Source organism: Lonchura striata, chromosome 1A (genome assembly GCF_050655825.1).
Source record: "Lonchura striata isolate lonStrDom1 chromosome 1A, ASM5065582v1, whole genome shotgun sequence".
NCBI lineage: Eukaryota > Metazoa > Chordata > Aves > Passeriformes > Estrildidae > Lonchura > Lonchura striata.
This window is the reverse complement of record NC_140741.1, coordinates 42,466,807-42,610,985: the sequence shown is the minus strand read 5'-3', so window position 1 is coordinate 42,610,985 and position 144,179 is coordinate 42,466,807. Positions and strand designations below refer to the sequence as shown.

Below are 144,179 nucleotides of genomic sequence, written 5' to 3'. Positions count from 1 at the left end.
GATCTGGGTCTCTCGTAGCATGCAGGGTGCAGGGTAACAGTTAGCACATTCATCCACAGAAGCTTTGATATATGTCTTGCATCCTGCTTCGCAAAGGATAGGGAGTGGGAGGCTGCCTGGCCTTAAAGCCTTTTGAACTATCTCCATGTTTAACTTTTATTTTTTGTAAATGTTTCAGATATGAAACAAACCAAACCAAACCGACCAGTCAACCAAAAACAAAACCAAAAAAACACAGCAACCCCTCCCCCTGCCAATAAAACCCGAAGAGCCTAAAGACCCCACCCCCCCAAAATCCCTATTTTAAAAGGAAGGATAAAAAAATAGCAATTTATTATTTCAACAAGTGAAAAATACTGGAAATCAAAGAACCGACTCAGTTTTGAGTAATATTAATGTTCTTTTCCTCCGATACTGCCTTTAACTCTTGATATATCATGCCTGTGAGGAAAAGTGGTATTGCAGCTGCTGGTAGTAATTATTAGATAAAGGTTGCAATTGTGTGCTTACTTTCCTCCCCTCTCCCGAAAAGGGTCTGATTGTTAAAACATTCTCTGAAGAAGCTGTTTCAAGCTTTTCTGCTATGCTAGACTTCATCTCTGGTGATTAGCAGTCTCTTTCCTTTGAAGATTTAGTGCAAGCAAACTATACTTCTGTGACCTTTCATTTATGTTCTGAACTCTGAAAGTTCTTGCTTGGCACAAAAGAAGAAATGCACATGCCACCCTGACAAAAGGAAAAGAGTTTTCTGAAACAGAAGGATATAAATCAGGACGCAATTCTTTATTCTTGTCCATTTAGATATTCACTTTTTCTAGCCCAGGGAATATATCTTTAGAAATTGCTATTCAGAATTTGTCCTCACAGTTGAGCCTTGGGCATGACACATCAGTAATTTGTTTTCAGTTTGTGGGTCTGATTCAGATGTGCTGTACAGCCTTGTCAAGTGACCAGTGACAAGAGTCCTAAGAGAGATCAAAAGATTGACTTTTAAATCTGAGTGAGTCACTGTCAGGATGCTAATCTGAACTGGACACTCGTTATAGGTACAGATTCATTTTCTCATTACACAGACAGAATAGATCAGATGAGTTGTCTTGTGACAGTACTTATTTATCTACAGCCTACATTCCCTATCAAGGAGCTCCAAGGTGGCAGGGTCCTACTTAGCATTGGCCTCTTTAAAATAAACCTTTTGGTGAAGACTCCCACTTCAAGTCTCTCTGGTGCTATTGATAAAATTATGGTAGTACCTTTCTATTCTTTGTTTGCTTTTTCTTTTCAAATAGGACTGTATTGGTGAAAAATGAATGCTTTATCATGTGAATTTGTGATGCCTACCATGGCTGGAGGGTGGAGGGGAAACACTGATTAAGGCAGGGTTCTTCTTAAAAAATACAAATAATAAGCCATGGCTCCAGACTTTAATGGAGATAATGTTTTCAAATATGATGAAACACAAAGACACTTGTAGCATTGTTAAAGGGTGCTAGGAAAGATCACAATGCTCCAGAAAACAGTTCTTGTATCTAAGAACTTTACATTCTGAAATTTGGGAGCTGTTAAAGTTCATCAGTAAAATCTGTGTCCCTTTGGTTTTCTGAAGTCATAAATTTGACTTAACACCAAAAGCATCACTGGACAGTGGTTGCTGAAACTAGATTTTTGATTTCCAGTATGCAATTACTGCAAATGCAGAAGAATTACTTGGCTGAAATGAGCTTGCCTCTTGCCACAGGTAATCCATGTCTAGCTCTCTGAAAATGCACTACCATCTCTGATGAGTAATAATTCAGTAATTATTTTCACTTTAGCAGTACTTTGTTTACAGCAAAATATTTACAAATATCTACTTTTTTACTCTTCTAAGGTCTTGTTCATGTGTCTTAAGATGACATATGTATTGAATCCCTTTCTGGTGGTTTTGTACAGCTGTTCTTGATAATTTTTTACATTAACTTGAATAAGGCTTGTTTCCATTCTCCAGCATTGGAATTAATTTATTTTTTCACAAGTGCTTGTCAAAATAGTTTTATTTTTGATCCTCTCTGGTGATTTATGAATATTTCATAACTGCCTGGTGATATGCCTGGTGCTTTCTACATTTTTCCTTAGAGACAACCAGAAGAATACTACAGTTAATCAGTTTTTTTTTACACTATTCATAAATGGATAAACCATATAAATTAATTCCATCTGACTGTCTCTCATCTAAGAGGGAGCATAAGGCATAACTCAAAATATTTCTAGACAACTAAGAGAGTGATGTTACTGAATTTCAAACATTTCTGCTGTTTGCCTCCATTATAGAATTGAGTTTAACTGGTCCAGGCTAGTCCTGGTAGAACTAGTGTGTGAGAGAATATGCAGAGAGGTTGGTTAGTGTGGTTTGATAGATAATATACCTTCCTCTCAACAACAGACATTGTCCTTTCTTTCCTAAAACTTCACTCTCAAAAAATAAAATGCAGTGGAATGATAATTCTGGTCCAGCAGGAAATGCTTGCTCATGATGTTGCAGCTGGTGCAGAAACAGTCATTTTGACAAAAAAGCTTTGGGAAAGCAATTTCACCTGGTAAATTGGAAGAAGATTTTTTTTTTTTAAGTAAAAAAACCCACAAGATAGAACTGGAGAAAGAGAGTACAGAGAAAAAAAAAACACTAATGTTCAGAGGTAGGGCAACAAGGAAAAGAAAGGAACAAAGAGAATGAGCTAAAGAGGGAGCAGGATGTAAAAATTAATGCGTAAATATTTTGAAAGGCTTACCAGAGGGAAGACATGAAAAATAAAAATACATATGAAAAAAGACGATTGAACCATGTGTTCTGAGGTATTTAGCAAGCAGTTTCATGCAACACGATGAAAACCTTTTATTTATAACAGCACACTCTACCAACACTTAAATAAGTCTGAGCTGATACCATTAACATCAGCAGCTTTCCATGTAACAATTTTCAAATTAAAAAAAATCAGAAAAGTCAGATGACTCCCCTGGAATTCATGGGCTATGCAGCAATATAAACTAAATAAGAATTGAACAAGGTCAGTTGAGTCAGTGCCAGCAATAACAAATTTCTGTGCTATTTTGGGATTAGTGTCATAAAGACATAAGATTTGTTCAAACCTTACTTTGTGGTGTTACTTTCATCATCCTAAGAGGTATATTTTCTTTTGAAAAAAAATTGTAAAAATACAAAAAAATAAACCCAAGTCTGAGAATTTCTGTTAGTTATTTTAGTAAAACAATCTTATTTGCACTTAGCAGGTAAATATTTATGAATCAGTTCTCACTCAGCTAGTTATATACATTCATATTTGAATATATAAGCTACTATTTTCTTCACATTTTAAAAAAATACTACTCATAAAAGATTTTCATGTGTGCTTTTCCCATGTTTTCCTTTTGGGATCAATAGTGCCCCGAGGGTTACTATGCTCAATTTGTCTTTCTTGCTGGAGGTTGCTGCAGGTCCTAGAGACCATCTCTCTGAAGTGAGAACAAAGGCAACACTTGAGCATATCCTTTCTAAATGAAGGAAAACAGTGGGAAAGAAAATTCCAGGCTCTGGGACTGGGGTGAGAGGCTGGAGTATAGAAAGAGTGTTAACTTCTCTTTATACTCTTTGATACACAGAACAGAGATAAATAAAGAGCAGCTATTGTCCAACATATGTACTCTGAGCTAAGCCTCTATCAATCCAGTCATGACTGCATTAATGAAGTGGGATAAAGAGATTGCCCTGAAAAAAAGTGACATAAGTCACTTTTCCCAGTTCCCTAATAATTTCCTTCCTTGGTTTTCTTTTATTGTGGTGTCCCTATTATTAGATGCCAAAAGTTCAGAGGATTTGGCAGACGGCTGCTATCATGTGGCAGCCCCCTTTGGTGTGCAGTAGATAAGTTGTGGGTTTACACTGTGTATGTCCTTTCCACATGCTTGAATCAGGGGGCTCTTTTTATCCCATGCAATGCAGAAACACTGACACAAAAATGCAGCTGGGGCTGTAAAGAACACCATCAGCTTGAAGGACAGCCCTCAGAGCAACTTTATTGGGCAACAAGGTAAGATTTTAAAAAGAAAAGGACCAAAGAAGGCAACAAGCACAGCAGGCTTTTTGATTCCATTTTTCAAAAGTGGAGTTTTCCAGTAGGGTTGCAGATTTCTCTTACCAGTGGGCTTTACCATTATGCCAATGGTAAGCACCTGAAATACCTCCAAGGTGACTATTAAAAGTTCTATTCATAACTTTTCAGATTCTATTGCTGCAAGAGAAGATGAAATCAGCTGTTTTCCAGACCCTGCTTGGAGGGATGATTCAACTACAACAAAGTGAAAAAATACATCCATTAACTGTAAGATCTTCAAGTCAGGGATTTTCCATCTTATAATATATCTATTGAAAAAAGGAAAATAATGAAGGAGATCATTAGTAAAATGATAAAAAGCTATTCTTATATTTAGTAATAGAAGTACTTAAAAAGCTGAGAGCAGCAGGGTGTATAAATCCTTCTCTGAAGGACAATGTATTTATACTTTAAATGAGGTTGGTAGAAAATCCAGCTGTGAGCATGGATAGATTTTTTTTTTTCTATTGTTATTTAGAGAACCATATTCTTTGTGTCAGAATTAATTTAATCTCTGACTGGAATCCTCTGGTTTTGTCTATACAGCTATTATGAATTTAATCTTTCTTAAGATTAAAAAGATTTTTTTTGCAGTTTTGTTGTACCAAAAGAGGAGTTTTGAAAAAATGATCTTTACCTAAATTAAAGGTTTTCTTGTCTTTACCATGTCCTTACATCTCTTCATTCTTGTTCTCATCATACCTGAGTAAATTCAATTTCCCATAGGCATGAAATCTATTAATGAGTTGGCTGTAAAACAATCAGGCAATTACATTCTCTGAGATTCTCTCTGTCTGGAAGAAACAGCAATTAAAGGCAGACTGCAAACTTAAATACAGGCCAAAGGTGTACCAAGTCAGATTTTAAGGGGAAAAGTACAAATTAAAATACAATACTATAATTGTTATGATAAAAATAATAACATGATGTTAAAATTTATTTCTGAACACTCCCACTAATTGAATCACCTTGACTCAGCAAAATCTTCAGTGTCACAAGCAAGCATTTGATACTGACAAATATTTCTGCCACAGAAGTTATTATATCAGATCTATTTTTGAGGTGCTCATGTCATAGAATTCAACTGTACCCCCATAAATGTTCTGTAAAGAAAACACCAGGTTAGGTAAATACTGAACAGACTTAATTCTGTCTAATTTTCTTTCTCAATCCTGTTTATGCTGAGGATACACAGATCTTACTGCTTGACTAACTTTTACAGAATATTCTGTTTTAAATTCTATCACAGCTAAAATATGGCCAAATTTTATGAGTAAATGTTTCTCTTTTTCCTTTAAATAAAAATGAATTGAAGAGGCCATGCCGGCAATGTAGCCTTCAACTCTCTCTGAAGTTGTGAGAAGTCTCACTTTGAAGGAGTGGAGTCAGAATAACTGAATATAAGCTCTGAAGGACAGTCTAAGAAGATGATGGGGTGGACTTTAATCTTCATTAGACTAGTGTTGTCCTTTACAGAGTCATGACTGAGACCAGAGTCTGACCTGCAGACTAAGGAAAACATTGTCTCTTATGGCAGGAGCTGCTTGGCTAGAGGCAAATTGTCAACAGTGGTAATAAAAGGCAAAAGACCCAGAAAAAGGGTAATTGCCAGGATTAAAAAGATTTAAGAAAGGTCTAAGAAAGTTCTACCATTGGGTAGAGAAATATTAGGATAAAGCCCCAGTGTATCCTCCTATAATATGAGATAATGAGAGTCTGGAGTCTGACTAAAGGTGTGCCTGAAGAAGCTGGACTTGAAACACTCATATTCACACAGTGGGAGAGGATCCTAGAAGGAGAACTCTATGGCCTTTCCTTTGTTCTCCTCAGTTACCATGAGAGGGATTCAAAGGATGATGTGACCTTTCTCCTCACACTTAGAAGGACCTTGTGTTTGTGGTGGACGTACAAGTGCAAGTGGATTTTCTTCTTCTTCCTACAGAGGATTGTGGAGTAGCTTCCAAGCTGAAGAAGGAATTGCAGATTGCTATTTACAGAAAAGCTGAAGAACATCAGGGTATCACCTGCAGAATACTGACCCATAAGAATGCTGTAAAAATGCTGAAGGAGATCTGGAGGCACTTTTCAAAGTGATCATCTTTTATTTTTCTTCTGCTTTAGGAAAAGAAAGAGTTTAAAACTCCAGGCTTCTACATTCCCTCCCTTCAAGTCACTCTAAGATTCATAGTCTTGTGGCTAACCTGGACAACCTGTAGGTAGGGGAGTGCAGGATCATAGGGTGGACAAAACCAGTATGATGTATTTAACAATTATGGATCATGCTGGGGAACAAAAAATTAAAACAAAAAACAAACTAATATACAATGGAGGCTTAGGGAGACCAGCAAGAACTATGAGTGCATGATCAAAATGCTCCTTATGTTGGCCCAAATCACCAACAAAACATCATAATTTATATTTTCAGATGCCAGAATGGGATTTAAACAGATTCCAGTTGAGATTTTATGTGCTAAAAATTTTAGTTCATCTTAAGAGTAAAGTTAAACATAGAGAACTGTATTATGAAAGTCAAGGAAAAAATCACAAAATGATAGAATTGTTTGCTCTGTGAAGTGCACTGTAGCAGATAAATAGGAGAATATTTATCTGTGAATCTATCAAAGCCCTTCAAAGACCCCATAATAAAGAGCCCAGCCTAAACAATTTCTGAAAATTGAAATTCCCTTGTATCTGACTTGCCATCTGACTCTACAGAAGTTCAGCCAGACTAAAAGTAGATTCTGATGTTTATATTGTGTGGTGTCTCTTTGAGTTCACAATGAATTAGTTCTCATTTTTTACTTTCAATGCAAGCTTAGATGGTAATGTGAAACATATTGAGGGTAAAATCTTCATGAACTGAACAAGCACAGAGAAAGCAATCTAGAAGCTTGGAGCCCAGAATTAAAATCGAGTTCAGTATGTTGTATATCATTTCCTTGATTTATTTGAACTCTATTGTTGTTTTTGTTAGTATTACTTATTTGAAAGCTTAACTTAAAGTTGAATATTAGGCAGAGATGTGACACTGATAATGCAATTCCTGATTTTTTCCTAATGTTATGTTGTTTTGGTATTTGAAATAGTCATTCTTTTTATGTCCTTGGAAAGAACATACCTCAGCAATACTACAGATAAGGAACTAATCCAATAATGTTGTGTTTTGCTGGCAATAACCATCAAATATTCTATGGATGCTCACTGATAATGGCAAAATTGTGACAGCTGTGAAGTTCAGTAAGCACCATGAAAATAAACTGTTCTCATGGATTGCTAAGTACTGTTTCTAGAAATTAGTACTATTATATTATACCAACATACCAATCTAAATTCTTTTAGCTCATGAATAAAAAGAGACTCTAGAATAAATCAGAATAATACTAGCAGAACTGAAGCTGATGTTACCACAAGCAGAGCTGCCTGTATTTCTTTGAAACTGCAGAGATTAGTGAAAACTGGGGACAAGAAGGGCAGTTTCTTGGAAATGGCAACAGTGAAGACAGCTACAGCCAAGAGTCAGTAGATTTGGTAACCTATCAGAAAAAGGACTCTGCTCTGTCCCTGATTTTCTTTGCAAACTGGACTGCAGGGTAATGGATCAAAGTGTCTGTTGCACTGTAGCTTCACTCAACCAGAAACATGAAGGGCACTTCTATGCCAGTCCAAGTCCCAGCTACTGCAGAGCCAAGAGCTGCTGTTTAGCCTGACAACTTCCAAAAGCTTTTCAGGAGCAAGGCTGGCTGCAGCAAAACATGCCTTCTTCTCAATGGAACAGTGTGTTTCCAGCTGTGTGATCAAGCTCAAACTCAATCCAGTAAGTTAAATGAAGTTTGGAAAGGGCATCAATTTTTATGAGCACCCAGGCAGCTTCACTACACTAAAGTATTGCATTAGTGAATGAGGGAACGCAGAGCAATGATGGAAGGAAACAACGCTTCCTTCAGCACACACATGCCTCTCATATCAAAAGAGGCAAGCCCATTTTTGTTCACTTCTGCACAGCTTAGGTTTCCACACTTTTTTCACTACAACTTTAAATATTATACACATTTTAAGCTTTGTCACCTAGAGGGCTAAAAGATGTTTTCACTTTTCTGCTATAACTCTATTAGTATACACAAGTTGCTTTGACAGCCCTGAAAAATGAATTCTGATCTATCTTCAGAACAGGTACAGCAAATCAGAAATGCCACATTTTTTCCCCCACATTACTGTATCAATAAGTTTCAGCTGCTGTTCAAACAGACTACTTCTAGGAACAAAAGGACGATTTAATCTCCATGTTCATTCAGTTTTTGGCCTCTGTAAAGAGTCTGCCAAAAAAGTTGCCAATTAGTGCTAATTGTGGAGAAGGTTTTTGTGATGTGTGATGTGCAATGTGCACCCTTCTCCACTGAAAATTGGATTACAACCATCAAACTCATTTTCTATGCTGCTGATATATTTTATTTAGGTCACCAGCATTTCTGCCGTTAGCCTTTTTAAAAGTAGTGCCTGATCAGATGAAAAGCAAACTCATCTAACTCTATTCTCTCAATGTGTTAGATGCATTTGGGGAGGTTATGTTGAATTTTCTTAACCACAATACACAAAAAACAAAATAAGACTTCAAGAGTCTTTTGGTTCTTGTGTGGTTATGTAATAATAACATTAATATAAAGGATTTCCATTTTTAGACATCAAACCCCTGACAGATGTTTTTGGATCTAGTTGCATCTAGTTAGTCTTCTTTATTATGGCACACTTTGATCTGGAGAATTCCTTGTCTGTGATCAAATGTAAAATGAATTTAGATTCATTCCCTTTCATCTCATGTGAGCAAGATGTGTGAACCATTTACTTAGCCCTGCGACTTTGTATGATGAGTATTGTCTTTTTCACTGGTTCCTGGTGAGATTTTTTCTTTTTCTGGTGGATGAACCAGCTCCTTTATATGATCTTACAAAAGACACAGGCAGAATGTCACTTCACATTTGTCAAGAGCAAGCCCCACAATCTTTTTAACAAGTGATGTTTTACAATGTCTTGCAGGAGATTTTTACAAACTGATGTTAATTAGCCCAGAAAAAAATAAAATAGCAATTAAAGCATCAAAACTGTCTTTGGAAAATCTGAAAGGTTTTACTCAACCTTGGAGAGGTTTGATATTATGAAGGCTAAACGACAAAAGACTCCTTAACTCATCTCCTTATAGCTAAGCATTGTAGCAATCAGACAAGAAAGTTTACCCTTGTTTAGGAGCCTTTGCTGCCACTATTAAGGCTCCACAGAGTGTGCTGAAAGAGTTTTTTAGTAATATTTGTTTATTTGTTTTCACAGGTTTCCACCACGTCATTTTTATAGCTGTGTACATTTCCTATACCTAAATGTTGTTATTAGAAGGAATATGGAAAAGGCAAACAGGTACTTTTCCCTTCATACTTTTACCATCAGTAGTTTAAAATGAAGTTTTAATATATGGCAACCATTTAAATTCTGAACTCTCAATTTGCCCATAATATTATCTTTAACCTGTTAGAAAAACTAATGCTCATAGAATCTTTGCAGAAAAGGTTCTTACATATTTATTTATTTATTTACTTTGTACATATGATTTTTGTTACTCATTTATTTGTAAACAATATTACAACTGACATTTGTGCCTTAGGCCAACATCTTTAAAAGTGAGATACTCTCACGGACTAAAATTTTCCAAGCATTTAAGTGTACACATAATTCATCAGTTTAAATAGCCCCCTACACAATAAAAGGGGTGCATGCACGGCACTGGCAGGAGAGACACCTTTGAACAGAACAGGATGGTTTCAAATGTGTGGCTCTAGGTGCAGTAAGAAGCTTCAGCTGAGATTGACTTCAGTAGCCCAAACTGAGCCTGGCACTGCTCAACACCTCTGTCATTGTGGATTTCAGAAGGGGTTTGGTTGTATTCTTTGTCTTGCTTACAAGGTCCTCAGCTTCCTTCAGCATGAGGTGTCAGCCCAATTCTCTACTCTGCAGTGATGCCTGGAAATCAGCATCTCTGACAAACCTGTTAAGTGTCGACAGCAAGAGTAAAGTCTCTAACATCCACCCATCCCCAGGCATTCCCATACCTCTGCTTACAAGGTGAATGGCTCCCCATTCAAGCTGAAACTCTTAAAGTGAGCTTTAGATTACCCTAGACTGTTTGATTTGTATTTCACACTTCTGGGATTAACCTGTGACAATATGCCAAATGTCAGGACCAAAACTGAATATAATTTCAGCTTGAAGATTTTTTTTTTGCCCAAATTATTAACCCTTAATTTGAAGTATCAAATTAAAAGGTTTACCTTATTGATAACAGCAGCTGTTATTTACTTGAACATGTGTACAATGTTTTAGCTTTAATTTCAACCCATATTTTTGATACCATTGCTTGTTTTTAGTGTCAGTTTAGTGTATTTGAAATACTTCTTAAAGGAAAGCTACTTTAATGCCACATTCTATTGTAGGTTAGGAAAGAGAAGTAAAGTTTATTAAATTCTTAAAAAGGTCTGTAAAATCAATAACTGCTGAATTGACCCAGTAGAAAAAGCCTGCAGAAGGCTAACTTCATCTTTTCAGCCCCTTTATATCTGTGTGGGACCTGCTTCTAGAAGAGCAGAGAAATTGCTGGATTGTCATTTAGAGTGAGGAGATTTAAAAAGCAATTTTCACAGCTGACTGGACTGTACAAGCAGAGGCCAGGGGTGCATTGTGAGGGTGAAGAAGCAGTTTCTGAAAATACATTACTAAATAGCAAAAGGTGAGCTTCACTTCACAAGCAGAAATATAAAAATATTATAAGCTCTCTGTTGCTGTCCTTTTGGTTGACCAGAAAGTGCAAATAAACTTCCAGTCTGGGTGAGGATTGACAATAAGTATGGAAAATTCTGTAAACTTTTGAAATTCTATTGTTTTTCAGAATAGACAGCTAAAAATACAACATGAAGGAGCTGATAAAATCACTATATTGTCTGATACAGCCCAAGAAAGCAGTTGCAGTGTACTGCTGTTGCTGAGCTTACATGGAAATATATCAAGCCATGGTAGCTGAGTCCCTTGCAAATGCATGGGATTCCAGTACCTGTCCAAGGCAACGCTGTATTTTCTCTTTCTTACTACTTTATAAAACTTTCTTCTGTTTTGGCAGGAATTTAACTCAGTGAGTCCTTCTCCCCAAGCTAAAGTTTCAGCAGCACACATTATACATAGGGTAATATACACTATTACTAAAGGCAATGCTTAAATGTAAAGGAATAAAAAGATATATATGGTATGTATGACCTGAAGCTTATTGGCACATGATTGAAATACCTTTCATAGGCTCTTTATGCTTAAGTTATGGGAGCTGGTAAAATCTTAATGTCAAACCACCTTAATTCTATCACTGCCGTTTTAGCCATTTTCTGTTGGAATAAAAATTTCATATGTCAAACACATTCCATCATTTCTATTTGCTTTCTGATTGGCTGAAAAGCCTTAGCCAATTTTCTTCTTCAATCATTTTTTGTCTTTAAGGTATTGTTTGCACGTAATTCTTATTACTATTACTATTGCTGTTACTATTGCTATAGATATTACTATTGCTATTAATATTAATGTTAATATTAATATTGATGTTGGGTAATTGATTAATTCCTCTGGATGGCAGTAAAGAGGCTGATGTTGGGGTGCTTTTTCACATCAGATATTTGTAAGCCACATTGTGTTGAACATTACGTCAGGCCCTTTGAATTCCCAAGTGTTGCAGTCCTGGGATAATAGGAAGGCAGGGAATCTCAGTCTCAAACTGAAATGTTCCAGTCTTCAAGAAATATTTCTGGCCCAAATTTCCTCCTAATAAATCACAACCTTTCTGGCTTGCACACAATTCCGTAGGTTATGGCCAAAAAATTTAATGCCACTTGAAATCACTTAAATGTCATGCATGCTTTCCCAGCACATGTACAGAGTAAATTGAAACAATCTGAAAATTAGCCCATGAAATGGCAGATATGTCTGCTATATCTTATTGCTTAGGTAACTGATGGGATATTTCAACAGTCAAATTAGTAGCCCAAAATATCAATCATTTAAATGAAAAATGAATTCTGCATTTTGAGTAGCATTACATCCTGGAGAAATGAATACACAAAGGCTACTTTGCAGCTGCGGAAAAGATTGCAAATAGTTTTGCCCTGCCAACAACTGCCAGCCAGAAAGGGCATGCAGTGTTACGGGTTCTTGTTCTGTATGGCCGTGGTGACATTTTTTGTGCATAACAATAAAGCGTTATGCTTGTAGACACATTTCATTCAGAATAGTAAGGCCCACAGAGGGCTCATAGTTTCATCTCATTAAGGGGGATAATAAGAACTGTGGGGCAGGCAGACAAGGAGCTTTTTGGTGCTCATGAGCATATTGGATTAGTTCACTATCTTTTTTCAGTTGCAGGATGTTGGGATTTCCCCTTCCTTTCATTTTATGGGGAAGAAGGAAATTCAGTGACTGTCAAATGTTATCATCTTAAACAAGGAGACCACCAGAGAGCATCAGGGCTGTTGTGTTGAGCCTAGAAACAGTGTTGTGTGCAGCTTCTTCAGAGATACCTTCAAGAGGCAGTGTCAAAGGCCTCTTGAGGAGTGGCCTGCTAAGCTTGAAGAGATAGTTGTTGCAGGCAGGCATCTTACATTTCGATGTTCTAAATCTCTAAGAGCAAACCTCTCTTCCCAAAGACAGGGGTGATGCATCAGTTACTGCCAGTGAGTAATTGTCCGATGGCATCAGCCATCCATCCATCCATCCATCCATCCATCCATCCATCCATCCATCCATCCATCCATCCATCCATCCACTGCAATGCACAGTACAGGCATCCAAGAGGCAGTCTGGGACTTTGCTCAATGCTGGCATTGGAGTAATTCCTATCCAGGAGAAACTACTGGAGAGTTTGAATTTTTCCAAAGAGCACATCTCAGAGAAATCTCAAAATTAATACAAATAATATGCAGAACTAGACCTGTCTTCTACTTAGAATTACATCTAGGCAACCTTTCACTTCTTCTGCCACTTGACTTGAGAGAACTTGCCTTTTAGAGGAAACCTAAATCAGACTGGGGAGAAACACATGCAAATTGATGAAAATCTCTGACAGTCATTTTTACATATCTTTTTATGTTACTGTGTAGTCCCAGCAGCCATTCTTCGGAATCTGGCTAGGGTTCCAGAATTACTTTTGTTTCATAAAAATTGAGAGTGAATTAAATGCCTACAAACATCTTCAGTATGGCAAGTTCCTGAGCTTATATGCTGGTCCTGGTTCCTGCTGCAGACATTGCCAGGACAAGTGCATCTCTTAAGTGCTGCTGAAGTGGGACCACTGCCTATCATTCAATACAGCATTATTTGGCTATTCCATTTCATTTTTCTGCTGCCACAATATGGGCAGCATTATCTCTCTTGTATGAATGGCTCATGACATGGAGGGGAAAAATGCCTCCTTTTCAGTCACTTAAAATAAAGGTGTAGAAAAGGTGTGACAAGGTATCTCATGCTTATATAGGCAAGTCTGCTTATACTATTGCTGTTAGGAAAACATGGAAATTCTACCAGAATTCCAAGTACTTTCCCAACATTTTAGTCTCCAGCATTTTTGTCCTCAGCTTTTCAGACTCTCTTAAGGTTTTCCCTTTCCTAATGGAATCAGCTACTCATAAAAAGCAACAGTTAATCAGAGAAGAGAAGGCTTTGGGGTGACCTAATTCCAGTACCTGAAGGGAGTATACAAGATAGAGGGAGAGAGACAAGAGTAACTTGTGATAGGACAAGGGGCCAATGGCTTCAAACTGAAAAGAATAAGTTTAGATTAGGTATTAAGGGAAAATTCTTTACCATGAGTGTGGTGAGGCACAGATTTGCAGGATTACACAGAATCACAACCATAAAAATCAGGGGTTTGGATCTCACTGAAGCAAATTCCTTCTGTCCTGCATGCCCCACATAATCTGTAGTGCATTCAAAGAGGGGTGTGAAAGGGGTCTTGCTCAGGCTGGGAGTACAAACTAATGCATCTCTCTAAAGATACATGCAAAGCCACATACCTCACTCCCTCTTCGCTTTAACACCATTTCTGAGATCCATGCACACTGTGGTAAGTGATATAATAACAAGGTGTTGATGATTTAGCTAAAGACATTTGTGGGAAAGGTATGTTCCTCTTATGTTCAAACAAAGTGTCCAACTCTGTGAACAGTGTATTCCTGCAGGCCACATAGCATACAAATGGTAAGGCTTCAAAATGGGAGTTTAAAATAAGTTTGAAATTCTGGACAAAGATCAAATGCAAAAGCATGTTGCATTTAAAGTGTAAGACTTTGAACTGATAGTTTAAAATTTGAAGTTCTCATATCTAGACACATTTCATGGCTATGCAATAGTTTTCTTGAGTGAAGCTAAGCATTCAAAGTCATTCAAATCAAGAAGTGTTACGGAGTTTTGATCTCTGAAATAAGGATAATGACAGCTGTTCATCAGGAAGGTTGTGATGATTGATATTTCACTGAATCATTTTGGTATCTCTAGATGTACTTGATGTATAAACACACAGTGATTATTGTTGTAACTGGTAATTTATTTACTCTCAGGGGATGCTATAGATATAGTTTAGATACTTTATAATTTAGATACAAGGATATAATTTAGATACAAAGTCTTTATACCTTACATCTTTGTTTGCAGCGGCTCTTCCTGACTATCTTGGACTGCAAACCTATCTACCTTAACAAGTAAGTTTGAGGGAATGCCAGTCACCTGTTATCAAAATTTTAAAAAAAATTCAGCTGTTAAAGAAATTGATCAGGAGTATTTGGCACTTGGCTTCTAATAAGCATGTGCAGTAACTGCCACCATAAACTGCTGCTTTGTTAAAGATAGTTTTAGATCCAAATTCAGTTATCTTTCTCAAAAAGATATTGAAAAAAAGCTGTATTCTCCTAACAAGAGAAAACAAAAGTTGTTTGGGTATTTTTTTGGCTTGTATTCAAAAGCTGTTTCCGCATCACAAGCTAAAACAATGTAAGTTTGCCCACTAGCATCTTTTTTTCATAAATCCTCCATCTACTCAATTGCTTTGGTGAGGCCTTAACAGAGGAAGGTCAGTCCCAGCAGACAGACTGATATAGGAAGCTTTTCAGTGTTTGTTCTTGGCAGATCAAATCAGTCTTTTGGTTTATGAAGATTAAAAAAAGAGATAGGTCTGACTTTTATGCCCTTTCATAAGACATGGAAAAGAGCCAGGAAGCACAAGTTTAAGAAAAAATACAGAGAGCAATGAGTTTCTTTGTCTTTCTCCCTAGAGCTTCTGTCAGTCTAAAGTTCCCAAGTATCAAATATTTATTTACTTACTTTCTAGTAATGTACACAGCTGTGGTAGGTAGACCTTCTATGATTACTTGGTATTGAGACTCTACAAGGCAAATTTTGCATGATCCTGTTGTCATTATTCTTAACTTTACCAGACCTTGGGCTGATTATATTTGAAAATTTTCAAATCAAACTTAGTATCCATCTCTGATACTTTGATTATGCAAACAATACATTTTTTTGCACCTGCTGACAAAGTGCTGCACACCTAAAAGGAACTTGAAGTAAAGAAATTTAATATATCATAGTGTATTGACCTTTGCATTCTCCCTGATTTTGGCAAATTAGAAACTTCTGAAAATTCATACTTCACTAGACTTCCACAATATACGAGCTAGATCCTTTACAGACTTTTGCCAAATGAAATTTGCTTGACTTCTTTGCAGCTTCTGTAATGGTTAGATTGCAAGTATACCACCCTCACTTTCCCTACAAAGATACTAGATAACTCCTTCTAGCATTTGGTTTAATAATAATGCAAAATAAGTTGGAAAAAGCTTTTTTGCCTTTTTTTTTTTTATTTAAACATTTTTTTTCAGCGGAAAAAAACACAGGTCTGTTAAGAATTACCAATTCAAACTGGAATGGCTGTAAGGGAGATTTTTCCTAGTCCTGCTCCATCTGGCTGTGCAAATTCCAGTCAGGCTCACATGGGATGAAGTTGTTTGGGTCTGCTCCCTGCAGCAAGCAGTGGCTGGATCAGTGTTTATCTAGCAAATGATTTATTCAAGCTAAGGAGTTGTATCCTCTGTCACAGGTGTCAGCAGCCTCTCTCTAGCACAGTCCTCTTGCATGAGCACAGGGATGGGGAATGCTGCCTGATCCCTGCTCCTACCACCCCTCTTTGATGATTTGAAAGCCTAACAAGCCAACAGCAGTCTTTGACAGCCCTTCACAAACATCAGCATCCAGTGCAGAGCTCAAACACTCTCAGCTGATGGCACCAATGAAAATGCCTAGGAGTGCCAGGGATTATAAAAGCAGTTACATACACCCTGCCTGTGTTAGGGAATCTGAAACCAAACTTTGGAGCACAGGAGACAGTGGCTCTGAGGTGCTAGAGGAGCAGTCCCCTGATGGCAGAGGGTCCCTGCTCTGAAACATTCCCTCCATCATCTTCTTTCTTTTGCCCTTTCCCAAGGCACAAGTGAATTTTCTTCTGGCTTTTTAGGCAGCAAAATTTAATTTTGCTTAAAAATTGTAAAAATAATTCAGATGTTTTGTTCCAGAAGAACAGGAAAATAGATAAATGAATAGGATTAGATTAAAGAATTTTTCACTAATTAAATCCTTAGTCACATTTAAAAAAGAATACTAGTAATGAATGCTGTTATGCATTTATGTCACTATATTTCATAATTTCTAGCTGTTTATGAAAACTAGCTTTAGTATATTGAGTGGTCAATTTAAAATAAAATCTTTTCTACAATGCTGCAAGTAATTTTGTGCCTTACACATGCTTTTTTGTGTCAATACAAAATGACAACAAATAGGTCTTTTAAAATAAGAAATATTATTCAATAATCAAGTTCTAGCAGCTTTGGAAACACATTTTAAGCAAGTGCAAAATTATGTTCTGGTGTTTCTTCAGGACACTTTCTTCTTGAGAGTGTTTTATTTTACAGAAGCATAGAAGTGACAGATTATTGTGTAGGTAATCATGGCTAATTTTTAACTTCAAACACTCCTCTGTGATCTTAAAAGCTTTTCATTTGTTCATAGGCACAGGTTTGTACAAGCCCTGTGCAACGTCTGTATGCTGTTTTAATAAATAGCTATAGTGGTGGCTCTCGCTCCAAAGAAGTTTAATTAGATCTGAAAAGTAATTTAAGCTCTTACATGACTTTGACATGGATGAGCACTATCACAAATGTTCCCACTTTAAATTGCAAGGTACTATGACTTTTGCATAAAAATGTTGCATCCCTAAATCCTGCTGAGATTGGTAGTTTCAAGGTAACAGCATCTCAGAAGATGTGGTTAGACTGAATCGGGACTATCTGGGAACTTGGAAGTCTGAACCCCTCAGGCAGTCTGATGTACTTGGTCAATTCTGTGCTCAAATACTTAGCTGATATTTCAATGACATTCAGTCAGTAAGAATAGAACAAATTTTTAAACAGTGATCAAAATTTACTGCTTCAGTGAAACCATATCTATTTACGTAAACTGGTAAATTTGATACTAATTCTGTTCAAGCAAAAATGCATTATCACTCTGAAAAACATGTGTTTTTAGGATTCCTTCCCAATTAATTCAATCCCATAGTCCACGATGTTAGTTGTAGAGCTGCTGCTCCTGTGCCAGGAGCAGCACTGAGTCCATAAGATTTCTTTTTGTGTGGTTTCTCATGTGGATTTGTTCCACTACCCAAAGCCCAGAGCAAGGGGTGAGGCTTACAGTAATACCTATTTTTAGCTGCTGCTTGCAGAGAGTGAAATGGGATACATCTGTCTGGTTTGGTGTCTGCAACCTTTAGAGGAGACAAAAAGGAGACAGCCTGAGCTACTGGGAGAGGGTGACAGTGCTTGAGTCTCCAATAGACCACCTGAAATCAGGTGGGGACTCCTTGCAATCCACCCCCAGTGCCCACTGTCACTGGATGTTTCATCCAGTTTAATCAGACTGTTTAATCAGTCTTGTTTTGCATTGCTTAGTGGATAGCAGTTTTTGACAAAATGTTTCATTTACAAGTTTTGTCTTTCATCTCCTCCTATCAAAGTGCTTTTTGGCACATCCCAAAAGAAGCAGTCTTGACTTGCAGGTCAGATTTTGATACAGATGAGACACCACCAAAGGTGTAACAACTAAGATAACCCCTTTCCCTGCACTAAAAAGGCTAGGTAAAAACATATATTAATAAAACAGCTGTTTAATGTCTACTTTATATGGTAAAGATCTCTTGATTAATTGAAAGTCTATAATGTAAAAAACTAGCAGCGATACAGAAAAATGTACTTATTCACAATACATGAAGATCATCTCATCAATATTTCTTCCTAGATGCTAAGACAAGTCTACTGTCATTGCTCTGGAAATGCTATAGAGTATCTGAGGGAACTGTAAGCATGTTCTTTAGCTGTGCTGTGAGCCATGATGCTACATACCAACCTAAGACTGACTTGATTAAACAACATATCCACTTCTGGCAGGATCTCAGGGCTGTTGCTCACTGTCACTGCTTTTTGTTGGCAGTACAGCTTACTGTCTGTCATGCCTTTCTGTGCACTGAGAGGAACAGACCATACTGCAATCCTTTTGGCTGTTGCTCTTTTTGGTGGCACCAGACTGGAGATCCCCCAGCATGAGTGTTTTCCCCCTCCATTTTCATGTATACAGGGGGATATTTGAGAGGAGAGCAAAGTCCTTCAGTTTGGCATAACTGTTGGAATTAACTCCTCCCAGTAGAGACAGTTTCATATCACTCCTCTGTCTTGGTATCTAAAGAGAGAACTTTCAAAGTGCCAGGAGGAGTTTTTCAGGGCAAAAATAACTCTGAGTATTTTCTTCGATGTGTGCTCATTGCTGCCTCACATTGCACAAAGGATTTCACCACAAGAGACTAACCTTTCTGCATACTTCCTGCAGCAAATCAAGGAAGCTCCAAATAAGAAAAGAGTGCACACATTGATTTTAAGTATCTGAGAATTTGAAAGAAATATTCACTGCATGCAACCTGCTCTGCCTTCTAAAAGAAGAACAGTATGCTGTCATCCTGCCTGGCCTCCTACCCTCTTGTTTCTGGCATGGATGGCCAGGGACTCTGTGCCTGATTTTCACCTCCACCCGGATGCCAATCCACCTTACCAGTCTTCTGTCAGGTCACTGGGGTAACTGCTGATCACTCTCATCTCCTGCCAGGCTATTTTGTTGGCGAGAACCCATACTGGATACATGACATTTGGTCTACTTTTACTTTTAGGCTGCTCGCAAAAGGACACTGCTTTCCAATTCTCTAATTGCTGTTTCATTCAAATTTGAAGCTTTCTGCTGCAACCTCCATTTTTATAACACCCACTTATATAAATAGTACCTATAATAAGTACTGAAGTCCAGAGTATTTAATACAATAATGCTACATAGGAAATACTCTAGTTTAAAAAGAAATTTTTAAAAATAAATGTCACATAATTTATTTTTTCATAAAGCTTTTTTGTTGGTTTTTTTTTTTTATGTGTTACACTGTGTAACACATAAAAATAAAAAGATGGACATACATAGATATATATGGATACATAAATAGGCATGCAAATGGATATATAAAAAAGGGGTGATTGCTACTTGCCAGTGTATAGGCAGAGGCATTTTCATAAACTGGAAGATTTTGTATCAGAAAGTGGAAAAATACAGAGAATAAGCTAAGCAAAGCTGAAGCAACATGGTCCATAATACTAAACTGCTATGTGTATGATAAACAGTTCTCATTGATAATTACTATACCATAAGAGATCTTCCCATTATATACAGATTTAGTAGTTCAAGGATGCATCTGCTGCCCTGTAGATTTTTCTTCCCATGGTTACAGAGATCACATTCTAGTTATTTTATTGCTTACTAAAAGGAATGACCCAAGTGAGGTAGATTTCTGATTGTTTAACAGTCCGTCACAGTCAGTCTTGGCAGCTAATAGTTTCCACCTCTAAGAGACTGTAATAAGGTTACAGGTAATAATTATATTTAAGTGTTCCTCTGCCAAGTATCAGATGCTAGATCTGTCTGTAAATGAAAATTATATCAGACAAAGGTTGCTGAGCTCACTAGGTAGGTATGGTGCAAGTCACAGGAAGGTTTAGTCCTGGATGTTCTCTAAATGTGGAAGGAGATTATTTTCCAAATTGGAATAAGAAGCAGTAATAATAGAAGTATTATGCAAGCAACATAGTTTAGTTTCTATTTCCAGACAGATTATGTGCTTGCCATATTCCTGAGTCTTTACTACACCTGAAATATTATTTAATTCATTATTGAGTAAAGAAAAGAGCATGTTGTTAGGGCATTTGCTAATGTACGCAAGTGTCCAAGCAGAATGCTAAAATCTCTAGAAAATGTTTCCATATATATATATTAGCAAAAATGATCTTTTAGCAAATAGAGAACATCATTCTTCATAGTATGCTTTTGAGAAAATTAGATGCAAAATGTTTCAAAAATCAGAATGACTGTAACTGAGAGCCATGATTTATGAGTAAAAGAAAATCAAATGTGAGACATAGTGTACAGCCTTGGGTCAACTATTAGAACAATATGCGTGTGTACTTGCTAAAAAACCAATAAGAGTACATTTATCAGCAAAACCCTTAAGAAACAGGAGTTCAAAGGAAATTCATTATTGAAAACAGTTACATTTTTTTTGAAAATGCATTACATATAAAGAACTCATAGAAGTATATCTATTGCACTTTAAAAATCTGTTTATTTGTATGCTTACTGAATATATAAGTACATGAACAGCAAGAAAGGAGGAAAAATTCTAAATAAATATAAATATAAACAATAAAATATAAGACCATTGTTTAGAAAGTGGAGATTACAGAGCAGTTGACATTACTTCATTGATGAAATATGACTGGATATTTTAAAATAAAATTATTGTGTTGCAATGCATGTAGGAAGAGGAAAGTTACCAGCATTGTCCTTCATGGCAATCTGAGAGCAGAGAAATTTGCAGGCACAGATGGTGTGTACACACAGATTCACCAAGTCTAATGAGAGAATGATCACAGGGCAAAGGTAATTAGGCAGCCTTTATGCTAATTTTAAGGAACAAATAATAGTTTGAATGTTAGAAAACAGCCCCAAAGAAAGTAGCTAAACAACACTGATATGTATAGTGATAACTTTATGAACCTAAAGATTACGTATATATTTTTAAGCCACCATAGCTAGTTAGGTTATTTCTGAAATGACTTACTAAAACACAAGCTGAAGTGGAATCATATTTTTCTCTGTTAAACTTTCTGATGAGAACAATTTGCTTTGTATGAAAAGCCTGACTGATGCCACCACCTGCTAACTTGGGATCATTGTATCAGATGATTTCCTTTACCACCTGCTGTATGGAATAGAGATGGAATCCAGCTGATGTTTTGACATTCTGGTGACAAAATCATAACTATTTCTGTAGCTTGTGTTTTAATCTAGGCATTTGCCCTGGATTATTCTGTTAATTTTAATTAGATATAAATTCTGCAATTATCAATTTGAAAAATTGGAACCTGTTGACTCTGGTTTTAAGAATTATGCTTTTCTTACTTATAATTCAGGTTAGTTTCATAGTACAACCAAATACGAAAATGACTTTAGATATTTTACTTTTTTACTTAATTTATGCTTGGTTTCTATAGGGTTAATTACCAATAAGATGTCAAGCCATGGAACATGGCATAGTATCCATAATATTTCATTATGTACCAATTAAGATGAAGATTGTCTATGCCTTCTAGAAACAGAAAAAAAACAGCCATTCAGAAATTACCATTACTATTACTATTTTTGCCTGAACAGTTTCAAAGGAATGCAAACATGACATAGCCATGTGTAATTTCTCCCTGTAAGCCTTGATTTGACACTGCCAATTTTAAAGAATGGCTAATTTCCAGGTAAGTCACTAAATGCACCTATCTACAGTTTCTTGCTTTATAGCAGCACTTTTCAGGAGGAAATGTGCATGTAAGCAAAGTACACATATTCCCCTCAGAGGTCTGACAACCACTTAAGTCACTTTGAGGCCTCTAGGTTATTCTGTGTCTAGAGAATAGTCTTTAAATTGTATTAAGTACCAAATAAAAGTGCTCATTATTGCTTCAAAAGTGTAACATGAGAGCTTATCTTTATGCATGTGTGGGAGACATTAAAATTACAGTGGGTTATTAAAATTACTAAGAGTTTCTCACTATTTAGTAGTAAATGCATAATGCATTATTGACCACAGAAGTTCAATACTTCTCTAGTTTTAGAAATAAAAATGCTTAAAAGAAGAGGGAATTAGTCTCAGGAAGAAAAAAGAGAGGATTGAACTGTCTTGTTGCCTCAAATTCAAAGAATTTTTGTTAAAATTACTGTTATTTAAATATTATCTATCTTGTGACTCTCCAGGGTCTGAAATCAAATGACCAGATGATTTTGCTTCAGTGTTTAGCAAATAGGGTCTACAACACAACACCCTTTGCTTGGCAGGAAAGTCTTGGAGTTATTAATAATAGTTATTTGAATGTTGCTGTTAACATTAAACTATATGTCCTAGGTTACAGAAAACACACACGTTCTCTTTCAATACTGGTTTTAGACAAATACCTCAGTTTTTTACCTCTCAGTGGCTACAAGTCACTTTATGGATCTTACATAAAGGGACACAGTGGCACCTCAGGAAAGCACTGCAAACTTATTAAATCCATTTTTCAAGCACTGAGGAAAGTGTCCTTGTACTGCTACACTGAATTCCCACAACACATAAATGACTTGGTGACCTGTCCACTCAGCAGTATGAACTTCAAATCTGCCCAGGACAGTGAGTACTCAAGACATACATTTTAGGTCCCACTTGGCACTATATAAAGTTATTACCTTTTTTCCAGTGGCTGACCCAATTTTTTATTTTAGTTCCTTTGCTCAAACTTAATCTAAAGTTTTTCATCATCAAAATGTTTGACTAGAGGATATAAAATAATTGGAAAAGCTTTCAGCTTGATGTCATTTCTTTCAAGTTCATAAAAAAGAAATTTTGCCCAATAACTCTGACTTAGAGACCTCAAGAAGAATGATGTGGGATCCTTCCATTAATTTATTTTGGTGTCTTAATGAGATATGAAACTACACAACAAAAAACAGAAACAATGCAACATAAAGCAGATCTAACTGCTATACACTACATATCTGTTATACAGATTTTCTGATAGGGAAATGTTGAGTTTTAGTGTATGAGGAATATCAAGAAAATGAGTAATAAACATGCCCAGTTTGTTCTATTGAACAATTAATGGAAACACAAGATCAAATTTCCTTTGGAAGAAATAAAATTAAACATGGATTTTCTCCTGAATGAATTCTGTAAGTGCTGGATGGGATAAAACAATTCTCCTTAATTCATTTTTGTAAATCTAAAACTAAATTCAGAAGAAATAATCTCTTGAACTTGTATTTATTTTTCAGAATTACAAATTCAATTGTTAACTATAACAATAGGGTAGTGATGCCTTATCTACACAAAAGAAATTGTACAAATTTCTGCAATGTCTGCACTTTCAATTTGGCTATCAGGAGATAATATTTCTGAATTACTAAAGATGAAAACACAACGTAGCTCTTTACACGCAGCTTTGTAGTGCTTTGCCATGGAAGCCCTCATCCATCCATTGTCTTGGTAATCAGTCTGGTATTTTTCTTGTGAGTCTCCCAGGTGGGAAAAATAGTGTCTGAAGGAAGATAAAAATATCCCATATCTGACAAAAACCCAGAATGAAGATGGTAGTTTCTGGTGTGCTAATGCAGTAGCTATCAGCTGGCAGAGAGCTGACAACTCTTTTCCTAGAAGTTTCTTGCAAGACACAAAGCACATACTTATGAGTTCTAACGCATGAATAGTATTCTAACAATTAATAATATTTGGTCCAGTAAGATACTGCAATGACCCATGAATTTGTGATGTTCCCACATTTGTGTCATATGACTATAATGTAAGAACAGTGAAATTAATGCAAAACAAGTTCACATCTCCTTTTGAAACACAGCACTGGGATATGAGGTTACCTCATGATGTGCTCTAAGTAATCCCTTCCATCATGCTGTGGAAGCACACCTAGAAGAGTGTTTGGAGTTCAGATGCCTCTGAATCTTCCTGGTCTTAGTGCAGTTCACCACAGAGAAATATATTTTGATGCAAATCTCTGGTTTTGAGGAGTCTAATTCCAGCTAAAGCCAGCATTTCTGAATGGCACAGTATACCACTGGACAAACACAGGCTTGCATTAGCACAATTAGGAATAATTTCACTTGCTATTAATAATTTGATGGCAAATTTTATGACTGCTGTTAGTGTCTTGGAATGTTAAATTTATATTCTCTTGTAGACTAATTTTAGTTACTAACTAGAGTCCAAAGTGGGACTCTTTTTGAAAAAGGCTGGTAGCTAGGAGAGTGCTATGTGAGCCAAACTATCCTTGGCATAACTAACAGCGTTGATATGAGAGATGAATTGGACCCAATGTCTCTACTTTCACTCCAGCCAGAGTAACAGCTGCAGTGACTTAAAAAAAAAAAAAAAAAAAAAAAAAAAGCACAAGCATGCTTTTTGGCAGTGAGTGCACATGCCTTTTTCTTCACACTACAGTACTTCTTATTTTTCTGAATTACTTGTATGGAATCAGTTGTACATGTCAGGTTAGAGGTTTTGTTTTTTCTTGTGCATGCTTCCCTAGGAGTTTGTGGTGACCTACATTTGCCTCTCCTTGAAATTCTCCCATTCAATACAACAGGTGCTCTGTATTGATGGAGCACAAATATAGGGTGAAATTTGGAGCAGGATTCCTGACCCAGGGTTAGCAGAAGGCACAAACCAGTCTGCTTCTGTCCTGGATCACTGAGCCTCAGTACACCCTTGGTACTTGCTTGCACAATGCTGGGTGTAATACTTTGTAGCTGGCATATGTCTCTTGGCTTTCTTTCCCTCTTAGGGAATTTGTGATGATATCAAAGTGCTTGTCTTCACTTGTTAACACAAAGAAATAATACTAATCTATCATAAGCTTCTTAAATTAACAGTTATGACTGCCTGGTATATATCTGCTTATGAATAATACATTTTACCAGTAAGTTAGTATTTAATAGATAATGCTACAAAGTGAGTGATATAAAAATTATTCAGGATCTCAATAAAACTAAGTGAAGCAAGTTTAAAACACATGGTATGATACTGAGTACTTTTCATGCTCTATGTAAGCTTATATTTCACTGTGTAAAACTCGACAACTTCACATTAAATAATATAAAAGTTATGAAACTTCTGTCACTTTTGATTAAGGAAAAAGTAAATTTACAGATATTAACCTTAGAATAAGTCATCACTGATGAAAAACTACTATAGTGTGAATGGAGAGAGTAGCAGAAATGTTTACATATTGTGGAGAAAAAAACTAACATTTTTTTCTCCGACAGTATCTATCAAAATCACATGTCTGGTCATGCAGGCACAGCCCAGCTGCCAACACACAGAGAATACTGACTGACCCAGCCAGACAGCTCCCTCCACCAAGCCCAGATCCCGTGGCTCACTGCAGATGGAATTGTGGAGGAGGCACAGTGGGGCACAGATGGGAAGGGCTTTGGGACAGGCAGTGAGCCAGGCTCAGCGTTCAGACAAGGGCGGCCTGCTCCCAACAACAGGAGCCTTGGGAGCAATGGACATGGGCCACTCTTGTCCCTGTGCTGGAGGCCAGGTGGCTCCATGGTGTGTATGTGTATATATATATATATACATATATATACATATATTTATATTTATATAAGGTATTAATATCTCAGGGAAGTGTGAGATAAGTGGATGAATAAGAAAAGTGATTACAAACTGGGGAGATTTGTGCAATGTGTTTAGTGTCCTGTCAAGAACAGTAAATAAGAGCCTGAAAGTCTGATTTAAATTATATAACACAAGACAGAAAAATGTCAAGATATAATGATAAAGAAGTAAAATATATATTTAACACATTCTCCTTTTTAAAATAAATATAAGTCTTATTTTTCTTTAGTAATTTCACTTACTTGTCAAATGTTGTCTTTGCCTTTTCTGAATGACTAATGTTTATATCTCTATTTTCCACTTGGTGATTTTCAGGCAAAACCTCTTACAAAAGACCACTTAAATTATAAAAAATTGAACCAAAACCAGGTGAAAGGATTTAATAGCTGATATGTGGTTCTAAGGAAGAAATGTATTAATTTTTCAGTATGCATTTGTAGAAATCCTACTGTTTTAACTGGTAAACCTTATCTACTGCAGCATTTTAAATTCACAATACAAATATTTGAGTAATCATGACCTAATTGCAATTCATTTTGTCCATGAAATCCCAGAGAAACCCCATGGAAGACAAGTTATTTCCTTCTATTTTATTGACTTGCAAAATAACTGGTGCAATATACTTCATTCCAAACATATCAACTGAAAGAGATAAGTGAAAAGAATGAATACTGTAAATAGATGGATTTATTTCACTAATGTAGGAGGCATTTTAAAGAAAACTATTCAATACCAAGCTTTAATGTCAATGCAAATTTAATTAAGTCAGACTACATTACATCTCTGACGTCTGCATTTGCAGATGCAGACCAGCATAGTTCTACTGCCTTAGCTGGAGCTTTACCATTGTATAACTTCTAGCCTTGAAAAAATCTTACTAAATATTCTCAGTTGTGTCTCCTTTCTTCTTCTGTTTCTTTGTAGCTGAAGACTATTTTCTCCTGATTTTCCCCCTACATCTCTGTTCTTTTAATAGCTATTTTCCTTTCCTTTTTCCTCTCTACTTAAGTATTTTCAGCTTTGTCCAAGAACTTGTTTTTAAATTTTTGTTTCATAGAATCACAGAATAACCTGGGCTGGAAATAGGCTCTGGAGGTCACCTAAGCCAACCTCCTGCTCAAAGCAGGACTAATTTAAAACTTAATTCAGGTTGCTCAGGGCTTCCTGACCAGGTAAATTTTGAATATATAGTAGGATGGAGACTGCACAACCTCTCTGTGTCCTTGTTTCTGTACTTACCCCACTCTTAAAAAAAAAACAAAACCAAAATCTTTTAATATTTCATTATGGTTTTTTTGCAGTTCTTCTTCTTTGAATAACTTCCATAATACTTCATCTTCATTTCATCCTTATGCCTGTCTCTACCTTTCTACCTCTAACAGCTGTAGCAAACATACTATTTCCATGATTTCTGAATTTTCTGATGTACTTATATTTCTTTGTAAGAGAAACGTACCTCTTGCTTTGATATACAGGGTTATATTTGCTCCTCACAAGATTCAAAGTGATGCCATATGGGTGGAGGTCAAATGAATGACTGCAGCTTATTGCCCAAAGCCATTCAGGTAACATGAACATGCTAAAACTGCCTTAATCCCCTGCCCTATTGTCCTTTGCTCCTGCACAGCTATCCCATCCTACATTTGAAAATCAGACTTGTGTCTAATACCTGTAGGGCTTCAGTAGTTTTAAGGAATAATGGCTGCTAAGTATAAAAAAGTGTTCAGCTGTGAGGCCTCACATTGCCTGAATCGCTGGATTCATGTTTGGAAATTTAATTTTTGTTTCAGTTGAAAATTTGGAAAAAAAAGTGACTTTGCTGGCACTGGTTTTATCCATAGCCATGACAGGAGCTACTGGAACATGTGTCAATCTAAATGAAGGCTGTCAATTTTAAATTGTTCTAAACAATCAATTTTCAGGGAGAGATAGTCCTTCAATGTCTACCATAGAAGAGCTGGGATTCCATTCTCACATAGAATACAGGGAAATTTAAGCATATATAAATGAGATCTAGGAGAAGTAATTTTATTGCTTTTAAAATATTTGCATTTGAAGCAAATGTATTTCCTAAAACAATAAAAATACATATATTGTTAAAAAAGTTGAGTCTTCTTATATTTGCTTTGAAGTGGTCTACAACAGAGCTTTGCGCCTTAATTGGGATCACTGAACCTTTGACTTTCGTGGTGCATAGTGCTTCCGTTTATTTTTATAAAAAGTAATTTTTAAAATCATTAACAAGTGAAACATCATGTCTGAAACAGGAGGTATTTGCTTCCATCACTGACAACCATTTATTTTGACTGGGAAGGAGATAACTTGCTGCACTCTGATAACTGCTTCAATGAGTAAGAAGCAGAACAGGAAAAGAAATGGGAAAATTCTAATTTGCTGGAGAAGCATGTACAACAATTGCTCCTCTCAATTTAATGTCTTATGATTGTTTGTACATTTTGTGCCAAGAAAATGAAAGCACACATCCTTAAACTTCGCTTTACTTTTCCTCTACTCTACTTTGCCCATGTGTGTTCTGCAAAAGGACATCTCAGGGTACTGAAATGAATGTTGTATCTTCATGCTTCTGTGGTGGGCAGAATGGACCTCTGTCCTCCCACCTCCTTTCTCATACCCAAATCTCAGAACTGGAGTTCTGTTTACATATCATGATCAGTCTTCTCTGGTGTATGTACTTTAAAAGAAATAGTTTGAAATTCTTCCTTCTTGTTGGATTTCTTTGATATTCATGGTATTTGGAGACATAATCTTTTTGTTTGCGTTCACTTTGCAGAACTCTTCAGATGCGAATTTTTTTTTCTTTTCATATAAGTGCACTTATCAGTGACCTCACATAGAGAAAACAGTTTAATATCCATCTGAGAGCTTCTGTCTTCTGAGTATTCAAGAAGAAATATGGTATTCCCAACAAGACTCAATATTCTCAAGATTATGCTGGATACCAATATACATTGGAACAACCCAGGTATTCCTTCTACAATCCTGTACTCTTGACAAGGGATGTATGATTTTACTCTAGCAGTGAAAGCTGTTTCAGTACTACACAGCTTCACCCGAAGCCTGATTAGCCCATTCCCTCATTTCAGGAAAAAAATATTAAACAGGTAATCCACACACTCCATGCAAGGGTTGCCGGACTCCCTAACGGCAGGGACAGGCAGCTTTAGGAAGAGTGTACCCAGACAGAACACCCTAAGCAGGAGACCTGGAGCTAGAACAATTCCTGTCGGTCGACACTGTGGTGTCAGGCTCTGCCTGCACATCCCCTTCCTTCGAAGCAGTCTGGGGAAACGGCTTCCCCCAGAGCTGCGGTGCAGGGCAGGTGATCGGGGGGCTGCGGCTGGGCGATACTGAATCTGTGGGACACACGCCGCTGGATTTCACGGCACGGCCTCCGCCGTTCCCCGGGGGATGCGGCGTTGCCAGGCTTCTCGGAAGCCCATCTTTTGGCTGGAGCGACACCTCTCGTGCGGTAACGCCGCCCGCTGCCGGGGCGGGGGGCGGCGCGACGGGGCCGGGACCCCCGGGCCGCCCCTGCCCACGTCGCGGAGCGGGGCTGCCCTCCGTCTTTGGGCGGCCGTGCCCCGGGGGCGGGCCGGGCCCGCGCCCGCTGTGAGGTGCGGGATGGCCCCGCCTGGGGGCAGCGGGCATCTCCGCGCCGCCCCGCCGGCCGCGGGGCAGCGGCCCGGGAGGCGGAGGCAGGGACGGGAAGGGAAGGGCCGCCCTCGCCCACCCCCGCGGCGGGGAGCGAGCTGGGGGAGCGGAGGCGAGGGGCTGGAGGAGAGGGAGCGCGGGCGCGGGGCCGCTTCCCGCGGGCGTGTGCGGGGCGCGGCGGCGGCGGCACACGAGGAGGAGCGCGGGGCGCATGGGGCCGCGGCGCGGCGCGGGGCCGGCCCGGGCGGCCGGCGGGCGCTGAGGCGGCGGCGGCCCGGGGCGCTGCGGGCACGGCCGCCGCGCAGCGAGCCATGCGGGGGGCGAGGCGGCTGGCGGCTCTGCTGTGCCCCCTCTCCCTGCTCGTCGCCGCGTCCTGGGCAGTCCGCTTCCACCCCAGACAAGGTAAGCGAGCGGCAGCAAGGCGGCGACCGGCCCGGGGTCCTGGCCCTGCGGCGGGCGCCGTGCCCTCCGGGGCAGCCGCCGCTCCCCGGCGGGTGGCGGGGCCGGCCGGCCGCCGCCGCGGGGTCCCTCGGGCGTGCTGGCGGCGGCCCCCCGCCCCCGGCTGTCACCGGACCCGGGCTGGCGCCGCGAGCGCCGTGCCAGGAGCCGTGCGGATGCCGGCGAGAAGTTGCTGCTGTGCTGCGGCGACAGGCTGAGCCTCCTGCCTTCTGTTGCAGAGACCTTGGTGAAGCAGCTCTCCTCTTACGAAATCATCACACCTGTCCGAGTGAATGAGTTTGGAGAACTTTTCCCGCACACGCATCACTTCAGAAGAAGGAAAAGGAGCTTGGAGGCACCGGTGGAGCCCGCTGCTTTCCGAACTCATTACCAGATCAGAGCATACGGGCAGGTCTTCCAGCTCAACCTGAGTGCTGACGCAGGCTTCGTTGCTGCTCAGTACACGGTGGTGCACGTCGGGGCACCGCAGAAGCAGTCCTCCCCTGATTTGCGCCACTGTTTCTATCGCGGGCATGTCAATGCCCAGGAGAAGCACATGGCTGTCTTCAGCATCTGTGGTGGTTTGGTAAGCATGTTGGTCACTGCTTCATATCTCCATTCATATTCTCCTCACTGAAAGAAATGTAATGGGATGCTTTTGCTGGAGAGCTAAGCTGGAAATTCTTGGGCATCATTCCAAGTCATGAAATGTCTTGGCATCAGCAGTGTGCAGTCATGATGATACTTCTCTGGTGGGATATACAAATGCCGCTTTCAAAGGATCTCTTGCTGGCCACTAATGTAGTTGGTTGATGTAGCTCCTGACACCAAGAGCGTTATAATGGAGGGGAAAATCATGCCTTAGAAACACAGCAAGCTATTGTCTTGATAACATGATGCTGTAAGTTGGTATCAGTTAGTTAGTTATGTATTTGTAGCTTAACAGATATTGTGGTTGTGAGTGAGGAGTAATGGTAGTTGAGATGGTGAGAGAAGAGCTGGTGTTGATCAGTTTCTTCCTCAGCTTTCAACAATACTGTAAGGTATGTTATATCCTAATAAGTGTGCAGCAGTGCTCTAAACACATTTCTGTTAAAAAGGAAGAGGAAATTTCCCAACTTCAGTGGAAGTGTGTCTGCAAAACGCTTCTTAAGAATTAAATGGAATAGACAAAACAAAACTGTAATGATATACATTCTGCACTTAACCCTTGATAGCATTTATGTCTTCCAAAGTGCTAATGGAGAAATAGTATAACACAATTGTCTTTGAAAACAGTTCTACCGTGTTGCTAAATTTTATAGTTTTGTGCCTAGAAACATGAAGACTGGTGCCTTGTGCTTTACCACATCACTATTTATTGCAATGCCAAGGACAAGTTGTGTGACAGGCACACTGTAGAAATACAGCATTGTAAATATCACTGTGAATTAAATGTGGGGTTGTTCCATTTTTTTGCAGTCACTCAGGAAACTGAAGGTGCAAGACTTATTTTTGGGACCTCAAGAAAAATCCAACTTCATTTACTAGGCTCTTTCTAGTAGCCTACACAAAATAGAATGCAATTGGTTGGATGTATTTAGGACTGTTTAATGTGTATTAAAAGAAGGTGATACACAGGATAGAAGAGAGAACCAGAAATAACTGCCATTTGAAAGACACACATCTTTCTTGTGCTTCTTAGATATTTGGGTATATACTGTCTTGTCTTTGGGTTGAGGTGTGTGGACTTTGCATAGTCCTTGGAAATTAGTGGAGAAACAAGTATTTGAAAACAGTAATTCTGTACTCATCCTAAGTTTTATCTATATATCTTGCTTTAGAAACAACTCATTTGTTCTTGACTACATTATCCAAAACCCAATTCAAAACTATACCAAATATCTTAATTTGTTTACTAAGAGAGGGAGTAGTATGTTTACTAAGAGAGGGGAAGATGAGGTATCACAAATGTGGTTGGTTTTGGTTTATTTCTTTCATGTTTCATGTTTTAATAAATGCTCAAATGTCATGTCTTTGAGATTAGTGGCATACTTTATACAGCATAAATATGAGAAATTCTAAGAATTTCTACTTTCATAACCTTTGCTACCTGTTTGAATTCTGTTCTTGTAAGTTGTTGCTTTGCATTACTTGAAGAGACCATGTACATTGAAAATGTACATGTTTTTATCAAAACTTATACTTACTGCTACTAAAAGTTGTCTCAAATACCTTATTTATCAGTTCTCAAATTCTTCATCACAGGACTATCTTCTTGCCTGCGACAAGCTGAATGTCTCACTTCTTATTTCTCTCCCCCCTCCTCCTTACTGATATATTACAGTATCATCATGTATGTGTGTGGTCAGAAATCCCTGAGTGCCTTTAAATTAGGCCTTTGCATCTTCTAGATGAGCCTTGTGAACTTGTCACTGCAGATTCCACTGCAGCTTCATGCCTGGCTCACAGAGTTCCCGGTCTGAGCCGCCAGCAAAGACCTTTCTGTCTCGCTGCTCTCAGGACTTTGTGTCACCTCTCATTTCACTTTCTGTGCAGGCAGATACAGCCTTGGAAGGTATGTAGCATAGCCACTGTGGCGTCTGCTTTCCCCTCAGTGGTGGTGGTTTTCAGGAGAGGAAGCATGCTTGAGCTTCCATGGATGCTGTTGCATTTCTGTGGGATATGCCTATAGTTTTCCAGAGAGGCATTGTGTGGTGGTCGCAGCCAGCTGGTTGACTGTAACTGCACTGTGTTCTTCAACTTGTCTCAGAACTTTCAGGCTAATGTTTTCATGGATTCAAAGCAGATGTTTTCTGTCTTGTGTGACTGCCAAAGGAGAAAACTTTTTTGCAGGTAAGAGAAGAATTAATGTGGAAAGAGGGAACTAGTGACCAGGTGGAATTGTCCTGTGAGATCTTGTCCTCCCTGAATGCATTCCCTATTCCTAGATGGACTACCCTCAAAAATTATTAAAAAGATATTTTTATCCTCAAACCTTTTAAAATTTCATGGGTTTTTGCATTCAACAAATGCACCTGAAAAAACACATTACTCAGTTATAATATACTCTTTTAATGAACAGTGCCATGCTTCATGAGTGCATCCAAACATTTCAAGTCTGACTGCTATGGAGGTAAGATACTATTTATTGGGAGCAAGAGGGTACAAACCAGGCTAGGTTACCTGGTTGACTCAGTCACCTTGCATTATATTTATTTTAGGTAAAATCCTTTTTCTTTGTAGAATTGCTGAATTTGAGCTTAGTGTATGGAAGTTAAGATACTGCTTTGAACTATCTTCCAGCTTTGCATATGTAAGAGAATTGCTTATATTTGACCAATTCTGTAAAAGCTAGGGAGGTGTACTTAGTTATAAAGATACAGGGAGTGTAACAATTGAATTTTAAAAATTGCTCTGGATATGTTATCCAGAGTCATGTGAAGTGAAACCAGGTACTTGCGTTCACTTCATCCTGTAGGCATTTATCCCCAAGGTCTGACTGCATTCATTCACAGCTTCATTCCTCCTCAAGTTCCTTCTTTTCTTTTTTTGCATTCTCAGGTTGAGTGTGTTGTCCCACTCCACTCTGCTTTGCCTTTTCACTCTCCATTAAGCCTTTTCCTGCATGTGTTAAAAGCACCTACAACAAGAGTATCCATGGAGCATTGCTTAATGGCTCCTGACACGCTGTATGCAGTTTTGTTGTGTTACATTTCCGACCATGCCCTGGGTTCAGGGGTGCAAATGGCACAGGGAGGTTAGAAGGTCAGCAGGGAGTCTGTAATAATTGCAAAGAAGGAGTGTATAATTAGGGAACTTTGGGATCCATCAAAAGCAGAAGGTCATTTGGAGTGATGGCCTCAGTGCTGAACACCTGATCACATACAGGCATATTTCTTGCATCTTTAGAGTAATTTCTGAGATTTCATGCTTTATTTAACTTTATTTCTTAAGTTCCATTTTTTTTGCTTTTACTGTATTAGTCAGTTATAGCTTCCTACAAACATAGGGAACAGGATCTACTGAGGATGTTCTTTGATGCATGTAGACTAAAGATACCTTTCAAATGTTATGCAGACAACAAAATCAAAGAGGTAAAATCCCAAATAGTTAAAAATCATTTAACTTTTGAGAACATGTGACTTATGAGCTTAATGACAAACACAAACTAATACCAGTGAATGAAGTGTCTTATAAATGATGATAGCTCCCTTATTTTAACTAGAATGCACCTTAATTCCTAGAAGCACCCATCTAAAGAAAGAAGCTTTTTTTGGTTGTTTTTTTTTTTCTTATCATCTTGAATTAATGCTATAGAAACAGTTAGTTTAGTCTGTTGAGAAGCCTGGTAGTTTTTTTCTCAGAGGTTAGAAGAGTGTTGGCTGATGCTGAGAACAGTTAAAATCAGATTTTATGAGCTAAATGCCAGAGGTGTTTTGTGTGACTACTGTGAGAGATGAAAAGGTAAGAAAGAAGAAAAAACCACATTCTTTCTGGTCTCTTGAGTGTAGAGCAATTTCACCTGCTCACTGACTGTCAGAAGTTAGGAGTAGAAAAGTACACATGAATCTCTTCTTGCATGGATTTGCCTATAGTCCAGGAAGGCAGGACCATTTTGTTCTAATGTAGCTTTGGAGTGTGACAAGTTTCTTCTTCAGCAGCTCAAGGGAGCCCTTTGGTAATGCTTTCTTACTGCACATCAGACTTACTTTTGTCTGGAGAATGGCAGGAGTATGAACCGAAGTGTGCATCTTCGCAATCCTCAGTACGGGAGCTTGTGTTTATTTTTTATTAATACGGGTCAGCGAATCACCTTTCTGAGAGGTTTTGAAAACAGCTCTGTCTGTTGCTATGAATGGGTAAAGTGGCTCCTTTTAAGGAAAAGTAAGCAGTCTTGGAATTTGTCTTAAGAAACTGTGATTTTTAATCTTTTGGTTAAAACTCCCAACAATCCAAAGCCCAAAAACTTGCTAGAAGCTACTGTTAGAATAGCCAGCATCTAGTTTCTTGTGAAGATCTAGTGCAGGTAACAAACTCCAGATATCTGCTCCCTGGTTTTGTGCTCCTTTCTACTAACAACCTCAGTGAGTGAAACTACATTGTTTTTTCCAAGAAACTTTAACACTTGTAACTGGAAAACACACTTACCTTGATGTAATTTAATGCTTTAACTTCTAAGCTGTCACTTCAGAGAAGTTACTTTCTGAATCTAGAAGGCAGGATAGTTCCAGTATTTGTGTTACATTTATAAAGCTATGAACATCCATAAGAAACATACTGGATTTTATATTTTTTTTATCTTAATATACTGATTCCATCATAAGCTAGGAAAACAATCCTATTAAAGTGTCAACTCAAGGCAATTGAGTCTTGCTTGAGCAAACAAAGTCTTATTGCTACTGGCTCGGTGATCTGAAGACTCCCACTTAGTGGTTCTGGTTTCTTGTGTCACATACATATATAAGGTGAGACTCCAGCTCTGGATCTGCAAAACAGGAAGAGTTTCAGTGCTTCCATTATAGCCCTCAGCATTTGCTCTGTCTCTGATCAGCACAAAGTGGTTTTAAGTAAAAAGGTTTTACTTTGGAAGTTTAAGATAAAATGTTCTTTGTTTTTGGCTTGTTACAAAAAATAAGATAATTTAGATCCCCTCTACAGCTGTTTTAAAAACCCTGAATCTTCTTCAGTATGTTTTCCTCAGGCTCTTTGCATCTCAGATTTTTCTGGAAATATTTCCACAGATGCTATACTTTCACATATGGGCCAGCACAGATCAGCAAATACAGGTGGTAATTGCAGTGTAAACTGAGAAGATACGTGGAGTTGTGGATTGTGCAGCTGAGGGTCTGTCACAGAAAATGTTTTATCGAAAGCAGTAGGACCTGAGTATGTATCTACCTGTTCACCAGCAAAATTCTGCAGGAGTTGTCTTTCAACAGATTGGATGTGCCTATGTAATGTTTTATGTCGGGGATGCTCAGCCATCACTGGCCTGCCTTCTGCCCATGTCCTGTGTCATCAAGTGCTTGGGCACATTCTTTGCCAATATGTTTGCCAAATAAATTGTTTTGATGGCTGCAGCTTGTTCTCAACTGCTGCTTTTATTGTTTGGATCTATGGGACACAGGTGAATTTGCTGGTATGCTCTGGGCATCCAAGGGAACTTTGATTTACTTTTATCTGTGTGTATATATACACCAAAGTTTCTGTGTCAGGGAAGGGCAGATTACAAAATATAAGGCCCTTTGCTGTTACTAAGCTAAATTACTGGTGTGCAAATAGGTGGGGGGATTGTGTGTGGGTTTTCTTTTTTTGTCTGAACGTAATGCTTCCAGTCCCAGGTGGCAGCTAACAGTTAGTTAAGCTGTCATGGGTCTCAGGAAACTTTGTACTCTTGGAGATAAATAGGCTTCCCATATGAGATAGTGTATCTGCAGTAGTCTTAATTCTCATTCCGTTTCAGACAAACCCTCTTGTAGAAAATGGCAAGATTAAGATAGCAAAGCCAGACACTGAGAGCAGTTAATACCTTCTGGGAATGTACATATTTACAGAAGTACTCAAGGTAGCTTACTTACTGTGTGGCTGACTAAGGTGAAAATCTAATCACAGCTTGTGTGCTCTTGGGTGATAACCGCCTGTGATGGTGCTTATGAGGTCAAAGGGACTGTATGGAGCTATTCATCTCCCAGTGACAGGAAAAGGTGGCTCTGCAACCACTTAAAAACATCAAAATTAGGCAGTTCTCTCTAAACAGAGATAAGTTGCAAATGTAAATTTGCTTGACATTTTCTGAGACAGGTAAGATGTTATGAAGGAGTTTCCTCCAAGATAAAGTGTATGGATCCCCCAGGTCTGTGCTTTGTCAGAATACTTAGCTTGATGATATTTTAGATGTTAAAACTAAATCTCCTAAAACTCAAAAATAAAAGCCAACAACCCACTCCCTCTCAAAGTAACCTCCAAACAAACAAGAACATCCCATAATGTATTAATACATTTTATTTTGCCAGTCTCAACAGGTGTTGCAAGATAACTTCTTTTCTGTAATGGAATCTCCATGTATGTATCTATTTTAAAAAATTATTATGCATATTTTTTAGCTTGTTTACTGTGAATTGTAGATAAGATATAAATAAACAAATAAACAATACCTCTCTTTTCCTTCCACTCCAATGAATCTCATTAATTTTTAATTTCCATGAGCCAGTGCTCTTTCCAGGTGTCTTTGAGATTTTTTTTTTTTTTAATATTCTAACAAGTTGTCTGCTGTTTGACCCCTCTGCTTTTGCTACAAATTTTATTTAGAATCTCCTGGTTATCATATGGTTATTGGTAAGGTGTGGTCTAAACATACAAGTACATAAAATCCCTTTAAGCATTTACATGGAACTTACATTTCAATCTGGAATTAAGAAATTTTATCTAACCAAAATTGTCTTTGCAAACCAGGATGCTTCCAACCATAGGTGAATGCCCCATCATTTTTTTAATGGTGTGACTGGAGTCAGCTCAGGCAATCTTGACATCACAAAATTTGTAAGATGTAGTTAGATGCCTATAACAAACTTTTAGCATTTTATTGTCTAAGAACTTCAAACGTAATGTTGCTTTCAATCACTTCTACAAATGTATTATACCAGAAAACATTTGTTTCTAGATATTTCTTCCCTGATGAGGGAAGAAATACAAAATTTATGATTTTATTACTATTTTCTTATTTCTATTATATTTACTCTGATCTTAATACATTATCTTGAACTGCTATCTCTTATTGTGTTTCTAGCTGAGTTATCTTCTAGAAGAAATACTTTTTCCAGATGTTGACAGTGTACTATGATTACTGTAATATTTTTTCTTTAATTAAGCAATGCTTCTTAAGTCTTTCATCATAAAATATTGTAACAGTGAAGCAGGAAGAAAAAGGGGGGAGGGATTCTTACATAATTCAAGAGCTTTGAGTAAACAAAAGGGAAGGGATAGTTGAGGGGAAGAGAATAATATAAAAGTAAGGGATTTTGTAAATGACTTTGACTTTGTAAAGTGCTCTTGCTATAAACTAGTTTTAGGTTTTTAAGTGAGTTAAGAAGCCATACTTTAAGGGCATGAGAAGTACTTGAGCAGAGGAGTGGAGCTTACCTGGGCAGGAGTCTGCCAGTTTAGAGTCAAGTTTTCCAGAGCTTCAATTGTTCTTTTAGAGTTTTTATGGAACTGTTCCAATAGTGCTGTTGGACATACTAATTCCTCATTTCTGAAATCTGCTATATATTCCTTATGTTTTCCATGTGTTCTGCAAACTTGATAGACAAAGATGTAATTTGTATATGGGCATGATACATTCTTTAACCATAATTTTGCAATATTTACTTCCTTAACTCTTGCAATAGGGTTAATATTGGTTAAAACTATGCAGTTTTAAACCACTTTGAACCACTAAATCATGCTATATAGTGAGTAGCTGTGTTGATCCTGTGAACCTTGACTTAATCTAAAGTGTCTAGATCATCCATAATATTTTAAATCAAAAAAATAAATTAGCATTTTTATGTGGGCTTTCTCATACATTTTCTCAAATCTATACATATGCATAATTCTGGGTAGCACTCCTCCTTTGGACCACTTATTGATGATGTGTAAGAGACTGTTTTCAATTTTGTAATCTACTTCTACTGAAGAGATCTTTTAAATGTACTTTTATCTCTTTATCTGAAGAACAGAAATAGAATGTTTCAGGCAGCTTTCTTGTTAGATGATTTGAGAGACATCTGTAGATGATAAATCCAGTTCATTTCTGATTTAATTTCCTGCAAATGCTTGGGCTCCTTTTTCAGCAACCTCAGTCACTGTACATCTAAGTGACTTTTCTTTATTTCATTTTACCAAAAGTATTCTTCATTTGGATCTCACAGCTCTTTTCCTTGTGTGTCCAAGATGCAGCAACCAAGATCAACAGAATCTGTCACCAAGGGAAGTATCACTTTCCTGACTGGAGGAATATAAACAGGCAGTGTTACTAGTGACTGAATTTTTGTAGATGCATGTGTTAAGAAAATGAGGAGTGAACCATGTGTTTTTATGGCAGGTTTAGAGGATTGGAATGGGTGGCTACAAGTTAAATATCTTCTTTGGTTTTGAATGACAAGTATCAAATACCTTTCTTAAGATAGAACACTGCTTGATCTCATAATTTTTGCTCTTTCTCACATACAACATAGTGTGTTCAGTTGGGATAGATGTGCAAAAATTTGTCATAGAGCACTGGTAGGAGGCTTTCATAACTACTCAGTGATAGTAATTGCTTCTTCATCCATGCATTGTTGAAGAGGAGAGAATTCATTGTAGAAAGAATGAAAACTTTTTACATTATAGATATTTGCTCAGCTATTTTTTCCATATCTAAACAGGCCATTGATCCTGGGATACTGTGTGAGAATCAGTGGGTCAAAGAGTGAGCAAAAGGAAGCTTGACAGCTTGACTCCATTTTTCTAAAATGGTTGTCCCACATATCTGTAAAGGTGGACTCTCTAGGCTTAAGGACACAATTGTACTGTCTTGTGTTAATCTTTTGACATTAAAAAAAAGCTAAGAATAAATTTGAGGCCAGGAATCATGATGGAGGATTCTGCCAATCCAGCTGTCTGTCATAACTTTTTGGCCTGTAAACTTGTGATCTGTTATTGCAAAGTTTTGAAGTGAGGAGACTTGTTCAAAAACATATGTCTTAGTTTTGGGAGTTTTTACTTTTTTTTTTTTTTTTTTTTTTAGGATGAAATTGTAGAAAAGGAATATATCATTGTTCTTGCAGTTAATCTTTTCAGTGGAAGTCTGATATTCTGGAATGAAGTGTGAACTCTCTCCTTGTTAGTTCTGGGGTATTGTTCTTACAATCTGTGTGTTATAACTAAAACCATTCCTTGTCTGTTGGAAAGGCTCTTGAAGAAACAAAAGCAGATTATCTGATCTACCTGTTTGAAAGAATAGTAGTGAAGTAAAATGTGGGAAATAAAGCAGGAACAATAAAGTTCTTGCTTAAATCTGGAAGAACATACTTTAAATATCTATTATGTAGAAATACGGGTTTTGGTGTATCAGGAGAAAAGAATTAATTAGCATGTGAGTGTTGACAAATACTATAAGGTCAGATTTATGACATTTTGTTAACAGGGACATTAATAGTATATGTAATAAAACATGAATCTTAACAAGAATTGATGCTTTGTCCCTGAGTGACAGGCTTTTGTCTGTCCCTGTCATTTACCCAAAAGGTTGTACCTTAAGACTAACTGACAAGCTGTGGCATGTCTGTTTTCCTGAAGCCCTTTCCAGGCTGTTCTTGGTTTGCTCAATCCGCTGTCCTCTACAAATTACATGCCCTGGAAACACTGGATGTGAGAAGGCTAAACTGAATGTATAAAGGATCCAGCATGAAGACTACTTGCAAAGAATTTAAATGAAACTGAGGGGGAAAAGTGCTTCTGTGAGTTAGATTTAAGCAGTCTTGAAATGAAAATACTATTAAGATGTCTTTTTCCATTCTGTGACAAAGCTGGTGCAGAGGATTCATCCACAATGTGTTGACAGCAGCTCTAATAATGTTATATATATTAGGCAAGATTGCAGATGGGCTGCAGGTATGTGTCAGACTAGCAGACTCTTACAGATCGACAACTGATAAGTGCTTAGAAGGATCCCAAATTCAAGGAGGTATTGTAATTCCAGTACCCTGAACACTAAAGTAGTCTGCAGCAGTTTTTAAAAGACTGACTTGTTTAAAAAAGCCTTATTCTTGATTCTGCTCTCATTTATCCTGCTCTGTCACTCTATAACCCTGTTTCAAGGTTGACATGAACATTTAATCTCTTAAACCATATTTTGTATGTTACTGCTATAGTATTATAGGTCATTCTTATGACTTAGTGGCAAAACATCTATCAGAATGCTGTGTACCTACTCACTTGATGTGTTTAATTGGCTGAAGCGAGGAAGTTGTTAAAATGTTTGAAAATAATTTGATGAAATTCTTGCATGTTTTTTCCTCCTCATAGTCTCCTGAGCTGGAATACTTAAGCCATAGGAAATTATGAATTTGGTTAGAAGTGCAGTGAGAAAGAACAGAGTCTGCTTTAGGATTTCATAATTGAAGGGATTATGGGGCAGGGGGCTGGGGGAAAGGAGCTTAATTTTTGTTCTTTGTGTATGTGCCAGTGCTTTTGTTAGTAATCAAGTTACTGTGGTTCCCATTATGTAGTTAATCATGTGTGTCTCTGGTGGCTGGGGACGGGGAGTGTTTTGGAGGAATCAAGGAAAAAAAATACTTTAATGGTATCAACTTTGAATTTGTGGTGCTCCAGTTAAAAAACTTCAAAAATAATGTCATGTTAATACTGTTTCTAATCTATGGGGAAAATGCAATTTTAGAAGAAGAATATTATATAAATTATATTAAGGATAGAAGGCAACAAATCAGTCCAGAATTTGGACAGCTGTCTAATTCTGAATTTCTTGATGGCCTCTGCTCTCCTTTGCACAGTTCCCAACTGGTGCTGCTTGGTTATACCTGATTTCTCTTTATTTTTGTGATCTCCTTTGTCCCATAACTCTTACAATGATTACCTTTAATACATTGTTAATATGCAAGGTAATCTGAGTTATTCTGGTGGGGCAAGTCCCTGAAAACAAATTTCTCTTGCCTTGCCTTCCAGGTTTTATTGGAGTTTCCTTCATCTCACATGCATGTGTATGACCATTAGCTTTAAAATGTTATCATAAATAGTTTTTATTTCCATGAGAATTATTTTTATACCTGTATTTTCAGTGGAAAATAATTCAATTACTTTTCTTGCTTTCAGATGGGCACCTTCAAGGTACATGATGATGAATACATTTTAGAACCTCTCATGAGAACAGATGGAGGTGAACATGAAGATGAACATAACAAACCACATCTTATATACAGGCTTGATGAACTTAAAGAGTACCAGAAATCCCATAAACCTTGTGAAGTTTCAGGTACAGTCATACTTTAAATTTCATTGTGCCTTTTTCAAAAGTCAAATGTTCCAAAGGAAAAAAAAAAAGCAAGATTTTATTACATAAATATTTTTTTCCACATTGTGCCATTAGAATCTACACATTTCTTTCATATAGGCTTGTCAGGTGTTCCTTTTGTTTTGTGAGAGTGGCAAATTCAAAAGTAAGACAGAATGTAAATATGAAAAAAATCCATGATATTGCAAGAACATTGGTGTGGATTTGCTTTTATAGCTATATAGAGAAGATCCACAGGAGCTGTTGCTTATATTCACAAAAGATAATGAACTAACTGCAATTGTAGCAGATAATAAAAGATCATGAACTTACTGCAATTCATTAGATAATACATGACATCTGTCTTTCTTAATAATGGAAGGCTCTAATATTACCCATTAATTTATTATAATGTAATCTTAGCCGTTATTTTAAATGTTTGTCTGTATTGGTATTTTAATAATTTATTCATGCTACATATTCATATTTCATTTTATTTATGTTTAAAGGAAGGGGGTCAACAGAACCTCTGACTTGGATTTTCAGAGGGTGGACTTTGGCCTGTTCAGGGCACTAATTCAAAGTGTTCCTTGGGAAGCAGTCCTTAATAATAAAGTGGTCCAGGAAGGCTGGACATAAATTAAGGAAGAAATTTTACAGGTGCAGAGGAAGGCCATCCCTATGTACTGAAAGATGAGCCAGCAGGGAAGACTGGCTCCCTGTTCAGTTCCTGGGCTGAACAGGGAACTTTTGCTGGAACTCTTCTTGAGAAATATCTATGTAGATGGTCAAAAATATGAAGATAAAAAAAACCCCTTGGGTGACTAGTGTTATTAATTTTGGAAAATTCTTATATTTTATACTCGAAAACATTCTTTTGAGAATTCTGCTTTTCCATAGATACTAAGCCAGAAAAGAACCATTACATCAAGCAAATATTCCTAATCCTATGCCTTTTTAAAAAATTATAAATTATATGTACTGAGCCAAATTAGAGGTCTTTCAGTTTGTTTTGTGTCTTTTTTTTGCTTTAATTGTAACAAGTTAGTATGAGAAAAAGACTTCAAGCATTAAGAACATAGTAATTTTCTTCCTTTTCATTTTTTGGAACAATTACAAAAGATTGTGAACTAGGACTTGCTGTCATTTTGGGGGGAGTGAAGTTGCAGAAATGTTTATGAAGAAAAGCTTTGTGTTTTTATGCTTCTGTCCTTCTAAGGAAGAGCTATGTCTCCTTTAATGTTAGACTTGCTTGGTATTTCATATCCTTTCTTCACAGAGGAACAACATCTATCACTACTTGGAATCATGAAAGTTTATCTTTCTCTAGTAGGGGAACCTTGACAGAGGATATAGAGGAACATAATATTCAATACATATTTTTAATTTGAAATTGGGCCATGATAATTCTAAAAATGTCTACCAAATCTTTTCTCTACTTTTTCCTGTTTTCTTCTAAAACTAGTTTGCCAATTAAAAAAAAATTTGTAACCCTGATATATGCCTTACTCAGGTCAGGATAGGATATTTATTGCATTTCCTCAGTCTATAGGTTCTGTTTCCTTAATACGTGGAAGCTCATCAGAGTTTGCCAGACTGTGTTTTGTATAAATCTGACAGCTATTACTTATCCACTTATTGATTTCTGGTGTTTGTAAACAAAACTAATTTGATTTGTTCTTGATTTGTTTGGTCCATAAATTTAGATAATCTTTAAACTGTCCCTTTAAATATAAGTATTATTTCCTATTTTGCCAGTACTCTAGAATCACAGGCTTTCTGTGATCTAGTAAAGATTGTGTGTATGAAATTGCTTCAGCTAATTTTCTTCTGTGCATCTAACTCAGTCAGTCAGAACACATATGTGGATAATCTTTAACTAGTTCCTTTTCAGAGCCAGTCCCTGCTTTCTTCCCTCGTTATTGTTAGTGCTAATGGTTTCACAATTAGCATAGCTTTATTTTGTGATTGATTTGTAAACAATTACTCAGTAGAGTGCTTGCTGTTGTCTCTACTTTTTCTTTCTGGCCATGTCATACCATAACTTTAAGGAAGACGGACTATGGATCTCTCAACAATCGTTTAAAGTTTACACATGAGGGCTCTTCCCTTGAATAATAGAATGTGTAGATTTAAATCCTCTCAAGTTGAGGGTGTCAGAAGTTTGGTCTCTGAGTTCTTGACTCAGTGCTGTAGTCACTAAGTCATTAGAATAAAATGCTTAGGAGAAATATCCTTTGGCTGCTACTGTTTAAGAGGAAATCTAATTTCCAGAAAGACAGTGGAGGTTTCTTCTGAAGGGGCTGGAGCGTCCAGTTAGCTGCTGAAGTTCTAGAGGGTAGTAAGAATTCAGATATGCTTCTCCATTAAGTGTTTTTTATGAGAGCTAAGATGACTCTGGAAAAGGCGTTGTTTTTTCTGTATCAGGCATCAGAAGCCTCTGGTGGCTGGACTGTACAGTGTAATTGGAAGTATTACAGTACTCAGTTTGGAGATAGCTGAGTAGATTGTGTATTTCCTTTAGAGCCTGATTCTACATAATGAATAGTTACAAAACTGTCAAAGAGGTCACCTAAGGCTTTTGATGTGTACTTGCATATGAAGTTAAACTCCATATTAATTTAAATATAACATTATGTATGTTTGAAAGTCAGTAGGGACTTCAGGAGTTGGAAGTAGATAGTTAACCAAAACACATTTTTACATGCAAACTTTTGGCACCAGCAGATCAAATAAAAACAAACTTGTGTTCTTTGCTGTACTGAGTAAGCTACACTGCTTATCTCCTTCCAGCCTTCCTGTTTGGATTATACTGCATTCTAGGAACTGTGTAATATTGCTGTCTCTTAACTAATTTGTTACAAATAATCAATTTATGATAGAATGATATAAAAATATACAAAACATCTCATTTGATGCGCCTATTGCAGTCTTCTGTGTTTCTTTTTTTTTTTTTTCTTTTTTTTTTTTTCTTCCATGGTTTCTCTTGGAAATAAGATCATAAATATAAGTTTTTTTTATTTTGGGCAGCCTTTTGCCTTTTAACTATTTAGCAACTGCATGCAAGAGTAAATTTTTTTTTTTACTTTACAGAGAAAGAGTTGAAGAAGAGCACTTTATTACATCCAACCTTCAGCAGTTTAGATGAAAAGAGCAGTGTTTTACAGAAGGCTCTCAGTTTAGAGTATGCTTTAAATAACCTCTCCATAGAGGATGGTAGCAATCCACATTCCAGGAAGAAACGTTTTCTTTCCTATCCAAGATATGTAGAAGTGATGGTCACAGCTGACACCAAAATGGTTCATCACCACGGGCAGAATTTACAGCACTATGTTCTAACGTTGATGTCAATAGTAAGTAAGTTTCTAATTATTGGGAATTTTAATTATTTCTGCTCTGTTGTTTTCTTTTCTGCAACTTTCCTGTCTTCTGTTTTGATCAAATTCTGTATAATAAAAAGAGTTTATATAAACATAAATAAAAAAGATGTGTCAAAATTTAAGATTAGGGATCTTTTCAGTTTAATGCAGAGTAGCATGTGTAGGTGAAATGATGGGACTCATTTCCTGATTTTCTGTTGCTTTAGAAGTATTCTTAAGCTTCAGGAAGTGAAAAATACACATTAATTACAGCAGAGAGATGTTAAACGGCATTGCGAAAAAAAAAAAAAACCTTGGTTTTAGCAATCCTAGTTTTTCAATTTTTCAGGAAACTTCAGAATCGTATGAGTCAGACTTTGAGTTGGTATCATAAATTTATGATCTTTATGTGGTAAGTTCTTTCTTGAACCAAAAGTGATTCAGGATTTCAGAATATAGTACAGTAAGCTCTAAAATCAAAGTTTTACCATGACATCACTTGAACCATCTGTTAGGAAAAGGCATGCTAACATATTCTGCATTGTAATTCTTCCTAGATTTCTGTCCTTATATTTATTCAGGACGCTTAATTTATATGAAACTGCATCTAGCTTGGGGATGGCAAATTAAAGCACCAATCACATAAGTATCTATAGAGACATCTGCTTTTTAGATGGCTATTAACTTGACCAGATACAGACATATACTTTTGGATGAACAGAATAGCACTCTGATTTACTGTGATTAATTAATTTCCTTCATATAAGTACCCCATGCCATTTAAGATGTTGTAGGACATCTGACGTGGCCTTGGCTGCTGTGGCCCAGGCTGTGCAAGTCTCCTGTAAATCCTGTGTTGCATCTGCCAGTTATGCATTCTGATAACCTGTAGTGTGTGAAAGGACACTGGGTAATAGGCACTTAGGCAGCTGAGATGAATACTGCTCACTCTAACATCCACATCTCCAGCTGATGACAGTACAGGTTCTGCCATCTATTACACAGATGATGTAGGCACCTAAATTTAGAACATGGAGTTTCCTTTTATTAGTTTATAAGAAAAATAATGTTTTAAGGGAGATTAGCATATGTTATTGTAAATCTTCTGAGTTTTTCTACTTTTAGTGGTGTGAAGGTATGAAAGTTCATGTATTACTAACAAAATCCATACCAAAAGTTGTTTTCTCTGTTTGGAATTCCTTTTGAAACAATTGATCCCTAAGATGCAATTTTATTCTAGTTACTTCCTTTATTGAAGAAGTATACTAAGAAACAAAGTGAGGTGGTGAAGATGTTACTTTAAAATAGAAGCTGTTTTTTACAGAACTTTACAAAAAGATGAATTGGAATATTTATTATACCTTTCTCATAAGGTCTTGTTGTGATTATAGGTAATGTAATTCCTGATGTGTTTTTTTTGTTTTTTTTTTTAAGAAGAAAACAGTATTCCTGCATCTGTATATGTTGTGCTTTCAAGTAGTATTCCTTACAGTGCAATATTTACCTTTTTACTTACACAATTGGACTTCTAGGTAAATAAGATAACCATTGTATAATAGCTATTAAAGAGAAACTATATATGAATTGTTTTTAAAATCTAGTATTTAACATATAATATATGAGTGAAAGAACATCAGTTCTTTTCTAAAAATCTTGCCATTTCTTTCTTGTGCTTTTCTATCTATACTGTAAAACTAGGGTTTTACACTTATTGCTGGCTTTAAGGTAATAGCCTTCAATAAGGCACTACATCTTCAATGTGACTTTAATATCTCTGAATACCACTGTAGGAGGTAAGATCTATTGCTTGCATCTGTTGGCAGCTCTATTCCACATATATATGGAAGGTAATGCAGAAGGTAATATATGCAGAAGGTAACCTTGAAACAAAAATATGCAGAAGGTAATCTTGAAACAAAAATTTCTTAAGATGTTATTTCTAGTAATGTTGAGCAGATGTAAAAAGTATAAATTCAGATTTTATTTCAAAAATATTTTCCTTACAGTTCAATTAATTCCATGCACTCTCCCTTCCCCTGCCTCCATTTCCCCCACAGAATACATATCCCAGCTCATATCCATTCTCCTTGAAGCATTTCAGCAATGGCTTGGAAACACAGAACAATTGGAAATCAATCTAATCCAACCCTCTTCTGACATAGATATTTGTCAAACAAATAATGTGTATGAATAAACAGCCTTTAGTCACTTCTTAGTCTCCATAACAGTTATTTTTTCAGTAAGGTAGTAAAAAAAAATGTGAAAGGAAAAGAAGTGGCTACCATTCTTTGTCATGTAATCTGCATTAGAATTTATCAGTATGCTGGTGGGTCACTTCTTGACCCACAGCCTCTCAGTATTTGAAACAGAACCATTTTTAGTCTTATTTGATAGCCTATAAAGGAAAGAAATGAAACTTTAAAATTTTATTTTTTCTGCCATTGTATGGATAGCTTTGATTATTAAATTTTACTGGTTGTGTTTGGTCAAACAACTTCTGTTTGGGAAATTGTCAGGTTGCTGACATTTTAATTGAATCAAGAGTTATACTTTTCTCTTGTAATAATTCTGAAACTTTTAAGGTTATTTGGTTCTGGCTTGGATTTTAAAGAAACCTAAAAACTTCAAGCGTATAAATCACATTAAATTTAATGAAACTTAGACCTCTAGCTCCCAGAAGAATCTTTGAAATCCTGGCCCATTTTTCTTTTTATTTTCTTTGGCGCTTTTTTTTAGCATCAACAAAGCCACCAAGGTAAACTTACTGCTGTTTTAGGAGTGGAAAATAAGAACTGAAATATACTGCTAAATATTTTTAGGGTTTTAAATGTCTTGTCACTCATCCAATTCAACCTGAAAAGGCTTAGCTCTCAGCATGAAAGTAATCTCATTTCTTTAAAACTGCATAAATGTTGGCAATATATGCATTCACATTACTTACATTATATCTTGGAAATACTTACTTATTCAGAATGAAATATGTACTTCAAGATAGAAGGAGTACCTTTGCCATAGGATTTTATGAAAAACTTTATTGCATTTCAAGACAAAGTGTGGCATTATTTATTTATTTGAAACAATAAATAAAACAATAAGAATACTGTAATTGCTTAAGTTGCACAGTTTCTTCTTCCTCCAAGTATTGTATCAGCAGAGCAGGCAGTAGGCACTGCCTTAATAGATTTAGCAACTGGAGGACTTCATCTTAGACTATGTTCTGAAAATTCAGAGCCCCAAACATGAAGGCTTGATCTTAGCAACTGAAATAATTCATTAAAACACTGGAGTTTACTGTAAAATTCAAAAACACCTGAAATTTGGTTCCATTAAACACTTTGAGCTACTGTCCTCATTTTCTGAATCAATAACCTGATTATTGACATACTTTTAAGTACTGTACTGCTTTTATAGTTTGCTTGCTGGTAAAAAAACTACTTGGTCTGTTCTTAGTCTGCTTGCAGCAAAACCTTTCTAATCTTCCTTTTTGAAAAGAAATCATGGCATATAAAACCACTTGTGGTAGGGCTATGATGGCCAGCTCAGAATGTGAACTTGGCTCACTGCCTAGTCATGCGAGTACTGAAGTCAGAGCATGGGAGTGGGGCAGCCATGCATTCGAGGATTGAGCCAGCATGAATTTAGATCATTTAACTTGTGAAACCATAAAGTGGTGTTGTATCATGGTAAAACAGTACTAATATAATGTGGTGTTAAAAGCTGGTCCTTTTGATTTTCATTAAGACCAAAACTTTAGTAAAGTTGTATGGCTACCATCTTTTACTGACATATGAAATGGAAGATAGTGAGTAGTAGATCTTAACAGGAAAAAAAATTTATAGTTAGGGTCTTATTTATACTTTTTTTTTTGCACTTATCATCAGCATTGATCATGTTGTATTTCCTATATGGGAAGACTGTGTGCACCAATGTGTCCCATCATTAAAACCAGACAACTTGTTTTATCTTGGGGTGAATTTAAAGACTGTTTTTATACTTTCTTTGTAGTTCATACTATACAATAGTTAACAGTTCATCTTTTCAGAACATACTGAAAAAACATAGATGTATCCTGACCTTTAAGAATATTTTGCATTACTGATTTTGCCTATAGTCATAATTTAAAAATAGATAGTAGATCTAAATGGTTTGTAGGTTAATAATTTAATTTGTGTCACTAGCATCTGAAAGGCAATGAATATAGTTACATTAAAAGTTTAGAGGTGAATATATTGTTCCTTGTATCTGTTCCTTAGAACTCAGTAATCTATTTTTCCCCTTTCTCATTCAGATCAATGTATTAGTATTAAACCTACAGGAATGTTCAGTGGTTTTCATCTCTCATCCAGTAAAATCTAGAAGGCCAACACAAGCCAAGAATATACCTTATTATGTTTCTTCTCTGTTTATAAAACCCCATGATCTTGTGCATTTGGCATTGTTAAAATGAGAGTAGGTATTTGTTTGTGCACCAATAAATATACATAGCTGGAAACAATTATTTTCAAAGTATCATTCATATAAATTCTCTGAGCTGGCCTTCTTACTGATCTTGACATATGGGTATCTATAGGGGTATAAAAGCCAACTATTCTTTTAATTTTGACTGTCCTTAATTGCATCTCCAGGATACCTATATATTAAATTCTTCACTACATCTTGAGGCCCACCAACTAATATAGAGGTATTAGTGTGCCCAGGTAGCCAAGAAGGCCAATGGCATCCTGTCTTGTACAAGAAAGTATGTGGCCAGCAGCACCAAGGCAGTGATTGTTCCCTTGCATTCAGCAGTGGTGAGGCTGCACCTTGAGTGCTGTGTCCAGTTCTGGGCCCTTCACTCCAAGGTATTGAGGGGCTGGAGCATGGCCAGAGAAAGGCAATAAGGCTGATGAAGGGTCTGGAGCACAAGTCATATGAGGAATGGCTGAGGGAGCTGGTGGCTTTTAACCTGTAAAAAATTAGGCTTGGGGGAACCTTACCACTGTGTACAACTACCTATCAGGAGATTGTAGCTAGTTTTGTTTCCCAAGTAACAAGTGAAGGACCAAAGAAAGAAAATGGTTTCATGCTACACCGGGAAAGTTTAGAAAAAACCCTGTCATGGAGAGGATTGTGAAGCATTGTAACAGGCTGCCCTGGGAAGCAGAGGAGTCACCATTCCTGGAGGTAAGTAAAAGATGTGCAGATGTCGTGCTTGGGGATAGGGTTTCATAGTGGACTTGGCAGTGTTTGGTTGAACTCAATGATTTTAAGGTTCGTTTCCTACCTAAGTGATTCTATTTTGCAGTATGTAGGCAGGCACCTGCTTGCCTGTCTTTACACGTCACTGCTGTTTGTATTATTTCCTACTATTTTTGTCTAGGTGGTGGTTGTTGTTGATTCAATGATTTGACATGTCTCTATGACTTTCTCTTCAGTAGTTCAAGAGGTGAAGTCTTAGTACTTTACAATTATGACAAAGGCCTTGCTTTAAACAACCTGGGACCCATCTCATGTAATAAGAATAGAATGAGGAGAATAAGGAGACATATTGCCAAAGCAACACTCATGTGTTTCTCTGAGCAGCTTCTAACAGCTAGAGAAGCCTGTCTAATGCCGTGTCTTGTGAAATGGTCTTTTAAGGGAGTTTCTTTTAGATTCTGAAAGGAAGCACACATTGACATTGTGCTGTGCATTATGGCATTTGATGTGTTCTGGTTATAACTGTGTATTTTCATTGAAGAGTTGTAGATGGTGATGATCATGACTGTTGCCATCTGAGTTTTTGCAATATTAAAGGGCTATCTTTACAGCAATCTCAGCTGCAAGTTAGAGGTAAAACAGAACACAGGCATTCCTGATAGGGTGTCCCCAGCTGGCAACTAAGCCTCACACAACCACTTGGTTACTCCCCCACCACCAGGATCAGGGAGAGAATCAGAAGAGTAAAAGCTAGAAGTAAAGACAGTTTAATAGGGAAAGCAAAGAATTTATTCGGTGCTTCCTATGGGCAGGCAGGTGTTCAGCCATTTCCAGGAGAGCAGGGCCCCATCACATGTAATGGTTACTGGGGAAGACAAATCCCATCCCTCCAAACCTCCCACTCTTCCTCCTCCTTCCCCCAGTGCATACACTGAGCATGATGTCACCTGGTCTGGAATCTCCCTGTGGTCACTTTGGGTCACCTCTCCTGGCTGTGTCTCCTCCAGCCCCCCAGGCACCCCCAGTCTCTTCCCCAGTGTGGCAGTACGAGAAGCAGGAAAGACTTTGGCTCTGTGTAAGCCCTGCTCAGCAATTACAAAAACATTTCTGTTTTATCAACCCTGCGGTCTGCACAAATACAAAACATAACCCCATACCAGCTACTATGAAGACAATTATTTCTACCCTAGCCAAAACTGACACAAAAGGCAACTCAGCCTTTAAAAGGGATGTAGTCTTTCATTTTGCACTAAAGCACTCCACTAGGTGACAGGTGGAACCTTTACTTGGTTAACTCAGGGGATAGTAGATTGAAAAGGACTTGGGTGAGGGGGCAGTAGATGACCTAAAACTTACAGGGGGAAAAATGGAAAGTCAGAGGCATGGGTATACTCGTTCAAGTTTGTATGAGAATTCTTGGCTGCCATTAGGATCTACTTGTGGAAGCCAGTTTTGTACAGAAATATGCATGCAACAGAATGGGAGTAGCACCAACAGAAATAACATGGCTCTTTTGCTGAAGCAGTAACTACTTATATATCTCATGATGGCAGACAAATTTTGGGTCTTATGAAATACATGATAGAATTCCAGTACGACAATGGAAAATATGAAGGAGAAATCTCACAGATCCTTACATGCTTTCAGCACTACAGTGATACATGGGAGATTTTGGAGCCTGCAAAAGACATAGAAGCTGTGAAGTGATACTACTTTTCTTTCAGGGGATATGAATGTTTGCATTTTCTTGGTACCATGGTTGTGTGTAACTGACAAGAGGAAAGAAAAAGAGATCTTGTGATACAATGTTTAGGAGGGGAAAAAGGAAGGAGAAAAAGAGCTGAACAAAATATATCTAAATCCTATTGGATTTGGATATATCATTTACTTACCTTCCAGCCTCTAGATGTGCTTGCCTGTTTATGAGCACCTTTTCTAAATAAGGCATTTTTTCTCTATTGACAGTCACACTTTCATTGACAGAGAGAAACTAAACTTTGTGACCAAGTTGCTTCCAGTAAACTAGCAGCCACCGCTGTCTGACTTAATTTTTCAGAATTCCATGAAAATAAAAGCTGTGATCCACTAAAGTGTAACTGGTCTAATTTTTTTTTCTATTCTTTGTTGTTGTATTCTGGTGCAGAGGCTGGTCTTAATAGTTTGAAAAATCTTTGGAAACTAATTTCACTTTATCTTGGCTATTACCTCCTAATTCTCTGATGCCTGTATTTAGATCACTGTAAAGCAAGTAGATCTGAAAATTGTAAACAAATGGTGTATTCTGTTAAGTTTCTATCACATTTCATCATCCTCTTTCATGAATGCCTCTGATAAGAGATGACTGAGAGTGGTATCCTTAGAATATAGGAGCAGGAAATACTTACCTCAATTTTTTTTCACTAAAAATAAGCATCTGATATTACAGATCTTTGGTAGTTTCCCGCATCATTATATTGTTTCAAGTCTCAGTGGATTATTTTAGTCTGTCTAGTTCCTTAGGTAAATCTTCAAGTTTGATTTGTTGTTATCAGTTTTCAGGATTTTTCTCTTCACTTGTGTTCAACCGTGCTGAGAATGTATTCCGAACTTTGCTGGTAACGGCATCTTGTTATCATCATACAGTCTTGCTCTTTGATCTTTTGAAAGCAGTGGTAATAACTAAATGTTTGGAGATCATGAAAGGGTTCATGAGGCAAAGGATATGTAGTTTGATGATTAATGAGAGCAGTGTTATATTACATTTAGCATGAACTTTCTCTTATAATCGAAACAGGTATGTTTCAGATTTTGGCAGGAACTGCAGACCTCTGGCATCTACTTGACATTATTTCAGTTCTCAGCTATTCTCCAGAGAGATAACCAGTACATAATTCAGATGGTGCATAGATATAGTGTTGGGAGTCCTGGGACAGATTTTCTTCAGGCATGCAATGAGATATTTTCGTCTCATATATTTACTCAGTGTAATGCATCTCCTCTGAGGTATGAGTAACTAGTTTTGTGTTTTGAAGATACACTCTTGCTCAAATATTTTAAATGGACATTGGGTGAACAGGCAGGAAAGAGGACTCGTCTCTGTGTTTTGTGTTGGTTTTTTTGCCTCCTCTATGCTTCCAGATTTTATTAGCAGTATAACCTTGACAAAAAGCAATTGCACAGCAGTAAAATATTTTTTTCAAGGTACTATTAATGTGGAACATTATAATGAGAGAACATCCATCAATTACAATATAAGTACTACTATGACCATGAACAAGAGCTGCTAAGTTTTAGTTACAAGATGGCTTCAGTTTTAACTCCTTGCCTGGATCATTCTAATCACCCAAGAGCAGAAATTATATCTACTATAGCAGAGGAGGCATTTGGTAAACTTATGGCTAATTTTGCACTGAAGGTTGAAAGTCACAGTTTAGGCATTGAGGCATTATTTGGTATTAGCTGAACCTAGTTAACTCTCGCATTCAGTTCTCAATCCCTCTGCCTATTCTACCTTATATATATATATATAGCCTTAGAGTACAAATCATGTTTTTTTGTGGGTTTTTTTTTTTTGTTTTTTTGTTTTTTTTGTTGATTGTGTCACTATCTAAAGAGCATGACCTGCATCATGCTCTTTACTTGACAGCCAGTGAAATGCATTTGGTTTCTGAGTTTCAGAGCTTTCTGTTCCAAAACCAGACATTAACTAGACTGACTTATAAGTTAATTAAGATATGTTTCTGACTAATTTAGTGTCATTTTGTAATGGAGTAACTGCATCAGGGGCAAAGAAAGACCTCTGCCTGTTCATCTGTGAAGCATCTGATACAGACCCCACTACAATCTGGCCAGTAAATTGGAAAGATATGGATTTGATGCATGGCCTGTTAGATGGATAAGGAATTGACTGGTCCAAAGAGTTATCAATTGTTCAATGTCCAAACAGAAACCAGTAATGAGTGATGTCTCTCAAGGGTCCATATTGGAACTAACACTTTTTAATATCTTCATTAATGACACAGACAGTGTAATTGTGTGCACTTTCAGCAAGTTTTCAGGTGACACCAAGTTCAGTGATTCAGTTGAATTGTTTGAAGGAAGGGATGCCTTCCAGAGTGACCTCGAGAGGCTTGAAGAGTGGGCCTGTGTGAATCTCATGAAGGTCTACAAAGCCAAGTGCAACAGCCATGTCCATTGAAAGAGGTCTTTGTTAATGCTACACACGTAATCTTCTTGTATAGGTTTATGCTGTAACAAATTCTCAGTTGTAAGTGCCTTTTATGCCTGCTTAAATGGTATTAGAATCAAGCCTTGGAAGAAGTGTCTTCCAATCCTTGGAATAAGCCAAAGATCCTCACAGATCCCTTTTCAGATTCCTCTCTGACATGATTTTGGAATGCCATAATGAACCCATATTCTGTTTCTTCTTTGCTAAAGAGAAATAAAACTTGAAAGAGCTGGGCAGGAATTAATCTGCCTTAGCCTCATACATCTGAAAATTAAACATCTTGTCTCTTTCCATAGTAAAGGGATGAAGAAATTAAATAGCTGCTCTTCATGTCTTGTATGAAAATATATGTTAAAATACATATCTCTGGATAGTCATGTCTACAGAACAGTTCATCCCTTCTCCTTCTCCTTCTCCTTCTCCTTCTCCTTCTCCTTCTCCATTGGCCATTGATGGAATTTACTCCCTGTTATATGAGTTGAGATGGATGTGATAATTTTGTTATTTAAGACAGCAATTCCTACAGGAACATACTTTGACTGTGGGGAGGATAAATATCCAGAAATATCATTTCTAAGTTTGTCAAAGTGGATCTCAAAGTATAAGAACACATTATGAGATTGATTGTGGTAATTTTGGTATTAGAAAAATTGTAGTTTATTCCACTGAAGTTCTGCCTACATTGAGCATTTGAGATACCCTTTGTAAAGGCTTCTGAGTTTGTCCCTGCCCAGTGGATTCAGCACTTCAGTGAGTATTTGAGAGATGTTCCTTATTCCCACCTAAGAATAACTGGATACTTGCTGGTTAGTAACCAAGAAAGCAGTCCATATGGAAAGAAGCAAACAATAGCTGTACTGCTCTGAAATGTGTTTTACACATGGGTTCTGAAACTCTCTGGCTCCTCCTCTACTCTTATTGAATCCTCTACTTTCAGTTTGTTTGTCAACAAGGCACGAAGGACAGTGCTGCGCAGAAAGGTGGAGCATGACTTGGGAGCCAGTGCTCTGTCAGTTCTAAGTTTTAGCTGTATTACTTGACCTCAGGCAAATTAATTTATACACTGCAAAGCTGTGGTTGCAGAAGCAATTTGAGCCATTTCAGGTGGCTCAAAAGACTTCTGAAAGAATCTGTTCTTCTTCCTCTTTCCCTCTGTCAGCACTTGTGTTTGGAGACTGCACAAGAAATGAGAGCCTATTGACCAGAATAATGTGATTAAAAAAAAAAAAAAACAACAAAAAATTTGCAGCTGGATCTGTTCCTTGATCACTTTTTTAGCCTTGCAGCCTTAGCGCAAGCTTGAAGGGAGGAAAGGCAGTACTTCTGTGTTTGGTGGCAACTCTTGTTTACATAAGGCTGTCATTCAACTACTGCTTTAAGCCAGAATTCACATGGATGAGATATCTGAAGCTGTTACTTGGGGTGCATAATTTTTTATACTTTTGTTTAATGAAAAGTAACTTTAAAAGTAGTTCACTTTGGTTTATGGACTTGACTAATGATTTTTACTGTCTGTCTGCAAGAGTATGTATGAAAATGTCTGTTGGGTATATAAATACAAATTTTATGTATACAGAAAGATACCTTTGTATATGTCATGGGTATTTTCAATACAGTTTTACAACTCAGTTCAGCTTCCATTTAAAAAGCAAGATTACAGCTTATTTGTTCAAAGTTGCTTTTTAAGACTCTCTAATATTTCAGGTATTGATTCTACAAATCATCCATATAAAGCAGCTTATGTCTCACAATCACAGTAACAGTACTTTTTTCCTTTCTTTGATATTTTATCAATAAACTGTATAATAAGTGTACTTTTTACATTAGCATTTCAACATGTTGTCTGTCTGTTTGGAAAGGAATACAGAATTGAAGCTATTAAAAGGTATTAAAAACTGAGAAACTCTTTTTTTTTTTTGTTACCATGTCCTTGGGTAGAAGGTGCAGTTGGATGCATGAGATATCTGTTGTGTAATGACTTAGTTTGCTTTGGTCGTTTGTTTGGTTCATTAAAATAGATAGTTTACCAGGTGAGTTTAATACTCTAATCTTCTTTTTTTCTCTATAGGTTGCAGGAATCTATAAAGATTCAACTATTGGAAATCTTATTAATATAGTTATTGTAAAATTAATTGTAATTCACAATGAACAGGTAAGGAAAATAAATATTTAAAATACTTTATTCTTATATAAGTAACAAAATGTGTGTGCTTACATTGTAATTACAAATTTTATTTTTTTTTAGGTTAAATATAAAATATTTTCTTAAACTACATAATTTTGTTTTAAAATAGGAAACAATATGTGAAATGCAAGGTTAACTTCTGAGCCTATATTTAATGCCTCTATTTTCCTGTCTCTGTATTAGCAATTCCAGCTGACCTACACTGATATAAATCAAATTGTATATGAAAGCTTATGGCAGGGCTACCTGAAGTGTGGTTATGCTCATGGAAACATGGCACAAAAATGGCAGTTTTTATAGAGGGTTTCAATGGGAGGCTTTCAACCCTAACAGCTGTAATATTTTAAGATTGTAAGAAATACATGGATTTAATATTTACTTATCATAAATGTCTTGTCACTATATCTTTCCAATATTTAACACATGGTAAATGCATACATTGTTTAGAAGAATGGGTTCTTAAAACTGATGACTTGCAGCTGAATTCAGATCTGACCCTTCAAACAAATCTGCTGGGGGAATTCTTAGGTGGAGTACCGCTGACTTTCTTTCCATGTGCATTCATTACTTTGCAGATTAGCAGCACAAATGAAAATGCAGTAAGTGCAAGTGCATGAATATTAAAGCCCTTATTTGATGTTTTTGGCATTTCTTGCTTAGGAAGGACCAGCTATCACTTTTAATGCAGCTACCACTCTGCGTAATTTTTGCTTATGGCAGCAAGCACAAAATACTTTGGATGATACTCACCCTTCTCATCACGATACTGCTGTTCTCATCACTAGGTACAGTATCTAAAATAGCTACAGTTACCCAGCTAGGTGAGAGAAATGCTTCAGTTTTGTTTTTACAATATAACCTTTTAACCATTCCACTGACATTGTTCATAGATAAGTGAATAACATATCTTGCCCTTCCAAAACTTTCATTATCAATATGTGAGCATTTACTTCTTTCACTAGAATACAAATTGTTTAAATGGCCTGTAACATTAAAAATTGAGAATCAGATTTGCAATTGCTGTAACTAGTATAACAACAGTGAAATACTTTTCAAATATCCTTTTATATGCTATAATGATTTGAAATAAATATTTTCTTTCAAGGGAAGATATCTGCAGAGCTAGAGAGAAGTGCGATACTCTTGGTGAGTTACTCTTTTTTCATCAGTGTGATTTTATATGCATGAGAATATCAGTGTGACTATTGTATTAGCAATAAGTCAGAAAATAGATGCAAAATTCAAGCCACACAGACAAAAATAATATTTTCACATTTCTTGTTGCTGTTCTCTCCTGGCATGTACTTTGGTGATAGGTGGTTGTTCGATTTGTGTAAATTTGCTGCATACTTGACTTTTGGCTTGAGTGCCATAGCATTCACTGCAGTACATGGCAATATGTGAAAATTCATTCTCTTAAGTTTTATATGATTCGATTTTGCAGGTTTAGCAGAGCTGGGTACAATGTGTGACCCACTACGCAGTTGTTCTGTAAGTGAAGAAAATGGGTTGAGTGCTGCTTTTACTATAGCACATGAGCTGGGACATGTGTAAGTACCTATTTCTTGGCAGGTAATTTCTTTGTTTTTAAATTTCCTTTTTAAATATGACCGATTTTCAGCAGTGGGCTTTGCATTTCTAAGAGGATGGAGTCTGATATATAGCCTTTTAGAAGAGCCATTATTTTTGCCCCTTGCAGTGAGCTTGGTAAAGAAATTGTGAATTTTATAACTTGCTTGGTATCCTGAATTCTAGGAAAAACTGTCCAAACAGATGAATTCTGTCCTTTTGTCATATGAACTGGTTGGGACACTGGGACATAACCTAGGTAGTGCCATATCGTTCTGTTAACTCTAAGTGTATTCTAGCCCTGTTAGGAATTTGCCTTTAAGAAAAGACAATTGTTAATATAACACGGAAATATTCTTCCTTGTGTTTGATCCTTTCAGAATACAGTAGAGTAACACAAAGAGAAATACTTTACACTGAAAAATAAGAGGAGATGACAGCATTTTATTTTATGAAGCATACCTCATCAGTGATGGCAGAAAGGTGTTATACTCTAGCTCCATGAGCATGCCTCAGTGTAGGTAACGACATCGTTACAGAGCTCAGTAGCTAGCTTGTTTATTTTCTTGTGCCTGCAAGTCCACTTAGACACATGCTATTTGTCTTGGTACTTGAACTGAGATAGTAACATAAGATGATGTGTTAATTGTATTAAGTATGATATCGATGTGCTCTGCAGTTTTTGTTTCTGAATATTAAGAGTTATGATGTGAGTATTGGGGTTGCATGTTGTGGACAGACCAGCCACGGCTTGTATATTCAGTTGAGGAGATGGGTTGTTCCTTTAAAGTGGCACACTCCTAAAACACTGGAATTTTTCTGGTAAGCTAAAAAAAAAATGTTACTTCTAAAATTCTTCCTGTACCCACGACTATATAAGTAGGAGCATTTGGATAAGAGGATAATTATGTAAGGCATTTTAAAGATGTCTATTGCCAAAAGGTCAGATAGATGTATTGAGTGAGTCCCATTAAATTAGGAGGCATTTTCAAACTCAAAACTCAAGCATTTGCTGCTACAGCAGTGAGAGTTTCAGTTAATTATTGCTGAATTTGTTTTGCTTTTTAGGTTTAATGTGCCTCATGATGATAGTTTTAAATGTAAAGAAGCTGGAATTAAACACCAATATCATGTGATGGCTCCAACTTTAAATTATCATACAAGTCCATGGACCTGGTCAAAATGCAGTCAAAAATACATTACTGAATTTCTTGAGTAAGTATCAATATAATGCTATGGTTTGGAGTGGAGTTTTTTGGTTTGTTTTTTTTTTTTCCCCCTTACCAATTCCATTTATTTTTGAGAAGCATTTTAAAGGTATTGCTGATTTATTATTAAATTATTCTTTGGTTTAAGCACTGACTTGCAGGGCCTCAAAAATACATGTATTTAACTTTTTCAGTGAATTATGAGCATTAAGGTTGCACTGAACATGTAAAGCTTAGAAGAATTTTTAATGTACTCGTATTTTTAGTTGAAAATACCTTTAGGATTATTTTAGTAGGTTAGAATAAGCACCCTTTATTTTCTAAAATTTTTATGTTAGAAATAAGTTAGGTAGTACCATTTTTTTTTCCTTTTTTTAAAGAAATGAGAAAAACCACACTTAATTTTGTTTGGTGGATCTAAATGCAAAATACAAAAAAGGAAAATCAAGTGATCTGGTACATTTCATTATTCATTAATTCAGTGAAGGTCATTATGCAGGCAAGTAGTCATGCAAACCCATAACTCCACTGAGTTATGTATGTGTAAGTGTTGTGTGACTAGTGAGAAAGATCCCAATGAGTTGAGTGCTTTATTCACATTTTGTTCCTGTTTTACAACAGTACTGGTTATGGTGAATGCCTCCTAGACAAACCTAGTGGAGGAACATATGATCTCTCCTCTCAGCTGCCTGGGTCAATGTATGATGTCAACAAGCAGTGTGAGCTTACTTTTGGTATTGGGTCACAAGTATGCCCTTACCTGGTGAGTGAAAACCAGACAAAGTCATGCTTTAATCTAGACTAAAACATTACTGAGAATTGCTGGTTTCAGAATAATTTTATCCTGTAATAAGTAAAATTTCAGGTTATATATTTTTTTTAATGGAAGAGTTCAGTAAAGAGCATTGCAATTTCACATGTGAGAAAGCTATAGCAATAGAAATAGCAGGTTGAATTAATTTTGATTTCCATATCTGTGGATGTGATAATTCCTTTAAAATATCTAAAGCTGCATAAGCTAAAGTTTCCTGCAACAATTTCAAGGGATTAATTATAGCACTTCCTGCAAATGCTAGGTCATAACTTAAAGCAGGTCTTGCTTCTCTGCTTTTTTTAATGCTTTTTAGAAACTTCTAACTTAAAAAGAAAATATTTTAAACATTTTTTCTGAATGTTTGTTTGAAATTCTAGATTCCCTCTCCTTTGTCAGTCAAAAAATATTTTCATGCCTGACTGAGTGTATATTTTGTATACAACACTGAGATGTGGAAAGAAAACTTGACCAGATTAGTACTGAAACTTAAGTTATATTTTGAAAACTTAATGCGGCCATTGCAATGTAAACACAAATACAACAATTTATTCACTGCTGATGAGATTTCATGTAGAGTTATATTTTGGGACAACTTGTAAAATTCCTCTACCAGCATTCTATATCTTGTTGGAACTTTTTAAAGAAAAGCATTTAAGCTGAGATTCAGACTGAATTAAGTGGAGCTTTTTGGTGAGGTAAAATGTTGTTTAAAAGGAGTCAGTCTTTATGAGAATATTAAAGGCAAGGAAAAGGGGGCTTCAAACACTTGAAGATGGTGTTACTAAAGACTGCTTTGTAAATTTTTTAATCCATAAGGGTTATTTGTCAGTTAAGAGTGTTTTAGCAATTTAAAAATGAGGTTTTCAGCTTAATTTTCTAGACAGTACATAATTCCTGTTAAATTCACTTAGAGTATTTTTCTGGGGGATTATATGGAAACTGTGGTGTGTAATGTTAACTGTAACCTCTTATATATTTTAAATAAAATTTTCTACTGAAGCAGAAAATGAAATTATCTTTTGATCTGATGGGATCGATTTCAGATATTCCACATTCCTGCTTGGCCTTAGGCAAAATCTATTTTGGTTTTGTGGGGCTTTTTCTATGGAAAATGGTAGTACAACAGGAAACACTAAGCCTGCACAGTGTAAGAAAATAAAAATAATCACAACTAATGTCTAAAATGGTATTGCAGGTGCGACAAAAGTAATCTAGTTTTCTTTTTAGAAACAATGCAAACGCTTATGGTGCACAAGCACAGAAGGTGTTCACAAGGGTTGTCGTACTCAGCACATGCCTTTGGCTGATGGGACAGTTTGTGGTATAGGAATGGTAAGCCTTGTTTTATTTCTGTGTACTTGCAATTTTGGATATAGGTATGAAAGATCAGTGCTTGCTGTGGGGAAGTACTTTGCCTATAGACTACTGATGTGTGCAAATTGTCTACCTGACTACATGCAGTTTCTCTTAGTTCTGTAATATTGTGACATAAAAACCCACAGTTTGTCTGTTCAGAGTAATTATTAAAGTTTACAGATGCCACACTGGTTAAAAATAGGTGAAAGAAATCAGGGGAAAATTGACATATTTCCTTCTGTTTGAAACATTCAGCTCATGCATAATAAGTTGTTTTTTTCCTGATCAGCAGTGTCCAAAGTAGAATTATCTGAAATATGACATCCTTAAAGTGTGTTTCCCCCAGTTCATCTTGTTGAGGCTGCTTATTGAAGCAGAACAGATGAAGTATGAGTCATTTAGGTACAGGTGTATGCTTTTTTGGAAAGAGGGAGTCTTTGGATTAGCATCTGGTCTCAGGAGTTATTTGTATTTTCATTGTATCTGTTTCAAAGATATGAAAGCATGTGTCAATAGCTCTTCACCTGCTCCAGGAAGTGCCTTAAGCACACATAATTTGTGTTAATTTTTTGTCTTTGCTATTGTAACATAATTCAGGATATTTGGGTCTGTTCAGTGCTAGAAACAGGAACTCTGTTCTCATACCCCAATGTGTAAGGCTACCTGGCTGCTTGAAGTACAGATTGAATGCTTCAGCAGATTAAAAAAAAAAAAAGAAGCAGAAACTGCATTTCCTGTATTCTGCTCATTGGTTTATTTGGTAAGGAGTTTTTCGGTGATAAGGGTGCCACTCACTACTTCTTCATGTGCATTCTTTGAATGCTGATCCTGATCTGTAAAATTGGGCTTTCCATAAGGGTCATGAATATCTAATTAATAGATATAGTCAAGGCACTTAAAGAACCTCAATAGAAACAGAAGCAATGGTGGAGGCTATTGTATCCTATTTCCAGTTGTATCCAGAATTCCAGTTGTATCCAGTGAAGATTTGAGGCTTTTAGTTTTGGATTTGTATGTAGTTTGGGAAGTGAACAAAAATAAGGTGCTTAAGTTCTTTACTGGTCTAGAATTTTTCTTCTTCATATCTCACTTCACCACCAGCAGACAGAAGTGTATTCTTACTTGTGAGGGTATTGTGAGAATAAATATTTTTGAGACTTTACATGGTCAGGTATGACAGTGATTATCTTAAGTGTGGGTGGTTTATTAGGTTGAGCTGCTTTTATATAGTAGTGTGCTTTGGCAGCTTCAGGGGGCAATGTGGGAGCAATGTTAATTTTTAAAAAAATAATTTTATATGTTCAAAAATGATTTAAAAATTTAATTACTTTGCATAATAGGAATCTATATTTCACTTAGTTATTTCTAAATTTTCCTCAATAACTTCTAATCTTAAAAGATTCTATGTTTGGTATGACAGTATTAATGAGGAATTTGAAAATAGTGTCTTAATGGATAAAAAATGTAGTGGGTATACTGTCTCAAATGGCTTCTTTCTGTTTTGCAAAATTCGAAAAAGCTACTTGAAGGCAGTAGTGGAAGCTTTACTTGATTATAGCCTATGCATGCCATTGGTTTTACAATGTTTAACCCATTTTTCAGTCACTCATCAGAAAGGAAGTTCATCTTTTATGTAAACTTCACATGTAATCTTCAGTTAAATTGACTCTAATTTGCCAACATCAGAGGATTGCTTTTATATAGGAATACAAAAACCTTTTTTTATGTAATTAGCACAGAGGAACCATTTTTCTCTAGGAAGTAAAGAGCTAATTACAGTCATTACCTCTGAAAGATGTAAGAAAGAACAGCAATTAATTAATCTGACAAATTGTCATCTGTTCCTGACTAAGGGACAGCTCTTCTCAATCTCCCACTGCACGTTGCCACTGATGTTAATGGGCATAAGACATGGTGCCTATTAATTGTAATAAATATTTTCCAGGAAGCTAAACTGCTTTATATTTGGCATTTGCGGCATTATTGCTGTGATGGATACAGAAAAGATCCATTTAAGGCATTTGTTTTTTAGTATCAACCTTTTAAGCTCAGATTTCAAACATGTCATGTGTTGTATTAATGGATCTTACTCTGTGGATGGCTCCAGCAGTTGGATTTAGTGAAGCATATCTGAGTTAAAAAAAGCCCACTTCCAAAGAAGAAAAATTGTTGAAAACACCCATCTTCCAGGAGTGGCATTCTCAGAACAAGTCTTTATTCCTATGAAAATAACAGCAAAAATAACAAATAAAGTGTGAGTGGCTTACTACTATTTTTTTGAGGCACTCCAAAAGGTTGCCTTCTGATCCTTCCTGGATTCCTGAGGAATATAGAAATATGCCTGTATCCTCATGATTCCTTGAGCATTGGAATGGAGAGGTAGGAGGTCGCTATATGATTCTGTCCCAACCTTTTCTGTGTCCTGGGGATATCCCAGTGTTCTACATAATGGCAGTTTGCTACTTAAACATTGAAAGAATCCAACTGTCACTGAAGTTTGGAAAAATCTCTTTAACAGCAAGAAGGAATTCACATGATGCAAGTTACAGTTGGATAGAAAAGCACGTGCCTTTTTTGTGTTTTAGAGATGTTAATCAAGTATATTCACTGTAGATATGTAATGTATATTGAGCTAGCATCTAAAAATATTCAGAATAGCTATTGAGTAAATAAAGATTTCATCTTTTATGACTTTTTGGCATAAAAGACAAGGATACAGGTACAACTGAGAATGGGGATGCAGAACAACAAAGACTTGCTTTGAGCAGTAAAAGAAATACTCATCTAATTCTAAAGTAAATTTGCTGTTCTTCACTGGTAGGTAGTACCCATTTATTCATTACTATTTAGAATTGCTACATAGCTTGACTATCTCATGAAGGTAATACATGAAGATACTGAATCTGAAAGAATAAATTATTTTATGTGTATATATGTAAAGTAAGTATAAAAAAAATCAGATTGTTTTTATCAGAGTTGGGGATTGGGGAATATGTTCACCACCTGGAAAGTAGCAGCAGATTTTTTTGAACTGTAAGAACAGACTAAAGTATGGGCTCGAACCATAAATTTTTTCTGTAAACTGCGATTTCTGTGAAATATTTTTCTATGAGCTATAATTTCGGAAAAATTAGAAGTTCCAAGGGAGAAATAAAGTATGCAGATTTTGTGCAAGAAAAAATTGAAAGCATTGAAAAAGTTCAAATAGTGTGGGTTTTGTACATAATGTCATTTGAGTAATAAATGTACACTCGTCTGAGAATCCATGCCACAGAGATGAAGACCTGAGATGCTGTGGTGACACCTTCAGTTCGATGTCTTTCCAAGCTCCATTTCTTCTGCCATGTATGCTCGTTTTATTAACTGCTCTGCTTTAGCTCATTTTATGTGCCTTAGGGTCTCACTTCTCATCTTGGTGGGCTGTGTGGGAAGTGCTTGATTTCAGAGGAGCTCTAGTCCTTTTCTGCATGCATCTACCACTCTCCTTGATTTAGTCAAAGCTGAGCATAGCCTGTCAAGTAATGCTTTAATAATTTCTTTCAAGGTTGTTTTCCAGGAAATTTAGAAAGTTCAGTAGGAGATAAATTTAAAGCTCTCAAAATCAATTTACCAAATAGGTTAATCCATAGGAAAGACCCCAAGTGCTTATTATAAGGAGATTAGTAATAAAAAAAAATTGGGTACCCATAGATTTATTGATTCCAAATTTGAAGCATTTTTAGGTTTTTTGACAGAAAACCCAACTGTTGATCTTGACTGGAGCAGCCTTGCCACTTGCTGCAATCAGTATGTCTGGAATTTTGTGTGATACCAACTTTACATGATGCATATGCTATATTTGCCATAAAAAAATGTAGAAAAAATTGTTAGCAATTATATTTAAGTTTATGAAAGCTCTGTGAATCATACTATTCTCAGTGAAGCAATGATTCAAGCGAACACAGAAGGACATCTGGAACATGTGTGGTTCTGGAGTTTTCTACCGTGACTTCATCAGGTTGCTTCTAATGCAGCCGAATAATTGCTGAGACAAGTTTGTTGAATAAGCTATTAAAATCCCAGATGTAAGCATATGCTTTGCACTTTTATGGATTAAAATTGTACTGTTGTGACTATAAAATTTAGTTTAAAAACTCCTTTCTTGAAATCTCCCTTCAAGTTATTGTAAATGTTTTTCTGGATGGAGGAAGAACCTAAATGCTAGGTCAGTCTCTATAATAGAATGTAGTAGTCATTTTGTGAAGGACAATTTAGACTCTTCAGCCTATACTGTGAAAAATTGTTTCCTAAGATGTTAAGGACAGTTCTTGGAAAGACAAGTTCTTAATGTTCCTCATTTAGCTTATGTATGGACTATGTAGAAAGTCTGTCTTTGATTGCTAGGGATTTGATTTTAGATACTAGAAGACTTGGATGTAAAGGTACGTGAAAGCCATGTTGAAAAAAAATAATTCAAACTATCAGTAAGAACTCCAGTGAGAATTCTTATGTGGTGAAATAATAGTGGCTTTCTGATTTTAGGTTAAAGCATTAGTTTTAGCATTAAGTGAAGATCTGACCAATTGACTGGATCATTTACACAGTTCTATGCCAAGATCTAGCCTTTGTTCTGCATTTGCTTTGGGCTTAAGAATCAACTGGAATTATCATATTGTTAGGGGAGAGCATTCAGAGCTTAAGAGTACTGCCTATATGCAAGAGTTGGTATGACAAGGAATTATTCAGGCAGGCAATTTTATCATCAAGTTTGATTAGGAACTTAGGCAGAAGCCTGAAAAGAGAGCCTGTTTCTTTGGCAAATTCCTAATTTGAGAAGAAAATGTTTGATAGCATGTGAACATAAGTATCAATATAACAAAAGTATATACTAATAAGGAAAAAAAAAATTCTCTAGGACTTATTTTAGGCACTGAACAAGCTTGGAATTTTGTGCCAGTCAACTATATTCGGAAAGACTGCACGCAATTTTTGTGTGTTCAGAGATGTTTGTTTCTTGATAGTTTCTGCAATAAATTTCTAATAACTCTTAAGAAATTCTATGTAACATTTAAATTAATTTTTAAAAATATGGGGTTTAATACTTGTTTTATTACTTAATCTTTTGTGTATCAGAGGTTATTTAATTGTTTTATGTGCCAGACACTTCATTTATCAAAATCCTTCTAGAGTTTAAGGTGATTTGAGGCTGTTTTTTCTTGCAGAGAGGCAAAGCCTGGGCTTCAGAAATAATAAGCAATTGAGTTGATATTACCTGCTCTAGTGACTGATCCATACACTGTATTTCCTGCAGCAAAAGCTGGAATGAGACACTCCCTGTCAATACGACTAGCAGAATCCCTCCTGACAACAAACCTAATTAATGGACAAACTAATCATAAGTCTGCAAACAGGCATCTAAAATAAAGAATTCTCTCCATTATGCATGAGCACTGACCCCACGTATTCAGTCCTGGCCAGTGTCTTGTCTCCAGATGAGGGTAGTCTTTGATGCCTCAGAAGGTGTTTGAAGTCAAGGACAAGGTTGACACGTTTCCCACATAGAAGTCAGCAGGAGATGTAGTGCTGAAATTATAGTGTCTCGTAAATATTCTATTTTAGCATGTGAAGTATTCCACTATGTTGTGATCAAATATACCACTTGGGATTTTCTGAAGTATACAAGTGAATTAGAATTCCAACTATTGTAATTCATCAGTAGGATTAGTCCTGGTAGTTCTGAGGATTCTTTGGAAAAAGTCACACATGCACCCATCATAAGATTCTCATTTAGACTTTTTAGTCATGTACTTCCTGAATAATCACTGAAGTGGACACATTTGCAGTCAGGAACAGAGATAGTAAATACTTAGAAGAAAGAGATTGTTGCTTCTGGGGAAAAAAAGGATAATTACTTTCCATAAATAATAAAAGTATACAATTGCAGTGTGGTGAAGTCTCATAATGACATGATCACAACAAAATAGTCTTGCAGTCTTTGTCTTCTCTTCTTTTTAATGTAGATCCCACCAGATGAAATGAAAATTCCTTCTTTATGTAATTTTTTAGTGGAAATAGGTAGTTCTTTCCCAAGAATAAGATCTAAGTAGCATAATAGGCATTGCAATGTAGTATTTTGCTCTAAAAATTATTATTTCTTTACTATTAATTATTTAAATTTCACTATTAATTCCATTTTAATGGTAATAGCTTTGTTTAATGAGTAGTAAATGTAAAACTTTCATAAAATATTAAAAATAAAGTATTTTACACTTTTTGTTATAGGTGTGAAAGTCTGAGTTCAAGAATGAATTTATAGCATCATCTTGCTTTACATAATCAAGGTCTTAATTGCTTGTCTGCTTTTCCCAAACAATCCCACTGGATAGTTATTGAGATGTTCAAAACACCCTGATTTTCTTGGTGGTTTCTTATAAATTTTCACTTTTTGTATCATCATGAATGAAAAGTTAAACTGAAAAATAATAATAATAAGGCAGTTCGAAACCTATTTTTTGAACTTTATTAATGAAAATGTATCAGGAATTCAAGATCTTTTAGAAATATTTGGGTAAAGTGATAAGACAGATAAGTATTCGATATCCAGCAGATTTCCTTGTTATCAAAGAACTCTGGATAGCATTTTTAAAAATGTAACTACTGTGTAAGTTACCTCAAAGGAAATGGAACATTTTAGAAAATACGCAGATCCAGATAGGAGAAGTGAGTGCTTAAATTTTATTCTTTTTGTGCCTAAAATATGCAGTAATCTTTTGCTTGAATTATAAATTTTATTTTGTTTGTCAATTGTGCAGCACTGCCGCCATGGAATTTGTGTGAGCAGAGAAATGGAGCTGCGCCCTGTAGATGGAGAATGGGGACCATGGGGACCTTATAGCTCGTGCTCAAGAACTTGTGGAGGTGGAATCAAGAGCACCACCAGGCTGTGTAATAGACCAGAGTATGGCTTTTTATTGTGCTTCACATTTTTTATTATGTTTTAATGTATTTTACATTTACATAATGAAGATATTAAAAAATTAAGGATTGGCTCAAAATAAAATAGAAGTGGACTGTGCAAATCAGTTTGAAGCACCAATATCAAGTGCTTTTTTCAGCCATATTTTTGGAAAGAGATACATTTACAGACTCTAATATGCAGAGGACGTTTAGACTAGTTATGTCTTTCAACAATATCCATTCTTGCAGATGTTTCTAAAAAATCCGTTTGACAGGGACTTTTTTTCTAGGTTTACTCTAACTGTTGAGGTTTCTTTAGACATTAGATGCTTTCTTTGCAGGAAGAACTGCAAAAATAAACACATATATTCACTACTAATCTCTTTAGTGAAACGCTTGATTTGCTTTGCTTTAAGGCTTTTCCACAACATCGCCACCAGTAACAGCCCACAAGGAGTACTGTTATCACAGAGGCATTTAAAACTTCCCTTTATAACTAGAAAATTACGTTGATTAAATAATTCCATGTGGGTTTTGTTCTCTGTAATAAAGGTCAAGGAGAACTTTACCCTTAACTTGTCCCGAAGTAGAACCACAGCTGGTGCCTGAGTAGTTTCATGGTTTTTATAGAAAGTCATGTCAGCTTGATATTATCAGTAGGATAAATGAACTTCAATCAAATGGCCCAGGTTATTTTATTTTCTCTAATGAGTAAGAGGCAGTAGATTAGATTGCCATTAGATAATGCCTCTTTCAGTCTGTAGTGATTGATAGTATCAATATGCAGTTGATTTATTCTTTTTTTCTTCCCCAAGAACATACTAATAATGAATTATTTTGTGTCAGTGTTTATAACTGTTAAAATGTATTTCAGACTTTACAGTAAATGGGGTATTTTCCACAATTTCCCTTTTTTATTCTTTTGATCCCTGAAGTGAAACCAATATTAGGAGTACAGAAAAGACTGTGCCAGCTCCTAAATGTCTTCTTTCTTTTTCACTCTGTAAAGTAATAATTACTGAGGGAGGTGCTGCATGCATAGAAATATGACTATAATCTCAGCTAAATTGATAAAAGTATTAAAATTACTAATGCTTTTACCCAGGCTAAATAGTTGTAGCTGTAAGAGAAGTAAAAATGAATATGCATTAATAGACATCCGTAGCGAGATTACCACCTCAACAATAGTATTTTACAAGGATTGGGTTTATTTTTGGGTATAATTGAATGCACAGTAGAAGCTGGATGTGTGTAAGTCAGTTACACAGCTAGCAGGATGCTGTGTGAGATTTCCCTCTTTAGATTGGTGGCTGAGGCCACTTTTCTTGCAAAACAGCAATTTAAGAAAAGGAGTGTGTTTTACATTCACCTTTTTTTTAGGCCAAGAAATGAAGGAAAGTACTGTGTTGGTCGCAGGATGAAATTTCGGTCATGTAATACTGATTCATGTCCAAAAGGCAAAAAAGATTTCCGGGAGCAACAGTGCTCTGAATTTGATGGCAAACACTTTAATATCAATGGTCTTACCTCTGCTGTTCGCTGGCTTCCAAAATACAGTGGTAGTAAGTAATTACACATCTTTTCAATTAATACTGTTAAAATGTTTCTTTATTTAAAGTTTTAAAACAGACAAGAAACCTCTTGGATTTTCTTTCCAGTTTCTATGAAAGATCGCTGTAAACTTTTTTGCCGAGTTTCTGGAACAACTTCCTACTATCAGCTGAAGGACAGAGTTGCTGATGGTACTCCCTGTGGAGCAGAAACCAATGACCTTTGTGTTCAAGGCTTATGCAGGGTATTTAAATCTAAACTTATTAATTTTTAAAATCAATTTTAACAGATGGTAAAATAGATATTAAATATTAATACAAGTAAACATTACTAAAAATATAGTGTTTTGAGTTCACTTAAGCTAATTTTACTGTGTATAAAATTAAAGATTTGGACATGGAAGCAATTAAGTTAAGAACATATAGTTGAATCTGAAGACCCACAGTCTTGCCTCATTAAGCCTCACATTTGAAGGAGTTAATATTGTTCAAGTGAGAAGTGAGAAACTAATCCAAAATTAGCATAAAGGGAGGAACGAAGCATGCTGTGTGATTATTAGCATTGCATTTCTGCTACCAAAGAAGTAAATAGTAGAAAATCCAAGTAGATGGATTATGTAATTATTACTTTACTGTAAAATCAGGAAGAACTGACCCTTAAATCAATTCAGCCCTCTTTGCTTAATAGCAGCCATGGCATTGCCACAAGATTTTGTTGGAGAAGCAAGGTGCTGTATTTTAACAATTCAAAACTTTTTTGTCAAGCCTTGTTGAGGTTTTGCTGATGGCAGTGAAACTGAGCAAATTCAGAATGAAAGAAAATATAGCTTATTTTTATATGGTTGAATAAAGAGGAAATGCCAAAGAATTGTCCTGTTTATCATAGTTCAAAAAACCCCTGGAAGTTTTAAGTACAGATACATAAACAAAAATTGTGCTTATGTTAGTTAAACCAGCACAGTCTGTGTGTATTCCTTTGCTTCTTTTCAGTAATGACAGACTTTAAATGAATTGATGACCATGTATATATGCATACTGCTTTTAGACTTCAAAGACTTTTAATGTAAATATAAATTAAAATGTATAAATTATGTTGATTTTTAATACAAAATTTTTATGTACTGTTATGTATTCTTATGCAGTTCTTGGCATATGGAGTGTGTTGGGATTGCACGATTCTATATTGGATTCTACGTTGCAGAATCCAAAACAATTGATGACTTTTAATGAATTTGCAAGGGAAACTAGATATGTACAGTGAACAACAATATTTTGGGGCAGTGGGAAGCTTACTTTACTTATTTTCATTATTTTCCATTGGGTTGAGTGACACTGGGCCTTTTTATTTTTATTATTTTTGTAGCAAGCAGGCTGTGATCACGTTTTGAATTCAAAGGCAAGGAGAGACAAATGTGGAATCTGTGGTGGTGATAATTCTTCATGTAAGACTCGTGCAGGTACTTTCAACAGTGCTCATTATGGTATGTTTGTTTTGCCTTTTTTTAATCTTAATGCACACTTCTCTATGGCTTAGAAATTATTCTTTACATTTGAGGAAGCAAGATTTCATGTTCTTTAGGGCCTCTATCAACCAAAAATATTTTTGATTTTCAGTCATATTCCCTATCAAGGATGCAGAGGCAAAAACTGTGATATACTATTTCATTCAAGTGGAAAAGAAAATCAGTCTCCTCAAAGGTCAAAGCCAAAAATAAAAGAAGTTATGAAAGTAAAAGTACATTAAAAGGATGACTGTTTCCTACATTGTACTTTGCATTTTCCGGTCTGAAATTTTGCAGCTGAAAAACATATTCCAATATCTCATTTTGGTTCTTTAAAGAGATAGAAGTTGGTGTTGTGAGCAGCTGATGAGGTTCCTTTTCTCCTAGAGTGAAAAATACAGCCTATGAAATGTGACCCTTCTCCTTCCAGAGAACAGGGGTAACAATATGTTTTTCCTCCTCATTGACAGGTAGTGAATGAGAAAGTTCTGAATAACCCTGGTATTTCTTATTTATTTGATTTCGTTTCTTTACAAGAGCTACTGATAGTTCTTCTTTATATAGTCCTTTCTGTGAAGTATGGAGTGACTACTTTAGGTGTGTAGCAGTGCAGTTATGTAGTTAGAGCATAGAACAGGACAGAAGTCTCCAGGTTAATATCAGCCTAGGGGCTCCTTCATGCCACTTCACTGGATGAAAGAGACCACAGGTGAAGTGAAAATGATACATGGAGAGCTGCCAAATAGGATCTTCATAGAACAAAGGGATTACTGCTGAAGAGGAAAGTCTGCCAAGGATCCTGTTGGATTTTCTTTTCCCCTGGCAGAAGGCACACACCCACTGAAAATTACAAAAAAATTTATACAACTACTCATGTATTAATTCTTGTGTCTGTCCTAAGAAGTTGCTTATAGATAGTACATGAATTTTGTCACACATACATTTGTCACAATTCAAGTGACCATTATGTGAAACTGCCATTATGCAAACAGGGCCAAGACTGTCACTCTGATTTAATGACTTTCCATCGTCACAGACTTATTTGCTTCAAATTGAAGTTGGAGGGGAAAAGAGCCCCCATGTTTTGGGATGAGGAAAACCTTGTGTTATTATTTGGTTTTCTAATTAGTGGAATGTTTTAAATTATGTTAAAATTCTTGAATTATAGCGTATGAGAGATAATACTGAGTTATACCAATGAACAATATGCTGAACATTTGTGATTATCACAAGGTGTGCTCAAGTAGGAATACAGCCATGCAAACAATAAATTGTATTTAACTGATCACTAAAACTCTCATGTCCATGGGAGGTCTAAGACATCCCTAGGCTAATGACTGAAGGTATTGTCTGAGGAATTACAATTTTCCAAAAATTCTGAATTAGGATCACAAGCTAAGTATGCTGATGTGCACTTGATCTTTTTCTTTTAATTTAATTTGGTTCCCTTTCCAACTGAAATGAGCCATTTTACTAAGGCAGAATTTGGAACTGATAATAGCAACCTGTGGTGTGTGCTTATAGTCATGCAGTTACGATGTTGTCAGTGACTGTGTAAACAGTAGTAAGGAAATAATCAAAAATTCATTACAGCAGAATACTAATTTACTTGACTTCAATTTTAGAAGATGGTAATCTAATTATGTACACATTATTACTATGTTGGCTTAATAGCAAAGAAAACTAGATATATTATTGTTATTATTGCATCAAATTAGAGTACCTGAGGCTTTCCTGGACAATGGTCATACTCAGTGTCCTAGTATGTGATTTATTCTCTTTCTGTATCCTTGACAACATGCTATGCAGTTTTGTTTATAGTTTCCTCCCGTATTTTTTTTTTTCTTTCATTCTATTACCACAAGGTCTTCAGTGTGTGAGATGAGGGGGTTTTTTAACTGTGTTTTGGTTTTCTTCCCAGTATGTTGAAAGATTGACCAAACCATGTATTTATCCAGAGCATGCATTTTGTCAATTTGCAATTGCAGTGCTGCCCCCAGCTGGTATATGTGAGGGATCTGTAAATATATTCAATCTTCATTTAAATGCATGGCATAGTTTTAATAGATTAAAAGCACTTGGAAGTTAATGAATTACTGAATTTGTCATGGCTTAACCCCAGCTGGAACCACACAGCCTCACTCATTCACTACCTCCCAGTGGGATGGGAGAGAGAATTGGAAGAATAAAGTGAGAAAATTCAGATGGTTCAGATAAAGACAGTTTCATAGGTAAAGCAAAAGCCAAACACATAAAGCAAAAAGCAAGAATTGGGCAGGCAACTGTCCAGTTAGGAAAGCATGGCTGTCATGCAAAAGAGTGAATTGGGAAGATAAATGCCACCACTCTGAAAATTACCCCCTTCCTTCTTCCCCCAGTTTTGGCCCAGCATGGCCCAGCATGATGCTATATGGTCTGGGATATCCCTGTGGCCAGCTGGAGTCCACCTGCATGCCTTCACAACTCCTTGTGCACCCCCAGCCTCCTCGCTGATGGAGTGGGGTGAGAGGCAAAAAAGGCTTTGACTCCATAAGCTGTGCTCAGCAATAACCAGAACATGCCTCAATTATCAACATTTTCCAGCACAAATTCAAAACACAGCCTCTACCAGCTACTGTGAAGAAAATTAACTCTATCCCAGTCAAACCCAGTACAAAATGAAAAGGATATTGCCATTAAAATATTTATCCACAGAGGTGCATCAACTAAAGCCACAGTGATATTGTTACACACAGTGAAATAAGTAGAAGAGTTATAAAAAATTTTATTAATGCCTCAGATTACATGTTTAAATTAATTATTTGCTTCCAATGTTTGCTGTACTCAATTTTTCTCAGCCATGAGTATTTTGAATATGTGGTTAGTACCTGTGAGAAACACGTTTGGATTATTTAACCTAGGTTTACGTGCAGCGCGACTTTTTTAAAAAGTACATCTTGATGCACCTTAATTTGTTAGCTGGTGGCAAGGCTACCATAATGTTACTTGGAGATATTACAAGAAATGGTGACTCACTTGTGAAGCATTTGTATTTCGAAGGGAGTGCATTCAATATTTTAAGAAGGTGGATGAAGCGTGGCTAGTTTAACACTGTATCTACCTACGCACATGGCCTGCAACAGTGCAATATTTTAGCATGCTGTCTTGAAATACTCCTGGAGAAAAAAGCTATCTCAATCATGTAAACAAGGAATGGAGGTATTGAATGTTAAGTGACTTACCCAGATTTCTGTAAAAGTTCAAATTTTGAGCAGTCACAGTGTTTCCTGAGTCCCTCTTGATATACTTGACTGCTTTTTAGAGTAGTTCTGCTCTCTAGGGATTTTTCTGAGTAGATTGAGCTCATGTTAGTGGTAAAGAATTGAACTCACATATCTGAACACAGAACCTAACATTTCAAAACACATGAAGGCATTCAGTATTGGTTGTCTCTGGTGCACTGTAGGGTTTTGTGAATGATACTATATTTTCATATTTACTAATACTTGACTACTTTTGTATATTATTTATTTGCAGGTTACAATGTTGTAGTAAATATTCCCAAAGGAGCAACAAACATTGATATTCAACAGCACAGCTACTCAGGGAAACCAGAAGATGACAACTACCTTGGTAAAAGCCTACCATGCACAACATTGATGGTTAGGTTTTGTGCTTTTGACAGAGATCTGCTCTGGATGTATATTATGAGAAATCTGATAAAGACATTAGAGAAAATATCTAATTATTTTGTATATTCATAGGCCTGAGTCTCTCTGTAGATATTAGTTTTCAGAAAACAAGTATCTAAATCAGTGAGATGTTAAGGTTTCTAGTTCTTAGATGAGTGTGTTAATTCATCAGAGAGTAGGAGTTATAGCACCATGCATCATTTTAACAATTTTTTACTTTGCTGTCACAATGTTAATTGGAATGCCACAAGTGAGCTGAGGAATAATGCAGGTATTTGTTGTTTTAAATCTTGGAAGCGTTCATTTGTTTATGAACAAAGCAGTCTGGCCATCAACAAACTTACCAATTGTCTGGTATTTTTCTGTTTCTATTAAATCTGGGTCATAAAGATTATAAAGGTCATCACATGCTGTTAGATTTGCAAGTGTGTGTAGGGAACAAATAATTCATAAGTAGCTCCTACCAGAAATCTTAGTTGTTCAATTTCACAATAGTTACATTTTATCTGAAGTGTCTGAGAAAATAGTGAAGCATATTTACCTCCTGTCTCTTCTTCCATTGTCATCCTAGCCAATAAACTTCAGAATTCTGAAAATGTTTTCCTTGTAACCTGATGCCCAGAAACAACCCTTGCCCCTGACATTAGCTTCCATTTCAAATGTAGTAATGCCTGAATAGCATCTTGCACTACAAATTTTGCCTTATTTTAAAAATGTTTGACTTGTCAGAAATCTTTATTGTTGCAAATAGGTCATTATATTAAATTACTATCACAAATGCTTACTAATTTATTTTTATTTTCAAGTTTACTTTTAAAACCCAGTTCACTAGAAGTAGCTGTAGTAAATACAAGGATGTGGGCTGTAGAATAGGGCAGAAATACCAATAGTTATTGTTTCCTTCCTTTAGCAGAATGTAGCTAAATTTAAAAGTTAGGACTGCAGTCAGCAACTCAGCAGAACAAATATTATTTAAGTACTATAATGCAGAGAAAATCCAGGCTTAGAAAATTCATGACCACTTCTCAGGTGATGATTAGGGTTGAATTCATTAATTTGAACTGTTTGATACAATTTTTTACATTGACTAAAATAAATATACATGTTGATGAGATTTTATTGATAGAACCTTTTAACTAAATAGATTTCCAATATTTTATTTCACTTACAGCTTTATCTGATGCCCATGGAAATTTTATCTTGAATGGAAATTTTGTTGTAAGCATGTCAAAAAGAGAAATCAATATACAAGGAGCCATTTTTGAGTACAGTGGTTCAAACAATACAATAGAACGAATTAACAGCACTGATAAAGTTGAAGAAGAACTAACCTTACAGGTGCATGTTTACTTTTCTCAGAAGTTTGAAAAGTCCCTATACGATCATTATGTTCATAATTTTATGTTCAAATTCACTGAAAAACAGCTATCATTTTATCTCAATCAAGGTTTTGTGTGTAGGGAATTTATACAACCCTGATGTGCGTTATTCATTCAATGTCCCAATAGAAGATGGAAGTGATCTGTTTACATGGGATCCTTATGGACCCTGGCAAGACTGCAGCAGGATGTGCCAAGGTACTGTGAAATATTTTTTCACCAGAGCCAAAGACCTGATGGGATTTTAGGAAGGGATTAATTTTAAATTCTCTGACTTTTCACCATTACTTTTAAGGAAGAGACTTGTTACCCTCAGTAAACTTTTAAGTTCACAGAGCCTTTAAGGACAGAATAGCTTCTGATTTTTGTTTTTGCTATTTTTTGTACTTAATTGAACTTACGCAGTATAATTCTATATTCAAACCTACATTTGGAGACATAGGAGCAGTTTATTAAAAAAAAGGCTGGATCAAATCTCATATGAAATGTGTATATATAAAAGTGTACGTACACAGACAAATAGCCTTATTAGTGGATGCTAAAAAAGCCTGATGTGATGGTGAGTTTCTTCTGGTTGTATACAGGCTCATGTGGTAGAGAAGTTGAACAGCTGTCAACTGTGGTATTTCTCCCAGAACTCCAGATCTTTTAGGTACCCTGTGTTCAAATTTTCTGTTTCATTAAGGGAAAGGATCACAACATCTAAGTTAACATGGTGACTTAGAAATTATGTTAATTAGCAGGACATATATGATGCATTCTGTTGCACTTTTGGAGTTCTCTGGAAGTTGATATCCTGAGACCACTGTAGGACAGCTGGGAGGTGGAAAGGGTGACTGGGAAAGGTTGTTCACCACCTGGAATGTAGTGAGCTGCACAAAGCAGCATGTTTGTGCACAATCTGCTGTATACAGCAATTTGTCTTAATGGGGTATCTCAGTTCCTAAATTATTAATGGAATCCATAAGGCAGTCTTTCTTATTTTAGCCCTTTATTTACTTCTTGTGGTGCTTTTTCAAGGTATTCGAAGAAGAAGAATGACATGTGTACGTAAAAGTGATCATGTGGTAGTGTCTGATCAAAGATGTGAACTTATACCCACTGTACCAAGTATCTTTGAGGAGTGTAATACAGACTGTGAATTAAGGTAAAAATGGTTCCTAATTGATGGAGTTATTGTGGTCTTACATGGTTTTATTGATTGATATTGAAACTTCCCATCTCTCCTTTTCCTTAAATCTGTTGGTGTAATGGCTTTATACAAGATATTTACACCTTCAAGTCCACATAGAACTATAGTACTTTTGTAATTTTTATTGGTAAAGTACAAAATCACCCACTAGAATTGTGAATCTGTTCTATATATTCTGGCACAAAAACTTGTATTGCTGTATGAAATATGTTTTCCACCAGAATTGTACCCACAACTGGAAATAATTTGAAACAGACTGGTGTTTTTGCACTCAAAGATAGCCCCAACTGAAATATTCAGAGATGAAGAGTTAGAATTATAGCTTGCATTTTTCAAAGTCACCCAGGAGATTAAGTCAAGAGATCCTTTAAATTAAAAAAAGTTCTTTTAAACCTATGAGTCAAATTCTCTTATATATTGCTTTGAAAATCCAGTCATGAGATAGAGTTTACTGTTTTATTTAATCCCTAAAATGCATATCTATATTTACATTATAATTCTTGGTACATTCTCTGAGTGCTTTAATTGCTATGGTCCTATTTTTTTAAAACGCAGTTAGCTTTCTACAATGGTTTATCATTTTAGGTGGCATAGTGTTGGCAAAAGTGACTGTACATCGAAGTGTGGTCCAGGACATCGATCTGTTGAGATCCACTGCATGAAATACTCTATTGCAAGAGGACTCAGCGCTCCAGTGGATGATAAGTACTGTGCAGATCAGCAGAAACCACCAGCCAGAGAGCCTTGCCATGGTGACTGTATGTTAAGAAGTTGGCACTACACAGAATGGTCAGAGGTACAGATTTAAAACTTCATAATTATACCATTATAGTTATGATTAGCATTCATACCAAATTTTTAATTCTCTCTATTTTTTTACTTTAACAACTAAAAGGAAATAATTTTTGACAAATACAGATATGTAGAATCAGCTAATACCAGCCTTTATGTTTCAGCAACTTCCTTATCTTTGTATTAGAATGGATAGCTTGTTTACAGTTTGGTTTTGGATATCAGCAGTGAACATCTGGTAATTAAAGGTGTATGTTTTTATTTACTTAATAATTTAGTTCTGTTCAATTTTGGTTTTGTTCTTTGGTAGAGCTTTGTCTTGGAACTATTATACAAATTGCTGAATTTATCTCAAATGAAAATATTAGCATTCTGCGGATTAAAATTTAGCATTTTGTGGAGGACACTTTAGCCTGGCACAATCATTAATATCTTTTACCTTTAAGATTGATAATGTATTTTGTCCTGGTTTTATTTTATTGTTTCCTGTTTCATAACTATACACCAGTGTTCCAGGAGCTGTGCAAGAGGTGTCAGAAGCAGAGAAGCTTTTTGTATGAACAACCTGGGACGTCATCTTCCTGATAGAGAATGCCAGGAACTTCCAAGAGTTGTAACAGAGAGTTGCAATGAATTCTTATGTCCAAGCTGGTTGGTTACTGACTGGAGTGAGGTGATGAAACTTTGTAAACCTTAAAATACATTTGGTCCTGATCATCAATATTAAAATACGCTGCATTAAATGTTTAGGTGTTTTACTTTATTTAGGACCACATGGTTGTAAAAGTTCTTAAGTCCTATGATTTGTCTGATACACATCACACATCTACGACTGGCATGACAACTTCTGTAAAGCACTCCTAGAATTTATTTTCTCCTTAATTTTGTTACATTAAAATGAAGTAGTGAAGATACGTAAAGCAAATGTGTTTACAGTAATTTGCATACCTTCCTTTTTTATGAAGTAATGTCAACTATACAGCAAACTGTTTAATATAATTATATTGACCTTATTATAGGGCAGATGGATATAAACAAGTTGTAGACAGTTTAAACATATTTCCAGTCACAGCTGTAATATATGCATGATTATTGTATTGGAAATAAATGATCTTCACATAGTTTTCATACTTTGGAGCTTTAAAATTTTAATAGTAATTTCTTTGTATTAACATTTGAGTTGAAATGAAATTAACAGGAAATGAAAAGTTCATTACAAAATAGGGTTTTTTGGACTACTTACATTCATGGAATATTTTTTGTTATTAATGTGAAACCGAACAAGCTGCTAAAAGGAATTGAAGCCTTAATGCAGATTTATGTCTTTGCAAACTGATGTTTATAATAATTTTACAGTGTCCTGTGACATGTGGTAAAGGAATGAAGCATCGTCAAGTCTGGTGCCAGCTTAATGATGGACAACTGAGAGATGATTTCTGTAACCCAAATGACAGACCAGAGTCAGTAACACCGTGTGAACTTCGTGAATGTGCATCTTGGCAAGTAGGGCCTTGGGGATCAGTGAGTACATAAGGATTACTGGCTTCTTGTTTTATAGTTCAGGCTATGAGCAATCACAAAACAATACTTTTTAAACATTTTAGTTGAATCTTAAGCAGTTGTTTTAGTTGAATTGAGTCACATGTTTGTTTGCAGGGTCCTATTGGCTTTCTAACTTGTAATTTAGGAGCACCCATATACAAGTTAAATGCTTAAAATAGTAATAGATCCTGAGCCTTAATATCAAAGATATTTTGCACATCACCAGAATAATGAAAATGAGGGTACCAAACTGTTCAGGTGAACGGGACAGGTAAAAGACCAAATATTTGTAGGTAAGTGGGCATATTCAAGAGGTAGCTTCAATTAATATAGATATCTTCAATCTACAATGTACTTCAAACAATCACAGAAATGTATATGCTAATAATAGAAGGGAAAAGGACTTAATATTTTATTGTTGCATTTTGTTTTTACCTTCAGTGCTATCTCTTTATGTGAAAGTGCTGTTGAAAAATATGTTGCTGTGTGACACTCATCTAATGTAAACTAGAGTGGATTTAAAATGCTAGGGAAAATGAATTAATTTGTGGAGGAAACTTTTGTCAGTAAATAGATGAGAAATAATTTAAAATATAAGGTACTCAACTTCACGTGGCTTTTATAAGATAAGGTTACTCAAACCAACAGAAGATTATTCAGTGTTTCTTGGATGTTAGTAGGAAATCATAACCAAAAAGCAGCTGATCTTTGTCTTATTACGTACAACCTGTTATTAAAAAACAGAATAAATGTACCTTTGAAAATTAAGTATATTTTTAATTTAGACATTTCTTTTTTTACTTTAGAGATAACCACACTGTTATCTAAAATAATGTAATCTTGTGATCACAAGACTATGACTTTCCATTCTTACAAGCTAAATGCAAAAGTTAAAGATTAATTCAGACCCGTGATAGAATTCTTATGAATAAAAAAATAGTTTTCTGAAATGGTTTGTACAAGTAATTTACCAATCTATGTCACTGGAGCAGAACTTTTCATTGCAGTTGTTCCACTGTACCACCTGGTGATAGCTATTCACAGGCAGGGTTTTTACAAGTACTTGTGCTTGAACCATAACATTTATAGGGTTAGGATTTGTGTCATAATATTTTCAGCCATCTAATGTTTTAGATGCCATCTTTGAGTGCACTCTGGTCAAACTCGGTAGAGAAGGGCTTCTCTCTGTAGAGAAGGACATTTAACAGCTGCAGTTAGTGAGTCTTTTGAAGCTACTTCTTACTTTCGCCTTTCCCCTCCTCTACTTTTCTCTTCACCAGTTTTTATTGCTGAGAATGATGTTATAGAGCATGGATTATCTCTGATCAGGTCAGCTGTTCTGTCAGTGTTCCTTTCCAGTCTCCCACCCAATCTCCAGCCTACTCACTGCAGGGGACAGAAAAGGGCAAAGAGAGAAATTCTTCGTCCTGCCCAGGCCAAGTGTATTATGGGACACAGGTTAAATCTGATAGTCTGCCACAAAGGAAGTTAACACCATCTCAGTAGTCATTCCTATTCATTCTAGAAAGAGTTTTAAAGTAGAAAATGTAATTAAAAATGAACTTTTATTATAAATAGCACTATTTCAAGTGTGTGAAACTCCCGCCTTCAACAGTGTGCTGTAACATGTGGACGCGGATACCAGGTGCGCGCAGTCAAATGTGTTACTGGGATGTATCGTGTTATTCTGCACGACGACAGGGAGTGCAGTGCTGCCACTCGTCCTAGAGACAGTCAAGTACGTTAAAAATCACCTCTCTACTTCTCTGTCAAAACTGTCTGAATACAACTCTTTTCTGCTGACTCTGTGTGGGAACTTGGAGGACATCACTTCTAAAATGAGAACAAAATACTGAAACTCTAAGCTTTTCTTCACAAACATCAAATTTTACCTAGGGAATTAAGTAAAAGGGTAATTTTAAGACATGTTTGAAAGTTGGTATGTGATGTTGATAGAGTATATGACTTCAAGGAATCCAGAGGCCTGTGGTTATTTGGCAGTAGGGGAAGCTTCAACACGTAAAATATTGTAAGGACACTGTCTTGCATCCTGCTTATAAATAATACCCAACTGTCTTCTTTAATAAGCTTCTAAATATAAAATCCAGTTAATTGGTGTAGTTTATTTCTGCTTAGATGTGCAAACACTGGGTTTGATTATCCTTTGCATTTTTAATTGTAGTACCTGTTTGACTACTGACTGAAACTGGGCAAATTTATATTCTCAGTATCTGAAGGTATAAAGGGCAGGATAGCACAGCCACTATCTTTGCTTGGTCCTTCTGTGCTGCCTGTGGCTCTGAAGCAGGAAACTGTAATGTCTATGCTCCTTTTCTCCAACAAGTTGGCCAAAACTGTTCTTTCTCGACATGCCAGTATTATTAGTTATAGCTAATGCAGTTTTAAGATCAAATAAATTTTCTTTGACACTCCATTTAAAATAAAACAAAGTAATTCAATGAAAGGTCTTGAATAATTCCAGGGAAAATATAAAAGATGGTATTTACATGTTAATTAATGCTAACCTTTGGTTTACATTTGACTCTTCCAAAACATATATTTCAAAAGTTTTTTTTTTCCTCACCCCTACAGGAATGTGAATTGCCCCCTTGTCCAGAAAATACAAAATTATGGACTACTTCACTTCCTCTAGTTCACGTGGGGAAGGTGACCCAATGGAGATATGGATCATGGACCCCAGTATGTAATATAGCAGTCACACTTGCAGGGTAGCCCTCCACTCATTCACCCATTTTTCCAGGAAGCTTTCATTAAGATATTTTTCGGACTGAAATCTGCTTGGGATAGATTAAAAAGGAGTTCTGATATTTTCTTAAGAAACTGTTTCTTAAGGAGCAGATAGACACTTCCAGCAAACCAGGAAAAATAACAGGAAAAAAAGCAGAATTCTAGGAGCTGAAGTTTTGAGTGAAATAGTTTTTGTATGATTGCACAGTGCACGAGGAAGTGTTTTTGTAAATGTAATTGATCAGTTTCTAAGTATTTGGAACATCTTTGATTTTAAAATATTATTTAAATCTTTTATTTGAATAGTAAACAGTTGGAGTCTTTAAAGATCTAATTTGACTTTTTTTTTGTAAAATAAGCATTAGTAAAACAGTTCCTACATAAATTTTCTTCAGTGCAAGGTTTTTGATAATGTTGAAAATCAGTTTTATTTGATAGCAGTGAGAAAATTTAAAATTGTCTATGAAATGTGGATGTGTCTGTTAATCCCTTGAGATATTTAACAAAGCATACAACACAGTTATGTTTTTGCACAGCTATTTTAACTAAAGAGAAGTAAAGGGTGCATAAACTGAGGCTATCAGCAGTTCTTCATTAAATACACCTTGAACTTGTGAGCTATAAAGGCATCAGAAAGGGCTCAATGAAATCTGCTAATACAAACCATAATGGCAAATGGATTGTTAATATCCATTTTTATTTTAACAGCTCCTGTAAATATTGCATCCCTGTGTAACAACTAAAGTGTTCTGGAAGTTTCTGATGTTTCTGTCACTACTTGCAACTGTGTAATTATTCCATGTTATAGTTTAAATGCTGTTATATACACTGAAATGCTTCATGAGATTTAAGGCCACGCAATTCAGTTCCAGACCAACAGAAACTATATGTTAGTATTTTAGATGCTTGCATGATCTTGTTTTAGTCTCCCAAAGTGTGATGACCTTGAATTTTTCACTGACAGTGCTCTGCATCCTGTGGGAAGGGCGATCGTGCTCGCTATGTGAGCTGTAGAGATGCTCATGGAGAGATAGCAGATGAATCTTTGTGTGCTCATTTACCACGGCCAGCTGAAATTTCAAGCTGCTTTAGCCCATGTGGAGAGTGGAAAGTTGGAAATTGGTCCCCTGTAAGTATTAATTGTAACAATTTTTTAATGTGTGTGTTTAGGTTATTGGCCAAGTCTCTGTTTAGAAATAGAGAATTCTTTTTTTTTTTTTGCAAGTGTGATTGAAATTGCATCCCTTGAAAAAGCAAAGTATATGTTTGTTCTTGTCGAAAGTAAATATCAATGTATTTGATCATTAATCATCAATGTTCTGTGACAAACCCTGTGTTAATCTTTTGGTCAGTGCACAGTTACGTGTGACAGTGGAACAGTAACAAGACAAGTCATCTGTGTCAGTTATCATCAGCAAATCAATGAGAATTACTGTGATCCTGAAGACCAACCTCCTAAGGAACAAGAATGTAACATGCCACCCTGTCCACCAGTTTATCATCATGTTCCAAAAATACATGACCATCCAGGCCATTTTCCAGAAATAGGTTACCTCCCAATACACCCTCCACAAGACAATTTAAACCAATGGAACCATCCTTCTGTGGGAGGATATCAATGGAGAACTGGACCCTGGGGAGCAGTAAGACATTTTCTTAGAATATATTAATTTGTTCTGTCCCATGTGTATTAACATTTCTAGAAAAGTTATTGCAGTACAGATTTGGTCAAAAAGAGAAGCACATTCATTTTTAAAAGTATTATTATTCTTGTTCTTATTGTTATTCAGAATATATTAAATTCTAAGTGTAATTTTTCCATGATTTCAAATATAAAATACTTCTACATAGTAGTCATTTTTATTTGAAGATTTCAGTTTTGGATGTTAAGGTTTATAACCAAGCTGTTTTAATGAAGATATTTTGCATTTCTTTGATCATGCAATGGCAAAATGTGTGTTTACCTGTTTTGGTAGTGCTCTAGTACTTGTGCAGGTGGATTTCACCGCCGAGTGGTAGTATGTCAAGATGAGGAAGGAAGAAGTGCCAGTAACTGTGATGAGGCAACAAAACCTTCAGAGTCGAAACACTGTGATTCTGGACCCTGCCCACAGTGGAACTTTGGGAACTGGGGAGAAGTAAGAGCATTTCACTTACAAAGGGGAACGTTGTTTACTACATAAGCTTAGAAGTAGAAACATAATTATGTGATTGTAGTGGAACTGAACACCTTGTTTTTACTTATTTAATAGAGTTTAAAATTTAAAAAGAATGAGTTTCAACCTGTTTATCTAAACTTTATTATTTGATCAAATCCAGAACTGTAGTGGAAATATGAGTAATGTAAATATACATCCAAAAGAAGTAAGTATTGTATGAGGCTAAGGATATGCAACATCAACAAATCATATAGTTGTTGTATAACGTGTATCTTGAGACTTAGAAAATTATATTCTGTTACAAAAAGCTGGATTTTATATGGAAAAACCACAGTGCAATAGCTAGTCTAAGAAAAAAAAACGAACACAGAAACGGTAGAGAAATTTTATTCCATGTAATTTCATAGGTACTAACAACAGTACCTGCAAGTAGTAGTGGCTACAGGGCTGTAGTTACAAATCAGAAGTATGGAGATAGGATGATGCATCTAAAAGTTGTGCCTGGTTCAAACATTTTGATGACACATTTGATGTTATTGGACATGTTATTCTCCATGCTGTATGAGGTCATATCTTGACCACACATTCCTGCTCAAATGCTACAAAAGTTAAAGCTATTTTTTTTTTTTTTTGCATTTATTCTAATCTCTTGTGATTCCTGCCCACTTTTCTTACTTTTGCAAATCAGTTACTGGAATTGAAAAAAGAAGAAAAATTAGTTGAGTGACTTTTTTGTTTTACTTTTTTTCTCTTTGTTTTGGCCAGATTTAGCCATTCAGTTCTCAAGGTCAGTCTAAATGTCATATTTTTTCTGTCCACAGCCATAGACTTGGGATACAGTTAATGTAGATGATACAGTTTTTTTCTAATTTAGAATCCTTGAGAATACAGTGAAAGGTTTGAACTATTTTAGATTGGCTTTAAGAGCTCATTAAGACTAAAAATGGTATTGAAGAATTACAGGCTAACTGAAACCAGAAAACACATCCTTTAAGTACTTTACACTTAGTCTGTATAAACTGGACTGTGTAAAAGTGTGCCCAGTATCTGAGTTTTCTGCCACTGTCTGGTAGGGAAAACTACTTTTAAGACAAATTTCCATCTTTTCCTCGTATTAAAGAAAGTGATTCATGCACATTTATTCTCACCATTACTTCTCCTTAATGGAGTGTCTGTGACTGAGACTTTCTGCCGAAAATCACTTGATAAAAATGTAGTTTGGTAAAGGTTTTGGTGAGAGAATTACATAAGATTAGACTTTTAAGTCCTTATGCTTGAATATAGTGTTCAGGGAATATGGAAATAGACCTAGTGAATAATATGATGTACTGATTATTGCTATATATTTTGCTTTTATGGTATGTGGTGACTCTGTTAATAAAATTATTACATATAAAATTCTGTGTTTCAGTGTACTCAGACTTGTGGAGATGGAATAAAGACAAGACTGGTGATTTGCCAGCTTCCCACTGGCCAAATGTTGGGTGATCAAAACTGTGAAATTCTAGACAAGCCACCTAACATGGCACAATGTAATGTGCATTCTTGCCCTGGTGATGTTTCTTGGCATCGGGGACCATGGAAATCGGTACGATAGCATTCAATAATATTTTTTGCTTTCTTGTTTTTTCTGTTACTCTATTTTCCCATGTCTTTTAACAGATTTTATGTCATTTTTAAATTTGATAACTGTGAAATAATAATGCACGTAGAATATAGTCAGTGTAGTTTTATAAAGAAATTGTTCCTGCAGTCATAGAATTAAATGAGAAGCAGTCATTTCCTTCAGTGGGAACAGCATGGTCTGTAAAACATGATAGGGAGTATTTTGAAAATTACTAGAAATCATCATAACTATAACAGTACCTAATAGGTGCTCCATTTTGAAGGGTTACAATTTGGTATGTGTTTAAATTTACAAGTTTATGCTGTAAATTATGCTGTAGTATTTTCTACATATTTATATTTGCAAAAACACCCTAAACTTTTTAGTGCATAACTATTTTCCTGTAGTATATTTAAGTATAAAACAATTCACATCCATGTATATTATACTCTGTCATCAAACATTTTGCACCATATTACTTGTACATTTTTGTATAAAAGGTTGTATTAGTGGTTTTAAAACAGGAACTAATTAAAGTTATCTATGTATAGTTATGTATGTAACTATAATATGTTATTGTCTACATGTCACTGTCTATTAATGTGTAAAAATGCCTACTGTAATCACCATTAATCTTTAAAATTGCCACTAGCAGGTTATTAACATACTGAAGTAATCATAGCAAGCTCTGCAGTATAGAGCACATTATAATTCCCAAGCTGTGAATTTGACAACAATATTGATTATTGTGATAAATTCTAAGGGGAATAATGGCAATCAAAGGAGGTTGGATCCAGTTCTGGTTCCATCAAAATCAGCAAAATACCTGTCATTGACATCCCTGAGAGATGGTCTGGGACAACATTTATTTGGGTTTTTTAATTAATAAAAAATATATAATTTGTCTCTTTGAATTAATATGGCAGCATTTAAAAAAACTGTCAAATTTCGACTATAACAATTACTAATGCTTATATAAACTATTCTAATTTATTGCAAAGAGACTGTAAAATGTAAGTTTGATTTAATGGTTTCCCACAGTTATCTCTTTCTTCCACTACACAAAGCAGAGTTTAGGGTTTGTGTTTAGGAGAGACCAGAGTATCTTATGTAGCCATTTTCCAAATAATTAGCAGTGACTCTCTAAGTAGTATTCATCAGGTACTGAGAATACAAGCAGGGTTCAGCTCACAGTTGCCTTTGAACTCAATGTTTGTTTTCCTTTTAGATCAAGAATTATTCACCACCTGTTCGTTCCCTGAGTAATTCAGTTTGCCCTACATTAATGGATTACCTGTAAGATCTTGTATGGTAAATGTTGTGTATGGCTTAGTTTGACAAAGATTTTCATGTTGGTTTATTCCTCAAGGGACATTAAAAGCCATTTAAATCCTTCAAAAACTAAGTTTAGAATGGATTCTATTTATCAGAGAGAGGCCGATTTCATATATAATTACAAGCTCTATGGTTCAGCCATAAAAGATTTAATTTCATCACACTATCTTATACTGTAGAAAAAAACACAGCAGACTCAGGACATAAAAGCAGGCTCACATATTGAATATGTTGTCATTTAAATAATTTAGCTAGTTCAAATGCTGCCAACACAGAGTTTTAGTTGTTTTTATTGCTGTTTAAGCAGAGCAGAATTTATTCATTAAGGATGACTATTAGGAAGGAGCAGTAAACTTTAGTCACAGGAGCCCTGTTGTAGCCTAGTACAAACAGCTTTTTTTAGCCAGGGTTGGCTAGTGATTTGTGAATAGATCATGGCCCTGCTTATCTTACACATTTCTGTAATAAAATATGCTCTAATATAGAGAACTGTTAATGACTAGGTGCTCTCTTGCTGTTGAAGTTCTCAAGCCTGTCACATCTACACTCACTCCCATCTCTGTAAGATTGCAAGAACAAGACAAATAACTATTTTTATTTTTCACAGAAGTATTGAGTAGTATTTCTGTGCCAGATGACCAATGCATTGAGCTTTTGTGTCTACTATTGGGATTCCAGTGTTAAAACCTAAGCAGAAACAGTGATGCAAGACTAGAGGATCTTGGAAATCTTTTCCAACCTCCATAATTCTGTGATTCTAACTTCTTCCACTAGCTATCACTATATATTTGAGAACAAAGGATTTTTAATAGTATGCTTTCTAAGTACATTTGTTTTATTATTATTATAGTTATTGATTAATTTTACACAACATAGTTAACATGAAACATATGTTGTAAATGCACAAAAGGGCCCTTGCAAGGAAGGTTCAGTTTATGATTTGAAGCCAGAATTTTGGTTGGTGCATTCTGCAGTTCAGCAGCTGTTGGCTGTTACACTTTATAGTTTCTGTCAATGGCTGCTGGAGCTGACCCTCACAAAGCTTAAAGGTTGTGTACTCCTCTGTTCCTGGTTTCTGTAGTTGTCCAAATGGATGTGAGGCAAGTAAATCTCAAATTCTAAAGGTTTGTACCTTTAATTTTTATATATTTTCTAAAGATTCTTGGAAGCTTGGCCCAGAATTTCACTTGAGGAATAGAATAAGCTATTCATATATGAGAAGACAATACCTTCAGGCTTTGCATAGTGAGGAGAGTTTGTTCACATTTTTGGACAACATGAATATTGATTAATTAATGAATTTGATCTTATTTTTGGCCCCCTATACTTTTTCAGTGCTTGCAAAAGCCCTTGAAGATCCAGGTACCAAACAGAAAGGTTTCTGCTTAGGCAGTTGGTGGTAGCAGTTGATGTTACCTTGAAACATTTGGGCAATCAATTCTTGTAGTTGTAGTTGTTAATTACCTTCAATTGTTGGTAAGACCTTCATTTGGGCAATCAATTCTTGTAGGATTGTTGGCAATTACCTAATTTTATAATGAAAATTTTAACCAGATATGTCTCAATTTGAAATATGTTTGGTTCTCATCCTTTCTTGTATCTTTAGAAAGGATAGCTCCTTACAAAAGATAATTATATTTTGTTTGTATGAAATGTTTATAAAATAAAGGTTTTCATTCTTTTTATTTTCCTCACTCTTAGGATTTGTACGTAATTCATAAGTATCACTTGTGATTTCAGAGAAAATAGGCATAAAAATAATGGATTATTTTCAAAGTTACCCTGAAGTCTCACAACTGTATTTCTTGCGATTTTTTTACTGCCCTTCAGACATATGATGGAATATTCTTTAAACTGGCTGTCTTTCTAGTGCTTCAGTTTTCTACTTGCTTGCTCCAGAATAATTTAGATGTAATTCTGTCTTTGCAGTAGTGGAAGAAATCTACTATTGGTTTTTAAATGTATTAATCTATTTTTTAGAAATAGTCCCAGTTCCCTTCCAGTGTTGTCACTGTCAGGCATCCCATTGACTTCTCCAGGAGCAGAAGCAGCCCAAACCTGCATGTGTAAAATATTTATTTGTTTTCATTTTAATGCAAAAATTCTTCCTATGTATGATAAGTGCCTTCAATCACTTTTTCTAATGTGTAAAAAGTATTTATATCTTTAAAATAATCTTTTATATTAAAAGGGAAATCAGAATCAGTGAACTTGGTTTTCAAAACCACCTTCAGTTTTTTACCTCTACTTCTGCTGCTGCCTAATTTTGAACTTCAAAATACCTCATTGCCAATACAGCACATTAAATTAATATCCCACTGCTTGAAATCTTGATGTTACCATCTGCTATTCATTTTTTAAAACTTTGGAAGTGAGAGGGGGGCCTTATCAGAGATAACTGATAGCAGATGTCACTGCCCAAATAATGTCATAAAACAGACTTGGGATAGTGAATTTTATTTCAGGACATTCTGAAAAAAAAATGAAAGAAAATACTTGTTTCCAAAATTCAATAACAAAATATTTCTGTAATGTTCATTGAGAGGAAAATCTCCTGTTTGGTGCTATGTTGCCTGTATAGCTTGAAATAATAAATAAGTAATAATATATGTGTAATAATTTAATTTAATGACTGTGACTTGTGTTTGTGAAATACAGTTGCATTTTAACCCTTCTTTTTCATGCATGTTGTGTGGCTTTGTGTTTATATTTATTGTTCTCTTTATTAAGGAATGTTAATTTTTAAAGCCCTTGAAAAATAAAGGGTGAGACAGGTACTAACCACTTTTGCTGAAATGAGGGTTTTCTTTAACCTGTGTGTTGAAATTAACTTCATACAATACTTTAGTGACATTGTTTTAATGGGGAAAGCTCTTATATTTGAACACAAAAAAAAATATTGTTACTGATACAAGTAGCAGTTTAAGCCATTGACCAACTGGACTGAAATAGACAATTGGCACAGTCTTTGATGGTAAAGCTGAAAGATCCTAGCTCTTGAATCTTGCTGGAGCTGTAATTTTGTGGCCCAGTTGTCTCCCACTGAGTGACACACAGAGAAGAATGAGGATCATAATATAATGCTCAGCTCTTAATCACAAAGACATAACATGGTTTTTACATTGCTAAAATACTTTTGGCAGGAAGAGGTTTGCAGAACTTTCAGACCTTCCACATAGAAAGAGGACAAGTAAGAGTGACATAGTCAAATAAAAACAATTAATAATAATAATAATACATACATACATACACAAAACCCCAACAACCAGAATATAATGAAAGGGGAAAAGAAGCAGGTCATACTATACCTAAAAATATAGAGCCATTTAATGAGAATGAAAGGAATCTGAAGCTACTAGTGTATTTATTAGAACTTTCAGAAAAGCTGAAGGGTTCTAGGTGGTCAGATCCTTGTGAAAATCATTCTGAGCTGCTTGTATGTATGTGGCAGCTTCGAAAACCTCAGCCAGAGCCACTTGGTTCAAAGTGGTTTTGGACCTCAGATTTAAAAGTTATTAAATATATGTTAAAATATTTGCATTTCCAAACACTTGAATGGGTTAGGAAATTAACAATATGTTCTGTGCTGCATGAGTTCCTAGTCCTTTCTTTAAAAACCAGTAATTGGGGGAGACTGGTGACTCCCATAAGACAGGCTGCTCTATTGATCAGTGTATGTTCTAGCATGCATCTATTTATGGCCCTTTCCCTTCAGTGACAGCAGGATTAAACACTTATTTCCTACTGAATCAGTCCTTCAGAAGCTTCCATGCCTGCTCATATTTGTGTAGAGGAAATGTAATGTTGCAAATATTGTTAGTAAATTGAAAATATACAGAAAAGTTATCTAGGTTGAAAGGAAACTGGATTTCAACATGTGAAGGTAGGTAAAATGTTGCATTTCTCATCCAAAATATACTCATATTTTCATGCTAAAATAATATTTATTATAAAATGGGGGGGGGGGGGGTTTAAGGTTAAGAAAATGAAATCTTGCCATTTCAATGGGGATCAATTTGGCATGCTTTGGCCCATATCCCTGCACTCCATTGAATGCATTCCATGCCATTGGATGGATTTCACTTTGGCGAAGATTTTTTTTTTTTCAGTATCCATGCCATTTCACTCATATCTTCCCCTCAATGTTCTGTCTTCCTCCTTGATTTTCCCCCTGATTTTGCAACATCTGTGAGGTTAGTTTTGGCATATCTTGGTCCTTTCCGCTGCAATTCATGTAATCCCAGTCTGTTTTCTCGTAGTCACTAAATTTCCTAATTTTCTCTTTTTTTTTTTTTTCAATTGCATTTAATTTGATCATATCTCCTTTCAGAGTGTTTCTAAGTCCTTCTTTCCCGTTTCCAAGATTTCAAAGGGGGTAAATTTTGGCAAGTGTTGGTCCATGTCACTGCACTTCATGCCATGCCATGCCACGCTTTTTGATAGCTTTCACTTTGGTGAAGATTTTTTTTTTTCAGTATCTGTGCCATGTCACTCATATCTTCCCCTCAATGTTCTGTCTTTCTCCTTGATGTTTTTTCCCCTGCTTTTGCAACATCTGTGAGGTTAGTTTTGGCATGTTTTGGTCCTTTTTACTCCCCCTCATTTCCTCCCAGACCATTTTCTTGTAATCAAGAAATGTCCCAATTTTATTTATTTTTTTTCCAATTGCATGTCATTTGCTCATATGCCCTTTCCAGAGTAAGTCCTTATTTTCTGTTTTTTCATTTTCTTTCCTGAAATTTAATTCATTCAGTTATATTTAGTTAAGTGCCATAGAAAAAGTTCTATTTTCTATGCTTCTGAGAAGTTGAAAAAATTTCTGACAATACTATATTGTGCCAGCACATATTGCTTTTTATTTCAAGTTTTTTAAAGTTTAAATACAAAACCTTAGATTTTAAACAAATGAAAAAAATGATATTATGTTTTTTATAGAGCAGAAAGGCACACAGAGATTATGTATTTGTCATTCCTTTAATTTCTGAGCTACAGTTTTTCATGTTTTGCTGTTCCTAACATGATGAAAAATGATAAATCAGAACTTGCACTTGCGGGGATCCAGCTTTTCTTCTGCTTATTTTTAGATTTTTTCAAACTCAGCTGAAACTAATTTGTCTACTGTTGTAAAAGTTGTCTTATGTCTACTTACTTTTGTAAGTAGTTAATTGAAAAGGCCCTAGCCCTTAGGATAATAAAATCAAGTCTTAAGTAGTTAAAATAGTACAAGAAAAGGCTTTTTAACTGTGCAAACCCTTTGTGAAAATGCAACTTCCATAATATCATCCTCCATCATATTAAAAATGTGCTCCAACTTTCATTGTGAAGACCTGTGAACAAAATGTCCCTCTCAAGGGGCCAAAGTTACTTTTCAGTGAGAGTGCAGATTATGTCATTCCTGTACATTTGTTCAATTTTCCCCAGTTTCACAGGAGACTGGAGACTAACCTACCTGTGATAGAGTCAGTTAAACTGTGTCCAGTTTTTGGAAGCAATAAATTGATTAATTGTGGATTGCTGTTTGGTTTTCATGGAGGTTTTTGAGCACAGCTGCTGGATGGACAGAGATACATCTGTTATTCTCTATTTGAAGAATGTGTCCTGAAATTTATCCATTTCCTTGAAACAGAGGGACCCCTGCATTTCTTTTTCTCATGGTGGATTTCCTTAAGGTCTCCTGTCTCTGTTTCTGCCAACCTTCTTTCTTGATGCTTGCACTTTGCTCCTTGCCTCCAGTGCTGCTGCTTTCATGTAATTGCTTAAAAGGGTTACTAGTGCTACCTGGCTGTGGGGTGCAGAAAGATGAGTCTTGCTGGAGTCTGGCCAAGTCAGTAATTTGATGTCTGCGATGCTGTAATGGTGAAAGTGCCCATCTGAAGCTCTTGCAGAAGGTATCAAAGGTGCAGAGCAGGACTGCAATTTTGTAAATTTGACACAAATTTATACTTGTAGATTAGATTTTCAAAAAGACCTAGTGAGAGTACAGCTCTGTTCCTGACTGCCACTGATTTCAGAAGGAAAGGCAGAATTATTTGTTTAGGGTGTTGGTTTTGTTTTTTAATTTACTAATGTTTCTGTATTTTTAACTGTGATTTGTCTCAATCTGTTGTAGATGTCATTCAACTGAATGATGATAAAAGGTACATATACCAGATGATAAAAGGTACACATACCACATAGCAGGAATGCTAGCTGAACACAGTAGTTTATCTCTTTTCTCACTCCCAGCAATTAATAAGCTCATCATACTTTTCATTGTTTTAATATGTACTGTAATGAATGACAGTTTCAATGTTGCTTGAATGACGGTTGATGGTAAAACTTCTAGCACAGATACATGCAGAAACTTCAGTGACAAATTTAAGACTGCATATGAAATAGCTGAGCCTGCCAAATGGCTGCTGAAAGGAGGTAAAAATACCTCTTGGTTTCCTAATTCTCAGGTGGTAACCAAACAAAGAGGACTCAATCAAGAGCATGTAAGGCAGGAACAGAACTGTTCAATTTTTACTCTAATTGAGAGATGAAATGGAAGATGTAAAGGAAGAGGTAAATGAGATAGCAAATATGGTGCATCACCAGTGTTGAATGCAAACTCACAAAAATAGGATTATTATTTTTAAATTTCCACCCACCTTAACATCTCCATAATCCATTGTTCTTGTGTTATTGCAATAGCTAAAAGCTTGTTTGAAAGTCTAATAGTGTCATATGAGTCATGTAAGTAAAGCAAAGAGAAGGTTGCTGACTGGAAAAGCTCAGTCTCATTTATGAATACATGTAGACACTGTAGGAACACAGGGCACAGCAGAGCCTGTCTGAGTATCACAGTAGGAGGGGGAGCTGAGCATAGTAACTCTTGGAGAGTTGGTCTGCCCATGAGCATGGTCTGGTTTTCAAATGCTCTGTAGTTGGCATCAAGAAGGATCTCAGGCTTTAGGCAGCGATGGGCAGAGTAGTGCTGTTCATCCTGAGGGGAAAAGACATGACAGGGCTTTCAAAAATGGACCTGGTCATCTGTTTTATTTGTTCTGAACTTGGAGAAAGGGATAGTATTTCAGATGTCAGAAAGGTAGGCCAAATTAAGACTTACTCACAAATCTAACTGGAATGAATAAAAGACATTCTGTAGATTATCATTAAGTGGAATCTCAAGGGTTCTGGTTTTGATTTTTTTCCAACAGCTGCAAAGCTGTTCTTCATCTGACATCCAGGCAGATTGCTGTTTCCTGGCAGTAAGGATACTGCCAGCTGCACTGGCCAAAAGAATTCAGACCTTGTGGTGTCAACTTAAAAAAATCTAAAGTTTCTCAGCATCATCAGCAGAGTGTGGCTTCTTCAGTGAAATCCTTTTACCTGCAATATATGTGCTGATGGTTCTGACTTTGTTTTAATCAGGATGTCTTTATGTTTAAGAGGAATAGCACATTCCTAGTAGATGCCAGATACATCCTCTCAGGAGTTTTTCCTTCCTGTTATTCACATCACTCATAAAATCTATCTTTAATCCTCTTTATTCCTCCATCATTCCTGCTTTTTCTGTGTTCATATGTAGACGTATGTAGCTTCTCATTTATGTCCATCTGATAAATAGATATACTTCAGCATGGTTGGAAAATGGTTATTCAGGAGTTTTTTGTTACCCTTAAGATGAAAGCTGAAACAAAATTAAAAAGGAGTCCAATAGAAGCAGCTTTTTGATGGCGCATACAGTGCTCAGTCCTGACAGAAAAGGTTTGGCTGGGGACAGTGGCCAGGTTTGATGACCTCAGAGTCACGGCAGTGCTCAGCTGCCACTTGCAAATAGCTGTGAGGTTGTACTGCAGTGCACTCTGTTGTTAACAGCCCCAGTGCACACCTGGAAGCCTCAGAAAACAATGTGGATGGGAGACACTTGGTGCGTGCCTGCTTCTCAGCCTGTTACACAGCCAGGATATGTGGTAGTCTGAAAGAGGAAAAAATGTAGAAGTTCCTCTTGGGCTGACTAGAGAAAAGAATCACTGCCTTCTTTTGTTCCTGAGTTAAAAAATTCCAATTTTAGATGATGATACTTGGAGTGGATTGTCCTCTGTTCTATCCCGCTCAGAGCAGTAGATAACGGCAGTTCCTTTGCACAGGGCCTGTCCTTCCTGAGCTGCTGTGCTGAAGAGAATGGCTTCTGAAAAGTAAACTTTAAAATTTCCCTCATAAAAAATAATGAGAACTGACCTTCAACAGTACTTTCCATTATAAAAGTCATGTAGTCAACCACACTTGTGATTTTTTTAATCAATTACAAATAATTGAGGTGAAATCACTGGGGAGGTGTCCTGAAAGGTGATCTTCAAATATAAGCTTTTGAAGAAACACTATAAATAAGTTTAAATCAGAGCAGTACTCTTACTTGAAAGCTATCTGTATACAGAAGAGGCGTTATTGTTAAGTACTGCAGTTCTGTTGCAAAATAATATCCAATGATACTTCCTGGATGAAATTTAGGCCAACATTAACTAGAAAGACATTGCAATCTGCAGAATCTAGTTATAAATGACTCAGGTCGCAGAGGAAGGCTTTCTTCATATGTTAGAATAAAGGGGCTCTGGGACTCTCAAGCTTGCCTACATGTTTCCTTGTAAAAATATCTTGACAGATCACAGCAATATATTGTTTATAATGGACAGATAAGGATGCAAGGTTAAAAATTAATTTCAGATTGTGTAAAAATTTTTCTTAATAATTAAGGTGAGGCCTGGTGATTGTGGAACCATACTTCAGGTTTAGCAAGGATTCAGAAAGGACTATCGGGCAGCTCTAACAAGTACATTGAGGATTCAGTCTTGGACAGATAATCCAAATCTATTTTTTAGGTGATAGTACTTGCAACAGGTAAAAAGTATTCCTTTTTTTGTGGCATAGAACTGGCAGCTTGTACTGTGAAGTCTCACTGTAGAGCTTGAACAGAATATCCACATTTTTGACCTCCCTCTGCCTAAAGCCTGGGAAAGAACAAAAGATGAACTTCATGCAAGTGAGAATGTAGCATCCCTGTCATTGAAGATAAGACTGACAAACTTCTGTCAGGAATGGTCCATGTAAAGCTGATTCAAACTGAGTAGCATCGTGGATTGGACAATATCTATAGTCCTTCTTAGCCTAGCCTTCATCCCTGCTATTTCTATAGTTGTAAAAGCACAGTCAGAAAATTGGCAAAGCAGACTTACAGACTACAGATGGAAGAAGGACTTAATCAAATCAAGCTATCTTCTGGACTTCAGAGAAATGATGTTCAGAAATAACACTGAACTTTTGAAATCAAACCATACTCAAAGAAAGAAGTTAAAAATTCTTCACTATTGTGAAAATTGTGCTCAATTTAAAAATTGTTCACTGTAACTTCTGTAGGTGACATAGGTGTAACCTAGATGTAACAGTAAATAACACACACATTTCTTGGAGTTCAATCTAATTTTTCTCAGGAGTGATGGAATGTTTGATCCTTGGTCCTTTCTGGGTGCATGAGCTAATGGTATGCATGCTTGTACTTCTTTTAGCAAACAATTACTGACTCTGAAACAAATAATTCAGTAGGATCTCATTACAGAGTTTGTTTTGCTTCTTAACAGTTTCAACATACTTAAAGGAATGAACTGTTTCACTGCTTTTATCTGAAAAATGCATATTGTGTTCAAGCATTGCAAAAACCCCTGGGAAGATGAAGCAAGCAGAACAGGCAGACACAAGAAGATCTAATTCTAATACAGCAAATGAGAATTCTCAACTAAGCAATGCTCAATTGTGCAGTTGTGATCCCACTCTACTTCTAGAATATTAGGAGAGTCCAAACAGGCTTTTGGGCCAAGTAGAGATCATCAAAATGCAGTTTGTCAGACAACTCAAGCAACTACCATGTTTAATATCATTTTAAACTGAACTTCCTGACCAGCCACAAAAGTTCATGACCAAAAAAAGATGGCAGAAAAAGGAAGAAAATACCTTTTAACATTTATAATATGTTTTATCCTTTTTCAGTGCTGCTGTTGTGTCTTAGCTGCTGCAGGCATTGAACACCACACAACCACTCCCTCCTTCCCCCTTTAGTGGGTCGGGGTCAAGAATTAGAAGAATAAAAGTAGGAATACTCATGGGTTAAGAAAAGTTATTTTTATAGGTAAAGCAAAAGCTGTGCTAAAAGACAAAGCAAACCAAGGGATTCATTCACCACTTCCCATGGACAGGCAGGTGTTCAGCCTTCCCCAGAAAAGCAGGGCTACATCATGCATGATCATTTTTTGGGAAGGCAAATGCCATCACTCCACATGCTTCCTCCCTCTTCCCCACAGCTTTTATTACTGATAATGACACTACTTGGTCTGGACTGTGTCCCCTCAAAAATTTTGCACCTTCCACCCTCCTTGCTGGCCTTGAGGCTGTGTGACATTGTTCAGCAATAACTAAAATACCCACGCATTTTCAGCACGGTCTTGGTCACAAATCCAAAAGCTTGCACTAGTTACTACAGAGAAAATTACCTCTATCATCTTCTAGTCACTCACTTGCATTTTAAGTCTCTGTATATCTAATACAAATACAAAAATAAACTGTTGCATGTTTTCCATTTACTGGTCTGTTTTTTAGTATTCAGAATCCCACCAGGCTACCAGCTAAACTACACAAAGCACTTTCTTTAAAGAAAAGGTTAAGAAAAGTTGGTAAAGAATCCACCAAACAATACAAGGTCTTCAGATTTTCAGTGAAATAATAATAGCAAAAGAATCAAAAAGCTTGTAGTGAAATTACATGTCTGCTGCAGAAAGAGCCCTAATTCGGTAGGAAGTGATGGCATGCCTGTCTGAGAGTCCATCTGTGCCACAGAAAGCATGAGTTTTGTCAGGCTGATCCCTACAGTACTATTGCTATGAAGAAAATACAAACAGATGAATCCTAGTTACCAGTGTTATGGAATGACTTTGAACAATAGTAATGAAATCCAGCTTTTTACTGCAGATTTATGTTTTTAAAAGAACATGACATATGGGAAATATTACTTTATCCAATGTTGAGGCAAGTGCTGGAATTTCTGTGTAAAATAGTTACAGCATGGGGTTTTTTCAGTTTGCTTTTTTTGACGAAATGTTCATATTTCATCTGCGATGTAACATTCTTACAGATTTTTTCTTCCTTTCTTTGGTTAGTCTGCAGAAAATATATGGAAAATAGTGCTCTCTCTCCATAAACCTCCAGTTGTGTGTAATGTCATACAAATGAAACCACATTATAGACAAACTGAGCCATGAGGATCACGCTCAAGTTTGAGTGGAGGGTGGTCAAGCAGCCAAAATTACTGCAGTTGTACTTTCCCTGGCCAGGAGAGTGAAGCCTTGGGAAGATCCCAACCAGATCAGGGTGGGCACCAAGCAGTGAGAGGACTGTATTCCATGAAGAGTGTGTAACAACAAATTAGGAGCTTTGAGGAGGAACACAGGCTCATGCAGGGGAAAGTTCAGCCTTGTAAGAAATGCACTGTGGGCTCAGTGCACTAAGAGGACAGGAGTGGCTTCCTGAGCACAGAACAAAGCTTTGCTCCTGCACCAGTGAGAATTTGACACTTCTTGGTGACGTTACAGAGCTGAAGGAAAGCCAGGCAGGCAGGTGTCTTAGATCAGTGTTCAGTATGCCGCCCTCTAAAGTAAATACTGGTGGGGTTACAGGTCAGTGCAAGACATCCACCTGTAAGCTGCATTTAGTTGCCTTTAGGCACTTCAAATCCCACTTAGATCTTCTATGGAATCTATATTTTCATTCAAGGAACTGAGCAGGATCTATGCTCTGTCCTTAACAGAAATGCAAAGACATTCCCCCTTGACATTGGTGAAACCTTTTTATTCAGCATTTGAGTGATTTGGTGTTCTGTCTTTGCTATTTTTTCTCTGTAATGGAGGACAGGAAACACTTACCTACAGCTGACCCTGCCTGCATATGATGCCAAAGCACTTTGGGAAGAAGTGATCCTTTTAAGAACTCTTTTTATGTATTATCTAAGGAATGAAGCCAGAATATACCAAATTTCAGGAGAATACTTTACATACAGAGTAATATAACCTCTGAAGCTTTCCACTTATAATCCTGGATCTTCTACATCCATGGAAAGTATATTAGCTTTTTCATGTGTTTAAAAAAAATAAAATTGGAGCATTCATTTTTCTTCAGTTGCACTAAATATCATCTATCACTGTTTTGCAGTGTGCTTTACTCATATGCTCTGCACTCTTAGAACAATTTCTTTCTTTAACTTGTTATTAGAAATAAAGGAAAATCTGTTTTCAGGGTGTTAATTGTCATTATGGGTTTGTTAAGCACTGAGTTGGCCAATCTGTTAAAAAGATTGTGCATGCATGTAGAATTAGTGTTTTCACTTTTTAAGATAATTCTTATAAGGTACTTTGTCAGGGCAATCTAGGTGCTTCTGTAACTGATATGTTTGCAAAGCTTTAAGAATAACAATCCTCAAATCAGTTGCCTAAATTTTATTGATGTCCCAGTGAAATTGTAAAGGATCTGGTCCTTAGAGATATTTAGGTTTCTATTCCTCACATGTGCTTGGTGGGAGAGAGTCACCGCAGCAGACGTATGAATCTGGCACTTTGGAACCACTCTGAAGTGGGCAAGAGCAACTCCATGAAATTCCAGGAGATGCAGTACCCCAAGCACTTGGCTGCAACAAAGCTGCTTAAAGGCGCATCTTAGTTTAGTGCTTTATTTGTTTTTAAGTTTTGGCAATTAGATTTAAGCAGAAGTTTACATATGCGTAATATCTGTGGATTTTTCTAGCTTTTAAAAGCTTTGGGAGTTTCCTTCCTTCAGAGCAAAACCACATTAATATAATGAATTAAACATCTGCATTCTTTCATGAATTAAGTAAAAAAACCCACCCATCCAAAACACAAAACAACACAAAAAACAAACAAACAAAAAACAAACAAAAACCCCCAGCTGAAAAGCTCTTAAGTTGAAACCCATGAGGATGGCAGTGAGGCACTTCTTGCAGAATGACAGTCCTTTTTTTCACTGCAAGATCTATTCAGCAGAAGGTTTGGGTACATGTGACCCGAGAATCAGACCTTGATGATTATGGGAAAAAATGAGATAGCAAATCTATATGCAAAAATGTTGTCTCTGTACACTTTGAAGGATTTAATGCATTTAATGTTTTTTGATATAGTCCCAAGATGTTGAACATGTATTTTTAAGTTTCAAACATAATATTAAATTAATATGGAGTGAAAATCTCCATGGAAAAAGTTATTTAAATGTGGCTATTTACTTGATGTGAGTTAGTGATATTTTGTAACTTTTTGTCTTTTACAGAAAAAAAAAATCAGATTATGCATACAAGCTACATTTTTTTGTTTTTAAAAATACAAACATTCTTAAAATAATTGAAGGTAATTTCTGCCTTCAGATTTTAGTAATCTTTTATCTTTGTTTCTGCATTTTTACATTAAGATACCTAGGTTTCAGCCACTTTTAATCATCAAAGCTAAACAGTATTTAAGTGAAATATTTGTAATACCTATTCATAAATTCTCTGCTATTTTTAACATCTAAGCTGGTATTTTCCTTTCTGAACTCCCTCTTTTAATTCCTGTATTCTAATTACAAAAGTAGAACATCTTTATAAAAGAGAAGCAGGCATTTATCTGGAGCTGGTAATAATACCTTCTAATAAATTGACACAAAAATCTTTAGTTTTTTCTTTAGAAGTAATAACACAAATTATAAAGATCAAATAAGGACACTTAAATATAAAAGAGATATTTAATAATAAAGAGATATCAGTTGAATTTGAACCAACAAAAAGAAAAAAACAGGCCAACCACAGAAATTCAGATCAAGTTCTCACCTGTGTAGAAGTAATGTAATGCTGTATATAGTAAGTAGAGATATGGGAAGATCTTTCTAAGGCTGAGATTCAGGATAAGACATTTCTTTGCATAGTCTATTACTGTTAGCAGCCATGAGCCCTGTGCAATAAATAAAACTTCTGTTGAATAGGATATATCTGCATAAGGTATATAAACAAAGATGTGTATCTGCTGAAAAGTGTTGTCCTGGTACTTAATGTTGAGGGCAACAAATAAGAGTGAGACTGTGCAGTGCTGTGAGATTGTGAGATCACTCTGTGCTGTGGTAGCCTCACCTCCTGAAGTGGAGACTTCTTAGGAGAGTTTTTTTGGTTGCAGCTCTCAGCCTGGAATGCTGTCCCCACAAGGCCTCTCCTGGGAGCTCTCTGGAGCCTGATTTATTCTGCAGAGGAGGCCATTGAGGAAGAGGGACGTGTAGGATTTTTCTGACACATTACAGTGGAGGTTAAATAACTCTGTGTTGTGTTTCACTTCCTGCTACAGAATTAAAGGGAAGAACATTTACAGTTTAGGGGTCCTTCAAGTCTATAGTTTATGTCTGAACTTCTTGGAAAAAAGCTTTAAGGGAAGTTAGACTCAAATATAAGATAGTAACAGTATTTTAGTTTATTATGCAAGTTATCATGCCTGCTTTGATAAATAAATCCTCTGAATCAGAGCTGTCTTCTGAAAGGGTTTTATAATGATATGATTTAAACATTTTAAGTTTTTTGACCTACATTAGCCATATATTAAAACTTCAGGTATTTTTTGTTCTTTTACTGTCCAAATTAATAAAACATAAATTGTAAAACTACAAGAACATGATTTAAAAAATATATATTGGAAGGTTTTGCTGAGAGCAAAATAATTTAATTTAGAAACAAGCATTCTTTTTATTAAGATTTTAGAGTAGACATGTAAAAGGCAAACTGCGGCAAAATCAGTGCCCTTACCTTTTTTGTAAATATAGTTGCATAAGAGAAATAGGACACTCATTTTATTTTGTGACAAATGTATTGCTTCTTTCTGCAAAGTTTTAATTTTAAGCACATTGATAGTTTCAATTAAACCTTTAAGAATATACACATAAATGTTTAAAGATATGTAAGTCCATGTGATATTGAGGACAACTGAGTAAGTTGAGATTCTGCTTAACAAACCGTTAAACAAAAATGTTTCTTACCCAGCAGATTAATTTATTACAGATGTTTGTTCTCTATTTTAAAAACTTTCATCCAGCTGTTTTCTCAGGCAAATATTTACCAGGTTTTGTACTGAATGACCCGAACTTAACTTTCTGAAAATAGAAGACATATGTATTCAAAAATGTTTTGTTTAGTTAGCATGTAATGCTAATGATGTAGATGATGATGATGTGACATAAAGGGAAGAGAAATATCTTAATTACTTTTGAGGAAAGTCTATATTTAAATTTTTTTTATATCCACTAAAAAATTCAATTTTTATTGGACTATTATTTTTCTACCTGAATTAATTTTCTTTCCTTAGGAAGTGCTTTTTCAAGCGTAAAGTAAAACATTGATGAAATCCTAGAACAAATTAAGCATGTTCTCTTTCCAGACGGAAAAAAATTGTCTCCATTGATCTAAGTTTTTTAATAGGATGGTGTAGAATATTTAAGGAAATATGACAAAATGATGACAGTATTTAAGAAGGAAATACTAAAGTACTTATACTCACGTTCATGGTTCAAGAGGAATCAGCTGAGTAGCCACCTAATGTGGAAGAAGTTCAGATGTTTGATTTCCTTGTTTGACTGAAACAAAGGTCTGTAGCCCTACTCTGTAGGTGTATAGGAGGGCCCTGATGTGATGAATCAAAACCTCACTGATCAAACCTCAATGAAGTCTAACAGCAGTCCAGCAATTTCGCAGAGGAATGGCCATTTCTCCTGAAGAGCCTGATCCATTTTTGACACTGGAGGCAGGCAGGCAGGCAGGAAGGAAGGAATGTCCTAGAACCAGCTCTGTAAATTGTAGCAACTTTGTGGAGAAAAGGATATGGGGTGCCCCACCTCCAAGGACTACACTTAAACTGGTGGTGTGTACCACCTCTTCTTTGCCTATTTGCCACATACTGTAAGATACCCAAAGCTCATGGAGAGGAGTTGCCAAGCAAACATGACTTTGTAGCCTACTGGCTAGAAACACACATAGCCATGATATTGCATTGTGATAAGCATCCTGCCTAAATGAAAATAGCAGTACATGTGCTGGAAACAGCTGCTAGAGCATGTTCTTGTGAGATCACAGGTGACATTAGCAGCAGGCTGTCTCCTGCATGGATGGCTGGGTGCAGGTATTTCTCAATGATGACATCAATGAATGAACAAGATGCGAGAAATATTTGGCACCTGATCTATAATGCTCAGTATGAGACAGCTTAGAGAGAAGTTTCAGACACGTACAGCAGATGTTGTGTCATAATGCAGAAACTCTAATGGCTGAGTCCATTTTGGGTGAGGCCGTGGCTTCTTCTGGTTTTCTTATTGCTCTGAGATTTTTAGCAAAGTAGTGAAATAACACTTCTCTTTTCAGTGTTCTGTTTCCTGTGGAAAAGGTTTGAAGTTTCGTGATGTGCATTGCATTAACAGCTTCCAAGCAAAAATAGAAGAAGACAACTGCAAACATTTGAAAAAACCACGAATATACAAAATATGTAGAGCTGGAAGATGTCCTTCTTGGAAGGCCAGCAGATGGAAAGAGGTATGTAAAAGCTTCCATAATTATGTTCTCCATGAAAACATGAGGCAATATCATTTTCATGACAACACTGCTTCAGTGGGAATAATTGTCAATACACACATCACAATGACATTTGCAAATTAGCAAGTACTTCATTGTATTTTATTTTTTATTCTTTCAAGAGTAATTAAAAATAAATGTCTGTGAAAACTGAAATTATTTGCTAATCTGAATTTTGTACTGAATAGCTACTTAGGACTATCCTCATCTTACCTTGTACATTAACAGTGAATTTTAAAAGTTTAATTCTTACCTTTTGCAATGAATTCAGTAGTATCACTATTTGCTATCTTAGTCTAAATACTGAAATGGAGCCATGTTTGTGGGAAAAGGACAAGAAAAAGGGCTCCTGGGCACAAATACTGGACTTTTCCCTGGTTTGGTCTTATAAAACATCTGTCACTTTGTAAAATTGTGTGTGACTGAGCACATTGCAATATTTTGCATTTCAGTCACTCTTTCAACACAAAATTCCCCGCATTGGTAAAGACACAGTACGACTCTCCACATTTTGGCCACACTTGATAGAATGATATGAACTTTATGATTGAGCTTGGACTTTTAGGTAGGCTTTGGGACATAATAGTGCTTCTGCCTAGGATAAAAAGGAATTAGGTTTATCTCAGCAAGCATTAGTGGTATAATGAAATTCCTTTGGCCAGGAAAGAGGAAAAGAGGCATTTGGAATTTAAGCTTTTCAGGGTTCAAAATTCTTAGTACTACCACAAAAGAGAGTGTCCTCAGAATATTACACTTTTGCAAGATTTTCTAACCTCTACACTGAGATTTTTTTTCTCTTTTATTGTAGTAATTGCATTTTAAAACAACAGACAAGACTGTCAGTCTCTAATAAAGACAAGATGTAAGCTCAGAGCTTCGACTGTAGATCTTGCAAAAATGTAAACTTTTGCTTTGCATATGTCTATAGTGATTGTCCCTACTGTGAATTAAGGTAGGCAGAGAACTCAGTTAGGTACCTCAGATGCATTATTTTCTGTATTTTTGAAACATTTTAATTGTAGTTTTGCATTTTCAACATAAATTTCTTCAGGTATTGTACTTATATCACAAGGTCTGTGAAGTATATTTTAAATAATATCCTAAGAACTTCTAATGACAGCTGTACGCCCTTCTGGGGACTGCCTCGTTTTGTAATGACACAGCTAATTTTGACCCATTTTAGTGCTCCGTATCCTGTGGAGTGGGGACTCAGCAGAGGGACATTTTCTGTCGGGTGCCAGGCGTGGGGCGGGTGAGCGATGCACTGTGCAGCCGCGCCCTGCGCCCCGCCAGCGCGAGGCAGTGCCAGCAGCGCCCCTGCCCTCTGCACCGCTGGCTGGCTCGTGCATGGGAGAAGGTGAGTAAGGTTTTCAACGTCTATGGCTTCATTGAGTTTCGTAATATGTATACAAAATAAGTTTGGGCTTTCTGTTACTTTTAAATTTTTTTTTCCCCATACATTTGGATACATTTCTAGTAGCTGTCGTGCTGCAGAATAACGAATTACCGTGCTGGAAATTTTGAAGGTCAGGCTTGCAAAACTTCAAAAGTGACAAAAAATGTCAAAGACTTTATTTATCCTCTCTTTTTATAAATTCTACAGGATTTGCTTGTCTCTTGTAGACAATAGCTCTGGTGGAGTTCTGAATAGGTACTTATTTATAGGACTGTCTCTACATACTTCTCTACATAGTGCATAAGATGTTTAATAAATACTTATTATGAAATATCTTTTTAAAAAGCAGCTTTTTAAGAACAGAAATGCAGCAGTAATGTCACGTGGAAGTAAACACCGTGGAGGTAAAATCTTCAGACAACACTGTTTATAAGAATTTCTCTATGGAAGATTTAAAGCATCTTAAAAACATGAGCATCTTTTTTTGTTAAAGAAAAGATAAGAAACAAAATAAATCTCATTATATTCCTACCAAAGAGGAAGCAAGATAAGAAAATAAAACTCAGCATTCTCTTAACAAATATGCTTTTTCATATTTAAGAAAGACACCTTCAGGAGAGAGCTGTCATTTCTAAAGGTGTAATTACTATTTTCTATATGCTAAAAATGTAATAACTTTTGATATTTTTGCAAACATGCAAGCATGTAAAGATGGGGAAGACAGAAAAAACAAAAATTATCTATAATACCTGAAATGGTGTGCAAAGAGCCTTTCTCTAAGATTGAACAAAAAAACATTTCGTGCATTTGTGTCATATTAATAATCTGACATGCTAAATTTTCTAGGCTCTCCCTCTCCCCATCCATCTCCCTCTCCCTCTCCTTGTTTTGTTTCAAGGTCATCTTGTTTTGTTTTCAGGATCGACTTATTCCTTTCATATTTCTCTGAAATCTTTTTCTGTCTCTTTACTTTTCATATGGAAGGGCTTTTACACTCAACCTGCCATCTTGGCTTGACATTTTAATTTTCTCCTCTGTCTCACCCAACAGTTACTGTGTCATTGTTATTATAAGCTGTTGATTTTTTTAAGCTGATTAGAAGTACTTGAACACTGAAAACAAAGTAAAAGACTCTTATTCAGTGAATAATTTAGTCTGACATTGATAGCAGATGTCAAAAGGTGTTGCTGTCTGGGTTTTACTGGTGTGTGGCAATCAGTAGGTAACTTAATTCTGTAAATGTCTAGATAAATGGTGATTAATTTTTTCACTTTTAGTGCTCAGCATCATCTAGAAGAAAGGAAATATACCGGAAAGTAAAATGTGTGAATGAAAACCATCTCCAAGTGGATGAAAGCTTCTGTGATCCTGCTACAAAGCCTCCATCTTCCAAAACCTGCAGAGTATCTCCCTCTAAATATGTTGTGCTTACAGGAGAACTGTCACAGGTACACTAATTGTACTGCTCACAAATCCTTTATTTATCTTTACATTTAAGAATGTTATATTGCTGTAAAATGTAGGTTACATGTGTGGAGAAAAAGAGAAGTTTATTTGCCTTTGAACATGGCTGTCTTAACTTTCTCCACATTGACCTTCCAAGTCAGCCATGATTTACTGTAGAGGCTGTTAGTGTGAGTCCTCCCTTACCCACCCAGGACCTGAGATCACTAACTAGAGGAGAGCTGCCCCTGCCACAGGATTCCTTTGCTGGTTCCCAGGAAACTCTCTTGCAAGTTGACCTCACTGGAGTAACCAAAAAGCTTTTCCTTGATTTTAGTGAAGTGTTCGATCAGTGCTTTGCTTCCCTTGCATGTCTGCACTGCCTGTGTGTGCATGTCTGTGCATGTATCACGGCTGAGAGGGAATGACAGTCTGTACGTGTGTCACAGCTCTCTGGAACCTCTGAGGAAAGGGCCCCATGGGGCTTTGTGGCTCCTTGCACATGGAACTATTGCAGACCTTCACTTCTGCACACTGATGTTCCAGCCCAAGGTGGCACGCCTCCAATGACAGGCTTTTGCCAGAGCAATGCTCGGAGCTGACTTACCTATAATGCAATTCTGCAGAAATGTCACAGGAACTTTCACAGAAATTATGTCTGTGCTTGGGGATTTTATTTCAGTGCTCAGAGAGCTGTGGGCTTGGTTACCAGCAGAGGATCCCGTACTGTGTTGCAATCCACTCTGTCCAAAGTCAGCACATCCATGGCCTTCGGACTGTAGCGTACCGAGAATGCCCAGTGGAGCCATCCCCGTACATTTATAAATGCAATGTCAAAGGATGTTCACAAGCAGCGACGTGGACAGTGGGGAAGTGGACCAAAGTGAGTACAGATGTGCAAGCTCATTTTTTATAGCTGCCTCTGGCATGAATAAATGCCAAGAATAACTCGTTGACATAATGATGTTAATTATTTGCTTCTTTCTAAACCAAGTCTTAATGGTTATCTATGTCTAGTGCTCAGCATCTTGTGGAGTGGGGATAAAGCAGAGAACAGTGGAGTGTATGACTGAAAATGGCTTATCTAGTGACTTGTGCCTGCCACATTTAAAACCAGATGCCAGAAAGATCTGCCATGAGAAAGAATGTAAGTAATAGCTGTGATTTTATGCAGTTAATGTTTTCCCAGGTTACTTACATTAAAGTTATAAATATATTTGGACTGCAATTATGGAAAATTAATTCCTAAAAGTAAGCTCTGTTCCTGAAATATTAATATGATTTAATCATTCATTTTGAAGGTGAAACTCCTACCACCTGCAAAGATATGCAGATTAAAAAAGGAATTAAAAAGGATGGTGAATACCTACTTAATGTTAAGGGAAGGATGATAAAGGTACTGTTAATATTTATGAGTTTTTATGAGTGCATATTTTTATGAAACAACACTTTACTAATAAAGATTTTGCTAAAGGGTTGCATTTTCTCTCCCAGATTTATTGCTCAGGCATGCACTTAGAAAATCCCAAAGAATATTTGACACTGGTAAAAGGTGAAGCAGAAAACTTTTCTGAAGTATATGGATACAGGTACAGAAGTGGTTTTGTAAATATATGAAGTGCACTTATTCCTTCCAAAATAAAATAATAAAATAATACTTACTTTTTTGTGAGAAATATGAGTAGGATTTTTTTCCCCTTGATTTTCTGTTTTAAATATCCAGGCATGTAAACGCACATACAGAAATGCAGCTACTTCCATCCTGAAATTATGTTAGTTGTACTAAATGATTATATTTTTTTTTCTGTCTTGACTTCTGTAGAAATTACTTGTATCCACATTAGTGTTTCAGTTGAGCCAAGATTAAAAGCTGCGCTTCTTGTTCAGTTAAGGTTGTTTAATATTTTTATGTGACATAGTGCAGTGCACTAATTTTTTACTGTGATATTATGTTAAGGAAAAATCTCAAAATGAAAACGAAATATTTTCTGTTCTTTAGGTTGCAGAATCCATATGAATGTCCTTTCAATGGGAGCAGAAGGAAAGACTGTGCCTGTCGAAATGATTACCTTGCAGCTGGCTTCACAGTTTTTAGCAAAATAAGATTTGATGTAGCTTCTATGCAAATTAAAAGTAAGCATTTTGTTAGTTTTAGCCAATTCAGCATTCTATTGAAATTGGATGTGGTCACAATTACCAAATTGCTATTTTGATCCACTTACAGATCCAGCTGTGCAATCTTGGGGCAAAGTTCTTATTTAGTTTAAGAATTCAATGTCAAAAATAAAAAAAGAAAGAACACCACTACTTACCTTGTTAATTTGTCCCAAGTGTTCAAGTGGCATGAATCTCACAGATTCATATCTTATATGTGAACTACCTTCATTTTCTAAGCTTTTGTTCCCATTATTTCATTTTATTGTAGTCCACAGCCTTTTCTTTTCTTGTGGAAGTCTTCGCTTCTATGCTCTGCTTAGTCCCTTTTCAGACCTTGGCAGACATTAAATAAATCTTGACACTTGGTGCAGTGTCGAGGTACACATCCATCTTCCTCCTAACCCACTCTTATCTCAGAAAGAAATCTGGCTTTATAGGTTGGATTGATGGTGAAATAACCAAAATTCAAACCATTGTTTCTCAACCCAAAACACACAACCTTCCCTTCCAAGGGAACAAAACACAAAAATGTACACAATAAAACAGCCACATTCACACTTTTCACTGTTTCCCTCTGAACTTCAAATGCAGCAGTTAGTGTTGAGTAATTTTCTGTTTTCTAGCCACAGATTTTCTTTTTGCTCAGACTATACTTGGGAGAGCAGTACCATTTGCTACAGCTGGAGATTGCTACAGTGCAGCCAGATGTCCACAGGTATTTATGATTTCTTACTCCCATAAAATGTTTACATAAGAGGGGGAAAAAAATGTGTGACTTGTTTAGATCTGTAAGGTTCTAAACCTATCTCCTATTCTCTGAGGTCAGTGTACAACATTAATAACAAATTTTTTCTTACTCTCTTCTCTCCTATTCCACCATTCCCCCTCATAGTTTTTCCCTCAAATTGTTTACTACACCCTTTTTCTGTAGGCTCCATGTATGTGTTTCCACCTTTCTGTGTGTTTCATGTACTGCTCTGCCTCCCTCTGGATTTGATATATCCTTTGTTTCCCCTAATACTTTCTCATTCTTTATTCTCCTCTAGTGACTTTTATATTACCTGTATAATTTTTCTTATCTCTTCCCTGTTTCTCTCCTGGGATGTCTTCTCTGTTACTTTACTTCATGTCTTTGAAGACTACCAAAGGAAATAAATATTTTTTTAGCAGTTTACTTTAAAATTTCCACATGCACTGTTGTGCCTACATTAGTGTTGTACTGGGTGGTGCTTTTTAGATTAACCTCTATATTGTTGCAGTTTGTTGTTTGTTGTTTCACATCACAGAGTAGTTTTGAAAGACATGAACAGGACCCCTTTTGGATGAAGCTAAAGCCAACAATGAACTTCAGAGGAAGGATCTTAATATACTCTAATAGGATTGAGGATTCAGTCCATGGGACTAGGGGAGAGTTAGTCCAAAATAAACCCCTGATTTGTGCACTGTCCACAGACTTGGGCTCTCTGGGCCATTTTTTACTTTACAGGTCTGCTTATACTGCATTGTCCTTCTTGATAATGCAGACATAGCCCTAGTCTGACCTAGTCAACCTTTTGAAGCCCATTGGCAGAAACAGGATTCCTGAGAAAACACTTCAGCTTGTCTTACTGCATTAGACAGTTTAGGATGAGGTCAGCTGTCCTTGGGAAGTGAATTTCTTTTCACTGGTTATAAAGGAGATAGGACCAACTGGCTCACACTTGCTTGGAAGTGAATCCTTGTCACCCATCTCTCCTGGTTGACTAAACTTAAGACCAGCTGTGTGGGTGGACACAGCCAAGGGCAGATTGAGACAATTTATGTGCAATTTTTCTACAAATGAAGTGCTTAGCTTTGGCAGACTTAAACCCTTGGCAAGAAAACTGTTGAAGTTCATTATAGTATTGGATGCCTTCAACCTGCAAGTCCTTTGAGCAATATAATGAATTTTTGCAAAATAATTTAGGTAAATCATCATAATAAAAGCTGTATATATATGTATATATGTATGACATTCTTAAGCAATAAAACACAGAAGCTACCATTTGAAATAAAAATTTATGAGATCTGAATACAGAAATCCAAGTTTTCGGTAAATAATGCAGAGCTGTGCAGTTTTCTGATTGTAGTGCTGCCTGAACTAATCATTAGACTCTTTGTGGAGGTGGTACGTCTTTGTAGCATATTGCACTTCTCTGTGAATGCAATTTAATAAATTTCTGTATCCCAGTTTGTTTACCAAGGTAGTGCAATTTGCTACTTTTAATATATTTCCTATTCTCATAGGAACTGACTGAATCTAGTTTTCAGAGTCTGTATTTGTGTAGGCAAATGTTTTAGAACCAATATCTTCTCTATCTTTTGTGAATGGTTTGTATTGCAAAACATTCCACTTAAAAGTATAGTTATTTATTTTAGCATACTCTTACATTCTTGTTCAGTTGTGTTATTTGTTATACTGAAGAAGCAATGGAACATGATAAGATGATGATGCTTAGGTGGTGTATAAACATTTGAAAATTAGGTGTCTAAGAAGTGATATGTCTTTACAGACAGCAGTATGTTTTGATCATATTTTTCCAAAAAATTCAGGAACTTAAAAAAAATAGTATTTCAAAAAAAACAGCTTCATCCTTGCCTTTTGAAAGTCTGTACTTTTTGTAAATTAAAATTTCATTTGTAGAAAGGAAAAAATAATTTCAGTTGTGTGATGTTAATTTTGTCTTCATATTCAGATGCTACAGATCAGCTGAAGCACAACTGATGCTTATTGCAGAATAACTTGGTTTTGTGTTGTGAATGTCCATAGAAAAAGTGTAATGCAGCATAATCAGCCCATATTTTGTACACACTTTTCAGTACTTCATATTTAGACATATTCCAAGCGATATCTGCAAATATGCCAATGTAAAATCTTTTAGTGTTTTGAACCCTGTTTATCAGCTTTTTTTTTTTTTTTTTTTTTTTTTTTTTTTTTTTTCCTAGGGACAGTTCAGCATTAACTTGGCTGGTACAGGTCTGAGATTACCCAGTACAGTGAGATGGATTGCTCAGGGCAACTATGCAACTGCTGACATACACAAATCCCATGTGAGTCAATGCTGTTTTCCTTTACCTGCTCTTATAGCTTGGACAAGTGGTACAAGTGTTGACTGCAGTGAAAGCTACAGTGATTTTTGTGAGTCAGAAATAGCATTCAAGTTCTCTGACCCATTTAAGTCTTCTTCAGCAATGTTTAATCACACTTTCCAGTATCAAATTCAGATCATCATTCCCTACCTACCCTTCTCTTAACTGATTTTAAGAGTGTATAGTGTTGATTTGGTTTATTAGAGGCTTTGAAAATGGTTTTAAAAATACCCAAACACAACACCCAAACCTCCATATTTTGTTCAAGATCATCCTACTACAAATGATCCTTTTTGTTGCTTACTCCCAACTTTATTAGCATAGGAGACCAAAAGACCAGTTAAACAAGAACAGTAAGTGTGCATGGTTTAAGACAACATCGGATGGTAAGCCTGGGAATGGTGTAGAGCCTTGGGAACAAGGTGTAGAGTGGTAGTGATAAAGGTTCTCTGTTCCTGTTTTGCTAATGCTGCTGCTTCTTGATTTAGTGTTTCTAGGTATAATTTGTCAAAAGGTCTGCTGTGTGTAAACATCTAGAAGCCTTTTGTGCAACTGTGATTTCAATCATTTTTCTTGATTGTCTCTTCTCTTTGTCCGATTCCCAGGATGGTACTAAAATATATGGAAGATGTGGAGGATTTTGTGGAAAATGTGTTCCTAATACCATTATTGGTCTCCAACTTCAAATACACTGAGAACTCTGATGTACTAAGAGCATCAAAGCAGGGACTTTTGTTATTTAGGTTCAAATTATAGGTGCTCTGTATATGTATATTGTAATTTTTTTCATTGTCTGTAGTGCTCATTACTGTAACATTCACTAATAAGAATTCCTGTTTTCTTCAGGATTTACTCAATTTTGTATTATCTGTTTGTGGGCTAGCAAGTGCATAAAGTACAATCAGAAACCTTCAGGCTTACAGGAGAAACACTTATTCCAAGTAGAGTATATACTAACAAGTAAATTGCACTGGGATTACTTCCATGGGTAACACTCTAAATTTTACCATAATTGTAATTCTTTACCTGTAACTTACCAGTATAATTCTTTATAGAATTCAGTAAATTTAACCTCTACTGACATTTTTTGATAGATAGTGCTAAAATATAGAAAGGAAAGCTTTACTGCTATATAAAGAGACAGGTAATTTCAATACTTCAGTTTTGCACAAACTTGTAGGTATTATCTGTCAGTAACTTACAGCTGAAAAGTACATAGCCAAAATGCTTGAGGTAGTTTTATAGATCTGTGTGTTTCTCTGTCAGTGAGAGCATTTTCCCCATCTTTTTCATTATATTCTTTGTGGTGCTCAAATCTAAGCAGAAATACTAAGAAGTGTGGTTTAACCTCTGTAGTCCCTGTAGCACATGTTAAACATCAGGTCTTAGGTTTGGATACAGATATTAGGTCTTGCTGTGGATAAAAGAAAAGAAAATACAGAAACAAATTGCTTCAAAACCTGATTTTAAATCACTGCCTCTCATCCAAGTATACTGTGAAAGCAATGTATTCTGTTTACCATAGGATCTTGTGTATAATTGCACAAATATGTATTTGCTTAAACACTTTCCATATCCACCTTACTCCTTTATCCTGGCCAATGGCACATTAGTAAAGGCTGTAGTGTGCATCCTTCAAAGTCTGATTCAGCATCATTTTCAATAACCTTTGTGAAAAATCTGGACAGAGGCAGCACCCACAGTGGTTTTGGTGTCCATCTTTGACTCAGTTTGGTTTTTCAATGTCTGCTATTTAAAGGAGTCACAAGGTTTAAAAAATTATCTAGCTCTTTGATTTGTTGGTTTGTACTACTTTACAGTCAGAACTGTAGAAATATATGCATATACAGATAATGTGTTTTAGGGCCAACTCTCAGGTATTCAGAATAAAATTTTCTACCTGCATAATAATGCATATTATTGTAGCAGATAACTATAATGTAGCAGATAATTATACATGCTTTTTGTGACCATACACATTCTGTAAACCAAATATTTATTTTGCATGCCAGTATAATTGGTAGATCAAGTGGCAGCTATATCACATTTTTACCCACAAAAAGTTAGCCATGAATTAGCAATATTTATTAATTAAAAACAATACTCTACCACAGAAGTGTATACAGCTTCTTTTAAGATAACACATGTAGGTAATTATTTTGTGATCTCTGCATCAGAAATGTATTTTTGCACTATGTGCCTTATAATAGTTGTAAACATTAATAAGACTATAAAACATTATTTTCCTAGAAGTGTTTACATTTGCAATTAAAATCTTGTAATTTATAAAATATTTATATAATAAATATGCTTGTGTGAATGGTACCATGGTACTTTTGTTTGGGTTCTTTTTGGCATTGTACTCTGAGTACAAAATGTTGCAAAAGCATTTCAGCTTCTTTAAGCTGAAATAAGATAATTTACAGAATAATTATATTCCTAATGCTTATTTTCAGTGGTATACATTGTCTTATACTGGAATAACTGGGGGTTATAATTACAGGAAAGATGTCAATAGAAGCAGATCCTGCTTCAGAGGGAAGAACTCCATGTCTGTCTGCTCTTTCCAGTTATCCTCCCACATTTAGCTATAATTTTTTTTGGGAGGGGTTTGCCCTGAAAGTTGTTAACTGAAATAATGTAGAAATCTAAAATTATTTTCCTCTCCTTGTGCTAACTCCAGCTTTTATAGCATGTTCCCTTGCCTGCTTCTTTGGCAGAAGGGCAATGCAGTTTGCCTCTATCCCCAAGAGGACTTTTTACTTTTCAGCTCATTTAAAGGCTACAAAGCATTCAGCTCTGCTGCCACAAAGTCAGTCTGTAAATCCACTGCCAAACAAAGTGACTTTTAATACAGTATTCAATACATAATGGTTTTCTTGGATAATAAAATGCATTTTTGAATAAAAATGTACTCTACTTCTAGCATGTCACGTGGTCCAAATGCTGCATAGAACAGCACTATATTGTATTGTAGATTTTTTAATTTTTTCTTTCTTATACCGTTGTTTTAGAGTTTCAGCCTATTGTAGGGAACAAGCAATCATTATGTTCTGACATTTTCTGACTTTTTTTTTTTTTGTGGGATTCTTTTTTGTGGTTTTTTTTGGTTGTGGGTGGGTTTTTTTGGTTTTTTTTTTTTGGTTGGGTTGTTTGGTTTTTTTTGAGGAAAAAGGGCTTAATCAGTCATCCCAATTCCAACTTTCTGACTTTTTATCCTGAGGGCAATTTAAGAAAAACATAAGCCTGATGATCAGCTCTGAAGAAACTGGAGACTTGATGATGCTGACATGTTAGGAGGCCATGCAAACAGAAAAGCAGATCACAGGTTGTACTTGCAGTAAGATGAATTTCCATCCCACTGGGCAGCCAAGATGCTTGCCAGAGTGGCAGGGTGCTCCATGACAGAGCTATCAACTCCACCTCCTGGGTCTGCATGTGCTGAGCTGCCATTGCTGGTCACAGTCACACAGCTCTCCTGCTTGGGTTCATGCTTAAGAAATAAAATGCTTAACTGCCCTACCACCATTCCATAGAGAAAAAATATAATAATGAATGGTAACAGCTAAAGAGGATTGTAACAATGCTTTGTTAGATGGCTTCTAGGATCTTTTCAACCCCATCAATGGCAGCATTACATATTAGGTGACAGAACTGCACTTAACTTGGCTCTGTGTGCACTTCTTACCTGTGTGTGCACACACACATTTAATGCTTATATGAATATTAAGTGTCAAAAAGGGACTGGATGTGAAAACGCATGTTTCTCACATTTCTCTAACAAAATGTCACTTAATGTGTGACAGTACCTGTGACTTCTCTCCATGAATTCATCCTGTAGATATATACTACTTGTATTTCCCCAAAGGTTATATGTGGGAGGTAGCAGAGGAGATGGAAAGTTTGGCTCTGGGTACACTAGGAGTTCTCTGTTCTAGCAGAATTCATCCTGGTCTGTTGTGCCACTCTCCCTCTGCAGAGAAGCAGGATGTGCCCAGGTGTTTGATCTAGAACATGGGTGTTGTACAATCAGTCAATCCTACGTTTGTGTACAGAGCTGTGACTGAGTGATTTCAGCACATGGATGTGACTATGCAGGTTTCTGATGGGCAGTCACAGGCTTTCTTATCTAACTGAAAGGCTGTATTATCCAAGATATACTTGACAAGATGAAGGAAAGGTTTGGTGTTTTCTCGCAATTCTGTAATCTGGAATATGTTCAGTGTAACTTCTGTGTTTTGTTGGCTATTTGAAATGAAAGTTTTATGTCGCAGGGAGGGCAGTTTGCATCTTTACATTTTTATTGCAGTAAAACCTGAGATTCTTGGGAAATTCAGAATATGAATAAAATACTACTGTCTTGCAAGTGCTTTCTACATCTTGCAAAGCTTTAAATAAGATTAGGAAGGAATATGAGGGGTTGTTTGTTACAGTTTGCATAAAGAAATAGATATGTGAAAGTTGATGTTCTGTGGTATCAAAACTGAACTTGAATTATAAATGGATCAGAAATATGCTGTAATATTTTAACTTTAACTTAAAAAATATAAAGGAAAACTATTAACAAAAATAACTTTGAAGGAAGATAACTGAATATTTAAAAAAGGAACATTCAAATGAGCATCATATAGAAATATTACAACTGAGATTTCAAAGTAATCCATGTTGGCAGTTAGTCCATGTTGGCCTTATTTATAAATTGAAACAATTTCCTACTGCACACCAAAGAAGAGAGTCAAAGCATTTTTCAAGAATTATTTTTGTGATACGATAGACTTACATATTTCTACTTTTGTAGAAATTGAACCATGAAATACTAAAGGCTGCACTTAAATGCCTTGAACAGTTACATATCTTACTTGATGCAGGCAAAGTATGACTGGAGGTCACCATGGCAGAACCAATATAAAATAATGTCCTCTAAAGGCTAGAAAGTGGCAACTCTGGGGAAGTATTTGTATCCTATAGACCTGCTTATGGTCTCTCTTGTATGGCCTGTTTTGCTCTCCTATAGTATTTGGCCATCATTTCCTGAGCATTTATGATTTTTCAGGATCGTCTCACTAATCATTATCTAATCATTAAAACATTGTGGGGGAGGGGGCCTCTTTCTGGTGTGCTTTGAAAATAAGCTTTATAGACCACAGGAAAAAAGTACTACTTTTAAAGGGCATTCATTCCTGTTTCACAGTGCTGGCTTTCCTTGAGACAGAGCAGAACTGTGATAGTAGGGGTAAACTACCTGCATTTTGTTCAAACAGAAATACAAGCTGACTTGGAGTTGGATCCGACATTTAATATTGCCATCCATAGAAGGTGGTTTGCTTTTGCACAATTAAGTTTATTTTGCAATACTATAGGTTGAGAGACTTTTCTGGGCTTCATTTATCCTGGCTTTAAAGAAGCAATCTGTGTTCTGTTTCTGATAAATTTCTCCTTGTGTTCAGTTATGATAGATATTCCTTTGAGTTGATTGTATAAAAATACTGTAGCAGCAGAGCAGAGCAAAGATCTAACTGTATTTATGTCTATATTCTGCCTTTAAACATGAACAGCTGTGCGTGCATTCATCTGTCTCATGTCTGACTCTGTGCTGCCATCCAGAACCTTCTCCTTTTCAATAAACAAATGTTTCCCTCTTTAATCTGTGTGTGTGTGTGTTTTATCTCTGTTCCTGCAACAGAACTTTCTTGTCTACATATGTTTTTCAAATCTTATTTGCATAATTAAACAAAGCATGCAACATGGAGAATCTGAGCTGTAAATGGTAGCAAACGACTCTCTCTAAAGAGCTGAAATATACCAAGCTTTTTCTGTCTTTCTCATCATTACTATTTTGTTTTGGAAAGCAAAACCCCTCATTTATGAATACTGAAAGGCTTTTTTGAAATAACTGTATGGACTTATTTTGCAGTCTGGTTTACAGAAGCAAGAAACATTCAAGGAGAGCTCATGAATTTTCTATTTGCAGAAGACTAGAGTGTTTCATACCAGCAGCATATATTTACACCTTGTAGGATTAAATCCTTTTATGCACTTCAGCTGTCTCTGGCAGTCATTTATTGACCATAGTAATGACATTCATGGTCAGTTCATCATTTTCCATGAGCTTTTTAATTTACTTCTGGAAGATGGAATAATTAAAAATATGGTTCCACAGAACACAAATTGAAATTTGTGCTTGTAAAACCAGAGAGCAGAAAGTTTCATGTTAGTGTTCTGTATTTAAAACATCTTGCAGAAAAGCTTTTTGTAAAAACATTTCTTACACGCCTCAGTAAAGAAAACAGCAGCCCTGCTAGTGTTTGTATTCCTGGAAACTCTGCAGATCAGACAGGGCTAAGAAGGCTGCCACCAGTATCCCCTTTCATCGGGGTTTACAAGGTATTTAACTAAGAATACTTTTTGCCCTTCAATTATTGTTTTCTGTCTTGGGTTTATTACTACCTTTGCCAGAAAATTAACTGTCTCCAGTTCCTTAGCTAAATTTCCACTTCTAACTCCTGAGAAAGAAGGGAAAAGAAGTAAATTCATAGTTGCTGCCTCGAAGAGAAACCACACAAGCTGTGCGCTGACATAAAAGCAAGACAAGAAAGTGCACAGCGAAGAATGACATTATTTTGCTCCTAGAAGCCTCTCTTCCATGGCAGGATTAGACAGTCATTGCTGCTTTTTTCTTTTGTAGACAAGTGAAGTTTTGGTATCATGCTGCCAAATATTTACTGAGAGGTCATTTTGAGACATGTGTCTGGAGATTGCAAATAGGCAGGCATAAAAAAAAGGGAGATACTCTTTGGGCTGGAAGCTTAGCCTGCAATATGTTTGTCTGACCAGCTGTCGACAGCATTGCCTCATATGAAATTCAATGTTTAGAGTATTTCCTAAGCAGCAAAGGAGGTGAAGTGTGGAGCACTGTTTCCAGCAGTAACTTACACCCTGCCTAAGCAGCAGGAGAGGGAGGACTTTAATAAGGAAATGTGCTTTAGGCTACCTGAAAAGCTTACCTAGCCCCTGTACAAGCAACCCCTCACCATTGTTACCAGTGTTGTGTTTTTATTACCATATTAAATTATATATAAACTGTCAGAACTATAAAATTTTAATTTAAAAAATGTATCTACAGGCAATTTTGCACTGCTCAGCGACTTTTTCTCTTGACTTTTCTATCCAAAAAATATCTCTTCTGGAGACATCAGTTCTTAAAAAATTTTTCTTTCTGCTTTACTCCCTGAAAAAAGTGAGGTCTCTTATTTTAATGATATTGCCCTAGAAACACACATTCAAGCAACCATGTATTTTAGTATTTAAATATTTTTACACACACCCACATTTACATTATTGATCAAGCTAGTGGTACCTTCCACATCAAAAGGTATAAGCTAGAACAAGCATGAGTACCAACCTGGCAAAGTTGTTTAGGTTTTTTAGTAACATGGTGCATTACAAAAAATGTATGTGAATTGGCATGGCCAATCTTCAGTATAAGAAAACACTTCTGGGTTTGATTCCACAAGTCACCATAGCTGGCCAATACTTCTAACCCTTCACTGAATCCCAATAATATCCATGTAATTCTACACTGGTAGATTTTGTATGAAATCTTGCTTGAAACCTCAGGCTTGGGGTTTTTTTGGATGTTTGTTCCCGGCTATATGCCTTCCTCTAGCATTTTGTTCAGGACAAAGCACGTGGTTATTTTTCAGAATTGTTATTTTTCAAAATGTGCTATTGCTGAGAGAAATACAGGGTAAATGGTGTAACACAGTTATTTGTGTGGTATTTTTTTCATCAGGAGTTGCTATTTGAAACTTCTGTCTTATTTGAAAGGTTGCCAGTTAAATTCCCTATAGTTACACAAGAATCACTTGCTTTGAAACAGAAATTTCATGCAAATCTGAGGGCATATTTTGCTTTAAAGATTTAACTGCATACTGTGCTGCTAGTTCACACTGCCTTTACCATACGAGCCAAAGCTAAATGATGTGATCAGTGCTATGCCAACTATGTGCTAAAGATACCAGAATAATAAATATGATGACATTAAAATGACCTCTGGGCATGCAGAAGACAGGTTGTTATCCCTATAATAGTTTCAACTAGCAGATGATAGTCTCAAATCTAGATCTTCTGCCTAAAAAAAAGCATGATCCCATTTACTGAACTACAGATTATGTCCAGCAATCTCCCTTGCATATATAAAATCCCTTCCTGTTCATCTGGGAAGCGATCCTCGTGCAGCTCATTGACCCTGTCCTTTTTCCAGTGATGATGTGCTGATTCTTTTCCACCATGAGGGCTTGGCTGTGAGGCAGGAGGCAGGGAGCAGCTTGCTTCCAGCCTGGGCTTCAGCAGCCAGCACAGAGCTCAGGCCTCCACATCTCCAAAGGGCACTGTGGCAGCTGCTTCCCCAGACCAAGGAGCCCGGGTGTCCTGTGTGCAGCTCCAAGGCTGGGCACTGGGGTGTTTGCTGCCTCCTGCTCAGGACAGACCTCATTCTGCCCTGCCGAAGGTCAGGAGCCAGCAGCCTTTCAGCTCATTGGAAATAGAAACAAAACATCAAAGATGCCTTCTTCAAATCTCGAGTTGGCTGGTTTAGGCTCCTTGACTGATCGTAATATTTATTACATTACAATAAAAATTTTTACAAGTAATTTTACTGTCATAACAAGGTGCTCCATCTGACATTGGTGGTCTATTTTATGTACGCAGGGACTTTGGGACGGGGGGCAGTAAAACACTGAGCAATGAAAGACATAAGGTAATATGCTGTTAAAATCTGGGAAATTATCTGATATTTCCCATCCAGCTCTCTGCATACCTGCATTTAGAGTCAAAGGTACTTCTTAACAAGAAAACATGACTCAATATAGACAAGAAATATTGAAAGGGTCTTGCCAAGTATCAACTCAACTTTTGCCTTCATGGATAGCCTCATCTGCCCTACTTAGTAGTAGCACAACTACTACTACAACAACAGCACACATAGTCCATCTCCATATGTCTGTAGGCATAAATCCCCACTCCAAAGCAGTGGGGATTTATACACATGCTGCTGGCACATGCTGCTCCAAAGTATGCCTACACAAAGTCCAGAGAACATCAGAGGCCAAAATAGCACAAGAAATGTGTCAATAATTTAATCAGAGCCAGCAAGACAGAGGTCACCCCATGTCCCAGCTCTGTTTTGCTGGCCCAGGAGCAGCCCTCAGGCTGACAGCAAAGAGATTCTCCTTGTTCCTCTCACAGACAGCTTACACTTTTCACCTTGGCCACAGAGCATCATTCCTAGAGATAGTTGCTGCAAAAGGTGGGGTAAATGCAGTGATGAAACTCTAGCTAATATATTTCCAATGCATGGTGTTGTGCTGGGTCAAAATCAGCCTTCCTTCTTCTCATAAACAGCAATGCTAAATTGGAACACTGAACTTCCCTGGGTGTATTTTGAAGGGGGAGGATGCTTTCTTGACAAAAACATCTCAAATTTATAAAAAGTTGCGAAGAGTCTAAAATTCTGGCAGATTGTGGGAGAGGGGGAATTCGTGGTTTTGAATAACAAAAAGTGGCATCAGATCCTCTACTTTTATTTCAGGGGAAGTTTTATTAATAGTTGGGAAATACAATCTGATTCCAGATTTCTCAGATATGATATCCTTGGCTATCACAGCAGTAGCAGGCTGTGAGGTGGTTTCCATGGGCAGAGCTGGCACAGAGGAATTGCCATAATGAGCCCACACAGGCTTGGCACCTCTCCTAGAAACACACAGTATGGTCTGTTTGTTCACTACAAATATATTTTGCTGTGCTGGGTGCTGTTCAGTCACCCTGGAAAGAGATTTGTGTTTTGGTGGTCAAGCACAAGAAGAAAAGTGCAGCAACACTGAAGGGTGTCTGGAGCAGCACACTTACCCAGACAACTTTTTACTGCTGCACAGCTCTCTTGCACTGCCTCAGCATAGAAACCTGGGACAGCAGTTCACAAATTAGGACTGGGAAACATCTGGTTTACATTTACCCAGAAAAGTTTGCATCAGACTGCTTGGACCATGGAGAGAGGGAGCATATTTCTTAAGCATCTTCAGACTAGGCAGTTTCTATATTTGAAGTAATAAATTAGGGCTTGAGGAAGCTATTTGAAATCAGATGGCTGAAACAGAGAAATTCCCTGAGAAGACATAGATGTTTACATTAGCAATCTGATTTCTCTTCCCTCTTTATTGTGCCAACTTTTATAAGAGTCTGTATACTCCCTTTGAAATAATTATTTCCTGCAAATTGGAAAGTTTGTTCAGCAGCACAATAAAGCTGCAGGAGCCCTAAAGTATGCGTGAAGTGATATGAAATTTTGCAGTATGGTGTTCTTATATTACACCAGTGTAATATTAGAGCAGTCACTTTCTTCAGAACACATTGAACCCACAAACTGAAATCAGGAGCAAGCCAGATGTTACCCTAATGTCCACAAGATGGTGACAAAACAATTCTAATAAAACATAATTTTGATATGTGCTATGTGCAGTGTTAACGATATTTTCCAAATATTTTCTTACCATGCAGTTGCATTAAATTCTGCTTATATAATATACTTTGGGCATATTTTAAGGGGTTACTCATTTGACAGATGTTCATTATTTTTAAGTACTTTGTTGATTGTATTTTAAATTAACTTCAGGACTACATAGCAAGTTTCAGTCCTTCCACATTAGGAATTACAAGTTCCCTACATGCTGGAGAGGGAAAAGTACTTTTATTTCTTCTGATCCATCCCTTTGCCAGACTGCTTCCTTTCCCTCCCCCTGCCTGTTCCTCTACCACCCATGATTTTTCTTGTGTGAGGTCTTTTGGTCCATAAATTCCTTCATCTCTGAATTAAGCATGAAAAAATGGCATAGTGTATTAGGCATAAGAAAAGTAGCCACTGAAGAGCAGTGCTCTCTAGGTACAAATACGATGGGGAAGAAGTGAGGTTTCAGAAGAAACGAGGTGCTAGGGAGGGCCCGTAATACTCTTCCTTATACTTAGTTCAAAATATGGTCAGTTTGGGATAGTTGTTTCTCTGGGCAACCAAGGAGAGCAACCTGAATGGGGCCTGAACTGCAGAATTTGCCTCTGGGAAGTTGTATCCCCAAACTGGGTACTAGAGATGGAGAAAGTATTCCACATTATAAACTGCTGGTCTTTGAAGAGTGAAAGTATTGCCCAGTATTAGAAACAGTTATTTCCCATGGTCCTATTGTTTCAGAAACAATAAAAATTACATTCTCGAGGGACATTTTGGTCAAGGTGGGAGCTGAGTTTAACAGACTGACTGGCTCCAGCCTTTCAGGTACCTGAAAAAGATTGCAAAGAAAATACATTGCCAGTTGTACCTGTGAGTTTCTGTAAGTTGGTGACGAGATCAGATTAATACTTTGGTTGAGATGTACAGAGGCATTTTAGTGACTTGAAAGCCACATGACCAGATTTTCAAAGGTATTCAGTCACCTAATTCTCAGTGATTTAAGTATGAACTTGGTCTCTAAACATATTCTGTTTCTGGCCAGAAGTACCACTTAAAAAATATTTATGCATTCAGGAGCCAAAGCTTTTGTGATAAAACAGGGTGTGCAGAGATGCTCAGCTTGTTCCAAACAAGCTTGTTTGACTATCAGATATGATGCATCCACGTGAGCCAGTGTAGGAAAATCATCTCTGCTGAGGCATGTACTTAAATCGCCTCCAAACTCTCACCTCCCACCCCCTGCACTGCAAAGACATTTGCTGTGAATTTATTTCTTATGGATTTTGGCCACAACCAACACATGCTGATTGTGATATGCTCATGATTTCTAACACTACATATGAGTTTCAGTCAGATTTTTTTGTAGCAATATGTAACTTCTAGACTAGGAGATGGAACGCAGCCAGTTGAAAAAGCACACTTTGATGGCAGTGTGGCACCAAGTACAATGGTTTGAACCTGGGGACAGCCCTGTCCTCAGCAGCAGTAGCTTAATAGGACTTGGCAGGAATTATAATTTTCCCACTTTAAATCTAATTTTAAGGGCTATTCTCTCCCTCTCTCTCTCTCCCCCTCCCTCCCTCTCCCTGCATCTCTGTATCTCTTTCTTCAAATGCCAATAATCTCCATCCCATGCCTGCTGCATGGCAAATTCCCACGCAGGTGCAGCCTCGTGCTTTACGTTCCACACCTCTGCTGTTATTTGATCCTGCATTTGAAACCTGATGGTGGAGGAAATCTTGCCCTCCCCTCCTGGGACAACCATGCTGTATGAGTTCCTGCTGTCCACACCCACTTTTAGCATGTTTTTGCATATGAGCAAAGATGATCACAAGCATAACCACGCTTGTCTGGAAGTGGGCTATTCACACTTGTGTAATTTTCATATAAGAAGCTAGATGCCTAAACCCATGTTCAACACATAAATAAACATGCCCTATTTTTAAGCATCTGCCATTCTCATGGTCTTTGCAAACATAATTTAAATGTGCAGTATTTAGCATCCAGCTGGGAAAGTTTTGGCTTATGTTTCCAGAGGCCTGTAAGAAAGACCTTAATGTGTGCCATTATTTTAAAGACATAAATGCAATGATCTGAAAGCAGGCTTCTGGGCTTGCCATCAATCCTGGGCAAAACATCAGAGTTACTGATGAAAAGTTCTCTTTGCAACTCAATGCTATCAGCCATGCCACTTGATCTTGATTTATGGGAAACAGTTCATCATGCTCACACTGAATCTTTTTTCAATCTTTTTTAACACAGGTTTAGCAAAAAGGCTGGTTAATAAAGGTTTTAAGGTTGTAAAGTTATTTAGGCTTCTGTAGGGCATTTAACACAATCATTCTGGGATTTTTCATTAGCAGAAGCAAGGAAAATGTAACTGTAGAAGAGAAAATACACACAGATGACTCTTTTTTAAAACCAGGACTCAAAGGGGCTAGTTCTTGGCCCTATATAAGAATGAGGGGGAAAAATAATTAAGACATGAATGAAAAATAGCACAAAAATGCAAAGTCCCATTTCTTCATTCCTAGTAGGCTTTCCAGCTAGAAGGTGCAGTAGATCAGGTTGCTCAGGATCTCATTGGATATTTGAGTTTTGAATATCTTCAGCAATGGAGATTTCACAGTCTCTGGGAACACTCTTCCAGTGTTTGACTATCCTCATACTGAGGAAAAAAATTCTATCTTGCTATCTAATTGGAATTTTCTGTGTTGCAATTTATGTCTGTGGCTTTATGCCTTTCCAAATAGAATATGGTTTCTTCTTCTCTATGACCCAATTAAATTTTTGCAGACAGGAATAAGATTCCTCCAAAGACCTTCTCTGGACCGAACAAGCCCTGCTGGTCACCATCCAGTGAATCAATTCCCACATATCCTGCACTTGAAGAGCTTTGCCCATGACTCACCAGGTTAGCTATAAGGTTACTGTAGAAAACCTTGCTACAGTCAAAGAAAACAGCATGTCCTGCTTGCCCCTGTCTGATTCCCAGTCACATCAGTACAGGGGACTACCAGGCTGTTCCACTTTGGCTGTTCCCAAACATTTCCCATTTTTTATGTTCTTTGGAATGCCTTCCAGAAGGAACAGCTCCATAACCTTCCAGTATTTAAAACACAGCTACAAAGAGGATGGAGTCTCTCTCTTCACATAGGGAAGACAAAGGACACCAGATACAAGTTGGTATACAGAAAAAATTATTTCAGTGAGAGCAATCATTTATTGGAATAACCTCTCCAGGATGTGGTAGAATCCCCTGTCATTAGAGAACTTCCATATATGATTGGTCAGGGTGCTACTAACATCTGTAATCCCCCTTTCCCACAAAACATTGAACCAAATGACCAGTTGAGGTTCCTTCCAGGCTGGGGTGTCCTGTGAATCTATGATTCTGATTTACAGGCATTAAGATGGGCTGATGCAGCAGCAGGAAAAGTGGTTCATGCCCTTCCACTTTCTGTCAGAGCCTGGTGAAAAGACCAGCCTTCTCCTCACTGGCTGCAGGCTGGATGTGAAACCCAGTCCTTCTCGCCACAGCATCCCATGTAGCAGGACAGGGACTTGAGCAGCAGAAGGGGATGAAGGAGGCAGAGAAGGGACAAGCTGTGACCTGTCCAACTGCCCTGGCAGGATCTGGCAGTGCTTTGCTGTCAGAGTCCTTCAGCATGGCAGAGGTCTGGCATGGTGTGGCAATGCCATTCTCTCCATGTCTTCAAAAATGAGCTCTGTCATCACTGCTACTGCCTCCCTTGCCTCTCAGCTAAAGAAAAAGGGCTTTTTTCCTGAAATTTCTTGAGCAAGATGTTCCCTGAAAGCTGCCTTTTTCTGATCCCACTCTGAAAACACATAATGTTGAGCATTTCAGGACATGAGTGAAGAAGAAAAGCTCAGTGCTGGATTAAAGCCACTTTTGGCAAAAGATAAAAGACAGCCTCTCTCTCCCTCTCCCTTTCTCTCTCATGCACACACACAGACAAACAGGAAGAAAAGCTCTCAGGGGCACAATCAATTACAGTTCATATCTTTTCTGAGCTGTCAGAGATAGTCTCTGGCACAGGCCCTGCTGGAGTGCAAACCCAAAAGGGATTTCAAAAACAAATCCTCAGCTGATGTATACCTTGTATACCAGTACAGCCCAGAGCAATTTGTGGAACAGGAGGAAGACGATTAATACATGATGATACATAAGCACAAGGAATATTTTTCTCTTAACTGAATTTCCCCTGGCCTCTGTTGTGAACTGACTGAAACAAAGGCTTTGCTGTTTCATGCTGCTCATGAAAAGTTTAAGATTTTTAAAAATTTGACTCAGTCCCAACCAGGACAGACATATCTTTACACATAGGTGTATGTATAAACATAGACACAAATAGGACATTTTATAAATATTTAACTTAGACAATTCAACATCTGATCTGAAATGCAGACCTGCTTCTGGTGTATGGGCTTGTCCATTCTGCTGCTGCTGGAAGTGGCTGTAAAACCAGCCAGAGTATGGATTGCAAACTCAGAGATGTCCCTTGGGAAGGTATCATGGAAATGTCACCAGACCTTCCTTGACAGAAATGGCAGCACTCATTTTATCAATTACAACTGGGAAGCACAACTCCAGTGCAAATATTTGCAACCAACCCAGACTTAAATATTTGTTCTCTTATCAGGGGATCAGCATTAGGTTATCATGACAGCCCTGTAAATCCTGACTAACATGTCTGACATGAACTATAGGAGTTTTGCTACAGTCATGTAGGAAAATGCCTATACAAAGTTGTAAGACCTTTATTCCATAGACTCCAAATTACCATGCAGCAGCTTGTGAAGGTGTTTGTAAAGGATGTTTTAGGCCCCTGTGGCTATGGGTGTCATCCTCTGAAGCTAAATTAAGTTGGAGGCTCTGCATGGGGTTGGTTGTACATGCTTAAGCAGACCAGGAGAGCAACCTCTGCTCATGGTTCCTTTTGCTCTCCCTCTGATAGTTTCCCAACATTTCAGGCTGTAGCCAGCAGGTAGTTCAAGGCTATGTAATATTGCTGTCTATCTTCAGCAAGCTCTCTCTCCCTTCCCACCCACCCCCTTCTCAAGCCTGATGCAAATATGTTGCTTATTCATTTTGATGTTTCATTCAGTTTATTTACACCCTTCTGAAATATTCATTTCTGGCCTCATGGCAGAATTTTTTGTGATCCAAGCACAGAAGTGCTGGGTGTGAGTGTAGAAAGTAAGAACCCATCTAAGGGGGCAGCAGGAACAAATCTTACCCAAGGAGGCCTGGGGAAAGGCTTCAGTTTCTAGAATGCCAGGAGACCTTGGCCAGGATGGCAGAATTGCAGTAATAAATTACCACCCCAGTTTAAAGCTGCAACAAAGACAAATTGCAAGTGTAAATTAGAAGTCTAAATCCTACTCAACACCTCTTTAGATCTAGAGCAATGATTTGAGCCACATGTCTGATTACAGCAATTGAATGTTTTACCATTGCTTGTTGCTAAGCTTAACCCTCAATGTACTTGGTACCTCAGTGTCTACAAGCCTGGGCAGCTGGCATAGGCAGAGGAGCCCAAAGATGTTGGTCCAGAGAATGGGGTCAGCATCTGAACTTATGGTTCCAAGCTAGGGCTGAAGGTTTCTGTGGTTATAGGAGAAGACAGAGCTGCTAGAACAATTAAAAGCCTGGTTTCCGCTGCTCAGACCTTTCTTAGGGCTGTGGAGCTGGGCCTGAGCACCAACTTCAACAGTAAACCAAGACATGCAAAGCTTGGTGGGCCCCATCACCTGCTTCAGCTCTGTACTGCAGAGTAGGACTGATTTACCAAAACCCAATCAGGAAGCCAGGGCTCTGTGGCTACAGACATGCCGCTGTCCCAAGGAAGAGATTGCAAACTTTATTCATTCAAATTTTCCCTAATTGTTAGTGATGGTTAATATACACATTTCAAATGCTGCTGGGTGTGGCATCTTTTTGCATTGCTTTTCATGTGATCGCCACAAAGTGTAGCAGAAGTTGCTGCATTCAGATACATTACTGAAAAACAAGCCATCTGAGGTATATAGAGAAGAAATTGGGAGGGATGAGCTCAGGTTTTTTTCTCCTTTTCTTTTCTTTTCTTTTCTTTTCTTTTCTTTTCTTTTCTTTTCTTTTCTTTTCTTTTCTCTAAACATTGTGGAGCATGTTGTGGAAAAAAAAAAATTAGCCATCTGTCTGACAGATATTAGCAAAGTGGAGACTGTGTTAAAAATAAAGTGCCAGGTTGTCCTCTGCAGAAAGTTAATAAAAAGAAGGAAGTGAAAGACTGCTCATTATTTTTAATGACTTTGCTTTCCAGCAGCGTGCCTGTATCTCCCAGCCTTTACATTCTGCTTTATTTCAGTTCATTATGGCACATTCAACTGCCCTGGAGAATGATGGCTTTGTTCTAAAATACTGAATATATCAAGAGGCCCCTGGCCTAGCCTGGCTGGGCTGTTAATCACAGATCCAGTGCCAGGAGGAGGATGCTGAGAAGAGCCTGTTGCACTGGGAGTCCAGCTTGGATGGCTGGGAGCTCTTTTGCAGGGAGAGCTGTGGCAGGCACTGGTGCTGCTGAACTCTCTGTGCAAAGCTGTCAGCAGAATCAATTAAGAGGTGCTTGGCAGCTGCCTGGATGTTTTCTGTGGGCACATCTCTACTTTTGTCTCTCTTACTGGCTCCACCTGGCATTGGTCCCTTATTCCCTGTCAACAGTTATTTGCTTTATTAAGTTTAAAATGTAGGATGCATTTTGCAGTTCAGAAGATGAAGATTCATGGGTGTGCAATTCAGATCACAGTACCAAGCAAAGCACCCAGAGCATCCAGCTACATCTGCAGACCCCTTGCACCCAGCAGGTAGAAAAGCCAAAAGCAGAAGATGCACTTCTAGATTTGAAAACAATTGGCTTTTCTCAAAAAGTTTGCTTGAAAAAAAATCCATGCTGTCATTCAATTATATTTTTCTGATATGCACTTTGATAAATCAAGGCCCGTGTTATAGCCAGATTACAGTTACAGTGATTTTTTGGAAACAAGATGCATATATAGCTCTGAGGAAACATCTAAAGGAGGTCCACAGCCAGGCTCCAGAGTATTTGCAGGTTTTTTTCTTAGAAACTCCTCAGAAACTAATTTCTCAGCAGATTTTGTAGTCATGCTTTGCCTCTTCTTCTTCCTTACTAATGGTTGAGGCCCTGCAGCAAAATCTGCATCATGTTGTATGAAACTTAGTGCAAAAATTCCAAACACCATGGAGAAGCCCCTACATGGCTTGGGGCAGTAGCAGGAGGTGCAGGGAGATCTCACACAGCTGTGGTCACAGCTGGAGCACTCCCCTGGTGCTTTCTATGCCTTTCCTGTAGTTGCCACTCCCAGTCTCAGCTGCTGTTCCTGGGCGAGCAGAGGCTCTGGGAAACTGCAGTGGGCAAACTCATAACTCTCTTGGTCCTCCAGAGCAAATGCCAATCCATTGGAGCAACTGCCCTGATAAATCAGCCTGGCAAACAGGAGGAGGATTGGAGCAAGGCTTGGATGTGATGCCCAGGAGTCAGTACTGATCCTTCAAATTCTAGCCACAGCAAATTGGCTGATATTTTGAATTTGCTTACCTTTTAACACAGAAAAGGGCCAAAACTCATTTATATTGGCTAACCACATTTTTCTGCCTATTTTAATCCAGGAAATTAAAATCATGACCAGAAATTTTTCCCCTTCTCTAAACACTGGCCTACTGGTATTGATAAAACAGATCACCATGGTTCTTCTCAATGGCTACAGGAGTGAAATGGGAGTGTCAACCAGGGAGGAAAATGAGCTTGTGCCTGTGTGAAAACTTAGCACAGGGTCAGGCAGAGTATTTTTGGAGGTGGGATGGGTTGTTTGTTTGCTTTCCAGCTCTACCAGACACCAAATTTGGCCATAGCCTGACAACATGCTACAGAGGACTCTTTTGTCTGTAAGTTAATGAGAGAAATACTTGATAGATGGTTACTGGCAAGCAAATTAGAAGGGATTAGATGGATTGCAGAAAAAAAAAAAAAGCAAAAGGAAAGGAATCAAAATGTTCAAGAAGATCATTTAAGGTCCTCATTCTGGGAGAGAGAGACTAACTGGTTTCACTTCCCAGAGGCTAATCCTGCCCTAATTGACTTATTATTGGAGTCTGAAAGAAAACAATCCATGTGGCTGTGATAGCAGAGCCAGGGAAGGCATGATTGTGGCTGCTGAGGGGAATGTGGGGAGACAATAGCTGCAGTGTGTGAAGTGACACAGGATAGCATGTGCAGATTCCAGCAGCATAAGAGCCCTAGCTGGGCACACTGTTTAGTGTTACAGGGTGGATGGGGAGCACTGAGAATAGGCTCAGGATTCATTTCCACCCAGTGGTTTCAAATACTTCTGTGAGAAAAAGTTCAGCCCCCTCCCAAACGCAGACCAGACAATGAGGGATCACATGTTACCAAAAAACCAATGTGTAACCTATAGTTTACTCATGAGCTACAAAAAACAAATGACACATTTACAGCCCACACTCAGGACAGTGAGATCCTGGGAGGTGACTCCATGCACATAGTAAACACACTTCTAAGACACATCAAAATATAGTAAGTCTGGGAACCAAGAAAAGCTGAGTAGATTTGCATTTTTTCATATTGGAAAAATCAGTTGTCCTTTCTGTTAACATGGAAAAATTACTTTGAGTCCCTAGTTTGCATAATTAAAATACATAGCTAGAAAGGAATTCAAATTTGGGCTAAATTACACTGAGGAAACTACATTCAGTTTTGATCATTTTGCTTGACATGGAATTTTTTGCTATTAGAAATGCACAGAAGATATAGTATTACAAAAACAAGAACTATTATGGAATGCCTAAGGGATGCAATTCATTATCCAGAAAAACTTTCAAATAAGGAGACACAAATGCATGGTAAATTACAATGAAATTCCAGTGGAATTACAGCTTTCTTCCATGAGAGGACAGATGACCTCATCTCATGAATGTTATTACTGTGGCTCTCATGGTTCTTCAGGGAACCTGAGCTTTGATAGTATGAAAATATGATAAATTAAAGAAATCAAATACAGATGAGGAAAATCCAGCAAAAAGTATAAATGTGTAGAAAAATACCTTCCTCCTCCTCAGACAGACTTTAATCGAATAAGTATTTTCCTGACTAAAATGAGTAGAATAGCCTTTTCTCCAGAATGACTTGATGATCCTATCAGATATCTGATTAGTAGCTATGGTTCAGCAAGTAAGGTGTAAAAATCTTTGCAGGTTCTCCTGAGATACAGCTCCAGGAAGACCAAAAATTAGTAAGGCTCCTCTCTGAACACAGCATGTGCTACACCCCTCCCAGAAGTGGGGGTAACTGAGGTTCTTGTTAATGATAGATCCCTTGGGGAGGATCAGAGAGAAATTACACTATATGATCAGCAGATTTATTTCAGAATTATTTGGCTGAAATGGAAAGGAGGTGTTTAGCCATGTTGCTTATTATCTGTAGAAATACAGCAATATAAAAACATAAAAAATAACACTTAGTAAAATGTATAAGGAAAAGGAAGGAAGAGAAGAAGAAGATAAGAGTACAAAGATACCACCACCCATGGACCCAGCAATGAGATTGCTGCAATTTCAACGTCTGTTGGTAAAAGTTATGGTCTCAGTCTTCATCCATCAGGAGTGGGGGAAGCCCAAAAAAGACAGAAGCTCAGTGGGTTTATATAAGTTTATGTTTATGGGATGTCCAGGTACCCTCCTGGGCAGGGTAGAGAGTTTTATACCCTCTATATACAACACTGTGTATCACACGCAGTCTTCTAGTGGGAGGCCTCAGAAATGAGTCTGGAGGCACTCTGGGGGTCTTTGAGACACAACATGACAGCTGCCTCTCACATCAGCGTACTTGAGCCAGTTATGCCCCATCAGAGGGGACTAGGCCTATGTGGGGATGTCCTGATACTTCCCCAGGGGGAGTTTTCACATCTGAACCAGTTGTGCAAGGGAGGACATTGGCATGGTAAAAGCACAGTCCCACCAGGCAGGATCTGCTGCTTTCCTTACCCAGCTCAAACTCCAGTGTGCAGCCTCTGGTGGTGGGTGCTCACACCCTCTGCACTGGGGCTGTTACCTGTCAGCAAATCTCCCCTGCTTTTGCAGAGGTTTACCATTTGAGTCATTATGACCTTTAATATTCCAGTCTCTCACAGCCTGTTGCAGACAGAAAATGAGATGTGTCACCCAGGTGGGTTCAGGAGCTCGTTTCACTCCACTGATTCAAGGTGGGGATGCCAGCACTTGAGGCTCTGCTTGAAGACTGGATCAAGTGTTGCATCTGTAGTTTGTCAGGGAGGGCTTGAAATCTAAGAGCTGCTCCAGAACCATGTTTTCTGGTTGTACAGGCAAAGAAACATATCTGCAAATTTTAGTAAAGTACTCTGAAATTAGAAAGTTTCAGAAATTCTAAAAATCCTCTCCAACTTTGGCCTTATTGCAGACTTTTTCATGTGAAAGAACTGTCTGCTGTACCACACAGTGAAGTAAAAAAAAAAAAAAAAAACAACCAAAAATAAACACAGGTGGTAAAAGCAGGGAAAAAATTCTCAGAGAAATCGGTGCATTTCTCATTTATTAGGACATTTCCTTAATTTTAAGCATAATTTGTTCTGTTTCAGCTGCATAGTTTCTGCACATTTCCTTTGAAACATCTGTAATGCTTTTTGGCAGAGATCCGAGGCAATACAGTGCAGTCTCATCTGGGAAGGGTATCCTAGGAAAGTGTATATATCACAAAGCTGTAAAGAAAATAAAAATAATGTGTTAGTATTGAAGGGCTTGAAAAAAAACTGGACTAGATCAGAGATAAGTGAAATCACCTTACTGGGCAAGATGGAGGAAGAGGCTGGTGCCAGCCCACCCTGTGGGCCTGGGAGTGGTGTCCTTTCTCAAGCCCCTGGAACTCATCAAACGCCATTTCTGGTGGACTTTCACAGATTACTGATTTTTAACTCAATTACAGTAAGAATGAGACATGAACTCTCTCCTCAATGGAATCCACCCAGGAGACAGAAACTGTGACTGAGGAGTCAATTATTTGGAGATTACCAAGGCAAAGCCCTGAAATATGTTTTGATCCTGCCAATTGCTACGGGATCATTCACTTCCCCAGGAGAGAACTCCAGCACAAACAAGCACACAAGCTGCTCAGTCAGACCAAATCTGGGGCTTCAGCAAAGGCTGAGCACCAAACAAACGCCACAAGGGCACTGTCCACATCCCGCACAGCCCAGGGTGGCCTCTCAAATCCCATCAAGCTGACAGGTCTGTGCAGTGCAAAGATGTGCAGAGACACTTGCTGAAGTCCCAACACAGCCTGGACACATTAGCATAGCATCCTGGCTGGCCTAGTTAAAGAACTGGAGCTAATTAGACCAGCCACAGCATCATAATGATTAGATGGTAAAGATAAAGTCCTGACATCTAGATGTGCTAGCAGGAAAAGAGAACATTCTACTTGCATGTTACCTGGGTAAATCAGAACCTCTATTCCCTGTCACTGTCAGTGTGGCCCTGCTCCCCAGTGCTGCCTTCAAACAGACTTTAGTGCTGCAATGCAGTTTTTTTAAAATTTAATATTATCCAGAACTCAACAGTCATCTCCTTGTTTTGTGGGCACAGTTCCTGAAATAAAATTAACTTTGTCTCCAGGGGTCGCTTTCCAGCCAGCAAACCAAAAGTTGTGCAGGAGAATGAAAACAAGGCAAAGAGAGAACAAAAATCAGGCTGTGTTGCAGACTTTCAATTAATGATGCAAAAATATTTCAGGGGTTTAGGGGGGAAATATTTAAACCCACAGATTAGGATTTTTGTATTCAAGACCTCCATATTCTCCATATTCATCTAACTGCAAGGAGCTGATGATTTGCAGCCTGAGGCCATTCTTGAGCATGCAGATTGCACAAATCCACCTCCCAGTGGATCCTACCCCACAGCCTTCTCTGTCCAGAGCCATCCTGCAGCACAGTGCCCTGACAGAGTCCTGCTCTGCAGACTTGGCTCCGATGATAGCCCAGCTCTAGTAATCACAGGGGATCCATGCTCCAGCTAGCTCTTTGTGTGGCCTCCATTTGCCACTTCCATTCTCATGACCTAGGACATTTCAAATGGATAGATACTTTTTTTCCCCTATATTGTTCTAGGGGGGCTATAAGAATGTTAATATTTATGGTCTGACTAGTTGAGAAATCAGACTTCTTCATATTGTGGTGTAACCATTTTGAAGAAACTGTTTAAGGAAAAGTGAATCCCAAGGTTCAAGCAGGGCTGAGAAAAAAGGGAATATTTTATCATCTATGATCTTTCTAATCAAAGCAATACCAAAAGGATTTCTCTGTCTGCAGAGAAAAGACTGAGGAATGTGGAGTAGGCAGAAAAGCTAATATTACATGTGCCTTTTGAATCTCCTTCATACCCAGGAGAAGGGACCTTTTATTCTGCAAGTATGTGCAGGCATCTACATTTATCATGCTGTGAACTTCTCTATTTTATTCCATTTCAGTCTGTAAACTGATTACGCCAGATTTTTCTATTCTCTTCTTGGAAAGGATGTCAGAGCTGTTTTACAGGAAAACAGACGAGAGGGGGCACTCATAGATTTCCTACACCAGGGCTTTGCTTTATGCTGTGTTGGTAGGAAATGTATTTGAGAGAGTTCTTGTTGGAAAAGGTTCTAGGAAAAATACCAAATTAACATTACACCATAAAGAAGCAGAAAAATTTGTCAGAAAGGGAAAGAAGAAAAATGGAGGTGGATGGATAATGTAGGAGTACACCTTGGCACACCACACCAGAAGCCCTGACCCGGAAATCTGCTTGGGTGGGAGGACAGAGTGCTGCAGGAGCAAGGCTGGAAGTGAAGATCCTATGGCAGTGAGAAACAGGCTGAATCCAAAGTGTTGTCCAAGCAGTGAGCTAAAGCTGGCCTCAAGACCCTTGCAGGAATTTAAATTTGCACAGTAATGAAAAACTGCACTATAGGGACTGAGAGAAGCTGTAAGAGATACAGCTTGTAGGGCCGTCCTCATTTTACTAATTAAACATTTTGGATTGCCTACACAAGGTCACTTGGGAAAGTTAAATAAATCAATCAGCTAAAGGTGTGAAGTCAATTTATGTAAGTTATAGCATATTCAAGCTGTATGTGAATGGTTTCATTCAAGGTAAATGGCCTTAGATTACTGCAGCTTAATTTTCTAGATTAGCAGAAACAAAATATGTTTTGATAGCAAAGTAAAACAAGATGGAGGGAGAATAAACATCCAGTTAGTAACTTAGCCCTGCATCTATGGTCCCTCTTTGTTTTTACCAGCAGAAAATCCAAAACTACCTAGATAGACAAATAAAATTTACCATGCATTATAAATACCGTCTAACAGCCGTGGCTGCCAAAGGCTGTAAGGAGCAGAAAGTGTGTTATGACAGCAAGTACAAACCTCACAGTGTTTGCTGTGCCCCCACCAGTCCCTTTTGCTGCCCATATCGCTCCATCAGCATCCCACTGGAGCTGAATCACATCCCTGCTGTAAACAGTGGAATCAAGTAACTATGAATTAACTTCTAACTAACACAGCTTAACTAAATTACCAGAGACTGGTATTTATCAGAAACATAACTGTTTTATTAAAGACCACATTCATTTGCTCAGTTAAGTGAAATATCAGTCAATCAAAAGCTCTGCTTTGCTCAGTGAACTTCCCTTCTCTGCCCTTCACTCACCATTAGGGTCTCTTCAACTTCATCTTGAACCAGTAAATTGAGCCGTGCTTGTGTCTCTTTTGCCTCTTGTAGGCTTCTCCCATTAATCTCATCCTTGCATCAGGCTCTTCAAGACTTTTACTCTGTTGTAAAAATTAAGAACTTCTGGTGTTACAACTAAATAAGGGAAATCAAAATCAGGTAATTGTCTGGGATATGTTCATGGATACCAGTTTGTGAATTGTACCTCTGTATCTGCTTCACAAGGAAACCTGAATTGTGACTTCCAAAAACCATCCGTTTCCTGCTACATCTTTGTAGACTGCCCATTAAAACCAAAACTGGGATTTTCTAAGCAAGTCATTTTCACTGATCACTTTAGACACCTAAATCAAATCACTACCTGAGGGTGAAACTGAGTTAGATAAGGAAATACTGTACAGCACAGATGTGAAAGCATCATAGTCCTGAATTTTTTAAACTACTGGCCATATGAAAATGGATTTTTCCTTCAACTCCTCTAATGTTGAAAATAAAGTCCTACTGCAGATTTTTTCCCTAGAACCTAGCTACAAATGTGTTAACATCCTCAAGGGTCACATTTTCCCTTTTGAAAAAGGAAAAATATCATGCTTGATTTAGTAAATGTCTGACCTGTTTTAACAGGATGGGGTTGGAAATGTATTGTTAAATTGAGTATTACATATTTCTGTGACTATTAGGGGAACTTCCACAGAAGTGTGAAAATGGGAGAGCAATCCAATGAGAAAATGAAAGCATTGTAGTAACACTGAGACATTTGGCACATTCACTTCAAAAATGAGGTAGACTCCTGTTAGGAGAGAAAAGTCAGGCTGAAATTATATTACTGAGAGTTAGAAACCCCAAATATGGCCTAAAAGGATGCAGAACCTCAAATCCCATGGTCCTATTCCTATTTTAGATACTATTTTTATTCTCCATATAGCACATCTTCTGTGTGAGACTGATTAGATACCCTGCATAAAACTAAGATGTTGCTAAACACATGAATCACTTAGGAAAACCATAAACAATATTGAAAAGAAGAATCTTATGGTGGTTGTGCATAGCCTTTGCAGTAATCTAAGAAGAAAAGTGTTCTATCCTTAATTCACCCTTTTCCCCTAATAAACTGGTAGAAGTGTTATGCAATATATAGCATTTTTACAGTAGAAGACAACTGGGTTGTTGCATACAGGCTCTATCAGGTCACCTAACTAATAATTAGGCTATTTCTCCATTTCTAACAGTTGGGTACTAATATCATTGTTATTGCTGTAAAATCCAGTTGCCTTGAAACCACAGTAAATAATAGCAGAAATATAGTTTATTACCAAAAACCCCAACATTTGAAATACATTTGTGAATGATTTTTCCAGACATTCCAACAGTGAGCTTGCTCCTTGATTCAGAATTCACTCAATTCAGGATCCTACTAGCTTAAAAACCATCTTCGTAAGGTCTGGGGAGAATGCTTCAAAAGACTTTATGGGAGAACAAGGTCATACCATGCAATCAGGAGGACTTCTGGAGAAGAGAATTTACATCTGCTGAAACATATCTAAGGGATGAGGTTAAGAAACCAAAACAGGACCAAACCAGAAGTCTTTAGATTCTATAAGGAAATTACTTTCCTTATCCCTATAATTGCCTGCAGGAAATCAACAAAATAACAATGTATTTTTTTCGGGGCGGGGGGCGGGGAGGGGTGGGGTGGGGTGGGGTGTTTAAGCACAGTTAGTTGCCATTTAAAACAAAGACATTTTAGAAATGCTTGTAACCTACAGACGGGCATATTTTAGGATTTATGTCCCTGCTTCCAGGTAATTAGATTTCTAAGATCTTCTCTTCAGCACTTGCTAAGATTTTTCTTTGACATTTTCACTCAGCCACAGCCTTCCTGGTCTTCAAGGCACCATCCTCTAGTCTTCCAACCCCATAAAACTGGAGCTATGTTCTTGGTGTCACAGACCCTCTGGTTTGCCCAGAGTCTAGCAGTGTGTGCTTGAAAAGCTACAAAAAGGAATGCAGATGCAGCACAGCCTTCCTCCCCAGCCTTCCCTGGGAGCCAGTGACTCAGTGCAGCTGTGCTCTCTTGGCTCTCTGCCTCTGGCAGCCTCTCTCACTGTGCCATGCCCATATCCTTTTGATTCAAGAATGACAGAAGGAGGTTTTCAGAGCACTGCTCAAGTTCAAGTCCTGGGAGCTGGTAGCCCTGAGACTACAATTCCTCAGGCTTGGTTTCAGCTGCAGCAACAAATAGAACCACAGCAATTTTCAAGAAGAGAGAGACCAAAATATCTTCAGAAGGAAGTAACACAAAAAGGTGTTTAAATCCTTTACAGAGTAGCTAAATTATCACTTGGTGAAGTAAAAACCTTTTCCCCTAGAATTTCTTCAGGTTAAATCCCTGAAAAGTCAACCAGCTAGAGAAGAACCATGGAAGGTCCTGCAAGTTACTGTGATGGATCTGCCTTTTAGCTTTACTCAGCCTTCAGCATTAGGTATTCAACAGTACTCTCAGAGCTTAAATTTATTCCCTCATGTTTTTGTGCTATCCTACAAATTAGACACATTTTAGGAAATTAAAAGATGGGAAAGAAGAAAGAAAAATTTAAGACCCTCAGAATAAGACAAATGTCTCCATTAGGAATATGTTTATGAATATATTTGCACAAAAACAACAAAAGGAATTTTGTAATACTGCGCACAATATTTTAAATGCTATTGTGAAAGCAGGCCAGAATGTTCAATCTCCTTAAGCAGCAGTTGAAACAGGCTTTAAATTAATCAGGATTCTTAGAAATTCTAATAAGAAGGGACTGGTGAAAAACAGCTGCACCCAATCCCTATAAAAACCTTCAAAAAGAAGATAATTGAGTGATAATGCTGGTGGAAGGGCATATCATCACAAGATGGTCTCCTGTTACTACAAAATGCCAGAGCAAAACCAAGTATTTTTCCAAGGAGAGATAATTATGATAAGCTTCAGTCCTGTTTTCAGGGCTTGACTTCCACTCTGTGGTGTGGTGATAGAGCTCTCATTTGGGTAGTCTTTAAATTACTGAACATTGAGAGAAAGAGCATTCAGTTCTAATGCTTATTAGAAGTGGTATTCAAAACATCTCTTCACCCACTATAGCTATTTGTGTGAAAAGGTTGTGTTTCCAAAGTATGTCTTTGTAAAGGAGGGGAATATAAATGAAAATAAAATATATGCTTAAGTGTTGAAGCTCCTCAGAATTGTAGACTCAATAAAGTTAAATTACAGCCCAGTATTGGTGAAGGAGAAAGTATCCCACAGAGAGGCAGGATGTTAAGTCTGGTCTCAGGAAACCAGTTGTCTGCACAAAGAATCCCTTGTGGCATACCAAGAGAGGATGCTAACAGGTTCTAGTAGTATTTCAGAAAAAAATAATGTCATATTTTGGCAAGATTAATAGTGCAACAAGGTGATATTATGAAAAACCAGAAGAAAAAAGAAAGAAAGAAAGAAAAAGAAAAAAAGGGAAAAGAAATAAATTTTTTTGCATGATTCTAAAAAAAATGTTAATTGAGGTTTAGTTTTTTTTGTTTGTTTTTGGGATTTTTCCTTACAAAGAAGCAGTCAGATCTCAGTAACTCCCCTTGCTCTGGGTGATGCAACTTCTGAGTGTTCCCCAGGACAGGCAGACACGCAGCCCACAGTGGAGCTACAATATACACACACATGGTTCCTGATCTCCATGAGTTTATAGCAACTTCCCCCAAAACTTATGGATTTATGCAACACTGACAGCCTGCCAAATCTCCCTTACTGAACTGACACTTATAATGTCCACTCTAGAGATTTAATCACCTGGAAACTGAGGTCTGTGTTTTGCTCAAAAGGACTTTTTGAAGACTGTATGAAAGTATTTGCACATGGGACTTTTAGTCTCATTTTTTTTGCCCTGGAACAAATTGCTTAACTTTTGTTGTCTTCGTTTCTGTGGTTATAATATTGCCTTAATGTTCATAGTTACCCTGGAGAGTCTGTGAATGAAGAGTTGAGGGCTCCCACGTGGAAATGTGCTATTGCATCAGAGCTGCTGCTCCTCCTCTAAGCCAAGTCACCCCCACAGGAGATTCCTCTGGGTAGGAGACATTACATAGAGACACACATCCTATATTTCTACAGATGTTCAGTTGTTTCTCTCTGATCTAATTATATATGGCAAAGGTAAATCTCACTGTCAGTTATCTGCACAACAAATTAATTAAAGCAGGAAGATTTTTTGCTTGCCTTGACAGTGTGTAGAGGCAAACAGAGGTACAGGCACTACAGAGGGGCCATCAAATTCATCTCATGGGGAGGCTGCTAAAACTGCCTTAGTGTAAGGTCTTAGCTTTCTCCATTTGCTGCCTTGTGCAATCCCAATGTCTGTTGAGATAGCTAAATGCTGTACCCTGAAAAAAAAAGGCTTGATAATGCAAATGTAGTTAGCAGTGACAAGTCATTCTGAGGACCCTGTAAGAGTCATAAACATGTTTGTTTTAACTGAGGCAGGGTTGGGTTTGTAGAGTGATAGAGCAATGAAAACAGCCCCAATAAACAATTCCTCTCATCTCCTGCTCTGACAGCCCCTTTCTCAAAGCACCAATATTACCCACTTAGAAATGGATTTATGCCAAGTTGAAAGCACTTTTTCTTTCAGCACACCAGATGGTACGAAAAATTCAAAATATTTCCTACAACAGCTGTATCTTTGACAACAAAATTAATACAAGCCGAAATACCACTGTTGTGTGTAGACCGTAATGACCACACTCTTCAGTTTTGTGTCTAATGTAACAAGGCATTTGGTAGTTAAAAAATATGTCTGATCAACTCAGTATTGCGTCAATCATGTGACTCTGTCTGGGTGTTCAAACTAGGTTGCAAAATTTAGTGTCTTTGTAGTTTAACAGCTGGTCTGATAAGAATGTAAAATACACCTTTCCCTAGAGCTATAATAAATGTGTTAACACTTTCTTACAACCAACACTTTCCTACAACTCATCATTTTCTTGCCCCAAGATCCCTCTTTATATATTTGATGACATAAATCTTTCAAGCTGATTTTGACCAGAAGCTAACTTCCCTTACTGTCTGGCATTGGGACTTTTGAAGAACATAAGGAGATGTGTTTTTTCCTTCGGTGTTTCAAGAGGAGGGGAGGAGGTGGAGTACTTTCAGTTCAGACAAAAAAAAATGAAAATGATGGTGCTTGCAATTTCCATCTCCTTAACACAGATGTGTACATTAAGGTTTTTAAATTATCTGTTTGTTAGATCATTAACTAGATCATTAGATATGACATGCAACTCTTTAGTATTTTAAACAGTGTGGTGGCTTTGGCATGTCCTGAGCAGTGAGCAATAAGAGAAGGAAACATGAAAATAAAACAAAAGTCAAGTAGTTTTCCCATCAAAAGAGCATACTATCCAAACACTGTAATGAACACAATTCTATCTGCATATGTTTCTACACGTATGTGAACATTCTTGGTGCTAGAAGGTGAACATCTGCTAAAAAATTCAATTACTTAGGAGTGCTGTGAAATAAGAAATAACTGTTAGCTCTTGTTGTAGAGAGGGAGGACAGTGTGGTGGTTATTGATGCTGGACAAAGCCTAGTCTTGTTTTGTGAGACACTGAACCACCTCAACGAGGAGTTTTACATACCAAAGTTGTGTAAGGCCTAAGGCACATGGAGGATCTACCATGGGAACAGGCAGTAAAACCCCAGGACCTGAGTTCCAGTCGTCCATTACCCAGTCAGACCTTGTCTGTGGTAGGTGAGCACTGCCTTCTCCACCTCTGTGTGACTCTCTTTACTCCCTGACAGTTGCTGAAGGTGCTCTCCCAGAGGCACCTTCACTGCACAAATCACTCAGTTTCCCACAGTGCAATTCCCACCCTCATTTGTGGGATTCCCTTACCTCTGGGACTCTGATCCTTATTCAGCACAAGCATGTGCTTGCACAGACCATCTGGCACTGAAATGATCTGGTTGAACTGGCAGTCATGCTGGATATGGAGGTGGTAAGCACATGGCTTTTATTTACAGATATTGTGCTACAACTATTTTTAACCATCTTCCTTTTTGTACAACTGCAATGCTGTCATATCAGTTCAGTTTACTTGAAAATTAACATTCAAAATATTACTCAATACAAGTGCTCCCATTTAAAAATGTTAAGAAAGTAATTAAGGCTTACATTAAAGTTGGCTGGTTCTAAATGACAAATTTTGTGTGCTTCTTCCAAAAAATGTACTGTCCAAATTGATGAGGCAGATGTGTGTGACCTTATCAGACATGAGCAGATGGTTTTACTCTAGGTAAACCTCTAAATTATTTTATCTAGAAAGCTAAATTATTTATCTAGACACGTAAGTTTATCTAGAGGTCTCTAAATACCACAAGGGTAATGGCTTTCTGCCTCTCTTCAAATAGAATGCATCCCCACAGTCAGTTCAATTTCAAGATATGTGTGACTTCTCTGCCCTGGTCATCAACTGAGCAGGATCAGAACAGATTCTCTAATCTATACTGAAGATTAAGCTGATCTTGAAGGTTTAGAGTGATCCTTGTTTTCCCACCCCTGCAGAGCAACACAGCTTATTCACTGTCAGTCAGGCAAGAGTTGGCCCACTGTGAAGGTATGGACCTCTTTTAATTCAGGTAAATT

The 144,179-nt window shown here is 37.0% G+C and overlaps 1 protein-coding gene and 1 long non-coding RNA gene across 8 annotated transcripts; both read left to right on the top strand.

The window, feature by feature from the left end:
• The first annotated feature begins 3,759 nt into the window (after positions 1–3,759).
• On the top strand, positions 3,760–17,839 carry LOC146763465 (uncharacterized). 4 transcript variants are annotated; one of them, XR_014952322.1, is made up of 5 exons: positions 3,760–4,064; positions 4,257–4,355; positions 6,070–6,217; positions 9,447–9,530; positions 11,281–17,839. It is a non-coding gene; the product is annotated as an uncharacterized LOC146763465 (long non-coding RNA). The 4 variants fall into 4 exon arrangements; XR_014952320.1 differs by having other exon boundaries at positions 6,070–7,941; XR_014952321.1 differs by having other exon boundaries at positions 9,447–17,839.
• Positions 17,840–29,958: 12,119 nt separating this feature from the next.
• ADAMTS20 (ADAM metallopeptidase with thrombospondin type 1 motif 20) lies at positions 29,959–116,445 on the top strand. Of its 4 annotated transcripts, none has more exons than XR_014952204.1 (39): positions 29,959–30,114; positions 30,390–30,736; positions 41,983–42,142; positions 45,254–45,513; positions 56,973–57,056; positions 57,750–57,874; positions 58,195–58,235; positions 58,534–58,639; positions 59,727–59,873; positions 60,488–60,629; positions 61,908–62,012; positions 68,828–68,973; positions 70,353–70,534; positions 70,631–70,767; positions 71,886–72,003; positions 75,541–75,636; positions 76,867–77,033; positions 77,143–77,272; positions 78,095–78,221; positions 78,852–79,062; positions 79,567–79,731; positions 80,415–80,579; positions 82,216–82,338; positions 83,193–83,300; positions 84,313–84,477; positions 84,701–84,991; positions 85,325–85,486; positions 86,919–87,095; positions 104,887–105,054; positions 106,277–106,450; positions 107,767–107,937; positions 108,615–108,815; positions 108,950–109,079; positions 109,234–109,328; positions 109,427–109,521; positions 109,932–110,065; positions 110,736–110,804; positions 113,054–113,158; positions 113,803–116,445. XR_014952204.1 is itself a non-coding variant. In XM_031503673.3 (39 exons), the coding sequence occupies exons 1-39, from the start codon at positions 30,024–30,026 to the stop codon at positions 113,890–113,892; spliced, it is 5,733 nt and encodes a 1,910-aa protein (XP_031359533.3). In that variant the 5' UTR covers positions 29,959–30,023; the 3' UTR covers positions 113,893–116,445. The 4 variants fall into 4 exon arrangements, 3 of the variants coding, with proteins under 3 accessions (XP_031359533.3, XP_085425867.1, XP_085425869.1); XM_031503673.3 differs by having other exon boundaries at positions 110,713–110,804; XM_085569741.1 differs by having other exon boundaries at positions 110,713–110,804; positions 113,054–116,445.
• The last annotated feature ends 27,734 nt before the right edge of the window (positions 116,446–144,179 follow it).

Bases quoted from the DNA above. Each gene is read 5' to 3' on its own strand.
- ADAMTS20 (XM_085569741.1), top strand. From the start codon at position 30,024: ATGCGGGGGGCGAGGCGGCTGGCGGCTCTGCTGTGCCCCCTCTCCCTG. The intron at 84,992-85,324 runs GTAAGACATTTT...CTGTTTTGGTAG, and splicing joins GAACTGGACCCTGGGGAGCA to TGCTCTAGTACTTGTGCAGG. The intron at 110,066-110,712 runs GTAAGCATTTTG...TCTGTTTTCTAG, and splicing joins AGCTTCTATGCAAATTAAAA to CCACAGATTTTCTTTTTGCT.